Source organism: Strongylocentrotus purpuratus, unplaced genomic scaffold (assembly GCF_000002235.5).
Source record: "Strongylocentrotus purpuratus isolate Spur 01 unplaced genomic scaffold, Spur_5.0 spur5_scaffold_12, whole genome shotgun sequence".
Classification (NCBI taxonomy): Eukaryota; Metazoa; Echinodermata; class Echinoidea; order Camarodonta; family Strongylocentrotidae; genus Strongylocentrotus; species Strongylocentrotus purpuratus.
The window spans coordinates 18,197,224-18,341,402 of NW_022145597.1; the positions used below are offsets into that span (position 1 = coordinate 18,197,224).

Below are 144,179 nucleotides of genomic sequence, written 5' to 3' on the forward strand. Positions count from 1 at the left end.
ATTCATATTTTATCCAATACACATAAATTATTAATGAGTTAATGACGTTGCAATTGACTGTCTTATACAGTGCATATTCTAATCAAAGAAGAATATAATATGCTTTAAAAATTACAATGGAATATTCGTTTCCATTTGGAGAACAAAATAAGATGCAATGCTGCTTAGAAATGAGTTTATGATGTTATAATTAATAGCATACAAGAAAAAAAATCTTGTGTTTTCAAGAACCTGAAATGCTTTAACTTACATAGAGTATTACATTATTATATTGGTTATAAATAATAATGGCAGGCCTCAGGAGCAAAGAGGAAAAAATATTGTTTTTATCATAATTCTGGTATGTGAATTTAGTTACTATCTCACAAAGAGATGCAATTTAAGAAGCCTATTTTCCTGTGAAGCACTGATATAAATATATTTTAGCTTTAGATTATACTCTGAATAACACTGAGATAGGTAATAATAATCATACATACATAATTATTAGAACCTTTAAAAAAAAATCATGAAATATAGACTGATTTGTCATATTTTTCTTTAAATTAACTTACTCAGTTTTTGTGGACATTGTAAATTATGTCTTCTCTCGTAAAATTGGTGTTTGGACAATCATTATGCAAGCTTTAAAATCACCATATTTTCATCACAATATGGAACAATTACAGATAATCTTTATGATTATCCATATCCTTATCCATTCCCAAATTTTGTTGGGTCACTATACCAGGCCTGCATTCTCCATATAATCCATTTCTTTTCTTATACCCATAAACAAATTCTTTCCTCTGTACATAATAAATAATCTCACAAATAATTCATTCCAATAATAGACAGATATCACAATAAATATTAAACTATTGAAAAAGGCAATCTGATTATCTACTTTACAAACTCTGCATGAAATTAGAATAGAAAGAAGTGCACTTGTTAACATTTTTGATACATTTCCATGAGTCAATAAGAGTAGTACTAATACAAAATTGTATGATTCAAAGTGAATTGAAATAGCAATCTAAAGCGAAATATACAGACAAGTATTGTTAGAAATATAGATAAGTTACCAGTCATTTCAATAGCATTTTAGTTGATGTGCATAATCAATGAGGCATTCATGAATAAATTATGCGTAAACTAAATGCATACCAGTTTTTTTTTAAATATACTTTCTGTGTTAAGCCAGAAGGGTGTTAACTCTTTTGCAAATGAATATTGTTTAAAGCCCTTCTGGCTCTCTGCAGATGTCAAAGAACTCATCTTAAATTCTTTGAGAAGAGCAATCCTTTGTTCTCCAAAGTTTTCCTTCTTTCCTACCAGATGAAAATACTCTTTTGTTAAATACCTCTACTTTCTTCCCAATCAAAACACTTGAGTCTCTTGCACATATCATTTCATCTCTTCAGAACCAGGGCATTAACTCTGTGTTACAGTATATGACATAACAACCTTCTGACTTCAAGCAGATGATTTGCCAATGGCAGACTTGCTGTTTATATTGCTAAAGAAAATGACACAAAAAGAAAGAGAAAGAGAGAACAAGGCAGTTATACATAACATGCTCCAAGAGCGAGAGAGAGAGAAAGGAAGAAAAACGCACATATTTAACAAATCTATTGCATTATATGTAAATCTTGAGAAGCATATTCTATTCTAACTCATTTGTTTATATCAGGCTCATATTTTATATTGCTTTTGATGTGCAGCTATAATTAATTACACATTTTGGACAAATCGTCCTTGTTTTCACGAAGTGACGGTAGTGAAAAAAAATTGCATTCACTTTGCATTACGATTTTCCTCGCTACCGTCACTTCGTGAAAACAAGGACGAAATATAACATAAAAATAATGCGGATCTTGAAATTCATTGAAATGCATCTATCAAAGTCATATAGTGATAGGCATATCTGAAAAGTATTTATAAATAGTATGTTCAATTCATGGAACCCGATGATTCTCTAATACTTATTTCAATGAAAAGGAAAAATTTCATGCAAAAAGGAGGGATGCCCAGAAAGAAAAGATGATCGGTCATATGTTATAATGATTAACCGGAAGAATATGATGGCAAGAACACAATAAAGCTGAAATTATGACAAAATGGACAAAACAGAGAAGGGCACAGAATTAAAGAGAGCGCGAGTTTCAAATCCAGAGACATGAAAAAGAGAGAAAAATAATTCTATGTGATGTTGTTGACAATATTGTATATTTCCTTAGATACAGGACACGACATATACACTTGTTAAGTTCAAATCTTCTTTCTGCAAAATGTGCTCCATGAAGCCACTAGGCAATTAAATGACATGTTGTTGTTGCTGTTTTTATGTAAGTTAGACATGTGTACATTTCATGTCATTTATATTTTATCATATGATCCACCATAATTTATGGTCATACAATGTGATGTGTAATTTAAAAATGAAAAGGAGTAATAAAACATGAAATACACAACAGCAAAAAACTTTAAATGTTGTGGTATGGTTACCCATCAAAAAGAAAGAAAAATAAATGTATCATCCAAAATCAAGCTGAAATAGGGTAACAGAGGTATTGAAGAGAGATTTTCTTAGTAGTCCAAGATATAATACATAGCGGTACAACATAATAAGCCAGCATCAAAGAAAAGTAAATTCTTAGCTACTTTTAAAAGAGAGCAAGATTGATGCCATAATGACCAAATGGTATAATTGCAGCATCTAAAATGAAATATCAAAAACAAAGACTATGAAAAGAGTAACAAAGTTTTCCAACAGAAATGGCATGTTATTCTATTACTGTAATCGTTTTCTCTACAATGAAAAATCTTTTGCATGAAGTATGTCCAACACTAAATAGAAATTATGAATGCAAAAATGGTATGTTCTACTGAGATAGTGGTATAAATATGTAATTACTGTTTCAAAACAAAATAGCATTGCTTGCATACGATTGATCCCAATCCATAATTTATTGCAAATGACATTTATGCATACGCGGTTGAAGCTCAAAAGACGGTTAAAAGAGAATCTAACAGGCTGTAAGAACAACAAAGACATAAGATATTCTCTGCAGAGATTTCATGAGATGATCTGAAGAAGATGTATATCACAAGAAGTCCAATGAATGGTCACATCACAGAAATTCTAAAAGTGATTAATATTCACTTTCAATTTTTTAGTATTATGACCTTGCTCACGACAAAAAAATGGATGAACTTATCAGGTCATTTTTTATCTCAACGCTTTAACTTTCTATTACCATAAACAACAGACGGCTCTCTTTTCCCCATACCCAGAACATCCACAGTGACAAATGACAATGCTTATCAATCATATGCACCCTATCTCTAGAATCAACTGCCCTGGAACATCCATACAGCACCCACACTAAACATCTTTAAAGGTAAAGACCAGTATTGGAAACGCCCCAATTTCAAAAAATGAAATGGAAGCTCTCATTACCAATCATGTGAAAGAATATGTTTTGACTAATACATGATGATAAAAAATTTGCCGGGAAACCGCCTACTAATTCATATATTTGGTAAATTTGTTTCTCTCATGGTCTGTGAGAGATATAGGGTAGTCCCATATACATCTTTCTGTGTATAGTGCTTGTAACTTTAAGAATGGGCCAAATTTCTTATCATTTTGATGATTCCAGAACCTTGCAGATGCTAGATGCTAGATGATCAACCTTTTCTGATTGATTCCACAACGTTTCTTTCACAATACAATCGCATGACCATAACTGGTCTTTACCTTTAAAAAGCGCTTGAAGGCGTATTTATTCAACTGATTTTTCCATCTTCATAAAAGCGCTGTGAATCCAATTGTGTGAGAGCGCTCTATATATATATATATATATATATATATATATATATATATATATATGAACATATCATACTATTAAAAACTTCAGACCTGACAATTTGGATACTAAACCTGGGCCCTGTTTCAAAAAATTGTATAAAAAAAAAAGTTACAATAACTGTTATAAGCTTCTGATAGCATGGCATTTGATTGGCTGAGAGAACGTTTGTCATTCAGATTTAGCATTTGTTATTGATAAGGTGTTTTATGAAACAGGGAACAGATCTTCCAATACAGATTTCAATGCGAAACACTTTTCAATGGATACATATAATGTGGTCTTTATTGCAAGGCATTTTTTCTTCTATACAGGTTGTTGCTAAAGCAAGTTTTACAGGACAGTGAAACCTGTACATAAAGACCACTCAAAGGAAACATGAAAAGTGGTCTTTCTCTACAGGTGGTCTCTAAAGCAAGTTTCATAGTACTTGGTATCTATCCCACTTTCCTACTAGAAATAATAAATCTGGTTTTGTATAGCGCCTAAAACAAATTATCATCTCTAAGCTCTTTAAAGATATTGTCATTACCCCCGTCTTTGGATTCATTTATGCACAATATCTCCACTCCCTGGGGAGCATTCATGATTAGCATTCCTAACATATGGTCAACTCACTCGATCAAACAGTTCCATTCACAGTTCAAGACTGATGCATGTATATGTAATGGCACATTTGAAAAAAAATACAACAAATGATAAAATTGAACCTGACCATTAAGACCACCCAATGGAAACTGAATAGAGTGACCACCGGAGGCACATGAAGGTGGCCTTTCTAGACAGGTTCTATGGTACATTACCTTCCTTGATGGGAAGAGCATACAGATAGCCACTACTGACAGGTTGCCTTATAAAACAGATTCTACAACACACATTCCTTCCCAGAAGGAGACTTTATTGTTGACCACTATATGGAGGTGGCCACTAAATGGAGGCGACCTCTAAAGCCTTGTTCACATATGGCCAAGCACTTTACCCAGTGGGGGTTTCCAGCATAATGCAAGTCATATTTTTGTATCTTATGACGCACAGACAAGTGCATATGCATATACGATCTTTGCTGCGTGCAGCTACTTGCTCCACCCCCACTCGCCATTCATTCAGTACACACAAACAAAACACTGTGGTTTACCTAGGCATATGTGAGTGAACCTTAAAGCCCATCTGCACTAGTTTGGCCAGGGGGGATTAGACCACCCAGGAAGGTCACTGACAAGTGGCTATCTCATCAACTCAGCTCTCAATTCACATAATAAAAAGAGGATCATGGGGGACCAATGGTCACCAATTAGGCATTGTTTTCTATATAGAGGGAGCAAGTAGCTACAAGTAGTACAGTGAGCCTTTAAGACAGGTTGGACTCTAATTGCTAAAGCTTTTGACTCTACTATAATGGTTGAAGAAAAAAAAGCACACTGTTTGATGACTATCGTCACGAGTCGTCGCCCCCTTCCCCGATCCACTGGTTTCTCTGCGGCTCTGCCCCGGGTTCGGAGATGGTGGCCTTCTGCCGGAGGTCGATGGTGATGATATCCTCATCGGGCTCGAAGTCGTCCGAGTAGTCGCTGCAAGGAAAACACAACAAACACAAGTTCAGTTGTGAATACTTACATTTTGACAATCAATTCTTAAAGGGATCGTTTGACAATGTTAAATCTGAGATGCACGGCCCTACGTGTTATCAGTGTCTGTGATATGGTGTTATATTGAAGTCCTAAAAAAAGTTGAACTTCAAAACGATCAAGAAGTGCCTCAAAGAGGTAAAAATCTTTGAGTGACCGGTTTTACCATACCGGTACTCATTTTCCCAATAGACTGTAGTGTTATGAAAACTGTTATGCAAATGCAAAATTTGGTTTAGATTTCCAATCATAAATATCTTGATAATCAGAATGGGGATCGGCTTGTAAAAGTCATGGGGTTCCTGACTGACCTAAAGGTTTATAATTATGATTGTAGCATGAGCTAAATGCAGGATTTTGTACCAGAATCTAAGACAAAGTTACCCAATCCCTTTATTGTTTTTATTGGATACAGTTTATCACTGATGGCGTGGCAAAGCCATGTCACTCAATTTGTGGCAATTTTCATCTTTATCGTGATTTTATAGGCTAAGGACCATATTCTTCCAGTAAACCAATCTCATGTATATCTGCAAGAATAATGCCACAGGTGAACTGCTGAGAGCTGTCACTCATCAATGCTCTCTAATATTATTCAACATGATAGTTTTTTTTTTCTTACTGAAAATTTAAACTTTTTTAGTTACAAGGTTTGTCGCCCTGCTGACAATATCATCTTTAAAATACTGAATTTAATTCAAACTTGAATACATTTTGTAAGTTACTTGTTGAAGTTAAACCGATTGAAGACAAAATTCATTTACTAACTAGCAAAATCATTTGTGACATTTCTACCTGAAATAATGAGTCATTATACGATAGTAGTGCAATAAACCATAATGTGGACATAAAGGATAAATAACCCAAATTTGACTCTTGAAAGATGAGTTATGATAACTTTTCATAAACCTAGTGGTTCAAAAGGGGGTGCGGACCAAACCAAAGTGTTTAGGGGTTTGCCTGAAACTCACCAGTCGTCACCCTGTTGGGAGTGTTGCTGTGTGTCCTGCCCTCCCTCCTCCGCTACCAGCATCTCATACTCGTCAGCAGCATACTTCTCCCAGTCTGTCGGCTCGGGACTTTCACTGTCGTAATCCTGGAAAGAGCCGTAACATTGTAAAATAACGGGACTGGTAAAAAAAAAAAAAACAGACCACCATCGAGGATAACTATTTTAACCCTTTCATGATGAGCACAGTCATTCAAAGACTTAAAAAAAACAAAAAAACATACTAGATGCATGAAATGAAAGGGCAAACGTTTCTTAAGAGATTCTGCTATTTTTGCTGCATGGCTACATTCATTTGACCAGGAATTTTAAAAATGAACATAAACTTAACAATCCTAAAATTGGCAAAAAAATCACCAATTTCATATATAAATTTACAACTTTTAAAACCTGTATATTGTTTTCAAAAACATAATATTTGATGTCTTATGATTTAAGTTGATTCAAAGAAAGGTGATCAACTCAGCTCTTCAAAGATCCTGTCTCGAAATATGTCTTTGTAGAAAAAAGTCTAATCCATAGAAATCAGTGCTGATGGCTCAATAGAATTAATCTAAGCACCATACAATTTCTGATTTTATCATCAAATAATTATAATCATTCTTTATCTCTGACCATCGCTGCACTTTACACAAATGAGCAATTTTTGGTGTTGGTTCACTGTTTCCTTTTCAATTTGTATTGAAATAAACAACCAAAAAGCAGATTATTCCTTACTCTAAATGAGAGAACTGTTGGAGTTCCATGGGAATGACCTTTGTGCATTCAAGCATACATGTGTCACAACTATCCCTCTTGGTGAATTGCCGTTTGGTCTACAACCAGTCCGTCTACTACCCCATTAGTCTATTCCCATATGGTCTACACACGACCCATCTACTGTTCACATGGTCTAATAATCATTTGCCTACTTATCATGTGGTCAACTAGTCATTTAGAATAATAGTCATTTGGTCTGATTTCCAGATGGTCAAATCTTGAATCAGTCTACTACCCACAAGGTCTAATAACCATTTGATGATTATTATCATTCTAAGAGCAATTGGGTCATAGACAAACTACCCATTTGGTCTACCTTGTTCATTTAGTCTAATAATCAATTAGCCCAATGTCCCAGTTTGTCTAATGCTCATTTGTCTACCATCCATAAGGTCTAATAACTATTTGATGATTATTATCATCCATGATTAATAGAGCAATTGGGTAGGAGACAAACTGGTTGTAAACCAAACGGCAAGATACCTCCCTCTATACTGGTATACAAATAATACACAGCAGTGAGGGCATTAGTACGAATTACCCACACAAGGTACCTTTTGGAACCATCTAAAACAGCTGACGCAATAGCCAAGGGTGTTTGGACTGTTTCAAAGGTACCGAGTGTGGGTAATTTTACTACTGACCAAACAAAATGATGTGTATTATTTGTTTTATAAGATGATGTTTTATCTGTTTTATAAAGTGATGTTTTATAACATGATTTTACTAATGACGGGTCATAAGTATTTGCTAATGACTGGTCATTAGTAAAATTAGGTGTTAGGCAAAGTAAATGCCTGGACTCGTGTACGCTCCCAACCAATCATTTGATTAGGATCTACTTCATCATCTTACAATAGCTATGGCCTTACCCTGTTGCTGGCGAAGGGATCTCTCTGCTCATGCTCTAAGAACTTCTCGAGGTTGAAGAGGGTGTCGAAGAAGATGTAGGCCAGCTTGCAGTTCTTGAGATCATGCAATGTGATATAGTCTGGGTTCTTTGGCTTCACCAAGTCTAGTAACTGTACGAAAAAGATATATTCAAAAAATCAGTTATCAATGATTAATGATAAAATTGAGTTCTGGTCATGCGGTAGCATAGTGAAGAAAACTGTCAAGAAGTTATAATAATAATTAAAAGTTTTAGTATACCAGTAGTGCATAACACATACACGTAGGCATAATTGCTTGTCTCTATGCACTTTGCAGAACAGATACAGAAGGAGTGAAAATGATGCACTGGGTTCATCATTGTGAGATTTTACAAAGTGCTATATAAATATGTTTTCAAATTACATCTGATCTCTTCGTATGTTTCTATATTTCTAAGGTATTCCAGCAATTTATTCCAAAAAACAGTGGCTTCGTATGAAAATGACCTTTCCCCATAAGATTTTGGAAAGATTGTTGGAAAAGACTGATTATGTAGTACAAGAGAAGGTTGTGTATTACGAATTTCTAGAATCATCTGAAAAAAATTGAATCAATCGTGCTGAAAGTCACATACAATAAAATGCACTACATACGGATATGGGTATATGTGCAGGGAATATATCAAAGACAGCATAGGGTCACAGGTCATCTAAAAACAAAAAGACCCTACTAATTTGTGAATTTTTAAAAATATGACTTTTAATTAATTTTGTGTATTAGGAATAGAAAAGTAGTCCACTAATGCACCACACTGACATTACCCTACTCCCCCGATTTAAAATTCCCATTTACGTAGTGATTACAGCTTTTTGTTTGTCTGATTTTGTCAAAAATTGTCACAGATTCTGGGATTTTCCTGTGATTTTTCATCCTTCAGAGCAACTTGCTATTGTGGTTGGCCTTCCCTTTAAAGCCTATCTGCAGTAGTTTGGTCCGGAGGGATTAGACCTCCCAGCGTGGTCACTGGCAGGTGGTTATCTCATCAAATCAGCTCTCAATTAACATAAGAAAAAGGGGACCATGGGGGTCCAATGGTCACCACTTAGGCATTGCTTGCTATATAGAGGGTGCAAGTAGCTATGAGAAGTGCAGTTGGGCTTTAATATCAACTATGAAGCATGGGCATACCTGACATAAACAGTCTTCAAACGGCAAGGTCTCGATACCAAGGCTCTCCATCTTGTTGAGTTGTTCCTCGTAGAAGAACTCGAGCTCAAACATGGAGAGAAGACCATCCCCGTCGAGATCCATGCACCGGAACCAGTACTCTATACTGTGAATCAAAATAAAATGGAAGAATTAGGGATTGGTTCAGAGTGGAAGAAGAAAGAGGGCACGCTGTGGGGAACAATATCATCTTTGTCACTGTTTGTATTATGAAATATTTCAAATATGGTCTCAAACTCCTAATAGAACTTTTCTGGCTAAACATGGAAAATGGGCCACTCCCATTAAACATAGCCGGGTGTGGTCAAAATTAACATTTTGTCATATGTATTGTATACACAGCAGGATTGTCAATACCTGAATATGTGACTAAAGAAATAAATAAATCCAAATCCATTTGAGATGTGAATCTCAAACTTCACAGGCTCATTCATTATTTGATGCTCCATGTATTTAATGGTTTCAAGTCTTCAAATAACAAGGTGATTTGCCAAGTCCACCCACCCCTCCCCTAAAAACAACAACAACAACAACAAAAGAAACTTTTCACATAGCTAGTCTTTTCTGCCTGAGGGGTTGGAATCCACCGATATCTGGGTAGTAGGGCACCTAAATAACGTAGCCTATTTAGCACTATTAATTGTTTACCTGATTGGCTGTTTCTTGTCTTCCTCCGATAAAAGGAACCAAACAAATTCATTGTAACTCATCCGACCTTCTCTCACTGAGGCAGGACTGCAGGGGAAAAGGGAAGAAAAAAAAGATTATTTTCATAAATATATATTGGGCACAGAGAGGAAGAAATAAGAGATATTGCAGAATAGTAATAGTGAGTGATAGTCGGAGTGAGAGAAATAGGAGTACAGAGAGAGAGAGAGAGAGAAAGAGAGACAGAGACAAACTGACAAAAATACAGAGAAAAAGAAAGGGAGAGAGGGGGCCAGAGGGGGGGGGGAGCAAAATATTTGGTAATGCTAAAAGAAAAGTCAAGTCAAGAAAAAGTCATGAAAAAGACAAGTTGAAAAAAACATTTTAAAAAAAAGATAAGAATTTGTATGTGTTCATGTCTAATTATTTTTGTAATCTTGCCAACAAAACGTTACAAACTTTCACACATGACCTGCCACTTTTTTTCAACAGGGCATGAGAAAGATTTTTCTTCAATCAAATTCTTATCTGTTGGAATTCAAAATGGATTCATTTGTATCTAGAGATCATCACTCATTACCCACATGAAGTTTCGTTTAAACAGGAAAAAAACCTCTTATAAATGTTTGACCAAAAAAAGCCATCTTACCTAAGTACTGTTCCAGGAGAAAATATTCTGTCGATCATCCGAGAAGAAATGGCTGAAAAGAAACAACAAACATATTTTGGTTTAAAACTATACGCACTGTACGAGGTTAAAAGAGGATAAAACAAAGTTTGGCATTCCACAAATCAGTGGACATACTCTAGCCAGTGTATCAGGGTCTACACATGGGACCCGTTTCACAAAACCTTTTTTCAATGGCAAATGACAAAAATCAGTGACAAATCTGATGATAACCAATCAGAAGCAAGGATTCCACTAGCTTATAACAAAAACTGTCATTTGTCACTGATGACAAGTTTTGTGAAAATGGGCCCCTGGACTAATGTTAATATGACTATATGGAAACATTGGTCAATGTCTGTGCTATTGAAGCATACAAAGACTGCCCCATCAAAGGAGACAAGAAAAGCATTTTTTAATGAGCAGATGGTCTTTAAAGACAGGTGGTCTGTCTATACATCTGGTCTTTCCAAACAGGTAGTCTGGTTATACATGCAGTCTTTCCAAACAGGTAGTCTGGTTATACATGCAGTCTTTCTAAACAGGTAGTCTGGTTATACATGCAGTCTTTCTAAACAGGTAGTCTGGTTATACATGCAGTCTTTCTAAACAGGTAGTCTGGTTATACATGCAGTCTTTCCAAACAGGTAGTCTGGTTATACATGCAGTCTTTCCAAACAGGTAGTCTGGTTATACATGCAGTCTTTCCAAACAGGTAGTCTGGTTATACATGCAGTCTTTCCAAACAGGTAGTCTGGTTATACATGCAGTCTTTCCAAACAGGTAGTCTGGTTATACATGCAGTCTTTCTAAACAGGTAGTTTTTCTGAACAGGTGGTCTTTACAGACAGGTGATCTTTCTGAACAGGTGGTCTTTCTGAACAGGTGGTCTTTCTGAACAGGTGGTCTTTCTGAACAGGTGGTCTTTCTTAACAGATGGTCCTTCTACACGGTGCTCATTCTAAACAGGCGGTCTTTCCAAACATGTACAGGTGTCGTAGTCAAGAGGTTTAAGAACTCAACTCGAAATGCAGAGATTGTGGGTTTGATCCCCGACACTGCACTAATGTCCTTTGGCAAGGTATCTATCTACATTTGCCACTCCATACCCAGGAGACAAATGAGGACTGGAAGGATGATGAAAGCTTTTGTGTATGTAATTGCCATATGCCCTCATGGTGACCGTACGGTAGGAATACTTCTCAGGCAGTGGAGAAGGTGCACATTGCGCATGGATGAATCCGATGACCAGGGTAATAATATATGTAAAGTTCTGAGAGACGATATTTTGTATCAAAGCCCAATCGCACAAGTTTGACCTGGAGGGATTAGACCTCCCTGCATGGTCACTGACAGGTAGTTATCTTATCAAGTAAGCTTTCAATAAACATAAGAAAAAGAGGATCATGGGAGATCAATGGTCACTGATTAGGCATTGTTTGCTATATAGAGGGCGCAAGTAGCTATAAGTAGTGCAGTGGGGCTTTAAGCACTATAGGAATCAGGATTATTGTTATTATTTGTCTCTATATATATATGTGGTCTTTCTATACAGGTGGTCGCTAAAGCAGGTTTGACTGTATCTTACCATGGTCCTGGTGTCTCGCTAGATCTTTCTTGTCGATGTAAAGGTCATGGTCCATGTCAAGCTCCCAGAACTTGCAGTAGATGACGTAGAAATGCTCGTAAGAGAAGTAATCCATGATCTGGTTGATGTCGTCTTCTTCCTCTAAAAGTGCGATAACCTAGGGTGAATGAACAGAAAATATATTTGTTTGTGATATGAGTGATATAACAATTGCTACAGGCTACGTTATGTTAAAGTTATAGTGCTGAAATTAGGGTTGCAACTGGCTTTTAAGTTAGATTTAGGGTTGTAACTGCGTTTAGAATAGGTTAATAGGTTTGGTTTAAGTTAGGGTTAGGGTTAGATTTAGGTTTAGATTTACGGTTAGGGTTAGGTTGTAATTGGGTTAAGGCTAGGTTTAGGTTTAGGTTTAGGGTTAGGGTTGAGTACTACAACATTTGGTCCAGGATTCACGGAGGAATTCAATTCAAGGCTAGGTTTAGGTTTACGTTTAGGGTTAGGGTTGAGTACTACAACATTTGGTCCAGGATTCACGGAGGAATTCAATTAGTGTAGGATATCGATTGCGGAGCACTTTTTCTTAGAGCATGTGTCATAAAAACTTTTTCCTGTCTGTTTCCTACATCATCAAAGAGGTGTGGACCATAACCCATATGCGTGCATGTTTTATTGCAAGTTAAAGCCTATCTGTACCAGTTTGGCCAGGAAGGATTAGACCTCCCCACATGGTCACTGGCAGGTTATCTCATCAAATCAGCTCTCAACTAACATAAGAAAAAGGGGACCATGGGGGATCAATGGGTACCGCTTAGGCATTGGTGGCTGTATCGAAGACTCAAGTAGCTACATGTACAAGTAGTGCAGTCCCGCTTTAAAGGTTTAAAAAGCGCCCCCTCTTTTCCACATTCCTGAATCCGAAACTACATTGTTACATTTTATAAGAACATCTACCGGTAAACATGATCAAGCTAAATAACAATTGTCTTTATTGAATCGTAACAACTCAAATGACTCAGAGTCAATAACCGATAATCATCTTGAAAACAAGTTATTGTATGAAGATAACAGCTTGTTGACAATGATTCGCAAAGTTTGTAAACGTGAAGGCATCGAAAAACAAAAAAAAGAGATTTCCCAAAACAGGGTTCAATATCAGTCATGAGATAAAATTGCAAACACTAAGCAGAAAAAAGCAAGACCTCATTCAACTATGAAAGTTCAACATGTACCTGTAAATCTTTGATTACTTTCATTTGAAAAAAAGATGCATTAATTTCACATCATATTCAAAGAATAGAATAATATTCCAGATATTCTACCCAGCCCCATTCTTCATGTACATTGTATGCATATTATTTTGTGCCTGTGTGGTTTATACAATAACTTACATCTATAGAGACAAACTTAATTGATAATTTAACTTCTCCTCCAATATACAATAATCATTCTCAATTATCAATACCTATGTTTGTTTGTATATTTTATTTGACTGGCAGCATACAAAATACAACAGAAGAATTTTGACATCACAAGAAAGATACATCAAATGAAATAACATAAAATACTATATACAAATAGCCTATGCTGGAGAGGTAGCAGCTAAAAAAGAGGAAAAGGCTCTTATGTGAGGCTGAACCAGAAGATGAAAATTAAACTGAAAATATTCAATACAATTTTAAATAATATTCAAAGATACAAAATTGCAATATACAATTTATAATACCTACAATTTATAATACCTACAAATATCAAAATCCTCATCACTACTTATTAATACACAATAAAAATTTTGCTTGTAACTTCAATTTCGTTTCTTCCATCTATGCATCATTTAACCACTTTCACTATCATTTTCACTTGGAGATGTTGAATGGCACCTTTAAATGTTCTGCTCCACTTACAGTGTATAACAAATCTATGTTTGGAAAACTTCAGAAAAAGTTTGGCTTTGGAGAGATAACACAGCAGCTAGCATCACAGGTGCACGTAACAAGCTTCAGGACACTCATTAAACGTAGTACTTTAGATGTTAAACAGTCTGGTAATTTGCTGCTGGGACAGGGAGGGCTCTGTTAAGAGTGACCTGACATCTGACCCCTGACTTCCTGTCGTGATGGAGTTTGACGGCGGGTGATAGTCTGGCGGAATCAGTCTACCCCCCCCCCCCCCCCCATCTCAATGATAATGGATGATATTCTTAAGGTGGTTGAACTTTAGATCAAGTATAAGCCCTGACTAATTAAAGCCCCACTGCACTACTTATAGCTACTTGCCCCCTCTATATTAGCAAACAATGCCTAATTGGTGACCGTTGGTCCCCCATGATCCCCTTTTTCTTATGTTAATTGAGAGCTGATTTGACGAGATAACCACCTGCAGGGAGGTCTAATCCCTCCTGGCCAAGCTAGTGCAGTGGGGATTAAAGTGAGTTAGTCAACTTTCCGAGGTTTACCTGGTTAGATTGCTTCAGAGTAGATTACAAATGTATGCAAAGTATAAATGGGTGGCATTAAGCAATGTCTCCCCTGATCTGAATATACATGTAGGCCACTGGGTTCAACTGAATCTACACTACATCAATGATATAAATTTTCACTTGCATCTTTGAGGGGAGGTGAAGAGAAAAGTGAAAAGGACATGGAAGAAGGAGAGCAAGAGAGAGAGAGAAAGACAGAGGGAAAGAGAGAATGAATGAGAGATGAATAGAAAAAGAGAGAGAGAGAAAGAGAAAGAGAGAGAGAGAAAAAGTTAGAACAGAAGAGAAAAGGTAAAGATAGAGAGTATAAAGATAGAACAGAAGAGAAAAGAGATAGACATAGAAAGGAAGATATATGTATATATATAGAGAGAGAGAGAGACAGACATACAGACAGACAGACAGAGAGATAGGGGAAAAGAGAGACAGGAACAAGAGACAGAGAAACAAAATAGAGAAAGGAACACAAGATTATTCAATTTTAGGGGACTTGCATCATAATTCACTCTTTCATTTACCAAATGACTTACCGATAGAAAATTACTTCTCCTCAGCTCTGGTAACGTAATCCTCCCTTTCCATGATCTGTTGATTGTATAGAATATCCTAGATACGACCTGTAAACAAAGAGAGAAAGTTGCCAATTTAGGTGCAAGTAGTGCATCGAACTTGTAATACATATCAAATCTCCTTGTTACTTGTACATAAAAGAGAACGATGTGTGTTTTGAAAAAAATAGACAGCTTTGCTAGTTTCAATGTGTTTTCCAGAGCTACCTCACAAGAAGATTGAATTAATATTTACTTTTATATCTTTAGTCATAAACTTTTTATATACTTGAAGATATAATATTTGATTTATGCAGAGAATATCCTATTATAAAAAATTGCACCAAGTTGAAAGTGCATTGTAAGATATATACTTAATTTAGAGTTGTATCAACAAATAAAGAAACATACAATGTAATCGAAATTCCATGGAATGACCTACATTGGTAATTGATGTTATGATTAAAAAAAAGTCAATTTCAGGATGATTTTAATGTTAAATGTACAAAAAAAACCTCTTTTCTGGCAATATGACAGAAATACATATATGTGGCATAAATTAAGAAGAGGATGGAGGATGGGGGGGGGGGCAGAGAGGAAGGGGAGGGCTAGTTTAATTCAACTAATCAAATGGCACCTGAAAATGTAATGTCATTAATTTATATTAAAAAAATTCCCCATATTCAGAGATTTCAGAGATTTCAGGTGTTAAAAGCACCTAAAATAACAACTTGCTCCCAATTGAAAAGCCTGGAACTGCTCTTGGTTAACATACAAATGTTTGAAAAATGTTTGGTGTAGATTTTGTCATTTTAGGAATGTGGAAGGAAGAATTAAAATGACAAAATTGATGTATTCCATGCTGTCTCTTGTTCGAGACTTGTACAAGAGGTTAAGCTATACATAATCTTACTTGGGAGAGAGGGATGGGGAGAGGGGGAGAGGGAGGCGAGAGGGACAGAGGATGTGGGGTAGAAAAGGAGAGGGAGTGCGAAATAGACAGAGGTGAGAGGGTAGAGATAAAATAGAAAGCATAGAGAAAGAAAGAGAAAGAGAGAGAGGGGGAGGGAGAGAGGGGGAGGGAGAGAGAGGGGGAGGGAGAGAGAGGGGGAGGGAGAGAGAGGGGGAGGGAGAGATAGGGGGAGGAAGGGGACAGAGGATGGGATGGAAGGAGAAGAAGTGTGACATAAAGAGAGAGGAGAGAAGAATTAGAAAGACAGACAGACAGGTGAGAAAGAGGGGAGAGGGAAGAGATAAAATAGAAAGCATAGAGAAAGAAAGAGAAAGAGAGAGAGGGGGAGGGAGAGAGAGGGGGAGGGAGAGAGAGGGGGAGGGAGAGATAGGGGGAGGAAGGGGACAGAGGATGGGATGGAAGGAGAGGAAGTGTGACATAAAGAGAGAGAGGAGGGAAGACTTAGAAAGACAGACAGACAGGTGAGAAAGAGGGGAGAGGGGAGATAGGAGAGAGAACATAGAAGGCATAAAGAGAGAGAGAGAGAGAGAGGGACAAAACAGGAGGATATATAAAGTCACATACTCTGACAGTACAACACTTGCTCCTGCAATAATTACTTTGTGGTCATTTTCTACACAAACAAAATTCCAAACTTCAACCCTGGGTGAAACACTATACCTTATCCTAACCCTAAACCTAGCCTAAAACCAAATTGTTACCCAACCCTCATACTTTTACAGAAATACAGCTTGGGGCAATTTTGCCAGAGCAAAAATATCGGAACATCCCTTGAGAAAACTCCTTTCTCTTCAATACTTATCATTCAAACATAGAACGTCAGAATTGTCACATCCTCTATTTTCAAAACCTTTCTCCAAAATACTCCATTATCCATCAACAATGTTTAGTCTGACCTCCTCGCACATTCCCACCCATTACAATTGTAGATTTGTGTTTTGGAAGTTATCGGCTTTCACAAACAAACACTTTAATAATCTTGCAGCAGAATGTCATGACGTTCTAGTGAACTCTTAGAAGTAAAAGAAAAAGTGCAAAAGCTCATATTATTTACACACTCTTTCTGACCTCTACTTCAACCCGTTAGTTCCCTCTCCTCACCAAAAATGGCCTCAATTTCTTTCTGACTCAAAATTTTGGACTCTATTGCTCCCTCCTCCTCTTCCTCCTCCTCCTCCTCCATTTTCTTCTTCTTTTTTCTCTCTTTCTTCCCTTAACCCTTACAAAAATTTAGTTATCCATGTGTTTCCTTCTTTTCTTCTTTCTCTGTAAATTGCCCTCTATCGCCAAATCTTTCCCTCGCTTTCTTTTCTACCCCATCTCTCTCTTTCTTTGCCTGTAGCTCTTTATGTCTGTCTGTCTCGATGTCTGTCTGTCCCCCCTCCATCTCTTCTCCCATTACTGACCCTTTTGCCTATGTCTGCTTCATTTTGTCCCTCTTGGTTCTCCTCTCATCCACTTCATCTCCCTTCCCCTTCTCTTTTTTTCTTTTTTCCATCCCTTACACTCTTTCTCCACCCTGCCTCTGGCCTTCTTCTCCGTTTCTCCCTCTCACCCTTTCTGCTCCTCTCACCTTTTCTATTCTTTCTGCTTCCGACTCTCCGCATCACTCCCTCTCTTATCCCTACTCTCGTTTCTCCCTTATGTTATTTTCTCCCAACTCACATCTTCACCCTCTATCTCTCTCCCCTCTTCCTCTCATCTCCCCTCACTTTCTCCTTTGCCCATTTGGCCAGTGTCTCTTTCAATCCGTTTCTGCATCGCCCCCTTTTCCCCCACATCATCTTCCTCTCATTGTTTGTTTATCAAAATTGTTTCCAATAACATTACAAACAGCTTTCTCGTTACCATGGTGAGACATACACAAACTATGTTTGTATCTTCCAGCTATAACATAACATTGCCCTCTCTCCTATCATCTTCCCCTTAACCCCCCCCCCCCCCCCCCCCCCCCCGCCACTGGTGCCGATCCTGCTACAAGTGCTACCCACTCTACGCCATCTATTGGTTCATGAAGTCAAATGGGAGGAGTCCTGTCGACTCTCAACCAATCACACCAAAGGGAACAAGACATTCCTAAAAATACAACATTAAACCTAAACATCGAGGAACAGATTTGGGAGAGACTTGGGAAAGCTATTCATCAATCCGAGATCAAACCTCGATCTGGCGCTGGTGGCAAACCTCAACAAAAATTCACACCGTTTTGTGAAAGATAACTTCAGACTTGTTCCAGGACCTCCAGAAATTTCTCTCACATAAAACCGGTCCAATATCAGCAGAAGAAAAGGAAATATCAAATGGGGTAAGTGACATGCTCATCTTTTGCAATTCTTTGTGCATATCCTCAGGCATAAACTGGGGTACAGGTTTTTCTCCTCATTTTCCACCTTTTCTTGTGTTCCTCCATAGCTTTAATATTCACTTGGTAATTGCATGAATGTTTGCATTTCTATCGAAAACTGTCAAGTACAAACTCACTTTTCTCAAAGTCATACTTTCAAGGTACTATTGAATTTCATGAGAAATGAAAGTTGTTGAAATTATGCATTTAAATTAATGTGGAAAAGAAATCCATGCACTCCTAAAGTTTAAGCAAAATAAGAATTACCAAATTTATCAATAACACCCTGATGTATGTCTATCTTGAAGTATGTTAGGCATATGCATGTACAAAAGGTGACATATATTTAATTATCTGTAGTGTCAACCTCTGGTGAAACAATTCACTCTTTAATTTTCTCGGTTAATTCAATGTGTACAACACATGGTTGATTTAGAGGGGGGCACAACTGGCCTGTGACCCCCAACTAAGTTTGCATACCCTAATTCCATAACCCCCCCCCCCCCCCCAAATATATAAATATAAAATTAGTAACATAAATATTTATTGTTGTCAGGTAGTTTGGTCGAGGTCTTTAGACATGTTACTATGTTTTATACAGAATTAAACCAATTCAGATTTCAACACATCAGTTTTTTTTTTTTTTTTTTTTTTCTTGCAGGACTCTGAGAACCATTGCATTTGTTTTCCTCCTGTGCTGTGCACTGGTGGAAGAGAACAATGCTGTTCCCATTCCTCAAACCACTGCAGACCCTGCCCTGCCGCTGGAGACCGAGCTCTACACTGAAACATACACAGAGGTCGTTCATGAGACTGTGCTGTCTTCTGACACAGAGGGCACCATACAACAAAGGCAGGAGAGACCATTGACTGGCCCAGTTGCTGAAGTGAGTGTCTCAGGAAATAAACTTTCCCCTGACAATAAGTTTCATGATTGTTTCAAGTACGGTATATACCGGTATATAAATAAATCAGTTTGAGGATATGAAGAGGAACTCCATATTATCTCAGTTGTCGACTGAATGATGTATGAATATGACAAGACCACAACAATATTCACTTCAATATACCTGTATATGAATATATGCAAAATATACATGTACATATTTATCCATTTGCTACATTTTACATTGATACTCTAATTGTGCACTGTATACATGTATTATTTTAATATATTATGTCTTTCTTTTTATAAATTATCATCAACGGACTTTTTTATGGGATCTTTCTTGAGAATTATATATCTTTCATGAGTGATGTGGAAATAAATGAATTAGAATACCCTAGGGTGGCCTTCATAGTGGTTGTATCCTTCGCTCTTATCACCAGTAATCCACTTTCAGAACTCAACTATAGACATACCTATTTCAGATTGCTTACATTTAGTCACTGCTTTTTTTTTTTGTCTTTTCCAGTTAGAATCATGAACAGACATTTTTGGTAGTTTTTCAGTCTCATCAGCGCCTTCGATGAGGCAACTAGATATTGGCACTTTATAAATACCTGGATCGGATTGGATTTTACAAATTAATTGTGAGAAAATAGAAATATAAGACTTTAAGAACTTGCAGATAAGTGATAGGTCACTTTGAATCGATCTAAAAATATGATGAAATGTACACAAACTCTACAAATTTTTCTCTTCTTTCCATCACTTAGCCAAGCAACAATACTAGCAGAGATGACCATCAACAGTCCATGAACGCTGAGGCCAGTGACAGCATAGGCCAAAATGATTCCCTTGGAGGCGACGCTGATCACATGGCATCATCTGACACTGACACCATATCCGATGAAACAGTTTTGATATCAAGCGAGGATAATTCGAGAGACGCAGATGCAATTGTCAATGGAGATAATGACACAAATGGTTCACCACATGAGGGTGTTAACACTACAGCCGCAAGCACCAGATCTACACCACTTGTTCTCAGTGCCACGCATCGTAACACCAATTTCATTTCAGTTAGCACTGGTTCTGCACAGAAAACCCTGAGTGATACACCGCAAGGCAGTGCGAGTAGAGAGGACGAGAGATCACATCATGATTCAAACCAAGATGAAGTCTCTGCTACACCAGATGGTGTTGATCTTACACCAAAGCACTCTGGATCTTCCTCAGTACCTCATCATTTGACACCAAGTACAGCTGGACATGATCTTACACCAGAACACTCTGAACTTCAATCAACACTTCATCATTCAACACCAAGTTCAACTGGTCATGATTTGACACCGGAAGACTCTGAACCTTCAGCAACAGTTCATCATTTGACATCAAGTACACCTAGGAATTCACACCATACACCTTCCCCCATATCTCACCATTTGACTCCAAGTACAGCTGGACATGATCTTACACCAGAACGCTCTAAATCGTCATCAACACCTCATCATTTGACACCAAGTGCATCTGGGATTTTACACCACAGGACTGGATCAATACCAAGAGCACCTCAAGACGAATCTGTTGAAAATGAAATCACTCCATCGCTTGAACCGTATGTGACGGAAATGTATACAGAATTTGTTGAAAGGACAGAACTTGTGATGTCTGATCCTGATTCCAAGTCTGAGGAAACCATTTCGGCACAAGACGAGGGGGACGCAGAGCATAGGGTAATCAGCAAAGCTGAAGACGAAATTGATGATGAACCCGCAAGCTCTACACCAAGAATAGCAGGAATTTTACACCATACACTTTCAACAATACCTCATCATTCAACATCAAGTACAGCTGGGAATTCACACCATACGCCTTCACCTATACCTCACCATTTAAAACCACGTACAGCTGGACATGATCTTACACCCGAACACTCTGAAACGTCATCAACACCTCATCACGTGACACCAAGTGCATCTGGGATTTTACACCACAGGACTGAGTCAATACTCAAAAATGAAATCACTCCATCACTTGAGCCGTATGTGACGGAAATGTATACAGAATTTGTGGAAAGGACAGAACTTGTGATGTCTGATACTGATTCCAAGTCTAAAGATGAAATTGATGATGATCCTGCAAGGTCTACACCAATAGTGGTCAGCTCTACACCCCTTGTGGTTAGTTCTATTTCACAAAACACTGATCAAATCAAACACAGCACCAGTTCTACACTCCCTCATCTCAGTGCTGAACCATTTGACTTTGCTGACAGGATGGCCATGACACCATATGACATCCTGTCAAGTCCAAACACAATTGCAATGGTTGACACCAATTTAACACCAGACAGTGGTGATATTACACCAACACTCTCTGATCCTTCATCGTCAGCACCTGATTTAATGCCAAATAAAGGAGTGCTTACTGCAAGTGTCTCTGTATCTAGTGCTACTCATCATGCATCAGCTTCATCTCAAGATAGGTTTGCTGGCAAAAGCATCATCCCGTTTCCTGAACCAGTGGCAACAGAAATTTACACAGAAATAATGGAAATCACAGAACTTGTGATGTCTGGCACTGAATCTGAGTCTATGGACTCCCTCTCAGCACCAGAGCAATATGATATTACACCAGAACAGTCTGATAGTACACCAGAGCAGTATGACATTACACCAGAGCAGTATGATAGTACACCAGAGCAGTATGATATTGCATCAGAACAGTCTGATAGTACACCAGAGCATTATGATATTACACCAGAACAGTCTGATAGTACACCAGAGCAGTATGATATTACACCAGAACAGTCTGATGGTACACCAGAGCAGTATGATATCACACCAGAACAGTATGATATTACACCAGAACAGTATGAATTTACACCAGAACAGTCTGAATCTGATAGTATGCCAGAGCAGTATGATATTGCACCAGAACAGTCTGATTTAACACCAGATCAGTATGATATTACATCAGACCAGTATGATGGTACACCTGAACAGTATGGTATTACACCAGAACAGTCTGACAGTATGTCCGAACAGACTGATACTGCACCAGAACAGTCTGATAGTACACCAGTCCAGGCTGATGGTATACCAGAACAGTATGATATTACACCGGAACAGTCCAATTTTGCACCAGAACAGTATTCAACACCAGAGGAACTTGCGCTTTATATACCTGAAACTGCAGAAGTCACTTCACCTTATGAATCATTTGTTACCGAAACCTACACAGAAATCATGGAAATTACTGAACTTTCATTGTCTGACACTGAATCCAAGACCAAATCAGAAGAAAATATCTTAGCACAAGTCAATGAAGATTCTGAAGCAGTTCAGGAAAGCACTAGACCTGCACCAGTCAGTTCAAGTGCTACTTCACATGACACTACAGTAGTTCAACCTGTTGCATCTTACACCGCTAGTCCAACTTCACAGAAAGTCATTGCCGAACCATCCGACACCACCTCTACAACTGATGGTCCTGCAGTTACACCAGAGCGTTCTGATCCTTCAGTTGCATATGTAACGCCAACTGAACATCAGACTCTACACCCTAGAACTGTGACTTCAACAAACAGCAAACTATATTCGACAAGGGCTCTCCAGGATAATGATATATCTCAGGAGGATGAATTGGAGGATACTGCACAATTATTTGAGCCCATTGTTACTGAAATGTATACAGAAGTGATAGAATTTACTGAACTGATGGCTGACACCGATGAGAAATCTGATGACACCTTCTTAGCACCAGAAAGTGAGGATTCAGTGCAACAAAATGTTGACACCAATGAGGGGGAAGATAATGATTATACACCCAGTTCTGATGAAAATGAGTCCTTATTCACACCAAATGCAATTGTTTCTTCTCTAGCGACCCCCGCTCTGGTTCAAGAAAGCACCAGAGAATCATTAAATAAGTCAAGCACTGGTCCAAGCAGCAACACGGTACATGTGCCACTAAACATCACAATGTCAAACACACATGAAATAAGCACTGCACTTGTTGACACCATTTCTACACTGGAGATTTCTGATTCCACACCAGACAGTCCTGATTACACACTTGACAGTTCTGATTCTACACCAGCCAGTTCTGATAATACACCGGACAGTCCTTATTATACACTAGAGAGTTCGGATTCTACACCAGACAGTCCTTATTATACACTGGACAGTTCTGATTCTATGCTGGACAATTCTGATTCTACACTGGAAAGTTCTGATTCTACACCAGACAGTCCTGATAATAAACCAGACAGCTCTGATTCTACACCAGACAGTCCTTATTATACACTGGACAATTCTGATTCTACACAGGACAGTTCTGATTCTACACTGGAAAGTTCTGATTCTAAACCAGACAGTCCTGATAATACACCAGACAGCTCCGATTCTACACCAGACAGTACTGAATCTACACTGGGCAGTCCATATTATACACTAGACAGCTCTTATCCTACACTGGACGATCCTGATTATACACTAGACTATCCCGATTATACACTAGACAATCCTGATACTACACCAGGCAGTCCTGAAACTACACTGAACAATTCTAATTCTACACCAAAGGAGACTATACAGCCGACAACGACAACCGAATCAACATTAGATGAACCTAGTAATACACATTACCCAGCCAGTCCTACAAAAGGCGCCCCTAATGGAGATAGCGTCACCCCTTCCCAGGAACCCTTTGTGACTGACATTTACACCGAAATCATGGAAATTACAGAACTTCTCATGAGTGATGAAAAAGACTGAAGAACTTTGTATGTTCTTTGCCAAAACAGTGCTTCTATTAGCCCTGTACAGACTAACAGCAAGAGGTAAAGCTCATTTTTTAATTAGACTGATGATTGTCAAAAGTTGCTGGTGACTAGTAATAATTTTAGAGTTAATTCAAGAGATCGTTTCTATGCATGGAGATCATACCCTTCTAATTAAAAGTCACTGCAATAAGCCTGCGTTTGATCTTTTCAATGCTACTGCTAATCAGAGAAAACAATTCAAGATTTATGTCTGTTATAAAAAGGGACATTATACCCTAGTCCCTATGTCAAACCAATGGATAACTAACAATCTTGGCAATTTAGTCTAACATCATTTTATATTTTGGTTATTGTCAGTGTGACTTGTGTATGATGGAAACACTGGCCTGAAAGTAAAGGGCAAGTCAGTACATCTTTTGGGCAGGCATTTTAAGTTGTTTTCAGGGAAGGGGGGGGGGGGGAAATTCGTAGCCTGGAGGGGTAATAGACTGGATGAAGTTGTCAGGGAGGGGGAAGAGCAGTTGACTAGGTGGAGTTGTCAGGGGAAGGGGGAGGGGGTAGTTGTCTGGGGATAGTTGACTTGGTAAAGTTGTCAAGGAGGTGTGTTGGGGGGGGGGGGGGGTAACTGACTACGTGTAGCTGTCAGGGGGAGGGGGTAGTTGTCTGGGGGTAATTATCTTGACGGTAGCCTCTAAGGGGAGAAGGTAGGGGTAGATGTCACTGGGGTAATTGTGTAGAGGGGTAGGCGACCATTCTTTCCTGATACTTACTGTAGTTATATATCTGGAGTGAAATTCAGGGGCATCCTGAAGGAAAACTAGGCCAGGGTGAGAATTGACTATATCCTGAAAAGAAAAGGAACGAAAAGAGCAGAACAATTGAAAAACAATTGATGTAGACATCATAACCAGATCTACGAAGAGTAATGTTCATTTCAGATTGAAAACTTAAAATAATTCAATTTGTATATATCTGTACATATAATTCAAAATCATAGATATCACGATAGCAAGAGGATTAATTTTGATGAAACTACATACCATTGTGCCAATTTATCATCTGTAAAGAGCCAAAAGGGCTTGAAGTCTGTGTAGAAGTTTAATTGCTATAACCCTTCTGGCTCAAGACAGATGATACACTAATATTGGGATTGAAGTCATTTTGAGTTTCTGGTTATGGTCCAGGTTAGAGTTACAAGCTACAATTTTTCAACAATGCATAACCCTAACCCATGTTCCTTATATCAAGCATGGTGATTTCAGAAAAAAAATGCAGATGGAAAATTTTCCCAGACAGAGGTACAAACCAGGGTAATAAACCTTTAAACCTCCTGAATTGCAAACCACCTGCCTGAGTATGCTGTATGGCCATATTTCTCTAAATTTTGACCAATAAGAACATCAAAGCATAATTTCAACCTGCACAAAATGCTTTGGTGCTCTCAAATCACTCCTGTGGGATGCAGTAAAGTAATTTTGTTTTTACTATGGACAGAGACTCTGAGAGTAACCAGTTTTCTGACAAGAACCCTATCAGTTATAGCACCTGAGAAGTTACTTAGTCTGGAATACAAACCTGTACTAAAGGGTTGAAGTCTTCAGGTGTGAGGTCTTTGGCCCCAGGCCTTGACAGTAACCGGAAGAAGCGGGAGGCATCGTCGTGACACTGTTTCGTTATCCTGGTACAAAGACAAAGAAAAAGAAAAGAAAATGGTAAAAAAAGATGATAGCAACAATATTCTGTTCCGGTACAGTGCATACCACATATTTAGCAATGAATCTATGCGTCTTTAACTATCTTTGGATTTTTACCCCAGCGCAGCTTAGCTGTACTGATAAAGTTCTGAAGCATTCACAGAAGTCTTGTCTTCATCAGCTCGAGTTTGCCAAATTACCTGCTATTTTCAGACTCGGGATATTATCCCGGAGCTCGTAATTGCGTCTTCACCAGACCTACATGTATATGCTCATCACAAACTAGCTCGGACGGGCACAAATTAGCCTGCTATTTCCGAAATAGTGGGATATTTTGGAAACATGACCAATATTTCTCGAGATATTTTCTCGACCAAATATCCCGCTAATTGCAACCAGGGCTGATGAGGACGCAAATTAACTGGTTAATTTTCGATCGGGATAGTTAAAATAGCAGGTTATTTGGCAAACTCGAGCTGATGAGGACAGGCCTAGAATTTCTTCCTACCAGGTACCTACTTACTTGACCTGGGTCACCTGGGAGGAATGCAGAAGATGTAGATTAATTGTGGCAGGACGATGGTAGTAAATGCTTGAAGATAGGAATTGAAGTATTTGAAAAGACTGATTTTTATTGGTTTCGTCCATGTAATGTTTTACAAAATAACATAGAATGCTGCAATATATTACAAAAAGTGTAAATAGAGAACGATTATTGTTGCTAATAAAATGAGCATCCCATTTCCTTATAAAAAATTGTCAAATTTTGTTTTACCCTAAAAATGAATTTTATCATTGAATGCCTTTTTTTCTTCTTGAAATTAAAAAGAATTTTTTACATTTTGTTGCATAAAAGCGGAAAGCTGTTATTTGATATAGTATTAAAGCATTCTGTACATGTAAACATATATGACTTTGATTTGTTATCTGAATTCATTTAAAATTTTCACTTAAAAGCAATATATTTAGCAATGAAAGAAAATATGCATAATACAAGAGAAAGAAAAGAGGAGAGGGTTGATAGAAATAGAAGAGAAATATGAGAGAAATATATATAGAGAGAGAGGGGGAGAGAGGAAGAGAGAGAGAGAGAAGAGAAAGAGAGAGAAGAGAGAGAAGAGGGAAAGAGAGGGAGTGAGAGAAAGAGATAGAGAGAAAGAGATAGAGGAGGGAAAGAGAAAGAGAGAGAGAGAGAAGAGGGAAAGGGAGAGAGATAGGGAGAAGAGAAGAGAAAGAGAAGAGGGACGAGATAGAGGAGAGGGACGAGATAGAGGAGAGAGAGAGAGAGAGAGAGAGAGAGAGGGAAAGGGAGAGAGAGAGAGAGGGAGAAGAGAAGAGAAAGAGAAGAGGGAAGAGGTAGAGGAGGGAAAGAGAGAGAGAGAAGAGGGAGAAGAGAAGAGAAAGAGAAGAGGGAAGAGAGAGAGAGAGAGAGAGGGAGAAGAGAAGAGAAAGAGAAGAGGGAAGAGGTAGAGGAGGGAAAGAGAGAGAGAGAAAAGAGGGAAAGGGAGAGAGAGAGAGAGGGAGAAGAGAAGAGAAAGAGAAGAGGAAAGAGAGAGAGAGAGAGGGAGAGAGAGAGAGAGAGAAGAGGGAAAGGGAGAGAGAGAGGGAGAAGAAGAGAAAGAGAAGAGGGAAGAGAGAGGGGGAAGAGAAGATAAAGAGATATATAGTGCAATAAGGAAAGTTGAGCTATATATAAGAAAGTGCAACATTAGAGAAATTAAAAGAGATATTAGAGCAAGATTTAAACAAATATAGAGCAAGAGAGAGAGAGAGAGATTAAGGTGAAAGAAAGAGAGATTGTGTAGCAAATATAACAAGATGAAAAGGAGGAGGTTGTGACAGATTCTTAATGTACAACTCAGTTTTGCAAACGGCTATCAAATAGGACAAAATCATGCCAATATTTACTCGGCAAGAAACTAGCTCCGATGTTTGGTCAAGGAGAGCAAATTTACATCTTTTTGAGATTGACACATTAAATGGACACTGATATTGACACAGTGATTTAAGTTCAGACAAAACACACAGCCAGCATGAGGGCCATTCTAGATATATATGCATACAAAATATTCAAAGGAATTAGAAGAAAAATGCATGATATGCATCCATAAGGTCGTATTTTATACCATATGCACTTATATGTTAAATCATGTTAATATTTCAAATTACAGAATATCAGTCAAATGTACAAAACTTGAAAAATTTATTAGAAAAGAGAGAATTTTCAGATAAATATATTATGTTTCAAACGAATGTTATACATCTCTCTGGAAACATATGCCAACCGTCTTAAAGAATATCATCTTAAAATCAAACAACTGTCGGACATCTAAAAGAAAATCACTACAAGCATTATCTGTTCTGATATTTCTGAATAGGTTTGTGTACGATGTCAACCACCAAAGCTATGAAATTTGTTTCTGAATAATTAGTATATAGTCAAACCTGTCTGTAGTGATTGCCCAAGGGAAGCACAAAAAGTGGTCTTTGAAGACAGGTTCCTTTAGTACATGTTTTAATAAGAAACAATTTTCAAGGGAAAGAAAAATGTGGTCTTTGTAGACAGGTGGTCACTAAAGCAGGTTTGACTGTAGTACATTTAACCTTATAATCTGAAGTGGTATATACATGAACTCAATGAAATCCACTTCATGTTTTAAAGGGCTTTTTTTTGTCAATACAAACCACCTATTTCCTGGTCTACAATTAGTTGCCTAAAGATGTAATTGATTCTTAAGAGTTGGGTGAAGTCCCAGAAGATAATGAAGCTTTTAAAACTCATGATGTCACATTCTGGGATATAACTTTACAAGAAGTCAAACAAATGTGGGAAGTACCCTTTTAAGATTCTGATCGATTTCAGGATATGGATTTGTTATCGAGTGCACTCTCAAACATTTGAAGTGCACTGGGTATTTACCTCCCAATTGCAAATTCATACATATCTCATTTTATCTATCTCTCATTTGCTCTGTATCTTTCTTTCTTTGAACATATCTCTCTCTGGATTCCTCTCCCTCTGATGTCTCTTTCAAACTTAACATTATCTTTCTAACTCACTCTGTCCTTCTATCTCTCTTCATAATTCCCCCATTCCATTTAATCTTTATTGGATTGATTGAATATTAATTATATATTATATTTATTAATAATATTAAATAAATAGTGAACATTTAAAATGTGCCATGTCTGTCCAAAATGACACTCCTGGCGCAGTTGTGTGGATATTGTATAATTGTGGGCATACGATCATTGCACCATATTCAGTTCTTTCATTATTTTCACTCTCTCCCTCCCACTATCTCTCCTTTTACTGTTTTTTTTAAAGATTTGAGTGCTAGATTTTCTAGATTTTCTGCTCTTTTCCTCCTCTCTAATCAAGAAGTTATCAATCTGTACTGAATAATCTGAATTCAGTATAATTCTGTTTCACTCTCAATTTATGAATCTTTATTATATTTATTTTCTCATGCTTTCTCTGTTGTTTTAATTATTCCTTCTCTCTATCCCTCTCATGCCATCTCTCCTCTTATACCTCCCTTTTGCTTTTTTTCTGTTTTTCAATATCTATGTCTCTACCTCCCTCCTTTTTTCTTCCTCCCCCTCCCTCTCTCTCTCTCTCTCTTGCACACACTCTCTCTATCTCACATGTGCCATCCCTAGGCCCTTTCTCTCACGTCTCTCTCACGTCTCTCTCACCTCAAACTTGCTTTCTCTGTTTTCATCTATGTCTCTGTCTTTCTCCACCTCCCCCGCCCCAATATATATTTGTCATATACCTCTCTCTCTTTCTCTTTCTTCTGCTTTCTTTGTGTTTTTCTTGAATATATCTGTCTGTCTGTCTCTTTCTCTATTTCTATTTCATTACACCAATCACTCTGCTTGTCCCTTCTTGTTTCCCTCTCCTTTTGTCAAAAGAAAAAATCTGTCACAATCAATATATTTTCTTTCCATCAACTTGCTTTACAGGTACAGGTTCATATAACTAAACCCAGCAAGTAAAGTACAGCAGGACATCTCGGCTATCCTGTCCATATTTTTCAAGCTGATGTAGTAAGTCTCTGCAGTCATATCTCTCTGATTTTAGTCAATAAAAATAGCAAGGTACTAAAACTTATCGATACCTTCCTCCTAAAGTTGGATATTAACCATTTCTTAGCCATCACATTTACGGGTAATTGTCCTAAATGAATAAAGAGGAGTGAAATTGCTATTCAAATTGTTTTGTTTCACTGATACACTGGGCATAGAGTATCTTCCATTAAATAAACATCACAATAGGGGCAATTATTACCTTTTTATCTTGAAGAACACATTGTTCAACACTCAAATTCTTTGGCAGGATTCGCTGCACATGGTATGGCAGGGGTTAAGCAAGAAAGGGAGGTGAGATATAATTAACATCCCGGTCATTTTGCTTAGGTTTATTCATCACACAGCTACATGAACTAAAAGCAGTTGTCCTTTTCTGAACTCTGGATGGAATGGATGATAGCTTGTCCATGCATCTCTTTTAGCCTTGAACAAGCTCAAGATTGAGATATTAGATCTTTTACTGCTTCTTAAAGGGAGTGTAGCTTGGCAAATACTGGTTAATGCCATCTACGTCTCGCTAGCATTCGCGAAAAAAGACCAAAGTTCTCCTCACGCTTCAGTAATTCTGCGGGTGTCTGTAGTCATTTGGCCCCAAGTCAGGCCACCAGGCCACGGGAAAGACACATATTCTTGTCAGGCTACACTCCCTTTAAGACAAATAGTCTGTGTTTGAAGTTCCTGATCTCCATTTCGCTTGAGCAATGCTCCCTCGCTTGAGGAATCAGGTACGTGAGGCTTCTCAGCATACATGTAATCCAAGTATTTCTTCATTGCTAAATTAGCCAACTAATTGGCCAAAGAGCAGCCAAGTCGAAGTGTGCTTGGAATAATACAGGGCACCATACCAAGTTTTTCCATTAGGGGTTAAGATCATAAGATCTGTGTTCAGATGGGACCTTATGTGAAAATTCTAAAATTTTGAGGGGGGGGGGGGAGGAGGGGATAGGTTAAGGTGCCCATGTGTATCAGATGACTGTTAGTTTCAAGCCCTGGATTTCTTGAGCTAAAAAATACTCCAGACTGAAAGAGCCCACCTTTTATATGTGCATCTTCACTAGAATAATGTAGCTTGCTCTAGGATCAGAGTCAGGCTTTTTAAAAATCTCGGGCTAATGAGGACAGGCCTAAAGGGAAGGGGGATAGTTTGCGTGCCTACAGACTATCTTTGACCGGTGTATGTTTACAATCACAAGAGCAGGGGCTTTAAGATCCGAGGCGCTGTACACCCCGAACTTTCCCCAATCAATCATTACGGGGAAGATAAGATCTGTCGGAGGGGACATCTTGCGTTATTTCATCTCCAAGCCCAATTATCTCTGATAAAATGCTTCATGAGGAATCTCTCTATGCAATAAATCTAGTTAGAGCCTCAAACATACATCCTAATACCACCCACACATATGTATGTGGGACTACATCATTTATGAGGTTTTCCAGCAAAGGCACATAAGTTCTACAGATTAAACTGTCACCTTTTTCCCCCTCAAATGTAATCTGGTGAGAGTGAAAAGGGCATTAACTCCATGTCAAAAGTATATGATTTAATGCCCTTCTGGCTCTCCCCTGTTGGACTCTTCCTTTTTGTTTAAAATAATGGTCATGAGATTTGCCTCACTTGGAAAATCAAATTATTTGTTAATTTAAAAGGCCTCTGATTATTTTTAATACACAAACTTCTCTCTTTATTTTTCTTTATTTTTTTCTTTCTTTTCCTTTTTTCCTTCCCAAAATAGACTGAAAACTCATTTATTCACAAGCAGTTTTCTTAAACTTAGTTGGTATCTGATTAATACTGTAATACTGGTAATAATAATAATAATAATAGTAATAATAATATGTCTTGTTTTGCCCAGGGTAGCCTTATAAGTATTAATACTGTTCTTCCTGAGGGCCCTGTGTAATCATATTATTAATTAACCCGGCTCATTTGAACTGTATTTTCTTATCTTGCCTAATTCTATCTCCTTTCCTTATCCACCAAAGGACATAGGAACTGAAAAGCTATGCGCTATACAAGTGTCTTTAATTATTATTCCGTTCTCTATCATTCAGTTGAGGGGAGGAGGGGGACACCTACCCCCCTCCATCCCTATAGCATCACTGTTATAAAGTAGGCCTACTTAATCTTGAAACGAACACTCTCAATTACAATTTTTAAGCCAACTATATTTGGTGATAGGGGTCGGAGGTGTCAAACGGATCGGATGGCAATTTGTGAGAGCGTGTTGGACGAGCAACTATAGCAGTCATTCTGAGCATTGCAACCAATTAGCACTCAACATATGTGGACTGTTAATGAAACCTAGTCTTCAGCTTCAGACTCAAGTGTTTTGAGAAAATGACCTCCAATGAATTTTGCGAGCATGAATCATCTGGACATGTACTTCGGTTGATTTTATAGAGAAAATATGATATAATAATATGGTTGTTCTCTAAAATAGAATTCAATTGCATACATGTAGATATAGTTTATCTGTCAGTTTGATTTCATGATATATACTGTAATGCATTAATTAGAATTGGCTATTTTTAGTAATGTAACCAATTTATACTCAAGTGCCTTGATACAAATTATTTCATTCACCTGTAACCAACAATAGTATTTCAATAGTCAGTATGCAAATTGCATATATTACGTGTTGTTGGGTAGGGCAAGCCACAATGTTTGTCCTACCTAGCAACAACTAATGCAGCAATTTGAATTTGTGTGTTAGCGTCGAGCCATGTCTTTATCATAAGTCTGATTGAGAAGACTAGTTGTGGTACTTGGCCTGGTTTGCGGAGAGGGATAGTTTGAACAGATTGGGGCTATCATCAAAGTGATGATGATGATCGTGCCGCCAGGAGGATGAAAGACTGCATTCATATGTTCACCATTCTATATTTAGAACCATACATGTTGAGTTAACAACTAAATTATTTGTACCCTTACCAAGTTTTGTTATGTTTTAAGTGTATATGCAAAATTGATGTGTCTTGATTCTGTTTCTTGGGAATGTGACATATTGAAGCTTACATATAAAAGTATTCAACAAAGGTCCTGATTCAACCAGTCCACCTTTTATTCTTGAGTTGAAACCAAAAAAACATCAAATTTACAAGGTATGAATACGTAAATTTTCACTGTATTGATGATCAGAAACGTGTATGAATTCCACACAAGCTTTAATGTATTAAAATGTATAATGTCTACAAAGGCCCCATTTTTTGTTTCCCTTGAAAATGATTTCTCATTGAAACATGTACTAAAAGGAACCTGTCTACAAAGACCACTTTGTGTGCTCCCTTGAGCGGTCACTACGGACAGGTTTGACTGTAGTTTCCTAATATTTGTTCAGAACATCATGCAGTTACCAAATTGCAAAATGACATAGGCAAGATAAAATCTCCGCAACTGATCAATGTGATGGCGTTTGGTCAGACTAGGAGGCTATTGAGATACTGTGCAGCATGACAATTATCTTATCAGATGAGCAAATGCTACACCTTATCACAACTCCAAATTGAACTGGAAAGGTATCAAAAACAAAATGTGATCTATGAGAACATACGTCTTTGCATTTGGAGCGAAAGGTCATTATCTAATGACTCTGTCAGAATGTCTGTTTTTCTGTTTCTGTCTCACTGCCTGTCTATTTCTATCTCAATGTCTGTCTGTTTGTCCCCCCCCCCCCTGCCCCCTTTCCTGCCTCTCTCTTTTTTTCACTCTTTCTCTTTTTCTCTCCAAACTTACCAATTCTTTTCTTTAACACCGGATCAAACACGGCACTAACCCTAACCTGATCCCTATATACTCTGATAAAACAAAGCCCGGATAATACTGAACCACGAGAGCACATAACGAATATAATATTGCAAATAAAGATTTCTGTGTACCTTCTCCACATAGCCATGAAAGCTTGAGCCGACACACACTCTGAAGTCTCTCCTCCTGCTGCATTGTAGAGGGGTACCCTCCAGAACTTGGGACATCTACAGGCCTGTGGAGGGGGAGAGAAAGGGGGAGGGAGAGAAAGGGGGAGGGAGAGAAAGAGGGAGGGAGAGAAAGAGGGAGGGAGAGAAAGAGGGAGGGAGAGAAAGAGGGAGGGAGAGAGAGGGAGGGAGAGAGAGAGGGGAGGGAGAGAGAGGGGGAGGGAGGGAGAGGGGAAAGAGGGAAAGATAGAGGGAGTGGGCGAGAGAGAGATAAAGAAAGAAAGATAGATGGAGATGGAGAGAGAGAGAGAGAGAGAGAGGGGGGAAGGAGAAATGGAGAAAAGATGAAAGAGACAAGAGAGGGGGAAGGGAGAAAAAACAGAGAAAGAGAGAGAAAGAGAGAGAGAGAGAGAGAAAGAAAGAAAGAGAGAGTGAGACAAAGAGAGAGAGAGAGTGAGACAAAGAAAGAGAGTGAGAGATAGAGAGAGGGGAGAAGAGGCAGTTGGGGAGGGAGAGAGAGAGAAAAAAGAGATGTTTGTAAATTCAAACTTGTGGTGGATCTCAAATAAAGACTACATGAAGATATAATTTTATGCAAACAGTTATTCCATAATAATCTTGCCAAGGATGGTCCAATGATTCATCTCTGTTCAGAGCCAGAAGGGCATTAACCCTGTGTTAAAGTATATGACTTAACACTCTTCTGGCTCCAAACATACAAAATAATCATCTACTCACCTACATGTACATACTAAGTAGGAACCTAAAATAAATCAAGCAATTATCTATGTAGACCAGCATGATCTAAGCCAAAGCCCAAAGGTATCAAACATGGGGTAAATATTGAACATCAACAGCTCTTATGTTATGAGAGCCTGGATGTTTGGTGTTTCTTGTCATTGCTGGTTTATCTCCATAAATAGTTCTCACCTGGGACCCCTTTCACACTTGTGTCCTACATAATGAACAGACCTGGGCCCCGTTTCACAAAACTTGTCATCAGTGACAAATTACAGTTTTTGTTATAAGCTACTAAAATCCTTGCCTCTGATTGGTTATCAGCAGATTTGTCACTGATTTTTGTCATTTGTCATTGTAAAAGGGCTTTGTGAAACGGGTCCCAGGGCCCTGTTTCATACAACTTGATATCAATAACAAGTTACAAGCCACTGTTATAAGCTATTGAAATAATGGCATGTGATTGGCTGAGAGCAAATTTGTCACAGAAATTTGGCATTTGTTATAGATTTAAAAAAATTATGAAAAGGGCCCCAAGTCTGGCATAGGTCCTGGAAAAAAAAAAACTTTTGACACCCCTTTCATACTTAAATGCCCTGTACATAATGTCCAGATTGAGCCAAAATCACATTAAAAATGTTGGATCCTTGCCAAATAATTAATAATACCTTTCCATGGTGTTCATAGTAGTTGCACAAATTTGTTTTCCTTGCAGTTGTATTTCCATGGTTATTTTTTAATTATATTGTGTATTCTTATTCATTTTCTTTTTGGGGTGTGCTAAACAACTTATACAGAGTGAGTCTTGATGTTCTCAAACAAGTTAAAGCTCATGACTGGTGAAAAGAAAAAATGCATGAGAACACTCACAAATGTTATTTTGATCTTTAGTTTCTTTACCAGAATTAAACCTTCTCTTAAAAGATTAAAATGCTTAAAACTGGTCATAGAGCAAGTTTTGATTGATGTTCTCAAACACTTTGAAGTTTATGACTGGTAAAAAGAAAGAAGAATGTGAACACTCACAAATGATTTTTCATCTTTACCAGAATTAACCCTTCTCTTAAAAGATTAAATTGAAACTGGTCACGACATGGGCAGCTGAGCTGAGAGATAATTCGAGGATTGAACTTGTCCTCGATCGAGAGGGTGTGATGTTGAAGATGGAGAGAGTATTAGCAAGCAAGGCCAGGCTAATTCAGCACGGATCCACCTGATCAGGGATCAGAGCACATGTACATCACACTCCCTCGCCCCCCTCGATAATCAATCAAATATCTCAACTGGTCAGGGCACAGTAGGCCCGTCTTCATCAGCTCAAGTTTGCCAAATAACCTGCTATTTTAACTATCCCCATTGCAAATTTTCCAACTAATTTGCATTTTCATCAGCCCGCAGTTGCAATTAGTGGGATATTTCGTTGAAAATGTCCCGATGTATCTTGGTCTTGTTTCCAAAATATCCTGCTGTTTGGGAAAGAGTGGGATAATTTTGCACCCATCCAAGCTAGTTTGTGATGAGCGTATCGGTCTGGTTAACACGCAATTTTGAGCTTCAGGATAATATCCCGAGCTGATGAGGACAGACCTAGTCAAGTCTAACCAATTTAGGCAGATTATCAGAACCATGTCGTTTTCATGCTTGAACAGCATTGCTCATAGAGGGATAGAAATATAGCAAGCCCGAGTGAAAATATTGTTTTATAAATCTTCACCTTTCAATTATTTTCATGTACATTTGAAACCTGTCTATAAAGACAACCCAAAGAAGATAAGAAAAGTGGTCTTTATAGGCAGGTGGTCTTTATGTACAGGTTCCTTTAGTACATGTTTCAATGAGAAATTGTGGTTTTTCTATACAGGTACCGGTAGATATTAAAGCAGGTCTGTGTATAACTATTTCTTACTAGGAACCTGTATTTTCTGACATGTGGATCGAACCCTTTTTCCATTCTGTACCTCTCTTGGAGCGATTTCCAGGGTTCAATTGCCAACTGCTCATGCTTTTTTGGCACTGGCACTCTCTTCCATATTATTTGATATGACAAAGTGTAAGATAAGTTTCTTGGCTCAGTATTTCAACAAAAATACAGGTTCATCATGTATGACAGTATGATAAGACTATATTGAGAATATTAATCACTAAAAATAGTTACAAAAACCTCTAAGAAGGTGGGGGATTAGTAATCTTAAATTTATCTATTATCAAACCAAGACTGGGGCAAAATCTTCCCCTGTACCAAACTCTGCTATCCTACTTCTACCCCTTTCCCTAACCCCAACCATATCATCATACATGTAATTGTAATTCTTGTTTACAGATACATGTACCGGGTATATATTTTGTCATTCTCATAATGTATTTTCCTTTGAACATTGAACACTGTCTCAATGTACACTAAAATTCAATTGTAAACATGCACGTTTCTATACTTCTCTGGCATTTATGTAATTAATGTTCATAAATGTTGAACATTTTGCAAAACTCCCTCTCTCTTTATCTCTAAATTGCCAATAAATGTTCCCATGAATAAATAATTTCTCCTTCATCAACCCATGCCAGACATGCAAACAGCTGTGTGCACTTTCAACAGCATCAATGGGTCAAAGTTATGGAGGAATATTTTGAATACATAGCGCATTCACATGAGGGGAAATTCATACACATCTTGTAAAAACTAAAAAGAAACGTCATCAGTGTATACGGTAGTGAAAAGAGCATACAGAATAGAAAACAATATTGCATAAAGAAATGTCATATAAAAACTAATTTCAAGGAGGCCAGTTGACATAAAAGCTGGCCAATCGTCACTCTACAAGTCTTCAAAGCTTTGTTGAACACCTACTTGTTTCCAGAAGCTTTATAATAGTTTATGGTAATGTTGTGTGTCCGTAAAGTAGAACTGAAATTAATTCCCCCCCCCCCCCCCGCCCCCATCAAAGTGTAGTAGAGTATAGTAGCTGTGCTATAAAAATTTATCAAATTATCATTATAATTATTACACTCAAGATACATGTAAACCTTCCCAGTTGTATGGTATTTGTATGATACAATTTTCCCTTTTGATGTGGACCCTAATTCTTTTACAAGGTTTTGTTGGAACCGATGCTAAATCCTTCATTTCGCCATCTGACTTTCAGGTTAACATTCAGACTACAAAACAAAATTAATTAGTTATTGTATAGCAATAAGTTTTGGTAAAGCTATACAATGGGTTTTGCTAGTCTGAACAGAAACGACTTAAATGACCCATACCGTAATGATCTAATAATTATGTTTTTACTGCGACCGCTCAAGTACGGCCCTCAGCTGATGGGAAGTGAAAGAATGCCAATTTTAATCAGCTTTGATAAGCTTCATAATGCAACGCACCACAGTACACAGCTACCAAGCAAGACAGTCCAATGAACTTTGGCTCATTTTTTTCTTCATTTTCTTCATTTTTCTTGCGGGAAATCTCAAGTCCTTCAAGCGGAAAGGGGAAGGATTGTACAACATATGCTTCAGAGACAAATTAAAATTTGATATAAAAAAAAACTCAAATATCTTTAATGTTGTTAAAATTAGTTCAGGGAGAATTTTTTTTTTTTTTAGGGGGGGGGGGGGGGGGGTTGAGGGTGCAGTTTTAAAGACCGTCACCACTACTGGGCCAGAAGGGATTAGACCACACAGAGAGTCATCGAGGTCACTGTGACAGGTGGCTATCTCATTAACTCAGCTCTCATTTAACATAAGAAAAAGAGGATCATGGGGGACCAACAGGCACCGATTGGGGAAGTTTTCTAGATAGAGGGAGCAAGTAGCTACAAGTATGGCAGTGTGCCTTTAAGAGAGGGAAGAATCGATGGGTAGGTAAGGGGAGAACTTATTACCTGAGTAATTTTATCCATGTCTTCTTTGCTAGCCTTCTGATCCGGGAGTGCCTTGAAGACCTCCGTTAATCGCTTGAGTACGGCCTCGTTCTCCTCGCTGGCTACAGGCTTGCCAAAGGGAAAGTAGAACTGCGGCACGTTGACGATCTGCTGAGACTTCTGTCGTTTGTTGGCTTCCCTCTGCTCTTGAAACAACTGAAGAAAAAGAAACATTAAATTTAATACAGATCAGCTTTAAATATCATCTAAATGAACATAAAATTAACAAATTAATAAAGGATAGCAAGAAACCCATTGAAAACCCAAGTAAAGTTGGACACACTTGTTTCAAAATTTCAGCAGGTTGTGTATTGAACCAAAGTTTGACTCCTTCGAGCATACATTTTAACCTTTCTTTTCATTATACTCCTTAATGATTAACCATAAAATATAGAATATAACAAAATAATTCAATGGATTTTAAAATTACTAGCTTTACATACTAGCTTTAGGGATTGGTAGTATTGGTACCCTTTACCATATACACTGTAAGTATATGTTTTGTTTTTAAGGCATAGATTTGCATTGACCTCAATTTCATCAATACATACTATTTACCTATTTAAGACAGGAGCAAATAAGTATTTTTAAAATATGTATTTGATATTTTGAGACACGGTTTATAAGTTGTGCCTTTTCAATGACTGTTCATGCGTTATAAATGCCAATATTAACTGTATATGCACATATCCTTAAAATTGTCATAACTACATGTACATGTACCGGTACATTATTTTGTAAATAAAATAAAATTTGTATGTATTCAAGACAATGTAAACATGCTCAAATCAGCCTTTGGCTATGATGCGTTTCTCTTAAATTATAAAAACCATTATTGAATTGAATTGAAATGTAGTTACGCATCCCAAAACTATTCATCATAAGATGTACATGGTTTTACATGAGAAATAGTGTTTGCACTTATAAAACACACATACTTTTCTACTGCATCTTACGTTTCCAATCATTGACAGCCAGCTTTCTATAATCACTGAAATTGTTTCAGATGTACCGCCCGGGGCCTTGGCGGATGGACGACTTATCTATAATTACACCAATCTCTCGTCAATTCATCTTGGACACAAAGAATTAGAGTAATTTGGTGCACTGCATGACAGACATTAGCTGACCGGTAGCCCCCATCCCTCTACATGTGTTGACAGGGGCAGGGATGCATCCATACCAGGTTTTAATTCCCCTAAATTTCCACTGAACAGAGAGACAAGACTTTTTAAATACTGGTAGAAAGAATACACGCTTCAGTTCAGGGAAATAAGTTGCTATCAATATTTTGTGTCTCATGTTAGATAGAGAAATTGCTTATCACTTGTTTTACCTTATTTTACACTTTTTAATTCTTATTATGAGTAATGTATGCATAATTTGTAAATAATAATAATAATCATTTTGTAATTATTAATATTTTTACGTTTTCAAGGGGGCCGGGGGGGGGGGGGGGGGGTCGTCCAAAGCTTGAATTTTCGGACCCATGTGCGCGGGAAGTGGAACCCAGTTAATGTTGAGCCTTGTGTATGAATCTTTTTCCTCTCACTTGAGAAAAAAACAATGCTCCCACCAAAAATCATGAGAACAAAAACTTGTATGGATGCACCCAACTCTTGGTATAAGATGAGGAATTTTGCAATGACGTCATTACATTGAGCTGGTCTTTAGCTCTCCTCATTTTAATAGGTCATTTCTTAAAGCTGGTGCCTAGCTGATATGGTTGCTACACTGCAAATGTAATTTCTTATCAAAGTTTTCAGATGGATCAATATATATCTCAAACAGGTAGTGTTTCAAAGAAGAGTTGTATGACAATAGCAGATAATAAAGAAGACCGGTAGATATGTGTACATAAAATTTGATACATGTAGGTATACAATGATTATCTTTGAACATGGAGAACCATATATGCTAATATATTTTATTAATGAAGGGCCTCTTCATAAGATACAAAGTGCCTACAACAGAAATACTAACATAAAAAGAAAGAAGCAAACATCATCATACTAAGCTTAATTACAAACAAAGAAGAATATCATCAGTTTTATGACAAATTAAAAAAGATGTGTCTTCAGACACTTTTTGAATGCTTTGAGGGTGCACATGTAGCAATTAGTGCTGTAGTCAAACGTTTAACCGTCCGGTATCCGACCGCCGATGGCGGATTCCGTTTTCAATTGGACGGTTTCGTTTTCCCGTTTTTTTTTTTTTTTTTTTTTTTTTTTTTATAATTTTTTTTTTTTTAATATTTTTTTTTTTTTTTTTTTTTTTTTTTTTTTAAAGTTTCGATTTATGCCCCTCCACCTGGCACTATGCCTGGCAATGTCTCCCAGCTCAGTAATCGGTGTGATGACTTACCACTTGGAAACTAGAACAACACTCCAATTTGTCTGTCATCTTGGTTTGAAAGTAATCTTTGTAATAGATCTCAATATATATTCATCCAAGTTTAACACATGGTGTACTACAAGGTTCTATCCTAGGTCCTCTACTGTTTTTAATTTACTTTAATGATCTTACACATTATTCTAAAACGACATTGTTACTATTATTTGTGACTAGTACACGAGCACAAATCGGCGCCTTCAGTTAAATCACCTTCCTGCTTTTTCACACGGCCCCCCAAAAAAAAAAAAAAAAAAAAAAAACGATTTTTTTTTTTTTTTTTTTTTTTTTTTTTTTTTTTTTTTTTTTTTTTTTTTTTTTTTTTTTTTAATTTTTTTTTTTTTTAAATAAATCGTTTAACCGAAAACCGTCCGGTTTTGACAGGCGGTTAAACGGAATTGGAGATATCCGTGATGTTACAGCACTAGTAGCAATTCATACAAGGGGTAAGGAGGTCCAGGTTTTGGAGGCAATAATATACAAAAAAGGTTAGTCTTCGGGAAATCGATTGCACTTTACTTTCTATTTTACAATATATCTTAACAATGGGAAAATAACATTAACTGAAAGTATTTTAAAAATTGTTACAATTGCCACTAAATCAAAATTGTTTGAGTTTTTGTCCTAGTGTAAAAATCTAACAAATGATATCATCTCCCAAACATGTTTTGTGACATCATCAGATTTATTGGTACCCTTGCTCGTAGCATGCAGTGCCATTAAAAGACTGGTGTATCATCAAGTGCACATATTTCTGCAGTGAATGACCGGATGTACTATCAACTCATATGAACCAGGAAGATATGAGTTTTATCTGTTGATGACATCATCATTCCAAGTCATTCTAAGAAGTGAGTCAAGTGAGGTCTCAAAATCTGTTTAAAATCCTTTACAGGAAGAAAAAAAAGTAATAACTGTAACCCAGCTATTTTATTGGAACAATTTTATCATTTTTATGCAATGGTTAGCCCTCTCACAAGTCATTTTAAAGGCATTGTTTAGCAATGTTTCCAGTTTTAAAAATCTGAGATGCATGGGCCTACATGTTATCAGTGACTGTGATATGGTGTAATATTGAATGGAATAAATTGCTCTCAAAATTATCATGAAGAGCTTCAAAAAAATAAAAAAATCTTTGAGTGACCGGTTTTACCAAACATATTTCCCCAATGCATTTTCCCCAATAGACTGTAGTGTTATAAAAAACCGTTGGGGAAAAACATTTATGAAATTTTGAATTCCAATCATAAATCTCTGATAATCTGACATACGATCTGTTTGTAAAAGTCATGGGATTCCTGACTGACCTACATGTAAAGCTTTATAATTATGATTGCAGCATGAGCTAAATCCAGGATTTTGTTAAGAACCTGAGGCAAAGATACCCAATCCCTTTAACTTTTAATTGAGAGTGACCTTAAATATCTCTTTCTAGAAGTAACTTTGAATACAAGCTTTTAAATATCATCTGTTAAGATCCAGAAGGGCATTACAACTGTGTAAATTGATATCTGTTAATGACCCTCTGGCTCCAAAAAGCCAAGCAAGAACTGCTTACATACTGAGCAAGGATATAGTTCTTGACTGGTCCTCTATAACTTCTGTGTGCCTGCCAATTATCGCAATACATGGCAGACTAGAAACTCTAGAAATGGTTATAAGGGAATAGACACAACTGTTTGGTCCAAACATTTCGTCCATTTTTAATATATTCTTTCCATATTCCAAATAATGGGGCATTTTCAGAGCAATCCATTTCAGCTACATTTCTACTATGATATTCTTCCAAACTAACACACAAAATGTCCAAAGCTACAGTGTAGTATTCAAGGTATCTTTTAACAATGTCAAATCTGAAATGCATGGTCCTACATGTTATCAGTGATATATATTAAAGCTCTAAAAAAATTACACTTCAAAATGATCATGAAGTGCCTCAAAAAAGTTAAAATCTTTGAGTGACAGGTTTTACCATACTAATTTTCCCCGATAGACTGGAGTGTCATAAAACCCATTAGGAAAACACAAAATTTGATTTTGATTCCCAATCATAAATATTTTGATAATCAGACAGGCGATCGGCTTGTAAAAGTCATGGGGGTTCCTGACTGACCTAAAGGTTTATATAGTCATGATTGCAGTATGAGCTAAATCAGGACACATTTCTACTATAATATTCTTCCAAACTTACACACAGCATTGTACATAGCTAGTATTAAGCGCTTTAAAAATGTGACTATTGTTATCACATTATTATTATTACAAAGAATGTGAAAGGTCACCAATTCTTTTTCACTCTTAACAAATCTCAACCTCCTCTTTAACTTCTGTGTGTCTGCGAATCATCGCGGTACGTGCCATCCATTATGCCGTGGCAGATCTGTTTACCAATTTACCTTGAACAAGAATGGAGGGGGAGGCATTAAACTGTCTCTATTTCACGCTTGCATCTCCATGGCATATCCATCCGATTCAATTTCAAACTCGTTTGGAAGCAAGGCGGTATGTGATTTGCCTTAAAGCCGATGCCCTTTTGCTGATGATAATGCTCTTGTGGTGTACGGACTGGTAGAACGTCATCATACGTCTCTTGGTGGAGAATATTATTACAAAATTTACCAATTTGATAAAACTCTAAAAATGAAGGGCCCTCCATATTTATAGTTGTAGGCTTCATGAACACTGTATCATATGAATGTCATTTCTTGTTTGGGGAACTCTGGAATGCCAGATGGCAGGTCATGAACATGGTGCTAATTAAGTTAATTAACCAGTCAGTATGTACATGACAGACTCAGTCATTAAATGATGTTTATTCAGAGGATTGGTATGGGACTGTGCAGTCACTGATTTCTGACATTTCACTTTCATCTTAATACTTGTCTTCATTGCTTCTTTTTTACATTTCAATCACTCTATTTTACTACTATTTCCTTCTACTTTTTCTTTTTCTTTTTTCTTTATACCAACAGGCACCTAAAATCTAAGTCTGGAGTCCAGACTTAGATTTTCTCTGGACCCTACGTAAAGACTCTAAATAAAGTTAAATTTGTACCCCTACAGATAAAGTAAGTGTAGATGCATGATATTCATACATGTACATGTACATGTATACCCCCCCCCCCCCTTTCTCTTTCTCTTTCTCTCTCTCTCTCTCTCTCTTTTCTCCCTTACTCTCTCTCTTCCCTGACCTAATTTTTCACATTTCGTCACTGATTTTATCACTTCACCTTCATAAAATATAGAACATTCTGAATACCGGTACTGAATTTTTTCCGGCTGCATTTTTATTATCTGAGCCACTTAGGTATTTCATAGTAAGTTTGCCCATACAGTGTGTATACTGACTCAAAAACGATGTCATAAAATTCTACCAAGCAGATTATAACATGAAGCAAAAATAGAAGCAAAAAAAGAAGAAGAAAAAAATGACTGAATTCTGGAATACATCATGAACATGGATGTTAGACAGTTGCCACAACTACACATATATTCTACACCTGGAAATATCTGCTGAAAGCCAGAAGGGAAGTAGATAATTACTCTAAAACAGTGTTGATGCCTTTCAGCCCTTCTGCCTCTCAAAAGTCCAGATATCCAGTGAAAAAATACATGGGAGCTCAGGGCGAAATAGCCCCTGAAATGCCCAAAAGAGCCCCCGAAAATCAGAAAAGAGCCCCCGTAAATTTGCATAGAGTTCAATGGAAAACAAATTTTGGAGTGTTAATTTCATGCAGGCAAGTTAGCCCCAGAAATTAGCCCCCGAAAAATAAATATTAAGTTTTTCCCTGAAGATATCTAACATTTACCTTTGGTTTTGCCTTAGCTACATGTAAATCCTGAGAATGATGAATATCAGCTTTCGCCCTCGTCGACTCACTAATATTAACAAGTTTCCGTGGCGCATCAATATGAACAACATTGTTATTGGCAAGATCGTTGGCTGCAGTCTTTTTCAGTAAGTTTTTCCGCTCTATTTCAGACAGGTCATTACACGTTACAAGGTCCGGTAAATTATTGCTCAGGGGGACCTCCTTGACGACCTTCGACTCAGCCTTGGCAGGCTCCGACTTGAGCGCTAGGTCAGGGAAATTCCTATCGTCAGTCTTTGGTTCGTCTCTTCGCCACGTTGGGAGGAGTTCGCTGCTCTTTCGCTTCTCCTCGATGTCTTCGTCATCTCGCGGGATGACCCCTGGCGGAAGCGCGACGACGGTGCAGAAGCCGTAGTGGATGGCCCGGCACACGAAGGGCGACTCGGCGAGGACGCGCTCCTGAATGCGGGCCTTCTGAGGTCGAGGGTCTTTCGTCTGGGTCTCGCAGTCGCGGGCGAACTCCGGGCTGAACGGACAGCCGAGGAAGCAGTTGTGGACGGCGCGTACATGCCGTTGGTCCACGTGCACACTGGAGTAGACCATGACACGGGAAGCGACGAGTTTGTAGCTGGCAGGCTTGATGGCTGGGTGACATTTCGGCATTATATACACAGGAATCTCCCGTTTCATGAGAAAGAGATATCAAAATAATTCCAACCAACTGGATGTTTTAGAGCTCCTGAAAAAGGGTATGGCACTTGACTTTTAATATATATATCCATGTAGTGTAAAGAGAACACATCCCCCTTTAACATGGTATCAAACCACTATTAAGAAATTCCATCACAAGGATTAAGTTCCTCTGACGAATCATGACGGAAACACTCTTAAGTCATGACAAGCACTAATGTTTCCTTTTGTGGTGGTCGGGAAGATTCCGCAATATCATTTTTCCGGGACACAAGGTTGTCCAAACAAACATTGGCTCACACCTTCCGAAGATCAAATTTGGTCTTCAAACACAAATAAGAGAAGATCGACCTTATTCCATTGAAAGGAGAATGTTGATATTTTCAAAACTATTTAATGCTGGAGACTTCAGTTGCCAATTTGCTTTTGAACATACACCAAGATATAGATAGTGACTCTGCACATACTGGATTTAAATCAGGATAGCACCCCCTGATAATCCTTGAAGTAATTGGACACGATGTTTAGCCATTAATATCCCCTCTACCGGCAAAAATAGCGGCCACAAGTAGGCCTGCATTCCAGAGATATGATTTCTGCAGGCTAGCAGATGCACATGGATCAGTCATCAGCCGTGTAAATTCTCGCCTTACGTGCCCCGAAACACCACGCAACATATATCTTCCAGGAATATGATGATCCTTTTGAAATGTCACAGCTATTTAGTTATATCCACATGCATGTGTATCTGTCCCCTCTTGTGAGTCACGTCTTTGCTATCCAACCGGGTCTCTCCCCTGCTAACGCTCACATCCACAAATCAAATAAAAAAAACACTCTGAATGGTTCAATAAGGTCCTCAGACTGCCGGCATTCCGATGCATGAGGTAATTAATTTTTTTTCTCCCTCCTCCTTCTCTGGTGCTGACTCCACTCCGATCCAGCGGCCGGCCGCTCTGCATCAACAAACCCAGACAATGGGAAATCCCTCGATTGTTCTCTCAGACTCCGTTATTTTTTCCTCCTTCCTCTTCCTCGAAGCATCAGGCTCAGGTTTCACAACCGGTGCTCGGAGGATGGGATAATCTTTTGAACACACCGGCAAGTTCAATCCCCAAGCACTCTCCCATGTCCTCTTCTCCAATCATACGCGACTCTTGAACGCACAGGTGCATTTAGAGTTCACACACATTAATGGTGCATCCCCCTACCAAAGAAATATTGAGTGTCACCGGGCACTTTGCTAAAATTGTGTCCTTTTCTACCAGCGAGTTCACGTCACCCCTGGCAACCATCTCCTGAGAGATGCTGCATCCTTGTCCGTCGTTGTCGTTAGCGATACATCAAAGATGAACGAGATGGTGGTGGAGAAAAATCTCTGTTCGATTTGTAAATCTTATTGCTTTGTCCATCAGCAACCTTTTTTGCTTGGTGGGTTTTTGGTGTGAGCTTGGTTTTTGGTATGAGCTGGCTTGGGCTCAGAGCGCTACAAACAGTACATCTGTGAGGCGGTACACATGTGCAAGTGTGTTATGAAACGCTACGGCAGGCAGCAGCTTAGTCTTGTGATCAGACCTGGTTTGTGCATGTTTACATTCATCAGTTTGTTGGCTTCATTAACTTCGTTTCCATGAACTACCATATAACTGTGGCATCAAATAAATTATTGATTTATTTACTGTTGGTAAATTGAGTTACTTTTAGTTAATGTCGATCATATTTACTTAACTTCTGAAAGCTTGTTATTTGTTCTTTGGTTTGTGCTTCATCATATTTCTCTGTCTGCAAACAATGCATCAAGGTTAATTTAGGACACTGTACTCATTACTGTAGCATTTGAAATTGAAGAAAACAAGCATTTTCAATCAAAGTTCAAGGCATTACAACTTAACAATAACACATTCAACTTGTAAAATTGGAAGACCTACCCCCCCCCCCCCCCCCCATCCCAATCCTGTTGATTGAAATCAATGCTTTAACATCTTAAAATCTGCAGCCAAAATGTGTTGTTTTGTAAGCCATCAATACTAGACTGGTAGACATGCACATACAATTGCCCACTAAATATTTTGGGGCTATTTTATATTTTTGAGTAAATTATAATCAGCGTTGTGACTACACTGTATCACACTCATTATGCATTCATTTAGCAATGCTATACATGTAGATTTGGTGAAGGATACAGAGCATGCAGTCATTAAAGAGGAGGCTGAGTACCGGTAAAGAGGACAAAAGAATCTCCCCTTTCATTGATGGTTTTAAGGCACTCATTAAGTCCAATAAAGATTTAGAGAATAGAACAGCCAAGATTCTAGTTGCTGTCAGGCTATCCCACAATAATTGAAGTGTATTATTGTGATATTTGTTTGGTATTGGGAGTCAGGAGGGATGATAGACGAAATATGTGAAGATATAGGACAGACTAAGGGTAGTCTTGCTCTTCACTTTTGAAAGTGGTGAATAGACTCCATCTGATGTGTATGATGTACATGTATACACAATAAGCCAGTTCATAGTTGCAGTCTGAGCATGAGCAGATAAAATTGCAAACCAAATTGTGAAATACACGGAGACAAAATACTGGATACGTGCTCATGAAAGTTATGTCATCATTATTCATTTACAATGTATGCACAAGCAGTGCACTCCATGATACACCGGTGGACGTTGTGTTTGATCATATATTTTGATAAATATAAACTTTTAAAAAATAAAAAAGAAGACAATAGTTTGTCAGCCTTCATTTTTTAATTCCTATGGGGAAGAATATTACATCATGTACAGTAGTAGAAATTTCCAACAAAAAGTAAGGTTAAGGACTGCTCTTTTAAAACTGCCTTCAACCTCGAGCTACATGTCAATCTTCTTTAGAACTTGAAGTTGAACTTGAACTAGAAATTTATCATCCAAAAGAAAACACTAATAATAACAAAAGCCATAGGTACATGTATATCAAAACAGTTTAACCCAACAACATAAAAGGATAAAAGGAACCAGAAAATAGTATGCATGCTAACCAAGGCTTGTACCCTCAAACACATGAACAAACACACTGTCTGGGCAAAAAGAATGTACCCTTAGTTTACAGCTCTTTTTATGTAGGCCTATGTTATTACCACAGAAGAAAAAAGCCAGCCAGTCACTCAATAGTGTCTGACAGTGAAGCCTAGCAAGTAAACTAGTTTCCTTGCATAATTTGAATATTAGGACACTGCTAACGTTTAAATTTCACAGATAAGACATACAATGTACTGTACATGACATATTAATAATTCTTGCAAAGTTCTACAAAATTTGATGTTGGCTGCAAAAGGGACATAGTATCTTTAACACATAAAATATTAAATTTGTATTCTATTGCAATATGATAACTTGTAACTGGTGAAAGAACAAAAACTTATGCAATTCACAATGCATTAAATTTGATCAAACTACAAAAACAATGTACTGTACATGTATGACGCAGATATCCTTCATAACCGCAAACTCATTTCTGAAGGCTGAAAGCCAAGACTAGCGAGTCCCTGCTGTCCCTACATACCATAAAAGGAGACGTGGCTGGAATGTGGGTCTAGCTGGTTAGGGGCGCAGCGGTCGCCTCTGCTGGGTACCCTTTTAGTCTCCTTTTAATCCACGATTGACATTCATGAATCGGTTTCGTTTACATGATATGTCTTTTATTCGCAATAAATCAGATAAAATCTCCATTTCAAAGTAAATTCATAGAGAAAATGGTGCCCTGCATGCATTAGAGCAAAGGCAAGGAGAGTCAAGAGAGCAAAAATCAGTATCTTACTGAAGTCTGCTTTTACACTGCAAAAAAAAAATTGGTGAAACTTTGGTAGGCGTTTAGAAAAACCACACTCCAGAGGTGGATTTTTTTATTTCAATTTTTATCGTCATTTTTGAAACTCGTAATGTGAGAAATATATTGATGATTTTTGGTTGCAGAGTAAATGCAGCTTACATGTATGTAGCACGATTCTATCTTTGTCTTTGTCTCTCCTCCCATCGGTCTTTTCTATCTCTCCTTTCTGCATTCAGATTACCCTCTTCTACCCCCCCCCCCTCCCCCTCCCCTCCCCCCCCCCCCCCCCCCCCCCCCCCCCCCCCCCCCCCCCCCCCCCCCCCCCCCGCATCAAACATAAGATCCAAGATTTCATATAAAAGAGGGGGCACAATTCAAATTTTTTCCTGATTATAATTACAAAAAAAGAAAAGACATCAGAGTTGGAGTTGTACTTTTATTTCAAAATTATGCAAAAAATAAGGAAAAATGGAAAGAAAATATTTAAAAAGACTTTTAAAAACATCTTTAAAAATCAACGATAAAAAGTCTCCAGAATTTAAAAAAGGGGGGTGTATGTGAGCAAAAAATGAACACAGCAGATCATTCATAGCACTTGGCTAGAGGTAAATTCTAAATGTTATCAAATAAACAATCACACATGTCAAGCACATTTGTCATGGGCTTTAAATTATAAATTACTTGTACCTGTACATCAGAACCTCACCATTAAATCTGTTAAGATATTTATCAGCCCACACAGTACTTTTGACATTTGGATAGCGAGGAGAATTCTGGCAACCCCAGTTCATATTTTAAAGGCCAATCAAACCCTTGAAATAAGTTGATTTGAATGAAAGCAGAAAAATAGGAGAAACAGAATGGCAAAGGTTCATATTATAAAGGTAAAGTGGTCTTTCCAGTTTGGCAGTGCCCAAAAATAAATTTCCAAAAATACAGAAGAAAAGGATCTTTATTTGGGTCTCTTGCAAAAAAACTCAAAAACTAGCTGTATTTGAATGTACCGCACTTATAAATAAGCTCTGCTGCAGAGATACATAATACTTAATACTCATACTTAAGAGAGAACTTATAAAATGCCCTCCTGCATCTAAAAAGATGAATATTAATTTTGCTTCTCTCAATATTGCTGGTCATTAGAAAGCTCTCAAACTTTGTTCCCATTTTGCTGGCCCTCACAATTTATACAAGTTTCCTTTAATAGAAATATTAATTCAGGACGACTTTGAAATAAACTATCTCTCAAGCTGTAAATCTCAAAATCAGAAGACTCTTTAATCATAGCCTGACCCAGTTTTGATGATTATTGATGATTCTTTTGAAGGAATTTGGGGCAAAACTAAATGGAATAAGTTTGGATTGCTCATGACCTGCTTAAACACTATCTAAGGCATTGGTCATGTTCACACATGGAAAACTGACTAAAATAGCCATCAAAACAAACATTTCTGTACTTTATAATTAAGTAATGCACGGATAAAAATAAATGTATTAAGTGGTATACAGGTGTATGTATGTTGCGCATATTAGCCTCTTTTTAAACCTCCATTTGTTATTCATTTGCATATTTTTCATATGTTTTAATTTTGTTCGCCCATATTTTCAGGTGGTTCACCACATCACGTGTGAACAAGACTGAAATTGGTGAAAGTAAAAACAGGTCATTCGATAGACTTCAAGCTGTTAAAATCATAGGAGTACAGTAAAAAGTTGGAGTGAGTACTTTATGAACTCATTACAACAGAGGACACTGACTTTCAGTGCAAGACATTTGAGTTTTGAACTCTTTTGTCCTATTAAACTTGAAGCACAGGGTGAATGAACTTTTGAGAAATTATGACAATTGAAATGTACACCCAAGATAGGTATTCATTGTAGAATGTGAGATATGAAGTCAGATGATTTTTAAATGGGAGAATCTGAGTCAGACCCCAACTTTGACAAATTAACCACCCCCCCCCCCCCCCCCCACCCTGAAAAAAAAATTAATAGAAGAATGGAATATACATGCCCACAAGACACCAGGACTACCAAGAATAGCAAAGCTTGGTAGCATAGTGAACATTCAGTATCCTGAAAAGTAGAGCTAAAGCGAGACAAAGCCCCATATTCCAAAATCATCATTGTCAATTGTCAATGTCATGTAAAGATTGCCATCCCAAACACAACAGACATTATATCAGAAATATGTTTTGAAGGGTAAAAATAGATTTCAAGAAGTGAAAATAGATAGCTTTTTTATATTTCTGAGCTGCTTATTGGATATCTTGAATATCTTCTATATAGCAAAAATGTGGTTGACTTTGTCTAATGTCAATGTGGTGTGGTGTGAAATACAACGTCCACTTTGTTTGGGTTCATCTGATTTCTTTCAGCAGATTGGCAGCAGTCTGAGCCTAAGAATGTCCCATATTTTCAAACATCTGGGTGCATTTTTCCTTATGACTCATCCTCAGTTTTTGTTTATTCAAGTTCTCTCTCTCTCCCTCTCTCTCTCTCTTTTCTGGTGAGCGGTTGTTTGTTTGTTTGTTTTTAATAGGCATACTCAGACATGTGTAAATGTAGTATTGACATTGTCTGGCTAGTGTCATTTTTTTTAAATATTTTTTTTACAAGAGCAGAGAATTGGAAAACCTATTTTGCTAATCTACTCTGTATGTTAAGGGTACCATGGCACAGTAGAAGTTAATGGTGAACATTAAAAGCCAGGCCTCCAGAAGTAAATAATCATATCTGATTGAAACATGTGTGTAAAATCCCATTTACAGTATGAGTTTAAACAGGGACAAAAATACACGGGGGCTCGGGCGAATTAGCCCCCAAAATGCCAAAAAGAGCCCCCAGAATTTGCATAGAGTTCAATGCAAAACAAATTAAAGAGTGTTATTTTCATGCAAGCAAGCTTGAAAAGTAGCCCCCGAAATTTTTAAAATAATTTTTTCCCTGATTTTAAAAATAATATTGATACTTCTATCTATTAAATGAGATATTGTTACAAGTTTGGACACTCTCTAGTCTCTACACAGAAGCAAATGGTGGATGAGAGAAACTCTTCATTTGCTTCTTACTGACTTCTGTTCTGTTAGCCCCCAAAATCCCTGGCAACGTTTTTTTTTTTTGTTGATTTTATGCATTTAACCTGTACACATTTTCAGGTGACTGGTACACTTTAGCTATGAGAGATCTCTTTAGAAAAAATAGAAATTAATTAATCAAATACATGAAATTACTGTGAGAAAACTTAATTTGCATTTGTTCTACAGTATTACAAAATTTAAACATGAATAACTTTCTTGTCCTTTAATAGGTTTTCCTTTAACTTTCCATGACTTGCTTCTAATATTTTTCCTGGCAAGTAATGTTTAAGGTGGACTACTGGACTTCCTCTTTTGAGAAATAAACCCCCCTGTTTAAGGTTAATGGTTGTAAACACAGGTTATGTGGAGGACGGGAGGCGTGTTAAAGAGTGTGAAGAGTGAGTGACAGCATGGAAATTTGTAGTAGGTCTATGGTGACAGATGATGACCTTTCATTTGACATTAATATGACCCTGTTACATGGTCTACAGTGTACAATTGTACAATCTAACCAACGTCCTGCACATGAAAAATATGCTATCCAGATTCTGAAATAATGGGCACAAGATGTACCAGTGTACATTTAACTTGTACTGTAGATGTTAAGAAACTGTTATATCAATTTCTTAGATATGTTAAAGGGCAATCCAACCCTTGTAACACCTTCATGGTAATATGGAAGCAGATAAATAATAGAAACAGAAAGTTGGAAGTTTGAAATAAATCAGGCCAATATTATAGATAAAGGTGAGTTCTGGTCATCCGATTGTATTGTGAAAGAAAAGGTGTGGAATGGATCAGAAAAAGTTGATCATGTAGCATGTATTGGTGTGTACTGCAAAGTTCTGGAGTCATCAAAATCTTAATAAATTTGGCCCCTGGAGTCTTGGTAAAGTAACAAGCACTGTACACAGAAAGATGTACATGTATGGACTATACAAATGGTGTCGGGGCTAGTGCTGTAACATCACGGATATCTCCAATTCCATTTAACCGCCAGTCAAAACCGGACGGTTTTTGGTTAAACAATTTTTTTTTTTTTTTAATTTAAAAAAATAAATTTAAAAAATAAATTTAAAAAAAAAAAAAAAAAATTTAAATCATTTTTTTTTTTTTTTTTTGGTCGACTCTGTCGGCAGCCAGCCAGGTCCGTGTGAAAAAGCGGGAAGGACTTTCATTTTACTGCGAGGTGTAGTTGAAGGCGCCGATTTGTGCTTGTGAACTAGTCACAGATAATAGTAACAATAGTAGTAATGTCATTTTTAGAAGAATGTGTTAGATCATTAATGTAAATTAAAAACAGTAGAGGACCTAAGATAGAACCTTGTGGAATGCCATGTGTAAAAATTATTATTATAAACTACATATTGAGGTCTATTACAAAGATTACTTTCAAACCAAGATGACAGACAAATTGGAGTGTTGTTCTAGTTTCCAAGTGGTGAGTCGTCACACTGATCACTGAGCTGGGAGACATTGCCAGGCATAGTGCCAGCTGAAGGGGCATAAATCAAAAATTAAAAAAAAAAAAAAAAAATTAAAAAAATTAAAAAAATTAAAAAAAACAGGAAAACGAAACCGTCCAATTGAAAACGGAATCCGCCATGGGCGGTCGGATACCAGACGGTTAAACGTTTGACTACAGCACTAGTCGGGGCTACTAACCTTGATTTCTAATCTTTCTATGCTCATTCCTCAGCCAGTATACATTTTCTACCAAAATTGTTTGGCAAATGACATTTATTTTGTTATCTTGAACATTCAGTGTACATGTAAGTTTCGTTTGATTCTGTGAGAATTCATTTTCTTTTTTTTATCAGAACTCACCTTGAATGTTTGAAATTATGAAATGTAAGATCATTAAATCCATGCGAATCTCATATTGGCAAATTGGTCAGTGGATTATTTGTGCATGTACATGTATGTATAGCCCTGTTTTGCCAGATTAATGGACTTTAAGTGATGATTTCTCAAATTTTTTAATGCAAGTAAAAAATAAATTAAAAAAAGAATAAGAAATCAATGTCTAATGCATGTGAGAGGACTATTAGTTTACACACTGTATATACTCCATAGTGACAGAAAACTTTAAATGTACTGGGCTAAATTGCATGTCCCGGGGTAAGTATCTTGTAATATCAATATCCGGGTTGAACCTTTGTGGTAAACCACAGTAGTTGAATTAACCATCACATATGTACAAACAAGCCTTTATTCAATATGAACAGAAATCAAATCCCAGGACCATTTTCCTTCTGTACAAATGTCAGTGTCTCTCTTGTACAATTGTACATGTTGTACAACACCCTAGCGTGACTCTATAGGCCTTTGGTAAATGGTGATAATTGATGAGAGGAGTGACCTTTCGTTTGACATTTGTTTGACCTGGTTCATTGACACTGAGATGTATCACGCAGATATATCATTTCATTTCTAAATGATCTACAATGCAGGCCTACATGTGTACAGGGCATCATCATGAAGTCAATGAGAACTCATTAAATTTAATTGACTGCAAGCTCTGTCTATGAACTCATTTAATAATATTTATTAATATGCTAGACTTACATGTACAGGTATCTACAAAATACAACACGTTTCTCATTTTAAAAACAGGCTATAATCAATTGAAGAAGAAAAACCAGAGCAAATTTTGAGTGGAACTTTCAAATACGAATCAAAACTTTTCATGAAACAAAAAATCAGGTACATGTACAGTATATGTATAGAACAGACAGAGCTCAATTTGTTCTCTTAATTGATTTTGAATACTCAGCAACAATTTGAGTGTGTTATTCAGTGAAAACATAATTCCCTTCTGCATCTAAAAAACCAACAAATCTGGTTATTTCCTTTATAGCTTTAATCACTCTCTTCTCAAGTGAATCCATGTACAGTATGTAATATGAAGGAAATTGAAGCAGAGTTAATATACTTTAAGAAAGTACTCATGTCTCATTATACCCCCAAATAGACTAATTAGCCTCCCTTGAGTTACATCTTCTTCCTAAAGATTTCTATATGAACAGCGTGTACATTGTCTACCATGTAGGAAAGTTATGTTGAAATGTCAATTAGACAGTCATTTGGACACTTGATATCGATACACACTGTAACCCACAACCAATCAAAATGCCATCGCCCTTGGTCACCGACTCACAGCATGAGGGGAGGGTCAATGGACAGGCATTGAACAATGATGGCGCTATAACTAAACTATGGGCAGAACCATTGACATGTTGTACACACAAGGTTGGCCTGATTGGTTTCAGTGAGGTGGGCAGGTCCAAGCTATTTGGATTGTGACGTACAGGACATTTAGAGACTTTAAACAAGAAATAACAACAGATGAAATTATTTATATGGCTATCTTTTGGTATGAGTCTGTGGCTTTTATGGGCTAGTTCATTTGTGGAAAGTTTTAGTTCTGACCAATTTTTTAATTAATTTTTAATGTAATTAATGTGCTGCGTGACGTACGGGACGCTGTATAAATAATTTCATCTGTTGTTATTTCTCGTTTAAAGTCTCTAAATGTCCCGTACGTCACAATCCAAATAGCTTGGACCTGCCCAGATACGTTGTGCTAAAAATTGTATTCAAACTTGTAAAAACATTCTGCAAACGTCCTTGTCATGCATAAAATCTCTGAGCACAAAAGTTTGATGCATATCAAGCATATCACACATAAACAACTTTGTCCCTGCAAAAATATTTTGCAACGAAATATCAAGTTGGTACAATTTTTTTTACAAAACTCTCATTCTCTCACTATCAATGACATCCAACTTATGATCGCTCAATTAAAAAATAGGTTTGACTGGACTCACCTGAGAGGCAGATGACGATGAAAGTGACCTTGAGAGTCTGGAGCTGCTGCTCCTCTTCCTGGGGCTCCTGGGACTGACGGAGAGGGTCGGGGGCGGAGAACAGGGCGGGGTCGATGACGGGGAGGAGCTCCTCAGGAGGGGCGAGGCGGGGCTGCCCCCGTGGTTCTTGAAGGGGAACCCGGTGGAGGTGGGCGGGGAGAAGATAACATCGCCCCTCACTACCATCTTCAGGTCCTCCCGCAGGGCCTTCTGGGTGTCCGACTCGCTCAACCATCGCAGGAAGAGTTCGTCGACCTTCAGCTTCAGCACAGGGCGCAATGACGACATGGTGGCGACGGATGTTTGGAACCGGAGCACCATTGAGTCAAGGGACAAAGATGCGGACGTATAGCTTTCACTTCAAACGGCTGTCTAAGATCACTTCCAGAGTGGCACCTCACTTCCTACATGTACATTGTATGTGCAAGTTCCTTGTAAGATGACTTTCAGTGTATTCCTTTGGCACCATCCCTTGATTATCTGAAGATATGTAAGAAATAACATTTTACAACTCAATTCAAAGAGTGTTTGAAGTGATTAAAATCATTTTAAAAAGTACAGAAGTGTTTTTATATCATGCACTGGGTACATGTGATTGAAATGAAAACTTATTTTACAGTCGACTTGCAATTTATTGTACATGTAGATATCATTTATTTATTAGAGATTCAACCAAATTTTATATTTGGGTGTCATCAATCGTCAAAAAAGTGCAGATTAGAGTGAGTTCTGGTGACTGAGGTTTGTACAGTGGTGTGTTGAGAATTTTGAGAATCAATAAGGTTTCTTTAAGGAGAAATCCAACCTGATATTAAAGGGCAAGTTTACTACAAAAATAACTTACGTTCAACAGAAGCAAAAATATCAGACAAACCAATCTAAAAAAGGTTGAGCAAAATTGGATGACTAATGAGCAATTTATGAATTTGTAATGACATGAAAAACTTCGAAAATCACAAGACAAATTGGCAACTCACTCATAAGTAGACCTGTGACGTCATTGCCTCACTATCCACTATGGTTTCCTTAAGATATTTATAATATAAATTTCCATTTTACTCCCTAAAACCAGCATCCAACTTATATTGATAGTAATATTTTTTTGTGTGGATGCACCAATATTCAATAAGGAGTTTTTTTTTTCAGTTAAATCATGAAAATGTTAATTTTGATAAAAACTATTTATATAACAATGATAATGAATATACAATATTGAGAAAATAGTATAAATTCTTCAAAGTTCATAGAATATTTGTGAGATGTCATGCACGCAATACGATACAAATCATATACATGTAACCTGGGCTCCGCCGCTACCCCACATGCATACTTTCTCTTCGCCATGTTCAATTGACGATTCAACATGGATGAATCGTCGGGTAAGGAGGAAGAATCACCCTTTTTCCCATCAAAGACTTCTTCAAATTATAATTTCAAGTGGTTGGAACGATGCCCAGAGGAGTCAAAAAAACATTGTAAGTCTAAATTGTAATTACTTCCTCTTCATATTTCGAAAAAAATGTGACCCAACCTGCTGTTTGAATCGTTTTTCACCTCTGTGTTCACCTCTAGCGCTGTATACGGGCTGAGAGGCAGCAATTGCACACAGTACACACATTGCACACAATTGCACACTAATGTACACAATGAATAATAAGTGGCTGATCAGCAAGTTTGGAAGTAGACTCACGATTTGAACTTTCAAATATTTTTTGTTAATTTTGGTAAGTTGAAAAGATTGTATTTTACTGCTATTTTTAGGTGTCATCAATTGTCACCAAGTACCGTAACGATTTTTAGTGAACTCAGTTGAGTTTTGTACAATGGTGTTTGAAATGTTGAGAATCAACAGAGGTTATCGGAACAGTTTTTATACACAAAAAGGATACTAATGCAGCTATGTGCAGTAGGGGAACTGGTCCAAGAATGAGGATTGTCTGCATAAACGATGATATTCTTGTATACGCGGACAAAATGCGTCCTTAAAAATCCGGATCGTCCACATTTTCGAAGGACGTTTTTTCCCTTCAGCGTTCTGCGGGTTACGCGTTCCCGATCTGCGCGCTGGCTATGAAAAAAACGGATTCCGCGTAATAAAACATCCCCAGTTCACCGTCTACTTCTATAGGTTGTCCGTCTTCCAGAGGATTTATCGCTCATAACATGAAAGTCTCTGTACAAAGTCAATGTAAAATGATTCAGGAAAACCATCGCGTCGCGCTGATCAGAAATCAGAATCGTGACCGAAAATGCGGACAATACTAGACCTAGACCCTCTAAGCCTATTTTTGCAGACTTATTTTTACGAAGATGATCCTCATTTGTGCAGATGATCCTTATTCTCAGACCAGCGCCCCTATGGCCTACTGATGTGTGGCATAGGCCTATAGATCTAGAATCTAACTTTAACAGTTGAGTTAGGCCTCGTGCTGACTGAATTGGGCTTATTTTTTTAATTTCTGAATTTTGATTAATTCACATGTGAAACTGCACTGCTGCACAATGCAATCGCAAAGTCCTTTTATGCAGGGGTCACATATACAGTTTTGCAAACAGAATTTTTTTCAAAGCAATCAAAATAACAGCTATTAGACGTCAGAATATTTGGACAAAATCAAACAAAATTAACCAACAGGTAACAGCCACAGATACCAACGTATGGGACTAATCATGAAATATTGTCATGAAAGTGCCACTACTTTTAACACGGATTACAGGGTAATATTTCTTGCCGACCTGCAAATGACAATAATTTACTCAAGATCATTCTCAAATTCAGAATTCAATGTGCATAGGTATCTTAAAATGTCAAAAGAAAACAATGTATTTGTATATTTAATTACCTCTGGCCTCAAAAAGTCGTTGCTGTTTGTATTTGGCAACCGGAAATAGGAAAGGTATTTTGGTTTGACAATGCACTGTGGGTAAAATGTCGTCTGCTACAAAAGACCTACTAAAATTAATTTCTTTGCTTCATGAAGAAAAAAAAGTATTCTAAATTTCTCCACATTTGTATGTTTCTGTCAATCGTTGTGTAAAAACCCCTAAACGAATATATTATGTGCTATTTAAGAACATGATAAAGCAAAAGAGTAATTAGATCCGTGGAAATACCACAGGCAATACCTTTTTATCGGCGGCGGGCGGGTGGGACTTGTGAAGGCCGAATAGCCCTCAACCATCCTTTTGTAGTACACTACAAAGACATAGCACATGATGATCCAGAAGGTAAGCTAGGAAGTCAATTTTTAAAAACGAGAAGAATTTATGAACACTCACATGCAGGTATCGTAGGAGTGTGATACAGATCAGGCCGGGGGGGGGGGGGGGGGGAGAGAACAATGCAGAACGAGGGGTACATTCTTTTTTAAATGGTCATTGATTATACAAACTAATAGATCTGCATCGGGACTTAAACTAGTTCAAATCTTAAACTAATTCAAATCTTAAAACTATGACAATTTTCGTTTCTCTTTCAAACTTTCCATGCGGTTCCTTCGGCATTTTCTTTATGGGGGATCAAATTCAAGAGATGGGTGGCGTTGGTTATGGTCGTAGGAGAAAACAATCGAAAAATAAAGACAGGAAAGGATTAGAAGAGGAAATGATAGGAGAGACAAACGCAAATTGAGCAGTGTTTAAAGAGAGAAAGAGAGAGAGAGAGGGGGAGATGATATTGACATAAATTATGCCTTTTGCGCGTGTGCAACATTGTCTCATTATGACGTCACGCGCCCAACATCCAGTCCGTATCCATAGCGACTGCGCGGATGCGGTATATAAAAGCATACGCGTTTTGTGCACATTATAAAAGTTGGATAGCATCTATCCGGTAGAAATATTAAAAAAGAGGTGCCTGAATGCTCTCTCTTTGTGATTTTTACGACTTTTCAGTCTTCAAACGGATAGTTTCTAGAGGCTGTAGACTGGTAACAGAGTGATATAGATAAAGACTTTCAGATTTGTCAAAAATGTTGCTGCTAGCAGCGGACCAGATTCAACAGTTCTATCTCTACAAGAAGAGGACAGATAGCAGGTATGGATGATGTCGAATATCCCCCCTTCTTCCTTCTCCTCCTCCATCTCCTCCTTTAAAACAGAAATTTGAAGAAGTTTATATAGATCCTCTAGATCTTATTCATAAATCTTCTAAGATTTAGACTCTATCATGTTGGACAATGTTATGCAGGACGCATATTCATGATGGTGCAATTTGATTATAATACTTTCTTTAAATTAAGTCCTTTATCATTTATGTCGGTGAATGGCTTTTAGATGCGCAACTTCGGTTAGCTTGCTTTGCTATCATTTCACCCTTCCATGTCTCCCCTGCATGCCCTTACCTTCCTTCTGCATGTAAGCTATCATCTTTCCTCTTCTATATCCTACCTTTCATTCTACCTCTCTGCTGCCGTTTGTACTCTGGCAACTAACATCTAAGCCCATGAGTCCATAATCGCCTCTCTACTAGCAACTCAAACTCCCACCTCCACGCTGGTGCCGGCTGGATAACTCGGGTCCGCTTTGTGGCCTGGGGAAACCGACGGGGGATGAGTCTGGGAAGGAAAACCCTAGCGTGAAACCTGAGTTCTCCTCTTGCTTTATCAGTGAATTCATTCACAATGTCAATAGAGAAGGAAAACTCATGACAGCTTTTAGAACTAAACCATACTGTAGGAGTTGCAACCACAGATATTATAAGCAAATGAAAAACTATGATGGCACAACCTAACAACACTAGGGTTAAAGTCCCTAACACAACATGTCCTGGATCAGGCATCGATTCCTTAGAATCTCATGACGGCTTGCCCTCAAAGCCTTATGGAAGGGGTAAATCTGATGATGGTGTCTGTAAAGGACGACCATTTTTAAGATGTAGAAAGACAGTAATTGTATCAACTATGAATGTGAGAACTATTAGGGAGCAAAGAAATAGAGAAGAGCTATCAACCAATTTAACAGCGCAGAACATTGATATTTTGGGAGTACAAGAACATCGAATAGTACATAATGAGCCTATCAGATATGAGAAAGTTCTAAACAACATGCTTATAACATCATCTGCAAACAGAAGTTCAGCCGGAGCTGCAATAGGAGGTGTGGGATTACTACTAAGTCCCAGTGCATATGACTCCCTAGCTAGCATGAGATCACATTCTGACCGAATACTCGTCGCAAACTTTCAAGGAAACCCTGCAACTACAGTCATTACAACTTATTGCCCAACCAACGTAGTGAACGAGGATATCATTGAAGGACACTACAACAATTTAAGAAGAGCAATTGACTCCATACCAGCACACAATGTTCTTCTTGTGGTTGGAGACTTCAATGCCAGAATTGGACCTGAGGACAGATGCTAAATATACTTACCATGAAACAACCAACAGAAATGGAAAGTACTTAGTGGACATGGCAGTTGAAAAGAACCTAGTTATAGCAAGTGGTCAGTACTGTAAGAAGAAAGGGAAATTGTGGACCTATATTAGCCCAGGTGGAAGTAAATGCCAACTGGATTATATACTAATAAGGAAAAAGTGGAGGAACAGCTTGAATAATGTTGAGGCGTATAGTACTTTTGCCAGTGTAGGATCCGACCATAGAATAGTATCTGCAAGAGTCCGTCTGAGCCTTCGAAAGAGCAAAACCTTGGCAAAAGGAAAACAGCACGATTGGAAACTTCTCAGCACTGACAACCACCTTCAGAAGCTATACAGCATTGAAGTCCGCAACAGGTTCCAGCCCCTAGAGAAGGAGGAAGAATCAGCTACCGAGAGGTATGAGCGATTCATAACAGCACATAAGGAGGCTACTGAGAAAGTTATCCCAGTGAAAAAGAAGACAAGAAAGTTGCATTTTCCCAACGATACACGTGTAATCAGTGCTAGAAATAAGATCAATAAAGCCTACATGGAGTACCAGAAAGATACAAGTGATGAAAATCGGCAGATCTACAAGCAAGCCAAGCACAACCTTGAGGAAGCATACAGTGTAGTTATAGAAGAAGATCTTGATAGTAAACTAAAAGATGTGGAGAGAGCGCATGCCAACAGTAAACATGGGCAGAGCTGGAGACTCATAAATGACATAACCGGAAGGAAAGCATCCCCGAAAGGGCAGTTAAAAGGAGACACACAGAAAGACAGGGTCATAAACTGGTTCAACCACTTCAAGAATCTTCTTGGAAGCCCTCCAGATATAGATGATGAGGATGAAGAAATTCTGCCTATACTAGAGAGTCTGAACATCAAGACAGGGCCATTTGATCTTAAAGAATATTCAAAGGCAATAAAGTCACTAGTAGAAGGGAAGAGCTTTGGGGAAGATGGCATACCACCAGAGGTTCTAAAAAGATGTGACCTGGATGAAATCATTCTGAGTTTCTGCAACAACGCTCTGATCAATGAAGAAAAGCCCCACCAATGGTCCATACTGAATATTGTACCAATACCAAAGTCTGGAGACCTGAGCCAAGGAGGAAACTATCGAGGAATCAGTCTAAGCTCCATCGTGGCCAAACTTTCAATAGATTGATTTTGAACAGGATCAGACCTGTACTTGATAGTCACCTGAGAACCAACCAAAATGGATTCAGAGTTGGAAGGACCACAGTGGGACATATTTTGGCACTTCGCAGGCTTATAGAAGGAGTAAAAGAAAATCAGCTCCCGGCTATTATCACATTTATTGACTTTCGCAAAGCCTTCGATACCATCCACAGAGGCAAGATGTTGAAGATCCTTACTGCATATGGCATACCGGAACAACTGGTGAATGCTATTGGCAAGATGTACGAAGACACCAAAGCAAAAGTAATATCACCTGATGGAGAGACTGACCTCTTTGAAATCATGGCTGGTGTGCTTCAAGGTGACACGCTTGCACCTTACCTATTTGTAATAGTCCTCGATTATGCCTTGCGAGCAGCTATAGACGGCCATGAAGAAGAACTTGGATTCCAACTAGAAAGAAGGAGAAGTAGGAGAGTTGGTCCGGAAATCATAACAGACCTAGATTTCGCCGATGACATAGCCCTGCTATCTGAGGAATTAGAGCAAGCCCAAAAACTCCTGAGCAGGGTGGAGACATCGGTAGGCAAGGTCGGGCTCCGGATGAATTCAGGCAAAACCAAGTTCATGTCATTCAATCACAGGGGGATCATCACTATAAAAACAAACGATGAAACTCAGTTGGAGAATGTACCTGATTTCAAGTACCTGGGAGCACTGATGGTGAGCACAGAAAAAGATGTGAAAGCTCGTAAGTCAGCAGCATGGAGAGCGTGTAGCAAGCTTGGAAGAATCTGGAAATCTTCTCTTCCTAGGCAGTTCAAACAACGTTTGTTTGTTGCTACAGTTGAATCTGTGCTTCTATACGGCTGCGAAGCATGGGCAGTTACAACAAAGCTGGCAAAAGAATTAGATGGTTGCTACACCAGACTTCTTAGGACAGCATTTAACGTGCACTGGAGCCAGCATATAACCAATAAGGAGCTGTACGGGAATCTACCAAAAGTATCAGAAAAGATCAGGGAAAGAAGACTACGTTTTGCAGGCCACAGCTGTAGGAACATCAATGAACCAATATCTCAGCTTTTACTCTGGAAGCCTAAACACGGGAAGAAGAAACCTGGAAGACCTCATCTTACTTATACAGACCTACTCAAGAAGGATACGGGACTTGAACTGTCAGAGATAAAAGCTTCCATGCTGGACAGGAATTATGTGTGGATGGCCATCACAGCTCGGGCAGTTGACCCGACTTAAGCAAGTAAGCAAGGTAGTCTAGATCTAGTATGAGAGACATGAAATAAAGACGCTGACATTATTGCTCTTCTTGTTCTGACTTCAGCGCATGCGTTGGTTTATTTCCCTATTTTATTTGACAGATTTTCCGTACCGACAGTTGTCGATCTTTTCATCGACAACGATGACGACATCGACGATGATGATGCCTGCCAACCTCGTCATATTACTAAAAACCACGATCTCCAGCAACGTCATTGCAGTCGGACGGATTTGATTCGGATGATGGATCAGCGACGGACGAAGATCGGGAAGGCACTGAACAAGCACAGGTAAGAACAATTCTCGTAATTCTTGAAAGAAAGGTGGTTTAGGGCCTAGATCTATGTTTTTTTACGTGACTGCTTAGAAAGCCTGAGTAGAGTCTATGCTAAATAACCAACCATGCAGAAGCCGACGGCTTTCCCAGCATATTAAATGGTCACTCCAGCACTGAGGATTAAGAGACTGCTTTAAGTCCTTGATAATGAAATTACGAAAATGGGCACTGGCACATCAACTTGGTTTTGAACCCACGACCTTCCGGTTATAACCCCCGCGTTGCTCAAGCACTGAGCCATTGCACCCCTGCCCTGCATGATCTTTTAACTTCTTGCTCCGCTATTGTTTAGACTTCACAGTACAATTTTATGAAAACAAGCACTATTTAAGGAGTTAAAATCACAATAAATTATAGCATTAGACCTATATCGCGCTTGAATAATAACTAGTCGTCACTACCATCGCCGCCATCACCGTCGTTGTAGTCTTCGTAATCATTTATAATTATCGTTAACATCATCATGACAGTCGTCGTCACCATCAGCGTCTTTAATAGGCTATCATAATTATTATCATCATCATTTTCATCACTGTTCTTCAACATCGAATCCATCAATATCATTATGAGCCTGAGGAGAAGCATTTGTGGCGGATTCATAATTTTGCAAAAGAGCGGGCACTAGACATTCCTAAACTATGATGACAAGCAACAGCAAAGACACAACAACAACAAAATAAAAACTCACACAAAATTGACCATCAAGTGAAAAGGGAGGGGCACATTTTTTTTTTGGTACAAACTTGGGTTTCCAAAGAGGGCACGGACCGGTTGTGACACGGTACTGACAAACCCCCTCCCCCCCCCCCCCCCCCCCCCGCCCGTTTGGGGATATCTTCGTTAAAAATGAAACCCATGGTTAGGGTTTTTTTCTTGAAAAGTGACCCATAATAGAACGGCACACCCCCGTATGTTTTAATATGTGAGTACCGCCCCGCCCCCCCCCCCCCCCCCCCCCCCCCCCCCGGGTGTATGTTAGTGGATAATATAGGGAACTGGGATTTGGGAGTATGGAGAGACACAGGTCGTACCTTTCATCGAATTATTTCCATTTAAAAACAAAATTTTGTAATAAAAAGGGGGTCGTGATTTTATAGAAAGACCTCTTCACACTCTACGACCGTGCTTTTGATTTCATTCGAAAGCTTGCGAGAACTTAGATACATCCTAAGACAGCATGATTATGCATGGGGCTCTCGAGAAATCAACTGTAAAGGCAATTTCTTTTTTCTATAACTCTTTACCATTATTGTGGCATTTAGAAATCATGGTCGGATTATGTCCAATTTCCATTTCAACGTCAATGACGAAGCCTTATTTAAAATTAATTTTTAAAAAATTTGATGCCAAATTGGATTCAAAACGCAAACAGCTTTGCTACTGGTCTTACTTAATATCTCCGTAATTGGTAAGAAAATGCATCCATCTTTTGATTTTATTTATTACTATAGGTTTGCAAAGTTTCGTTCTCTCTCATATTTATAAGGCACAGAATGTTGGAGCGTTCATGGTCTTTACTTACATGTAGCAGAACTGTTGAACATATTGCCTCTATGTTTAAATGTCTCATTTTATGATAATATCTTCGAATGAAATATATTGCAACTCGACTTTTAATACAGATATTTGGCAGAAGAGAAAAATTTAGCCATTGAACAGCTAGCGACGGACCGCGCCAATTTAATGCTAGAACGTCATCTTTTAGCGATCACCAGGGAGAGAATGAGGATGAAGAGGGAGATAGGGTCATTATCCTCTGGTTGTCTGCGAGGACTCATCAGGTCAAAGTTCAAAGGTGAATGTCAGAGAAAATGTAATAGCACTCATCATTTGAAAAGGAAATAGCTTACTTAACTCGTCTCCTCCTATTCCTCGCATCATCAGAACCATCATCATCACCATCATCATCATCATTATCACCATCAAAATCATCATGACATCATCATCAAAATCATCATCATCATCATCAACGTCAACAATATCAACATCATCATCTTCATCATCATCTTCATTATCATAATTGCTGTTGTCATCGTCGTCCTTAATGTAAAGTGAAGATCACGATGTTGGTGTGGAGGAGGAGGATGAGAAGAAGGGATGTAGAAAAGGAAGAAGGGGAGAGGAAGGATGAGGAGGATGAGTGGCGAGTTGTTGATGATGTTGTTGGGCCCTAATGTTAGTCTTTAGCTACCTGTGCTGTTTTCTCATTTTTTTATTTTCAGTAAATGCTTCAAGTTTTCTGCTTATATTTACTTACTTATATACCAAACAACTAGGTTTTCCTCCCGAGTCCTTAAGTGTGGAATCTCTACTCGACGTCGACAAAAATAACAATTCAAAATCATCGGCGGCATCGACATCAGACATCGACCCTACTAGGAACTTTCAGGCGAATGTCATGCTCGAAGATCGGCTTCGGAAACTTTTTCCGAAACTGCGCGAACGAAGTCGGAACCTAACGAACAAGGACGAAGCTACTAAGCTACAGGAAGATATCAAAGTGAGCTGAGTGTCATTTGTTTGGGATATCATAGATACTTAAAAAGTTAACGGTGACAGTGTTAGGGCTGATATTACGTGCATAAGTAGATTAAACAAAATATTATCTAGCACTCACACTGAAATGACGCGAAAATTAGATAGGAGTCTTTGGGGGCACACAAAATGCGTATCAATAAGTGTATTAAGAAATTAGATGAAAAGGTAGGTCGGGTGAGATTTATCTGGGTGCCGTCTTATAATGAGTTACGATTGATCCAAATCAATCAGTCCTCAATCAAACGCAAGTTTGCAGTCTCCTATCTCTTATGTACATAGCTGCGATTGATATCAACTCTTTATAAGACGGGCCCCTGGAAAAGGAAGGGATTGGGGTCTGATGGCATACAAAATAATGAAAGCATCTTTCCTTGAGTACTGGCGTTTCCAAATATTAATAAGGGGCGTGATGGCCGGGAGCGAAAGTTATCTTTACCACGTGAAGGACTTAAGCCTTTTGGGGGATCCGGAATAGGGAAAGGAAACAACGAATCATTGAAGTGTTTTATGCACTTGACACATAATAGTCCAGTAGACGGTACCATAGACCATGTACATGACCTGGAAAAGTTGATAAGTACAAGGTTTTTTTGTTGATTCGTGTTCTAGATGGGTATTGAAGTAAATTCAGCTTGGTTGCCAGCTTGGCAACCTTGAGCAACTTTTTTATAGCCTAATAATTATAATTAGCATAATCATCTATGTGCAATATGTAATAATGTTGCTATAATCTCAATCCAGGAAGCCTGAAAACATGGATAATACGACTTTTTAAGGGTTTTCTATGACGAGGAATTCATTTATGACACCAATTTTTTTTATTCCAAGTAATGCAATATATTGTCTTAAATAGTACAATGAGCATTAATGAGCTAATAAGCATGTGTACAATATATGGACTTCATTGTCATTGTTTATCTATAAAGCCTAAAAATGGTGCAATGCAACATTGTAAATCACTTTTGAAAGGCTGATTATTAATTCAAGAGAAGATATTCCATGTAGATGTATATAATTAGCCTAATTATCATATACAGTGTACACTGTATGTGCCAAATGTAATAATGTTGCTAATCTCAATCCAGGAAGACTGAAAACATAGATGACTTTTTCAGGGTTTTCCATGACGAGGGATTCAGTTTTTATTTTTAAGTAATGCAATTGGCTTAATATGTAATTATTGTACTAATAAGCCTAATTAGCATTATGTAGAATATCAATTATTTGGGACTCTATTTAGCTGCACAAATTGTATGTCCAATGTGGTGGTTATCTTGGTCTTAAGGCAATGTTGTCGAACCTCATGAAATGTCTAGGAAATGACGGGGTCATCATACGCATTGATGGTTGGGCTTCAGTCCTTGGATTTAGAGAGACTGTCGGAAACACACTGAATTATGGTTAAAGCAGATGATAATGATGGAATTGATGATGTGGTGAGACAGGTACGTCCATAGGCCAGGGATGTTGAATACAACAGTGCGAACTATGATCTGTCTATGTTTACCAAAGCTAGAATCATTGAGAGTACAAGCCCGACGTTGCTCAAGCTTGTGGCAGAATTCCTGGAAAAGTATTACCATAATTATTATCCATGTTTTCAGGCTTCCTGGATTAAGCTTAGCAACATTATTACATATTGCACATATATGCTAATTAGGCTTATTATATACATCTACATGGAATATCTTCTCTTGAATTAATAATCAGTCTTTCAAAAGTGATTTACAATGTTGCATTGCACCATTTTTAGGCTAACAATGACAATGAAGTCCATAATGTACACATGCTTATTAGCTCATTAATGCTCATTGTACTATTTAAGACAATTGCATTACTTGGAATAAAAAACTGGTGTCATAAATGTATTCCTCGTCATAGAAAACCCTTGAAAAGTCGTATTATCGATGTTTTCATGCTGCCTGGATTGAGATTAGCAATATTATTACATATTGCACATATATGCTTATTAGATTATTATGCTAATTAGATTAATTATACTACATATACATGGAATATCTTCTCATGAATTAATGATTAATCTTTCTAAAGCGAGTTTCAATGTTGCATTGCACCATTTTTAGGCTTTATAGATAAACATTGACAATGAAGTCCATATATTGTACATATTATGCTAATTATGCTATTTAAGACAATTGTATTACTTAAAAATAAAAATTGGTGTCATAAATGAATTCCTTGTCATAGAAAACCCTTGAAAAGTCGTATTACCCTTGTTTTCAGGCTTCCTGGATTGAGATTAGCAACACTATCACATATTGCACATAATTATGATGATTAGATGATTATGCTAATTAGGCTATAAAAAAAGTTGCTCAAGGTTGCCGAGCTGGCAACCAAGCTGAATTTTCTTCAATACCCATCTAGAACACAAATCAACAAAAAAACCTTGTACTTATCAACTTTTCCAGGTCTGAAAAATTTCTACAGGACTATAATCTTGGTTGCATACTTGGGTTATTTAATGGTTTCACGGGCTAGTTTAATTTGCCCCCCCCCCCAACAAAAAAAAACACCTCATAGCTAGTACGACTATAATACCGACACGCAAAGATGAATATATTTTTGCAACGAGATGATATCAAAAATTAGACAGATGCTAACGAGAGAATTAATATAACTTGGTAATATGTACATTTTTTTTTTCTTTTGCGATAACACACTTGTACATCCAAAAATGCCATTCGTGTTTCAATGTTTCCTTGTCAGTACCAAATTCCTGTACAAAATTCTAAAATACCGAATCGAAATTCTCCATCGTACAGTTGCAGGAAGAAATTCTAAACTATCTCTACCTGAGAGTCGAGTCGACTATCTTCAAGAAATCCTTCAAGAAACCAACGAAAAACAAGCCGACCTCCATGGCGTTGGTGCCGCTGTCCTCATCGTCGACGCTTTCGACGCCAAAATCGGATGATAAACGGCGCAAGAGAAAACAGCAGCAGACGTCGACGTCAACGACCTCGTCGAGACTGAGGACGAACAGCTCGGCTGATACCCGGAGCTCCGGGGTAGGGTCCATGGACAACCTGTTCAGGGACGTGATCGGGCAGATTGGGACGGAGAGCAGCTCGACGTCGCGCAGCACTTCGGCCACGGGATCGACATTTCGGCAAGTCACGATCGAGATCGTTGATTCATGAAGAAAAAAGACGAAGAAATTTAATGAAATTCTTTTCCCCATCCCCGTTTTTGTTACGTAGTTGAAGTATAACACGATCGGAAAGACTTTCAAGTAATCGACTCAATTAACGGTGTTGCCAATACCCTATTTAAAGAAATAGAAATATGTTTGGATTATGTAACATGACGTAATGTTTGCTCAAGAAGTGAGGAACAGGGCTGTTAAGACTGTGTAATAATCTTTTCTTTTCTTTTCCTTCATTATGAAAGTCTCTGCGATTAGGTGATTTTTATTGAGACCTTTAAGCGTCAATCGCGTCTATTTTTCCCCTGATGGGAAGGGGGGGGGCGCAAATCCCGGATGGAATGATCCATCGTTTCCAGATCCGTACACTCTTATTTCCACAGCGTCAAATTTCACTCTAAATGGCGTCAGCTGGGAGTCAGCTCTATTCCTAGTTAGAGTGACACGGAAAAGAAGTCATCTTGACTATGAATTGAGTCAATTCTCAGCTGATGCCACACAATCCGAGTCAAATTGATTCGGAATCCGTGTCACTTTAACTAGGAATAGAGTTGACTCCCAGCTGACGCCATTTAGAGTGAAATTTGACGCCGTGGAAATAAGAGTGTATCTCTCTTCCAATTTATGACGCAGTTTTCCTCATGCTGGAATCATTTTATATTTATCCAAGATAGCAATGCGTGGAAAAAGTACGTGTATATCCCGGGGTGGGGTACTCATGGTTTGGACGGCGGTGTGCCACTCAAGCCTCGAAACCCCTATCCATTTTTAAGGGCCATTTGGGGGGACGTTTCTTAGAAGTAAAGACAATTTTTAACAATTTTCTAAATTTTTGAAATTTTGAAAAACCGGCCCCATGTTTGTGGAAATGTGACCCATTAGAACGGCACACCCCCGTATGTCTTAATATATGATTACCCACCCCCCCCCCCTCTCCGGTGTATGTCAGTCTATATATATTTTTTAAACCGACAAAATAAATGAACATTGACTAGTGGTGAATTTAGAATTCTCTTGCCGGGGAGGGGGGGGGGCAGTAAACATAGCCTTGGGAGTACACATTATGACAGGTTGGGTTTAGCCGGGGAGCATGCCCTTATACCCCCCCCCCCCCCATCCACCACTTTTGTCGTCTCATTTAGCTTGGAATCCAGGCAACATACTTGTTAAAAGCTTTTTGAGGAATCACGAGCTTTTTCCTATCGAGTGACAGGTCTTTCACTTTCCGCCAAAAGGGTATATAAATACGATGGCAAAAAAGGGCACTTTTAACACCATTCTGCAATGCCTATAGAAATTAATTTCAGCTTATAAAGTCAACGTCACGTTCTCACATTTCAATAGGCAGGATTGGTGATGCAACGGGATATTGAAATTTTTTTAACGTTAATTTTTAAACTCAGCAATCTTGGTTATCGTATGGACCACGAAATTTTTATATCAAAATGATAGGGATTAACAAGTCTTGTATTAGACATGATGTGATCATTTACTATGGGTTAAAGAATACTTGTTTTGTCTTCAGCATAATATATACATTTTGTTCTTAATGTGGAATTTGAAAATGACAATCGTGTGCTTTGTATTTGGAATATATTTGTTAAAATAAAATTTCAACAAAAGTTTTAAAATACTATCAATCAAAGTAATGGATGTTCTTCATGTATACTACTCATGTTGTTGCTGTTTATCACTTACATGTATATGATTTGTAACATAACATAGGGGCACAGACAGGGAGGGCGAGACCTTATCATTTGGCAGTGACAAGACACACAAAGACAAAACAATTTGACAGTCATCCATTAATTTAAACATTTTTTTCCAAACTTTATTATATATCCTTCCTAACTTGCACATTATGTAATTAAATTCTTGATTAATAAACACATTTAGAAGTAGTGCAGTTTACAACATTACTTTAATTTTTTTTAAAACAATCAAAATGGTGACATGAATATGAAACATTTACTAGACAATATATGAAATTTAGTATAGGAATGGTAATTTTTTGGGACTCCGGTTACGTACTTGCAACAACAGAAAAACCTAACACAAGTCACAAATTTTCCTATGCAGTTTTATGAATGAAGAGTGTGCAAAGAAAGCCATTATAGAATCGAAAAATGTTGTTCCCCCCTCCCCCCTTCCCCCCACCCCTCCCATTACAATGCAATAAATCGAAAGGCACTCAATGGTCTTTAAACAAAAGGGCAGCACAGTTTGCCAAATTTCCTATCTTCGAATGTGACTGGCCGGCTAAGTGTTAATTAACGCTTGTTTGTTATTGAATCAGTTAGAAAACGATTAAGAGTTTATTTAAAAGTTCAGTACAAGTTTTTAGTAGTACCCATAAGACACAATTTGGGGGGAGAAATGTTCCGAGATGACTTACATGTAGCCGATTAAAATACAATGGAAAACACAATTACCGGTAGATCATGACTTGCAATTGACAGAACTTTTGTAATGTCACTTCTCTGCTAACTTCAGTAAAAGAAGTTTCACAATGATGGTATCAATTTAGGTTTCAGACCATACAAAATGTGTCATCCCCCCCCCCCCCCCAAAAAAAAGAAGGTCGCTGTATAAATAATTGTGCACACGGAAGGGATTTAAGTCAGCTCTGAAAAGGACCTTTACCAAGTAGTAGACATCGCATTAAATACACTACAATTACACTCAAATTTCAATGGGAACATCCCGCATCGTCCCGCAGTTTCATCACTGAAAGACGACGCAGAGTATTTCAATCATTTGCATATAACATTTAGTAAAAGAAGAAATATCTTACAACATCAATGCATCAAATATCAACATTTCTTTTCTTTTTCTTTCTCTATTTGCTGCTACATTGTTTCTACATTGTGAATAGCCTACTGCAGTTCTGTTAAACGTTGGATAGTCCAGAAATTGAAGCATATAATCATATATATATATATATTCCAATGATACTTGGGAATCAAGTGTAAGCATATATATACATTAGCTGCGTACAATCTACATGTAGCCCGTATCCCCATTCAAATTAAAGGTATATTGTGTGTTTGGAGCCGGAAGGGCGTTAACTCTATGCTCAAGTACATGTGTATGACTTAGTGCCTTTCTGATTCCGAACACACAATATGCACATTACATCTCAAAATGAAATCATAAAGAGCAAGAAGTTATATTTTAACTCGTATCAGAGTCTTGTTGACTTATGAAACTGATCAGATGTTTGATTTTTAGCTATTTACATTAACATTACCGGTATCTGTGGCAACTAAGGACTCATAATTCAATGCAATTCAGAGACTATTGTGCACTATGAATTGATTTGTGACATATATTTCTTTTTTAAAGATAATTGTTTTACTTTCACATTCTTAGTCTTCCAATCAGCTCTTAAGTGTCCATTCAGTATAGAAAGTACATTGATTGTGATAAAAATACTCATATTGTAACAAAATGTTATAAGTAATCGGTTTGTAGATCGATGTACATGTATGTTGTATGCTAAACTGTAAATATCACAGCACTTCGACATGAATGACAAATGTAACAGATGCGTGCATGTAGGATTTACGTGCTAATTATTGTAATGACTATTCCTTCACTGGCAAATAACTAAAAGTTAATAACTACATCAACATAAACATCATCATCACTGTAATCATCATAAACATCATCATCAAGATACTTCAGTTAGACCTACAATGAATGTAGGCTTGTAGTCCCGGGGGAAGTTTCACAAAACTTGTCATCAGTGACAAATGACAGTTTTTGTTTTAAGCAAGTGAAATCCTTGCTTCCTATTGGTTATCGGCAGATTCTTAACAGATTTTTGTCATTTGTCATTGAAAAAAGGGCTTTGCGAAACACCCCCCTGGTTTCAGTGGTTATATTTTGACTTTGATTCTAGATGGAATGCTAACTGTTGAACCCGTCACCCGACTAAAAGCACTGTAGACTTAAAAAAATACAGCATAGGTTAATTAAATCAATGCAGTGAGTTGTTGTTATCCTCACCACCTACCATATATTTCCAAAGTAAAAAATAATAAACCATTTTATCTATGTCTGCAGTGCACCATTCATCTCTTAATTTATGACAAATAAACCAATCTCTTCCCTTCATTTCTATACCTATAACTATTCTCTGGCATGACACATAATGGAACAACAAATGTAACAAATTTGTACAACTTTAACATTACTTCATACAAAATTTCATATTAATATTATTTCAACAATTTTTTTCCCTTTCCATTTTCTCACCGCAACAAGTCATCGCTAGCAAGAACACTCCAAAAGACATTTTCTCAATGAAAACGAGCACTCGGAGCAGTCACGACAAAGCCCTTGAAAGTAAGGTCTTCTTATGTGTACCAAACAAGGATGATGTTATGTCCATAACTACACAGGTTTATTTTGATACAAAGACAAATGGTGGGTGCCTATTCCATGCATTCTGTACATTTGATCCCATAATCGTCATGCGGCTGGCAGAAGGGCGTTAGCATATTGTGCCTGTCTGCTAAACGCAAACATTAGGCAGGTCATTAGGGTTATAGTGCCCTCCATCTTTAAAATAATGTGCTCATCCCTTTTCACTCGTTATTAGTCCATAAAGAGAGAAATTCACATCAGGTTCTAAGATGGTTAAACATTTATAGAGTGGTAACAGCTTTTGAAGCACATTATCCAAAAATTGGCAAAATTGGCAAGTGCCTAACATATGCCTAACGCCCTTCTGCCTGCCACACAACATATTCACAAAAAGTCTGATCATCGTATTTCTTGCAGCTGCTTTTATTGCTAATTCACCACTTGCTTATGAACAAAAAAAGACACCCCAAATTTCAAATTCCCCTTTTATCAAATATCAAGGCAATAATTGAATTTGCAATCCTGCACTGAATTTGATTCAATACATTCATTGCAATATCTCGATGCAGAAAAAACATAACTATATTAACTACACAATTAGTAATACCATTTCTTTGAAATAATAAACATTACATCATTGACGATACACTATAACATAGAATGTCTCTCACATAAAATTGCAAATTGGTACATTTTAGTTAACATTATGGTGATGGTCTCCTAGCACTTTAGCCAATAACGTGAGGTTTTTCCTAGTTCTTGGAACAGTTAATCCCAGGTACAGGAAAGAGCTGCTCAGGTAGGGACCAGGGCCTGTATTCGATTCAATACTTACAGCAGAAACAATCATATTTGACTCGGCTTGTGGCTTTAATAAAACAGTATTCAGTTGAAGTGTGTGGCCGACTATTTTATCCGAAGTCAAAGACAGCTCCCAAGCAATCTTGAGCCAATTATGTTGGTGGCCTCGATTGGCAGGTACATGGTTTTCATACCCAGGTCTGAATAAGCTGCATGCAGGCAAGCATTTAATGCAAAATGTGTACTACGCATAATTTGGGATTGGCTTTGTGATGTCACAATGGCCCTACATTTTATTCATCCCCGTTCTCCATTCACACACACTTAAAAATGACCCAGCATGATAAACTGGAGCAGTTTTTGCAATGAGTGTGTGAACAGGTCCTAACTGAGCAGGCTCTTCACCACTGACATTGGTATTAATGGCTGAATGCTGAGGAGAATCCTCAAGTACCTTGTTTCTACTATAAACAAAAAACTAAAGAGAATGAGAAACAGTGACAGAGTATGCTACATGTACCGTTAATGAAGTATGGCAAAAATATAGGAGTATATTATATCTATATCGACACACCAAAGTAATAAACATTCATAAGCCAATATTCATACACCGGGGCCGCGTATTATAAAGAGTTATGATTGATCTTAAGTTTGATCAATACACGATGAGCCATAGACTTATGCTCAATATGAACCTTACAATCAATCAAAAGGCTTTATAATACATCGCCCTGAACTGATACGAAAATAGATTGATTCTGCCACATACACACTTATAACTCATCCCCAATATTACATTACACACAACAGTGCGATCTAAATTGTATACAACCCAATTTTCTATAATTGAAAAAAAAAAGATTTAAATCTTTCTGGAGTTGCCAGGCAAGGGTATATCAAAGGCATTAACAAAACGTAAACACAAAATGTGAACACAAACAATGTTATAATATCAATTAATCATGTATGTAATTGGTTACGACTGGTTTTATGAATTTTGAGCATTGAATCTGAACTCCATTTCAGGCACCACTTGAGCGCATATTCCATCTTTTCAGTAAACCGTCATTTGTAATTCAAATCAACATGAAGAAAAGACAGAGACCCGTGAACACCATGAAATAGAAGGAAAAAAAGATGAATAATATAATCTAAGTCTGTGAGAAGATAGTACTAGAGATGTCTATCAGAGATCTACTCTTTTCAAAAGGAGGGGCTGGGCACAATTATACATAAAGCAAGAAAAATATATCTGAGATTCATATCAAAACTTTCACACTATGAGAAAACTACTGGCAACTCCAGAAAGAGAGACACGCGAGGGAGGGGACGTTGTTTCCCTTAACTACTTCCCCCACCCCATCAAGATTTCTTCATATCGGAACAAACCGATGTGTTCACATTCTTATTATCTGTCATTCTACTCCCCAATCATATGAACAAAGCAAGGATACACAGAAGACCAGAGATGCAGTGAGATTATCATTCTTCAACTGCTTGAGTGGGATAAAGGGAATGAACAATAAGCATGAAATATGTTCCCATGTCTCAAACTACTGACCCTTTCACACTTGATTATTTCAACCCGGCAAGCAAAGAGGTGCTGACATAGATAATGTTTAAGTCACTTTCCGATACATTGTAATCCTCACGACGAGATTAAATGATTGGTGTGAACGCCCCGATGTCTTACACCACTGACCATTTCACATTAGATTTTTAAAACGGGTCAGAACCTGGCTAACGCCTAATAGAGTAAGCTATTGCCAACACCTAACACGCTACGAGGTACAAGATAATCTGGTTTAAAGGTATGAACAATCCCTGCTACACGCACGGCTGATGGCCGAGATGAAGAAATCTTGACTGTGAATTAATTTGGTCCCCGTCTCGATCCATATTAGACCGATTCGTAACCAGATTTCGAACTCCTCTGACGTCCGATCAGGTAGGCGATGAGGACGATGATGACCAGCCCAGCGAGGGCGCAACCCACCGCGATTGGAACGATGTTGTTAATCTTGTTATCAGCATCGCAAGGCGCCTCTGCAAGATACAATAAAAAATAATGATGGCTATTATTGTAGCTCTGAACAGAATTTTTTTCATTACAAACACATGGAAGTTTATAAGAGTGATGTTTAAAGGGGATGTTCACCCTAAAATCAAGGTGGAGTTGTTGTTTTTTAATCCTAGGAAAAAAAGATGCCCTGAAAATTTCATAAATTCCTATTTTCTTGGATGTTACTGAAGTACAATTTCAATGGTAATGGGGCTTTGTAAAATCATAAATGGAATAATTCTATCTAGGGTGCATGTATGATTTCATATTTTCTTCTGAGAGAATGGACATTCTTAGTACAGAGAAAGGAGAAGAGGTGCGTGAAAAACCCCTCACAAGTTGCCACTTTGTGCACGATCGCTTGCAACTTTAAAACTTGAATATCTTCTTATCCTCTCAATTTCCTCAAAAATGAGGCATGAAAGTGTGTAGGGTATGCAATCTTTGGCTTTTACTTTTTATATTTCGAAAAATGAGGGCATTTGAAGAGCCATCCTTTCGAGGGACATTATTTTTCACCTCGCCCAGAACTCGTTATTCTTTTGAACTTCTTATGAGGTGAAATCAAGCACATGTTGGCAAGTACCAACAATGGACAACTTACCTGCACCGTAAGTGTTATTCGACTTCGATGCAAACGGCTGAATCTTGACATCTTTGAGAATAAAGGTGACATTGTTTGCCTTTAGTTCGGCTCCGGCCTCGCAGCTGTAGCACTTTCCTTGCGGCGCGTGGATCCCGGTGTTTCCTATTGAGGCGTTAGCCGAACCTGAAAGGCAAAGAGAATAATAATGATAACGATAGTGGTTTCAATGTGCTCATGTCTAGCATATTGTCGCTTGTGCCGCTCCATTATGATTGCCCCGGCTTTAGCAAGGCTGCCATTACAGAACTGGCATTTTAGAAATTAACCCTTGCCTACATGTATTTAGTTGTTCTTAGATTTTGTTCGCTTTTTGTTTCTCTTAATATTATTGTTTGTTAATTGTGTATTTTTATACGTCTGAACATGTATGTATACTTGTTGTTTTTTATGAACCACATGTGGAAATAAAACTTGAACTTGAACTTGAACAGGTAACCCTTAACCTCACCCCAGTCAAGTTTTGGCTAATGCAGATTAAGGCCTTGCCAAGTAGCCACTATTGTTATTTATTATTATATCACTGCAGCTACAGTCCGGAGGCTTTTCAACTGGACCACAGAAAAGAAAATGACAGAGTGACCCTGAAAACTAACCCAAAAGTCCGAAACACAAAGGCAACCCTAACCCTAACTCTCCATCTTCAATGATATTGAAGCACTCACCATTCTATGCAGGATCTACAGAGTGACTATCGTCGTAGTTGGTGATCTTCACTAAACACTATACCTAACCCTAACCCTGACCCTAAAAACTAACCCGAAACACAATGGCAACCCTAACCCTAACTCTCCATCTTCAATGATATTGAAGCACTCACCATTCTATGCAGGATCTACAGAGTGACTGTCGTCGTAGTTGGTGATCTTTGCTAAACACTATACCTAACCCTAACCCTGACCCTAAAAACTAACCCGAAACACAATGGCAACCCTAACCCCAACTCTCCATCTTCAATGAAATGGCAGCACTCACAATTCTTTCCAGGATCTACAGAGTCACTGACTGTAGAAGTAGGTGAGCACACTCAACACTATACCTTACTCTAACCCTGACCCTGAAAAATAACCCGAAACACAATGACAACCCTAACCCTAACCCCAACTCTCTATCTTCAATAAAATGGCAGCACTCACCATTCTTTGCAGGGTCGTATAAGTCACTGTACGAGTAGGTGAGCATCATATTGGTATTGTTATATTCTTTGGCGGTGGCGTTGAGGGTGAAGTCCAGCTCCAGCTTCCAGCCTTTCATGAACGTCAGGACGAACTTGGAGGTGGTGTTGCTGTTGCACTCTGACTGGGAGGTATCGGCATCTGAGGGGATCTTCACGGTAGTCACATTGACCTGTTAATAAGGAATAAAAGATGCAAGTTAAAGATGCAAGATAAACTTGAGTTCTGGTAAAAAAAGAAAATGAATTCTCACAGAATCAAATGATACTTACGCTGAATGTTTAAGATTACAAATAAATGTCTATTGGCCAAACAATTTTTGTGGAAAATGTGTACTGGCTGAGTAATGAGCATAGAAAGATAAGGAAATCAAGGTTGGTGGCCCTGACACCATTTGTGTAGTCCCATATTTCGTGTACAGTGCTTGTTACTTTACCAAGACTGGGCCAAATTTATTATGATTTTGATGACTCCAGAGCCTTGCAGTACACACCAATACTATATGATCGACTTTTTCTGATCCATCCCACACCTTTTGTTTCACAATGCAATCGCATGACCAGAACTCAACTTTATCTTTAAACTACTAGTGCCATCATCGTTGACATCGACAGACTCTCTGCCGATATCTATATTGACATGGTGTCCTTTTATGTTAACACAAGAACGGTGAAACTACATGTCTGTCTCTTTGTCAATGTTTTCTATCCTTCCAATGAGCCTTTTTTTAAACAAACAAACAAACAAACAAACTGGAGACCCAGTGACGAGTTATTCCATTAACATATTATTATTAATGAAAGAACTACAATACTTGGAACCCAATCTGCATACATTAGCTGCTATGTCAGGCAAACCTCTGACAAGCTTTCAGGCTGTCAAGAACCTTTGTTTAAAAAGTATGCACAAATTTGAAAATGTTAGTAAACTGGCCTATTCTTGTGAAATCGCAAAAAAATGGTGAGATACAACAACCAATGAATTGCAAGTTGAAGCCCATCTGCACTATTGTGGCCAGGACGGATTAAACCTCCCTGTGTGATCACTGACAGGTGGTTATCTCATCAAATCAGGGCCCGTTGCACAAAACTTACCATTGATGGTAACTTTGCCATCAATGATAACTACGATCTTGATTTTGATTGGCTGTTGAGCCGTTACCATGGTAGTTGCCATTGATGGCAAAGTTACCATCAATGGTAAGTTTTATGCAACGGGCCCAGCTCTCAATTAACATGAGAAAAAGGGAACCATGGAGGTCTAACGGGTACCGTTTAGGCATTGTTGGCTATATAGAGGGCGCAAGTAGCTACAAGTAGTGCAGTCCCGCTTAAAGCCCCACTGCACTACTTTATAGCTACTTGCGCCCTCTATATAGCAAACAATGCCTAATCGGTGACCATTGGTCCCACATGATCCTCTTTTTCTTATGTTTAGTGAAAGCTGATTAGATGAGATAACCACCCGTCAGTGACCTTGCAGGGTGGTCTAATCCCTTTGGTAAACTAGTACAGATGGGCTTTAAAGGGTTTGAAAACAGTTTGAAAATCTGACCTTGTCTTTGGAAGTCTTGTAGCTGATGTTGAACTCCAGGGACATTACAATGAGCATACAGGTCTTGTTGTTGGCGTCGGTGATGTTCCAGCTCTGTGGTGGCGTGGGCGTGGGCGTGGGCGTGGGCGTGGGCGTTGGCTTGATGCTGCTAGTGGGTGCCGGAGATGTGGAGGGCGTGTCCTGGGGGCACTGGGAAACTGCGATGACATTGAACAAGGAAGAAACATGAAGAAGAAAAAAATTAATAGTTTGTTTTTTAATCCATTATAAAGAAGAGGAAAGAGGGACCATTACGGTTACAGTGATTTAGTTTGCTTTCCTCTCTCCCGGCAGCCAACCGATGCACCTCCACGAAGAATGTGCATTATTGACATTTTCCTAATGTTTGTTTACTCAAAGTTACATTTTTGAATTATTATATTTTTTGTGAATTTCCGAACAAATAATAATTAATAATAATAATAAAAAATTGAAATCTGTATATAAACAAAGCTCAAGGGAGACAAGGAAGAGATTTTAAAAGACGTGTAGACTTATTGGATTGGTGTTTGTGCAGACATCATCTGTACAGGTTTCTTTATATTACTACACATATCACTGAGAAACACCATGCAAGGGAAACAGGGAACGTGGTCTATATAGACAGGTAATCTTTCTAAGCCGGTATGGTTGCTACAACAGATTTCACAGTACATTAATTGTCACATGTGCTTGGAACCGGAAAAGGTTCATTTTTATCACCGTAACTCTCTTGCCTGTCCGGTATGAGAAGGTGTACCACTGCACACGGTTCAACTTCTAACCACTCACAAAGAATACAGCGAATTCCTAACAGGGGCCTGGCTATAGGGGAATGACAAAGTGTTGCTGCTGCTGCAATTGGAAAAGGGCCTTTGTCTCGCTCTAACTAGGCAGGCGAGACAAAAGTAATGCATGCATTAATGGCCCCTCAATAATTTGTGAGTTAAAAAGAGACAGAAATCTCAATTACTTTTACCCAGCAAATTTCTTTTTTACTGTTTACTGCTTTAAGTCTGAATAGGCCTTTACAGTTTATATCCTGAAGTATAAGCTACCACATTTCTAAACAATGCCCCACCCTTTCTCAGAATAACCCCTCTTACCATTTCCGAATTTGTCGTTGTCGATGTCAGCGGTTTGAATCTTGACCTTTGAGAAGGTCACATTGGCGTTGGTGCCAACCTTGAAATCCTGGAGTGAGTTGCAGAGGTAAGACTGACCGTCCTTGACCTTGAAGGTATTGATGGGAAGGGTGGCGGAGTACATCACCAATTTGCCTGGTCAGAGGAGTAGTATAGTAATATTCAAAGGTTATGAGAGTGATGGTATACAAATATACAATGACACTCAAGGATCTAGCTGAAACTATTCGCATCGAAGGAACATCAACTAGTACTATTCTCCCGAGGAGAAAAGTACTAATGATGTTCCTGAGTGCGAATAGTTTTAGCTTGTTCCGAGAATGAGTCATTTTATATTTGTTTTATATCCCTTCCATCTGTATTATTCCTTGTACACTTCTGTAATAACATGAACCTTATACTCGCATTCACATCTACATTCAGATCGAAAAGAAATAAAGAAAATTGCACGGCTCAAATGAAACATTGAAGGATGTAAAAATGTTTAGCTGGCGCTAGTGTAGTGCAGTTATCGCACAGCGTAAATTGCATATGGCTTGAGCTAGCGCCGTGACACCGCGTGGGTTAACCGCGCAAAGGCATTTGAAATCATGTACGCGCTCGCTGGGAAAACGCATAGTTCAAGAATATGCGTTTTTGTATTGTGACGTCATGCAGAGTACCTTTTTTCCCTAGGGAAAAAGGGTACTATGCGTGACATCATCAATAAAAATGAACTATTTCGATCTGGTCGGCAGGAAACGTCTTTCTACAGTCAAACCATTCTTTTTCTTGTTGTGTACACACCTAATGCAACAATCTTACGATAAGGGATATAATAAAAACTATTGCATGATGTGAAAGATGCAGTTTTACTATGCAAGAGGGCATAGGTCAGGTGTTGCATAATTGGCCGAACCAAATGCTTAGATTCTGTGTGTTGTATTTAAAGAGCAAAAACATAAGGGAGAATGCAATAGAGTGTGTCAGAGTGAGTCAGTGAGAGAGAGGGAGGGTGGACGGGAGAGAGAGGGAAGAAGGGAGAGGGAGAGAGAGAGGGAAGGGGAGGGGGAGGGGGAGGGGGAAGGGGAGGGGGAGGGGGAGGGGGAGGGGGAAGGGGGAAGGGGAGGGGGAGAGATCAAAATGGCTAAGAGGGAGGATGGGAAAGAGGGGATGAGGAAAAGGAGGAAGCATACATGCCAACATTTGAAAATCAGAAATCTGTACAAATTATGCTATTTAAAAAAAAAAGAGGAACAATCCTAACTCTCCTATTCAATACTACAGACAAATTTGTACAGGAAGAGGAACACCTGCATTAAAATGATAATTATCTTCTCCCAAAAAGAGGAATGTTCCTCTTTAATCTGAACAGTTGGCATGTATGAGGAAGGACACAGATATAAAGAGAAAGAGTTAGTTGGAGAGTGATAGAGAATAGAATTCAAGAGAAAAAGAGAAATAGAAAATCATATATTAACTTTTCATTTTCATAGAACTATAGAATTTGATGTTTTGACAGGATGAAAGAGAAATTGTACAGCGTGATATCGATCAACTGATAATTGGTTACCGCTAATACAATCAATAGCGTACACTCATATAATTCATAATTCACTGCTGCAATTGTTCCGAGGATTGGAACATCACGCAGCCCCATCTCTATAGTTTCTTCAGCAAATTGGCCACTGCATATTCTTACCTGCTTGGGTACTGTTGGGGAACAAAACTTCAGTGTGATTAAGAGCCAGAGTGATGTTGGCCAGGGCAGAGTTGTTGGCGGACATGGTGAAAAACTGCTCAAACATGTTGCCGTATAGAGCTTCGTCAAAGATCAGAGTAAGCTTTGGCATGGTCTCGTTGTCGCCACAAGCGCTGTTCATGGTATCGACCATTGCTCCCTGGGGTAGCATGAAGGGGATCGTGGACTGGATGTAGAGAGAAAAAGTTGGGGATGCACAGATTAGCAAAGGCACTCATATGTAGCATGGTAAATATAACTCTTCCGACTCAAAATAATAATCACTGTATAGCTTGTTTAATCAGAGCTAAAAGACAGGTATGAGCATGTGGACGGGCAGATTAAAGGATGGATAACTTTAAACAGGATAACGATACCTGTAAGGTGATTTTTCTGGAGGGGGATGGGGCCTCAAACATTTAATAAAATTATCAACAAATGAGAAACTTTTAGAGCCTTGTATTTGAACCGCACTATTAAACCGCTGGCCATTTTTTTTTTAACTTGAAAAGTTTAGGAACACTTCTGACAAGAAATTTGAGAATCTGAATACCCATTTGCACTAAACTGTCAGCAAATCTAATCAACAACCCCATTGCCAATGGTCCAGCAGTGCTAGGACTCTCACTTATGCTTTGGCACAAATCCGTCCTGGCTTTTTCCATCAAAGGGTAAGGATTAACGATGCAATTGGCTTTTATGCTAGGCTCAAGGCTAGGGTTGGGGTTAGGGTAGTGTTCAGGCCAGGGTTAGCGTTAAAATTTACGACAGGATATTGACCACAGAGCAATCGACGCTGGAGCTTGTGTCGTAGGACCACTCCAGGGACACCCCCAAGGGTTTGTGATGACAGAGGGGCGTTTCACAAAGATCCTAAGTTGGACTTAACAATTATGGAAAGCCGTTAGCATCTATGAAAATATTTTGTAAAAGTTATTTTAAAAGGCATAAAATGTTGACTCAAATCATTCATATTTATTTCTATTATCAAGGACATTTCATGTTCTTGATGTGGAATTTATAAAAAGTCTGTAATACTTGAATTTTCACTTTTGAATATATTTTATTTTTAGACTACAAATGGTTCTCCATAATTTTTAAGTCCAACTTGGAGTTAAGTTTGACTTCAGATCTTTGTGAAACATCCCCCAGGTATGACAGAAACTTACTTGGACAGTTTTGTTCTCTGCGTTGACCATCTCGTACATGATGGAGAAGTCGGCCTGCATCTGTTCCAAGATACACGTGGCATTCTTGGGGTCCTTCAGGCTCCAGGTTGTTACCACCGGCATCGGCGTTGTTGTCGGTGCCATGGTGGTGGTCGGTGCAGCGGTGGTGGTCGGTGCAGCGGCTGTAGTGGTTGGTGCAGCAGTTGTGGTCGGTGCTGCGGTGGTTGTCTGTGCTGCGGTGGTTGTCGGTGCTGCGGTGGTTGTCGGTGCTGCAGTGGTTGTCGGTGCTGCGGTTGTGGTCGGTACAGCGGTTGTGGTCGGTACAGCGGTTGTGGTCGGTACAGCGGTTGTGGCCATTGCCAAAGATACTCCTACAGAAAGAAAGAACAAAACAACTAATTAATACCATAATAATAATAATAATATATATAACTTAGTCTCATTCATATACACCAACTCCCATGCGCTATAATTATAATCAACCTTTCTAAAGTGTTTCTACATGTAGATAGTTTCCTTTTAATCTTATTTTTATTGCATGGCCAGGGGTGGTATTCTCACTGAAAAACAATGTTATATTTTTGGTTACTTAGTAAAAATAAAATGAACAGTTATAACAGATCAAAATTAGGGCAAGTGATTGGTCAATAGTCTGCTCAAAGCTGAATGTGTTCGGATAAAGTTATAACAGATGATGTCTGCACAAGCACCAATCCAATAAGTTACTATTCTGTGCAATGTGAGTCTGTTATGACAATTGCCATGATCATCCCAAATAAAAGATAATACAGTTCGTTAGTAAAAGGCTCCTGGGACCTGATTCACAAAGGCTTTTTTCAATGAGAAATGACCAAAATCAGTGACAAGTCTGCTAATAACCAATCAGAAGCAAGGATTTCACTAGCTTATAACAAAAAACTGTCATTTGTCACTGATGACAATTTTTGTGAAATGGGGTCCAGGGGGGTGTTTCATAAAGCTGTTTGTAAAGTTACGTATGACTTTACGAACGACTTGTATATGAAGTGCCAGATAGGATGCCCAAAGTTTGTCCTGATGTTTTAACAAATTGTGACTATATTTCCAATAACCTCACTTAAATTATGGCAAAAAATATACTTTGCATTAAAGCTTATCAACACTAGTGTGGCTAGGAGGGATAAGACCACACAGCGAGGTGACTGACAGGTGGCTATCTCATCAACTCAGCTCTCAAATAACATAAGAAATAGAGGATCATGGGGGACCAACGGGCACCAATTGGGGAAGTTTTCTATATAGAGGGAGCAAGTAGCTTCAAGTAGGACAGTTGGGCTTTAATATGTTTGTTATAAATTTATAATAAGAATGTTAATCTACATCTGCACATTTCAACTTTAGGTGATGCAGTCAATAATGATTGAGCATCCCATTTGGCTTTTCATATTTAAGAATAAGTCATTCGTAAAGTCATGCGTAACTTACAAACAGCTTTATGAAACACCCCCCAGGTAATCTCCTTTAAATTGCCCAGCAGCACTGCCACTCTGGACTTTGGTATCAATAGATATGTCCTGATTGTATTGGCCTTGTACCAAGTGATCCCTTCATCAAATAGATAATAAATGCAGGTACAGTAGTGTACATGACAGTGGTCAATATTCTTTTAAGATTTTATCCTCCAACAGTGAGTACATCAGCAGGAATGCAATTCTTTAAAACCAGATAATATTTTGCTAGCAAGACACTTTTGTGAATTTCGTGAGGAGTCCAGATTCTTGAAAGTTAAATACCGCAGACGTTTTGGGTTATAATCGAATGCCAGTACAATACTGTACACTGTACAAGCAAATCGCTTTGTACCGGTGCACGCACATGTACGTATGGATCTTCAGCGCGATCATGGATAAACGCAAATGCATGCCCAAATTAAACGAACTGTGTTTCAGAGGCATCAGAGCTTATGATTTCTGATATTGTCACAACATTTGATTTAATTTAACAGAACCCCCAAATATATTGAACCCTGAAGTGAAGGTAACCTCAATACAAGGTACCTTTCAAGAGATGCCTATCGATGATTCACTGGCTCGCGGGCTGCATTGCGCTTCAATTGCGATCACTATTTGTATAGCTCACAGTACAGTACCAGCCCAAAGTAATATCAAACAAAGCTCATCAGGCTTTGATTAGGCCTTCAGAAAAAATTGCTTACCGATAAGTACAAATTTTGTCATGTATATGTATTCAACCCTCAATTATTTGAACAGTACATAGCCAACTGAAAGATATCTAGTTTTATGGCTATCATCTGGACTATATACATGTACATAGCCTGGCCTCTCAATATAAACACCACCTAGCGATTCCAACCCCCCCCCCCCCCCCTCCACCTAGTCTAATTCCACAATTGCATTTATAACAAAAGGGGGGGGAGGGGCTGCATTCTATTAAAAAATCCTTTCTCTTAAATGTTGTTAATGTAGCTAACTCTTACTAAAGGCTACAAAATTGTACGTTAGTTAATTTCCTCATGAAGACCTGAGAACTAGCCTTCAGTGTGATTGACAATGCTCACTGATTTCAAAGGCATAACGTGTGTGGTTTGAAATCTCTTTTAATCTCTAATGCCCTCCACTAAATTAGATCGATACAAACATAGACAACCAACTATGTATGTTCATACAGGACCACCATGGTTTTAAACTTAGAGTTTGCGAAATCTTGAAGCTTTTCATCATGATACTTTAACGGTGAGGGCTCATACGAGACCGACTCAACGTATTCAAAGTATTTCTAAAGCCGGGCAAGCAGTCATTACGACTAAAGGCTGTCTTAACCTTGAAGTTTAATAGCGTCTATATGGTTCATATCTTTGAGGACCCCTGCTTGGGGTTAGCACCCTAAACATAATATCACTCAAAGTTTACAACTTTGAGTAAACTATAAAAGTTTGGAAACCACAGGCGCATCCACACGGTCCGCAACTTCAAGATAACTTTAAAGTTAGCAACCAGGGAAGTGTTTCACAGAGACTAAAATCAATTTAAGTTGATTTAAGTCAACTAAAGTCGACTTAACTATGGCAGGCCGTTCATGCCACTAGTTCCTCTTATCATTCGTGGCATTGGTTTCTCAAGGGACGTACAAATCATGGTCACAAATCTACAGATTTACACAAATATTATGTAAAGATCATTTAATTGAGAGACTAATGGTTAGAAAAACCAGTATGGCTTGCCATAGTTCAAGTCCAACTTAAAGATAAACTGGTATTGCGATTGCATTGTGAAACAAAAAGTGTGGAATGGATCAGAAAAGTTTATCATATAGCATGTAAGTAATGGTGTGTAATGCAAGGTTCTGGAGTCATCAACATCATCATAAATTTGGCAGAGTCTTGGTAAAGTAACAATCACTTACACAGAAAGCTGTATATGGGACAACACACATGGTGTCGGGGCTGGTACTACCCTGATTTCCTTATCTTTTTATGCTCATTACTCAGCCAGTATACATTTTCTTCCAAAATTGTTTGGCACATGACATTTATTTGTAATCTTGAACATTCAGTGTAAGTTTCGTTAGATTCTGTGAGAAATCATTTTCTTTTTTTACCAGAACTCAAGTTTATCTTTAAGTTGATGTTAGTTTCTGTGAAACACCCTCCACGACATAAAGTTAAAGTTACAGTATGTCGTGTGAACATAACTAATAAACAGAAACTGAAAGATACCATTATTTACATGCGAAACCAAAGGTTATTGCAAGCTTCATTTACAAATTACAGCAGCCTTGTCATATGGCTTCACAAGGCACACATCCCAGATATTCTGTTTATTTGCATTTGGATTTGAATGCAGAATACTCCCCCTGCAGATTTAAAGCGTACCATTCACCTGAAAACATAATTTGTGTATAGGTAGAATGTATACAAATCAACCTGAAAAGCTTAATCTGGCTTTATATCGGTAAACGGTTGAATATGGAGTATGAATTGAAGAAAATAAAGGATAGCATAAAACCCTGCTTGTAGGGCTCGCACAGAACCCTCGTCTATCGCAATCGTAAGAAACGTAGTATAATTGCAGGCATACATGTACATCAATTAAAGGGGGTGGCCTGTCTCGGGGCCAATCGTGTATAATACGACTATAGACGACGCGACCGCAGTATTCATGTGCGTGCAACATACACAAAACCGAAGCGTGAGGAGAACTTTGATCTGTTTCGTGAACACTAGCGCGCGATGGCCGTTAATCAAATCCATTCGTTTACATGCAGTTGTCCAAAAGAAGTCGTAGGTGGCATTAACAAGTATTTGCCATGCTACACCCCCTTTAAGTAATTCAAGAGAAGAGAAAGCAAAGTACTAACAATTTTCAATAACAAATTAAATCAACTTTAATTTGAATCTTTCTGACTTTTGGAAATTTGTTGCTTCTTTGAGGATGAAAACTAATTGAAAATCTTATGAAAGCTAAAGACCAGTTATGGTCATGCGATTGCATTGTGAAAGAAACGTTGTGAAAATCGATCAGAAAAGGTTGATCATCTAGCATAGATGTACTGCAAGGTTCTGGAATCATCAAACTGATAAGAAATTTGGCCAAGTCTTCATAAAGTTAGAAGCACTGTACACAGAAAGATGTATATATGGGACTACACACACGTGCGCGACACATGCATTTCATATCTCTCAACAGGCAAGAGATAGGCGGTTTCCCGTCAAAATTTGTATCATCATGTAATATTCAAAACATATTCTTTCACATGATTGGTAATAAGAGCTTCCATTTCATTTTTTGAAATTGGGGCATTTCCAATACTGGCCTTTACCTTTAATCATTGGCAAATGGGCGGTCATGTATATGTAGGAAACTAGAAACACTGGCAGATTTTATGGGGGGGGGGGGTACAATCGGCTCCTGCCCGTGCCCCCTCCCCACAATTTGAAACCCAAGTGGACTACCTGCAGTACACAAATCCAAATATGTTTTGCCCCCTTTTGAGGCGATGAACTTTTTACTTAATTTTCTAACTTACATATACTTTATAATCCTTTTCTGTCTTTTTGCTGGTAAGCAAATTGCAAGAATATTTTGCCCCTTTGCAAAATCCTGGATCTGCCCCTGACTACGAATAAATGTAGTTTATTACTTATTAACGGTAATTTGTAGTGCTGTAGTCAAACGTTTAACCGTCCGGTATCCGACCGCCCATGGCGGATTCCGTTTTCAATTGGACGGTTTCGTTATCCCGTTTTTTTTTGTTTTGTTTTTTTGTTTTTTATAATTTTTTTTTTTTTTTTTAATATTTTTTTTTTTTTTTTTTTTTTTTTTTTTTTTTTAAGTTTCGATTTATGCCCCTTCACCTGGCAATGTCTCCCAGCTCAGTAATCGGTGTGATGACTTACCACTTGGAAACTAGAACAACACTCCAATTTGTCTGTCATCTTGGTTTGAAAGTAATCTTTGTAATAGATCTCAATATATATTCATCCAAGTTTAACACATGGTGTACCACAAGGTTTTATCCTAGGTCCTCTACTGTTTTTAATTTACTTTAATGATCTTACACATTATTCTAAAACGACATTGTTACTATTATTTGTGACTAGTTCACAAGCCCAAATCGGCGCCTTCAGTTAAATCACCTTCCTGCTTTTTCACACGGCGAAAAAAAAAAAAAAAAAAAACGATTTTTTTTTTTTTTTTTTTTTTTTTTTTTTTTTTTTTTTTTTTTTTTTTTTTTTTTTTTTTTTTTTTTAATAAATCGTTTAACCGAAAACCGTCCGGTTTTGACAGGCGGTTAAACGGAATTGGAGATATCCGTGATGTTACAGCACTAGTAATTTGAGTCACTACTTTAGGTCAGAGGGCTTAATGAGTGTCATAATAGCTTAATCCACTTGTACATGCAAGTATGAATTCAAAAGAAAATCATTGTACAATGAAAATGAAACTCTGTGCAAAACGAAACAGAGAGTGAGACGGATGTATTTACAGGTACTTGCATCGTTCATGAAAGGACCACGGAGCAATAAAGTACGTTAAAATAAACAATTTAATGATTTACACGGTTACACCATACATGTAGGGATCAGAATTTCTCTATCTAGGGTAAATAGGACTACAAAGTCAAGTTTTCATGCCCTAGTCAACCAGGGCCACAGTAGCAGCTTCTGCGTGGTGAAGGGAAGAGAGTTTTAAAATGAAACTTAATTCCTTGCATATCTCAAGTTTCTCAAAAAGGAAAGATAGAAATTCAAGTTAATTGAATGATCTGTTGTAATACATACTGTACATGTACATGTAAAAGAATGAGAGAGAGAAAGAGAGAGAAAAGAAGAAAATTTCTACTTAGAGTTACTATTCAAGTTCCTAATATACACATTACCAAATGTTAAAAGGGCTTATTAAAATTCATGAGCCTTTCCTCGAAGTGTTACACAGGTACATGTATAATAACTCTTATTAAAAATGCTTTTTTTTCTCAACAAAATAGTTTTTGTATCTGCTTCAAAAAACACATGGACAACCCTGAATAGTTATTATAATGAAAGTACATTTGAAATTAATGACAGTTTATAGTGTGTGACAGTGGCCTGCATGTAAACACATTAGCTAAAAGTAACTGTATGTGGCTCATATACTGTATTTGCATACCAGGAAATAATAATTTGTAATGGACTAGAACTAAGAGGACGAAAAGGAAGAGATAAAAAGTTAAAGAGCAGTCCTACCCTTGCGATAAGTTTGTTTGTATAGACGCAGAAAAATAAGACGAAAGCGAATGGCGAAAGTCAGTGGATTGTGACAGAGCGAAGGATAACGATCCCGATTGTAGTGTACAAAAATATCACCAATTTCTGTTTTTCTCCCAAGTGCCTTCACCCTTGGGGCACTACACAAAATATATTATGGTGAGTGTATCATTACAGGCCCTCTAAAAAGAAAGGACCATCCCGAGTCATTCATTTTTGACAAATTAAAATCTAATTACTGTACATGTATTTTAGTCATTTTGTGTGTTGGAACAAATGGCAAAGTTTTCAGCCACTACATCACACAGACAATCTCTATTCAGCCAATTTGAAGAGCACATATCTTTAGTGATTGCAACTTTTAAAAATGCATAACGTTCTCATTTTTTGTGCCAATACATTCAAACTTCTGCCAGTATGCTTTTCTGCTTTTTCTTGAGTAGTTTGCAATTAAAGCTGGCTGAATTTCGCTTGATTAAGGAAATAGAGGCTAGAGCCCATACACGTATGCCATGGTAAACCGAAGTGTTTTTATTCTGTGTACTAAATGAATGAGGATGAAAGAAGTATGTGCACACACACAAAAAAAGTCCTACATTCATGCATGTTCACTTATCTGTGAGTTGCAAGAAACAGAAACATGAGGTGCAAATCTAAGTACGCTTGAAGAAGAAAAAAACACGCAAAAAACACCCCAGTTTACCGTATCCTACATGTATGTGATCAAGCCTTGCACTGTACATCCTGTTAATATGCAGACATGCACCTATGGAAACCAATCCTTAGAGGTTTTATTATTATTAAAGAACATCACTAGCTTTACCAGGAGGGATTAGAGTTTAGACCTTCCTGCATGGTCATCGACAGGTAGTTATCTCATCAACTCAGCTCTCAATCAACATAAGAAAAAGGGGACCATGGGGGGCCAACGGTCACCGCTAAGGCATTGTTTGCTATATTATAGAGGGCACACGTAGCTACGAGTAGTGCAGTGGGGCTTTAAGAGACGGGATCTTCGTAAAGCGAAAGACAATTCATGAGAGCAAAAGACATGATGAAGTATGGTAGTGGTTGGAAAAAAGAAACAAAGGAAAGCAGGGTGAGAAGGAAGTCATCAACAGGACGTAAATAAAACAGCGTAATTGCATTTAATAGAGTGTTTGCATCATTGAAGCGTGCAGCGTGGAAATCACATGACAATGATTATGACGTACATGTAGATCTATCTAGACCAAAACCACCAGACAAACAATACAGTTGTGTACTTAAGTGGGGGTAGTTTAGTACGGTAAGCAGCATGTGACATTAAAGAGAAGGTTGAGTTCTGGGAATAGGTAAAAAATAATTTGTGAGCGTTATCATTGTTATTATGCAAGGGTGGAAGAACATCAGATTAAACATGTTCCCTGAAAAGCATGGCTCTTCAAATGCCTTCATATTCTAAATACGACATGAAACATCGTAAAAATTGGGGGGTAGGTTTTTTTCGCCATGTGCTCGTGTAGTCCCATATACATCATTCGGTGTACAGTGCTTGTAACTTTACCAAGACTTGGCCAAATTTCATATCATTTTGATGATTCCAGAACCTTGCAATACACACAAATTCTTATATGCTAGATGATCAACCTTTTCTGGTCGATTCCACACCGTTTCTTTCACAATGCAATTGCATGACCAGATCTCAACTTCATCTTTAAGTGGGGCTGGTTTAGTAAGCAGCATGTGATATTAAAGGGGAATGGTACTGTACTACACTGCATGTACACATGTACATTGTAAAATACTAAGATCTACATCTACAATGTAGATGTACAATACCGAGGTGGTCCATCAACAGAAATTTGATCATATAAATTTGTAACTTGGAAGGGGTATGAAACTATGAAGTATGAATTAACGTGAGCAAAGCATAAATCTCTTGCTATTGGGGTTCCGGAAAACTCTCGGGTTCTCAGATCAGGGATTAATTTTCCTGGTATCGCATAGCAATTTGCTATGCAGTTTTTATATGACTGCTATTCAAAATAGCACGTGTGTAGCAATTTTCTTCCATAGGAGAGTACATAATTTCATTTGAAATATTGATCTATCGGCTTAAATTACATATCAAGTTTGAGGATGTAAAATTCCCTGCAGATTATGGTCTCTATATCTTGAAGCATTTTTCAAACCGTAAAACCTCTTGTGCAGACACGTACATGTATATGTAACAAAATGTATCTGTATTGCAGCACAACAGGCAGGGCACTTGTGCCGCTACATACCAAAATTGTTCATAGTGGGTCCGTATTCATCATTCATGTACAGCTGTATGAGCCCTTGTTAAATGAAACAAAACTTGGGGTCCCAAGTAAGAATATGTAGGCCCATATATATTAAATGGGTCGCATTAAGAACCATAATCTTCAGTTCACAAATAATAAAGCTCAGTCGCTTCAGTGCAATGAAACAACACATTTCAAGGCAGGGAGGCTGCAATGAGCAAGTGACCATGATATGCCAATTTGTCTTTCAAACACAATTACTCTGAAAATGCCTCCCCGGACAAGCACTGTCACAACATTGCACAATGGCATAAATGTTTCAAAAATAGCATGACAAAAAATAATTGCTATTTACCTACAAATTATTGTCATTTCCTAATTACATGTACATAGTCATTATGATATTGCAATCACATGTCATCCTGTGACCTGTCATTATCATGCACGTGCAGCATTTCGGAAAAAAATGGCCAATTTTGTTTAAATGAGCATTTCATGCAGCGTGAAAGGTACTTTGGACTCATCAAAAACGCAAACAATGTATGGCATAACGGTCTACATATAGCCCTGCATTCATGGTCCACTGCTTGCATACATGGAGAACCTTACATTAACCCCACACTTATGGACTATCGAAAGGGGTGGATCCAGAATCTCATAAAAGAGGGGGGCTACAATGTTCTGAATATTTTCTGATAAAGTAAAAAGAAAAGAAAAACCATCATGTCAATAAAAATGGGGGAGGAGGGGGGGGGGGGGCTTGTTTCTTGTGTTGTATACTTCAGGTATGCCAATTGGGTTTTTTTTAAAGAGGAAAGGACTGAATTTGCACCCCCCCCCCACCCCCAATCTGCCATTGACATACACTGTACAACATAACAATGTAGCCTTACATACACGTCAAGTCCTACGTTCATTGGACTACAGATGGTCTTTTTTTAATGTTTGGAAAGGAGGTTTAATATCAGACCGGCTACTTACTAAAGGAGCAAATACACTAAAATTCAAATTAGCAAACTAATTAATCTACAAGTGTCTTTACAGAGCACTGTACAATGCTGTTACCCAACTCTTCCTTGACCCATTGGCTTTATATTACCATTTGGTTAATTAATTATGGAACTCGTTAATTATCATCTGCACCCATGTGCTGCTCGGCGTTCACATAATAACTTGCCACCTGTAAAGGTACCCACACTCAAAACTCCTTAGGGCCCATTCACATATATATATGCTGTAGTTAACTGGTGCATTTTTTGTGTAGTGAACCAATGGTAGGGGTGGGGATAAAAAGATTCTTTAAAAAAAAGGCTTGTGCGCAGCAATGATTCTACACATACTCATCTGTGTCCTAAAAGCATGAAGCATGGTATGCTTACCCCCCCCCCCTACCTCCCCCCCCCCCCCCCCCCAACAGTCAACCATGGTCTATCACGGCTTTATGAACAAGCCCTCACCTTAGCAACATGGCAATACATCAATGGGGGAAACCATGGTCCTCTCCTGACTCACAAAGTAAAGATATATTGGTACATCTATATCCCCCGATTCCCCATGCCAGTCACAGGCCAATCGGCGAGGCTTAAATTAATACCATCCTTGTCGGTCGAGGGAAAGCTTGTACCTCCGAAACTGACAGCTCAGTAGCACAACAAATTAAAATGAGCACATTGTACAGGCACTGTACAGAACAGGCTTGTGATCTGACAGCAGCATTTGCCACGAGCTTTATTTTGTCAAAGAGAGGTTAGGGTTGTGATGGGGGTTTATTTACAAGGATTGGGGTTTGGGCGTTAGGCAGGGCTTAACACTATCTGGTGTCTAGAGTACAGTGTACATGTACATGGGCAACCTACATGTACATTTACATCTAAATCTGGGCCCCGTTTCATTAAAACTTATTTTCATAGACAAGTGGAAATAACTGTTGTGAGCTACTGACATTGTGACATGACAGAGCAGATTTGTCATAGAAATTCAGAATTTGTTTTATGAAACAGTCCCCGAACCCCTCAATTTACAAAATTGAACTGGATAGGGAGGGGGGGGGGGGGATGTGTACATACTCTAAAAATTACAATCAATGACTCCCTGTACACAAAAAATAGAAGTTGAGTGTAGAGTGTGGAGCCCTGGAATCCTGGATATTGGGTTAGGATTAGGATTAGGATTAGATACACTGGAGCATCCAGGGTTGAAAGTAAGAATTGATTGTATAGAAAATTGACTACAGGGCAATTGCTGCCCAAGCCTGTGCTATCCAAACCTACATATATAGAGGCACTCTCTTTCTCTGCCTCAGCTCAGATAAATCAGTTGATTTTGTTTAAAAAATAGAAATAAACAAACAAATCCCCCCCCCCCACTAAACAAAATCAGTGTTAGCAGGATGCAAGAGATTGAGATTAAATCAGGAAAAAGTCTAAAAAGCATAATGTTATCTTTAATGAAAAGAGCAGTGTCCAGATTTAAATAAAGATAACGATTTTCCTTTGCTAAATTTATATTGGGTGTAATATGCAATTTCCTCTTAATCATACTGCATAACAAATGCATAAAATTATGTTTCATTAAATTCATTTTGAGTGAAAAAATAGTTTTCTGATCTTCACAATTGGGATGATACTGATTTTGTTCCACAAGCTTCTTATTACTCTTTCTCATCCTACCCCTCCTTAATCCTTTTGGTTCCGGATCAAGAGCGGAGCTTCCCGTAGTTTGGGTGCTTCCCAAAATCTGTGCATGCGTTCTTGTTTAATAACTGCCTGATAGCTGCCCAATGGTGACCAGAAATTTCGCAATGGACGCTGAAACAAAGACACGAACCGCTCCCGATCGAGCAATTGGCTCCTTCCCGCACCCGAACCAAAGTGTTAAAACCTTTAGGGAGTAGTTTATGCTGTCTTACTTCTCTTTATCCCCAAATCTTTCTCTTTTGTCTTCAATATATCTTAATCCTTACTTCCCCGGTCTTCCCAAATCAGTTAATCCATCACCCACATTACCCCTTTTAAAATGTCTCATTCCCCAGTACACCTCTGACAACCCCATATACTGTATGAACAACCCCATATACTGTATGAACAACAAACTTATTTATGTACATGAACATCTGTCACCTAGCCCTCCCCCCCCCCCCCTTCCCCACCTCCCTCGATAAGTTACTGCTTCATAACAAATTCATAAAAAGCTACAAATTAATATTAGCACTTGGCTTAAAGCCCCACTGCACTACTTACATGTATAGCTAGTTGCGCCCTCTATAAAGTAAACAATGCCCAATCGGTGACCATTGGTCCCCCATGATCTCCCTTGTGTCTTATATTAATTGAGAGCCGATTTGATGAGAAAACAACATGTCAGTGACCATGCAGGGAGGTCCAATCCCTCCTGGCCAAACTAGTGCAGTGGGGCTTTAAAGGCACTTTGACAAGTTCATCAATTTGAACTTCATTAGGCCTACAAGTAAAAGTACATGATATTTCAAAGATGAGGGGCGCAGGAATATCGCCCCAAACAAGAAACCACCAAGACATGCATGCAACAGGAGGCAAGGTCACCTGTCAATCATAGATAATAATAAACAAATTGAATACTGTGCTTCTACCTTCTAAATCAGTTTATTCTATAACGTACATGTACATGTACACTGTAGCAGGAAGACATGTTTTAATTAAGACATGCATGTAAAAATGTAGGCCAACATTTTGCTTGAGGCCTACATGTACATGAAATTATACATCAATCTGTTGAACTTCCCCCTCTTCCCCCTCCTCAGCTGACATTCAATTCAAATATCTAATATTTATTTTCTTGTTACTTCCCGTTTCCATTACAAAATATAAGCATGCACAATTGCACCTACAATAGACTGGTATCTCACTGTCTATGTACATAAGTATAGAGTCATATTCATATAGCGACCACCCAAGGGAAACACAAAAAGTGGTCTTAGCAGAAAGGTGGTCACTGGAGAAGGTTTGACTGTACCATACATGTATAGAGTGATGGGGATTTCTTACATCATTCATGAACTAAACTAATTTTGCCAGACCCGTATTCCTACATGACATACATGTATAACAAATATAGTATGCATGAAGGCTTGTCTAGTACAAACATATCTCTATGTATGCATACGATGATGGACTGTATACATACTAATACTAAACACATAGTATTTGATGACTGAAATACGCTATCAAACACTTGTCTAATATACTCATGGCATACTTCATTGTATTACGTTACAGTTCAATGAGTTCCGCTCTTAACGAAATTGATCTCCGAGTGTCAGCACAAGCACTATCAGCCTTTTCACACACAGCTAAAATTCTATAAACATGACTAGTATAAACGTCTTTCGAACGTGTTTAAACTAATCACGAGCCTTTCACACACAGAAATTTCGTTGCGATCGTTAATAGTTTCGTGATTAACTACTGCTCGTAAAATGCGCAGTAGTGCCATTGCGCATTGAAGGTCATGTCATGTCAATCAAAGCGCACGCTCCATCCAGTTTAAACACGTTTAAACACGAATTTCCTTTCACACACAAAATGTCAAGCTCTCTAGATACGAACTTCGTATCTGCAGCCTGCTTTTAGGGGCGTATGGATCGCAACTTCGTATCTATCCCAACATCGTATAAACGATGTTCACACTGGGAAATTTTGTCTATAAACATGTTTAAAACTGTTGAGTGATTCTAATCATCTCTAGATACGATGAATTTTAGCTGTGTGTGAAAAGGCTGTAGGTTTCACAAGTAGAGATATTTTCAATGCACATTATATGCCTACATGTATAGTACATTGCTCACTGTATCAACCAAGCAAGGTCACCATGTTTTATATTATAAGCAAATGTGGGTTAGACTAAGTACATGGATGCAGGTTCTATTGCTATCTTCACATAGAAAAACATATACAAAGGTTCTATCAGGCTGGGTTTTATTCACTAGTTTAGTTTGGGAACTATTCTTTGTGTGTAGAGAAATTAATAGAGAAGTCTTAACACTAAAACAGAAAGCTGTATTTTTTAAATATATTTTCAGATTCAAATCTTAAGGCTACTTAGAACTGAGATTAATTCTGAGTTATGAAAAACCCTAAAATATCAAATTTTCAAGGAGTATAAATTCACTCAACTGTACAAGCTAAAAAATACAAGTCCAGCCTACATCTTTTTTATACATGTACACACACTTTGTAAGTTCAGTACTTGGAGAGAAAATGAATGAGGAAGTTACACATTTATTCTTATCTCTTAGCATTGCAATAAGAATCATTATCTGATCTACATCTAATTATCAACATGCAAGTGTCTTTCGTTGTTTGGGTTAAGTGGATGGTACTGGAATCTATTGCAAGCTTCTCGATTTCAACAAAGAAAAAATAAGTGTGATAGTCTATGAAGTAGTATATTAATCAGTATAATCACACTTTACTGCGTTTGACCATTCACATGAAAAAGGATGAACATGTTGTACATAAGATGATAGGAGTATAATACAGGAAATCCTGTTCTTCAGGAAGAATATCAAGAACTTGCCTGGACAGGTACACACAATGTAGAGTGACTTTGGTACACACAATGTAGAGTGACTTAATTTGGTTTGCGGACAATTACGACAAAACCCAATTTCATAACTCTTATTCCAGAATTATTTTCACTTTCTACTCAATTAATTGGAGTCCATATAGTTACTGTTTGAACAAAAAGAAAAATCCTTTAAAAAAAGAAAGAGTTGCCACGGTAATATCAATTTTCATTTTCCCTGTTTTTGAACCGGTTTGCAGCATTCCAGTTTTGTACATGTAGCTGAATCGGTCTGTGGCCCCATGTACAAATTCAATTAACTCTATCAAAAAATCACAAACCAGGAGCTTGAGCCCAAGTCGGCCCCACAAGCTCCCTGCATGCGATGCATCTACAAACGGCAGCAGCGATAGAGCTATCGCTGGAGTGTCGCTGTCCGACATATTGAATATCAAATATTGTAAATGTGTAATGATCTAATGTGATACTCTTTGTGACATTTGAAAGAAAGACAACTAAATATCTTATCTTATCTTATCTTTTCTTAAATCTTAATATTAATGACAGCAACATGCAATCTCACATTTTTGAACTTGCAACACATAAAAAAATCATGATCTGAATCTAAAAATTTCTTGAAATACAGCTTTTACAAAATGTTAAACCACGTTGCCTAACGCTTCGCTTAAGAAATGCGCATTTTCAACATTTTGTTTTAGGACTGCCAATTGCATTGCTAAAATGTGATATTAATGAATGCGTTTTCATTGCTAAGATCCGCTGTTTGTCTGTGATATTGGTATGTACCCTGTGTGTACACATGTATGATATAATGCGCATGAAGTGATTTTGCAGTGCAAACGATGGACCTGCCTCAAACCGGTGACTGCAAACCGCAGCATCTACTCTACATTGTCAATTTGATGCTGACTTAACAATAGCGATGAGTTTAAATACATGGTAAGTGCTCGCTGAGTTTGCTGAATTTAGTGACTCTTTAAATGCATCCTTTTTTTTACACTAACTGCTATTGTCGTTAAGTCAGCATCAAATTGGCAACACGATTCGACCTTTCTTGCACACTGCCCCTGGATTGTATCTTGTGTTTCTGGCCATGGTGAACATTGATCAAGATCTATTTTGGCAGAGGTCCTCGGACGGAGACTTTCACGTTATGGGCGATAAGATCGGGAAGACAGACAACCCATAAAAGTAGACGGTGAACAGGGGGTATTTTATTATTTTCGCATCGCTAGCGCGCGGTTCGGAAACCAAAAAGACCTGTAGAGCGCCAATAAAAAAAAATCTCTGTGAAAATACTGACGATCCTCATTTTTCAGGAAGCAATTTGTCCGCGTTTACGAGGATATCTTCGCTTATGCAGACGATCCTCATTCTCTGACCAGCGCCCCAGTAAATCATGTGCAAAAAACACGTTGTTGCAATAAAGATGAGATTGAGAAGATGAAGATAAATTGTAGATCCTATTGCTTCTCATTTATTCTTGTAAGTTGTAGATAACCATGTTTTTACATAACTAGAGGTCTAGATCTAAGTGTAACTCAATAGTTTGAAGCATGGCATTCTCTACCACAAGAAAGTTCGAACCATGTCTATGGCCTGGTTTTCCCCAAGTGTCCATTCATGATGTTCAATTTGAATGAGTCACTGCATGCTACACCGTGCAGTGCACGGCTGCAAATTGTAAACTTAGTTGCCTGAGCCGATTTCGATTTTCGTTTCCCTTTCCACGATTATTTCATTGTCAAGAACAATTCCCAATCTTAATAATAAATCTTACCAATGAGCACTAAGAAGATACAAGTAAGCTTCATATTGACGATTTTCTTTTATCCTTTTCTGATCACAAGAGTAAGGAAAGAGACAACTTTGTCGTGAGATGACTTTTTCAGAAGTAGACTCCTCCTTTCAATTCACGTAAAGTAACAGCAGCTGATCAATAGTGTACCGGGGATCTTCAGCGGAGGAAAGCGATAGCTCGCAGTGTCACTCGGTGGCGTAATTTTTTTCCTCGTCTAGCAAGTTGCGATAGGCACGTGATGAGCTCTTGGATCGGATACTTCAACTGCACATCCCCCCTCTAGAAATTCGTTCTAGTAATTCATAGTATTTTTAAACACATTTAATAATGGATTGAGAAGAAAAAAAGTTGCAATGTCGATGTTAAAATTAATATGAATTTGTTGTTGTTGTTGGTGTTTTAAGATTTTATAATCTTATCATGTAAATCTTTTGTAAATATTGTGATTTTTGATGATTTACATAAATAAAAAAATTAAAAAAAAAAAAATGTTATGCCACTTACGGCTTTGAACTTTGAAAAAAAATAAATAATAAAAATAATAATATGAATCGATGTGTTTAATTATTAGTCATTACTTGGTCACCTAATGCGACCAGTGATCGAAGAATTTATCTGTAAGGATTGAAGAGAAGTTCATTCTGCACTTATTTCGAAGACGATTAGGCCAAATAACAACAATTGAAGAGTTTCTAGTCCAGACTTTTTTTTCAAAAAAGGAGGAGGCAGGGCATTACTATTCACTATTTCCCCCCACTTTTTTTCATTGGCGTTATGCTTATAGCTGGCAAGGTACATTTATTCACATATATTGTGCTCTTTGACTATACTGATGCAATGTATGACAAAACAAATGATTTGTATCATTTAGTAAATTAGTCCACTCGCCAATAGCAAGTTTCAATATTCAGAAACAGTAAAAAAAAAAAATTAAAAAAAGCGGCAGCCAAAAAGGAGACGGGCGGGGACGAAACTCGTTATTTTTGTTAGTTGGTCTTATGTAGTTCGTTTGTAAAGTACCACAATGAACCCCCTCCCATCCCTACTTGATTAATTGGGCTCAACAGTTGTTGTTTTCTTCCGGCTGCCCTCATTAATTTTGTATGCACTCTGCACTGTCCTCCCCTTCTAAAATATGGTGCTACATTGCTGTTTATTGTCTCAACACCCTGTTGGCCTTACGGCTTCCAAGAGAGGATAGATCATGTGTAAGAGAGGATAGATCATGTGTAAGAGAGGATAGATCATAGAGCACGTGCCCCCCCCCCCCAAAAAAAAAATCCAAGATCGGTTGAACTTGTCAAGTTACACCCCTTTCCAGGACGTCGATCAATTACATGTATGTGCCCCCCCCCCCCCAAAAAAAAAAAAAAACATCAACAACAACAACAACATCAAACTCTTGCTACGGCCCTGATGCTTGCAGACCCCGCCCCCTAAAAAAAATCTTCTACATGATTTATAGTATAGCCTTGGAGTATTTGTGTTATGTTATTCTACCTACTTCCCTATCCCCAAAGATTTTTTTTTTTACGTGACTGCTAAGAAAGCATTAGAATGCTTGTAATTAAGCAACCAGGGGGCCGACGGCTTTAAGTCTTCTCCGAGGGACTTAGTAATGAGGATTAATGCCATATTTTAAAGGTCATGAGTGCAGCGACTTGGTTACGAACCTGGGACCTCCTGCCTCTGATTTGATTTACTGCACAGGAATATGGGCTATTTTTTTGTGACGTGGGCTCACAGATTCGTTTTAACCCTTTATGTAGGAAAAATACAAAATCATATATTCGAGCCCCTCCTGGCAAAATATGAGACTGTTGCTAGTCTTACGCCTATATGTGCAGGCCTATATGTCAACAGGCTGACATTTAAACTCAATTCTACCTAACAGAAATGGGCAGCGCCAAATAGTATATTCTTTCTTATTTGATTTCTTATTGTTTTTCAGTATAATGTCCTAAAAGTCCCCCTCCCCATTCATACTACTAGTAATACACATTCGTTTCGGAGGGAGTGAATATTCTTATGCTAACAGCCAAAAGTGCGTTAACACCATGAGCCACCTGAAATGAAGTCATATGACATGGTTATTGTGCAACCACTAGATGGCGTTGTGAAAATTTAGACTTCTTGCAATTTTTTGCCATACTGCGAAACTGGGGAGACGGGCGGAGGGAGGGGGGCGGTTGGATGTTACGGATTCATTCAGGAGTCAAAAACTCTGTTGTATCATTTTATGAAATTAAACTTGTAGATATTTTCAATGACCCTTGCTTCATCAATTTCAAACAGGGCCGACTCTACATTGACCCCCTCTCTCGTCTAGTCTCTCTAACATTCCCTCGGCTCTATCCCTCTCTCTCCAACTCTCTACCCACTAGTACCCTTAAGCTTGACACCTCTCTCTCTCTATCTCTCTCTGGATTTTTTTTTTAAACACCATTTTCTCTCGAAATTGCATTTTTTGTATCAATACAGTAACTGCCCTTTTTCCAGGTTGTGTTGGCATGACGAATTGAAATGAGGATTTATAAGGAACCGTTGATCAAGTATTTTTTTATTAATTACCAACTACACAACAGAGACAAAAGTATATAGTTGATGACCGTGATGACTTAATAGGTCCACTCAGTATGGACAAAAGCAACTCGGAAATTATACTTCCATGGTCACTTACGCTCCACAATAGCTGATTATTCATGGGGTACAAAACGAGTTAACTTATTGGACTTGCCTATTTTACCCGCCCCCCCCCCCAACTCCGGGTCGGAGGGACCGCATGCGTGTTCCCAAAATGTCAGGTAAAGGGGTACTGTTCACGCACCAAAGTCCGGCTCGTAGTACACAAAAATCCGGCCCGTATTGACTTTACACACCGTACTTAGGGGGTGTTTTCAAAAGGAGGGAACATGCATACGCATACCCTAAATAATACTGAGTGATGGGGGGGGGGGGACGGGCAATTTTATTGCTTAATTCGTAAATATAAATTATCTGCACATATTAATACAATCGCAGCTATTTTTGTATAAATCAACTCAAGGACAATTTCAATACTGAAATGACAAATATCAGTGATAAATCTGTTGATAACCAATCAGAAGCAAGGATTTCACTAGCTTATAACAACAACTGTCATTTGTCACTGATGACAAGTTTTGTAAAACACCCCCCCCCCAGGTGTACAACATAATCATATATTCACCAGCTAAATTACAACAAAAAGAAGATAGATACTTGATCTCAGTCGGTAGTCTTATCCACTATACCATTATGACAACACCTCTACTTTAATCATTTAATTTCGGAGACCATAAACCATTATGAATTGGATAAAGCCTTTAGTAAAGAAAATTCAAAGTAAATAATATGACATCAAAAGTTGTTGATATAACCATACATCAGTCTTATTTCCACATCGTTATCATCATCATCGTCATCATCATCATCATCATCAACATCATCATCGTTACCCTATTATGTTACACATGCCTTCAATAGTAATTTTATTTGTCCATTTTGCTTAATAAATTTGTTCATCTATTTCATAAGATTTGTTTTAGGCTGTCACATTTTCAAGCAATTTGCATACAATAGTAGTTTTTCCACAAATTAGTCTTTATAAAGTTTGATGAAATCAGATAATTTGACATTCTATCTTTCCCTTTTCTATACTAATTGTGACGTACATTTGCTTATTTTTATGACTCATTGTTTGTTTGTTTGTTTGTTTGCTTTTATTTCTGCGTTCAAAATAATACAATACATAATATAAAATGTGTTTACAAAGATAATAAACAAAACAATTCATAAGATAAACAATATAGTCATGATACATAATGAATACAAAATAAGGAAGTGAGCTTAAACTTTTTTTTATAGATATATATCCATATATACGCACATATACATACATATACATATATATATATATATATATATATATATATATATATATATATATATATATATACATATTGTCAGAAAGTACTTTTTATATTTTTACGTTAACTTTGTTATGCTACTATAAATTGTATATATATATATATATATATATATATGTATGGAATGCTGAAGAAAATAAATCAAAATAAAATCAAATACTGAGCGATAATCTGGGGCAGAGGTAGCATTGCTCACTAGAAAATTACAAAACGTTATATACCAGTGATCTATGTGATTCTATTACCTGTGAGACTATACATTTTTTTACCTCTTTTCATATACACCTGTATCTGAATTTCATGTAAGCGTTATGGTGCTTATTATATATAATTGGCACTCCTAAGTATTCTTTATTGTTATTATCACCTCGTGGATTATTTGAAGCAGAATTGAATAAATGACATCAATTAACCTAATTAACGCAATTAAAAAATTTCCCTTGAAATATTCAATAGAAAATAATTCCCGAGCAGTTTCGGTAAACAATTAATCGAACTGATAATTGCAGGGTTACTTCTTGCCCTTCATAATATTGTGAATGGTCATTGTCTTTTAGAAACTGGAAACGAAAGTTAAAACAAAAGTTTGAACTTGAATGATTTCTGTAAATAATAATGGCACGCTTTATGCGACTCTGTATTAAAATAGATAATTTAGAAAAACTAAATTACAAGCTGTGCTTTCCAAGGTTTCCTCCGCAATATGTACAGCAAGCAAGTATCTGCTTAGTCTCAATGTTATCATGGACCTGATGTTATACTTTAACTGCATTGTTTGTTTGTTTTATTTATTCACCATGTAAAATAGCTGTTTACAGATAATAAAATACAGTGGGTTACATTGAGATATAGTACATAGTAGGAACAATGCATAAACAACAAATGTTTGAAGCGCAACGTCCCTAAAATAAAATAGTTGATCCTTGTTCGGTAATTAGAACATAGCTTAAAAATAAGACATTCTTCGTTGCAAAATAAAACAAAATACAAAAAACATGCCCCTTAACGTATTTGAATAACAAGCAAAAACAAGGAAATGCACAATGCCTCTTCTTGACATTAACTAGCACTATACACAATGTACCTCAAAAGTTAACGAGCATATTTTGAGAGAAATAATTCCTTCATTTTCTTTTTAAAAAACAAAAGGTTGTTACAAACTCGTATTTCAGGTGACAAACGTACCATATTAGGCCTATGTATATTTCATCGTTTGTTAGTATTTTAATTGGAATTTTAAAATTGTATTTGCTGTTATTGCGGAAATAAATGATATAAAAAATGAAAATAAATGAATTGATACAATGTCATCAGCAGTGGGGTTTCAAGAGACTTCAATGAAGAGATTGAAATAGCAAAAGCAACGAAAATTACTTCTTCCCCAAATTTTGAACCCTATGAAAACGTTTCATATTGATTATAAGGCGCGCGAAGTTATGAGATCTTGAAGCAAAATATTTAAACGCGAATCTTTTTCTTCTCATTTCAAACTCTCAAAAAAGTCTTTAACACTGTGTATTAGGGGCGCATAAATAATAAAGGTACTTTATTTGGTCTCTTCTTATCTCTTTGACATTTTGTTAATGTATCCTCCAAGCCCCGTCCTTGGCATGTGCCCATACCACCCCCCCCCCCCCTTCGCCATCAGGAAAGATTACATCTATCCATGATCCATCTATATGTATGCACAAGTTGATTTGAATACCCTGTATATTAAAAAACTACCGTCGAGGGCGCAAAACTGCATAATTTACAGGGTTTTGCAACTAAAAGCTTGCTTAGAATTCAAAAGATCTTTTCAGCAATCAGAAACGAATGGATACAAAGTGATTTTATGGAAGTGGACATTGAAAATTTTGAAATAGAATTGATGATATATGGACGTTTACAGAAACTATGTGATATAAAATCTAGGCGGTTATATGATTACTTCATTGAAGACCTTCAAAAAGAGTATACATTACATGTTACAGATGGCAACTGTCAATTTGATCTTGGAATGACGGAGTTGAAATAAACATTCACAAGGATGAAAGGTGCAATGCTTTGTAATATACATAGAGAGTTTCAATACAAACAATTACAAGGGGCTGTATATACGAAAAGAGAGCTCTTTAAATTTGGTTTTGAGTCAGACCATTTTTGTTCCTTTTGTGGACTAGAAGTAGAGACATACCAACATTTATTTTTAGATTGTCTTAAAGTTAAAAGATTATGGCAGGAGGTAATTCAAAAGTTACATTTAATCGAAATTGACATTGATGATTGGAAACCCATATTTATGGGAATATCCGGAAATACTACTAGAATATTTGTAATAAATTGTATCATATTTTTAGTAAAGTATATCATTTTTATTTCTAGAAAAGAAGAAACTTTGCCATCTGTACAGAAAACAGTACATAATGCTTAAAAATTACAGAGACGAGGAATACAAAATAGCCTTCAAAAAGGGGAAACTGGGGATGCACTTACAGAAATGGGAACAAATCGATGCATTTTTTACCTTAATGGACGTGGGTATTATGTGGGTATTATTATTATTAGTAGTATTATTAATTCTCTCTCGTGTACAGGTGGACAAACCGGAACAGGTTGCATGCAGCGTGTGTGTCGGCGTGAAAGGTGTGTGAGATGGGTGGGCTGGGGGGGGGGGGGGGGTGAAGAGTCTGTGTGATGTGAGTTGAGGGAACAGGTTGCATGCAGTGTGTGTTTGTGTTTGTATGGTTGTTTATGTGTGTGAAAGGGGGTGTGGTGTGGGTGGGCTAGAGGGGGGGGGGGGTGTGAGAGTGTTGTGATAGGATGGTAATATGTAACTTTAAACCTTCCTCTACTGTTATTTTGATTATACACTGATACATGCAAGACTTTTTTTTTTCTTCCTTTTTTTCCCCTTTATGTTCATTGATTAATGTAACTTATGATATGTCTTGTATCAAAGAACTTGTTTTATATTGCTTATCTTGATAATTTCTTGTTATGTGAATTTCTTGCTATGTGAAATTATGAGGAAGGAAATAAAATATCATTTAAAACAAAAAATCTACACTTTAAACCTTCCTCTACGGTTATTTTGATTATACACTGTTACATGCAAGAATTTTTTCCCCCCTTTTTTTTTCTATGTTTATTGATTGATGTAACTCATGAAATGTCTTGTATCAAAGATCTTGTTTTATATTGCTTAATTTTGATAATTTCTTGTTATGTGAAATTATGAGGAAGGAAATAAAATATCATTTAAAAAAAAGAAAAAAATTATTGTTTTAAAGTTGGAGCTTAATTGAACACATGCTGCATTCATTTAACTAAATTATTCGCATTATTTACCTTAAAAAAATATGAACAGATAATCTCCCCATTTGTTTTGATAAACAGTAAGTGTTTGCCTTTCAAAAATGAAGCGCATCTTCATTCTCTTCCAGAAGCTGATGGAAACGAAGGTTAAAAAAATAAAATAATAATAATAATAATAATTGAGATTTGAATGAATTTAGTAGAAAATAGTGGTAGTTATTCTTTATGACCGTGATGTATTAATTCATATCAGTGACATTTCAAGACATAGTAATCAGCATTAAACATTGTGCAAGTAAATTTTCCCGCTATGTATGGTGAACGACCGTCGAGGGCGCATACTGTACCTTATTTGGAGGGCCGTGATTGGTTTAAAGTTCTTGGAGCATGCAGAGGCGTCGTGAGACCATTCTGAAGGAGGGGGGGGGGGGGGGGGGGGGGGGGGGGGGGGGGGGGGGGGGGGGGGGGGGGGGGGGGGGGGAGAAATTTTGTTCAACTCATCAGATTTTGTTTGTTCATCTTTTTACTTGAATATGAAAGAATGAATGATGGTGGTTATTTTATCTGACTGCTAAGAAAGCATAATTGCTTGTAAGTAAGCAACCAGACGGCCGACGGATTTAGTCCTCTCCGAGAGACCTGGTAATAAGGATTAATGAGTTACCAAAGGGCACCAGCGCATCGATTTGGTTTCGAACCCGGGTGACCGGATTACGAGACCACTGCTCTACCGACTGAGCGATCGCGCCTCCTCGTTTATTGTTTGTTTCAAAAAGGTTCCCATAAAACTCAAAGACCAAACAAGTTTTAAAATAGACATCAATAATATTTCAGTGATTTGAAGAATTGTTTTATTATTTCCATGGTTGCCCGTTTCTTTAACGTAGCCTTCTGTTTAAGTCCTGGGGGGTGTTTCACAAAGATCCTAAGTTGAACTTATCTCTAAGTTGGACTTAAAAATTATGGAAAGCCGTTAGCATCTTTGAAAATTTTTGTAAAAGTTTTTTTAAGAGGCATAAAATGTTGATTCAAATCATTCATAATTTTCTGTTATCAAGGAGAATTCATGTTCTTGATGTGGAATTTATAAAAAGTCTAAAATACTTGAATTTTCGCTTTTAACATATTTTATTTTAAGGCTACAAATGGCTCTCCATAATATTTAAGTCCAACTTAGAGATAAGTTCAACTTAGGATCTTTGTGAAACACCTCCCAGGTGCAATTCATACGGCGAATTCCTAGAACAATGATATCAGTCTTCTCCTCCCTCACCTAAACCTATTCTCTATCCTTGTGATTAATAATCTTCATCCCGACATTTTGAATCTCGTTCTATAAGGAAACATTACTGTCCTCATTTGTGTCATTTAAAATCGCGCTCAGTTTCAGGTTTGTTCATTTCAATTTGATTGGCCACTTCACGCCCTTCTTGCACGAGTTCGTCCACCACTCATTCCAATCCGGGAACTTTGGTTTGTGGTATGTCCCTTCCCTCATGGCTTTCTCATCGCTCAGGAGCCTCGACACGATGTTCTCACACACTTGCTCGGGCTCCAGGAGATACTCTTCGGTGGTGAGCTGCACCCAGCCGAACTTCTTCCACTCGAAGTACGTGTTGTACAGACCCTCGTCCTTGCTGAGTTTCCGCAAGTACAGGGCTAGTTCCATGATGGAATCGAAGTCCTCGACGTGTATGAACGAATCGGGCGGTAGAACGCGTTTGTAGTCCTCCTTCGAAGCCCCATAGACGACGGGCACGAGGTTGTTGAGAAGAGCATTCCGCCAGAGCTCCTCAGAGATGTAATCGCGACAGGGGCTGTTCTCTAGGGCTAAGTAGAACTTGTGCTTGCGGATACTCCGGTTGCATCGTTCGTCCATCGGACAATCTTTTGTGCCGGATTTCCTGTACATGCTCACCGGAACGTACCTGGACAGCGCATCCACGAATCCTTTACGGTCCCATGAGACAGTACCGTTGCAGTTGGAGGAAACCCAGGCGACAGGCCTGGTCTTGTGCGACGCCCAGTTTCTCCTCTTCGTGAACTTCATCTCGGGGTGATCCGTGTTGAAGCGGCCGTAAGATCCGTAAAGATGAGATTCCCTAAACCGATACGACATGATGTAATCGTAGCTGTTGTTGTAGAACTCTCCTTCTGCGGTATGACGTGCTTGTCTGTGTTGATAGGGTTCTCTTGGGTGTAAAATATCCACTTTTGACCCCGCGGTTTATGGCGATGCAGCTCCGCCCAGTCCAACTTCGTCCGATGAAACAAAACCACGGCGTCGCTGCTCTTCAGGGTCTCGAACTCATTGTCGACCACGAGACGAACTCCGCACGGAAGTCCCGCACATGAAAAATCGCCAACACGGCGAGAAAAGCTTCGACCCTCGTCAGCCCATAGATGGACTTGTCTATAACAAGGCCCAGTCTTAAATGGAGCGGTGTTGTTTGCTTCGAGCAAGCTAGGGTAGACAATATCCTTCACTAATATTGCCTCCTTCTCTCGGTTTCCATTCTGTAGGCCCGAATCACGGTTGGGGCTCCAATGTGCTTTATATAACTTAGGTGAGACGACGTTCCTTGATTGGAACTTCAAGAGTGTCTCCGTATTCGGGAAATGGAGTTTGCTGACATCGATATCGAGATCCAGCGTCTTCCACTTCGAATGCTTATGTGATTTATGATGCTTGGAAGAACTGTGATGTCTTTTGTGTTTGATGTGGTTGGATCCACGTGACATGACTGCTTTAGGCTGTTTGGTATCATGACCTTGTAAATCACCTGACTTTGCGTCACCTGACTTCAACTCATCACCTGACCGTCTGTCGTTGACCGGGCGCTGCAGGTTCGGAGATGGAAGCTCGGCGACGCCACCTTTCCGCGAGGCTTGCGCGAGGATGTTCATTTCGATGACGTCAGTTTGGAGGAACGATGACGTAATAAAGATCTCTTGGAACTGGAACCGGAGCATGCTGGTCGTCACACAACAGACCAGAAAGACAAAAGGGGCGTATGTGGAACGACTACCGTCAAGCGACCGTCGGCCACTCACCCCAAGGGTCCGCAGTACTGAAACCATTTTCTGTAACGAATTATACAAATGTTAGGCATAAGACATCAACATAATCAAAGCAGTCATGGGGAAACGGATGCAATTAGGCGTCTTCAAACAAGCGTGTGCTTTCCAAGACCATCGCCTCACCGCCATGGTATTATCTGAAAAAGGAAACCTTCTTTTAAAATGAAATGAAATTAAATGAAAAAAAATGAACATGTTATGCAATTCTAGGACGACTATTGGACTTTCGGTCCAGACAACACCCCTCGGACAGCTACCACTAGGACAACGTTACCCTTAGAACAATTTCCCCTGTGACAACAGGGATAGTAATACTACAATTGCCTAATTGAGAGGTATATAGACTTGATATAGGGGTGGTTGCCCAGTGACCGCTGTTCGATCGGCATACATAGCAGGACATACAGGGGTGCAAGATTGTACCTGATACTGTGTTTTTTCTAACATTTACGAGCCTCTAAAGTTTCCTAGGGAATCTTAGAAGTATTACGATACATGATTATCCTTCATACAGAGTTGGTACCCTTCTGGCTCAAACAGACGTCTAAATGTTGGTAAAAGTTGAAGGGATTGAAAAGTATATTTCCCCTTTCTGTTAGGCCACTCGCAAGAGGGCGAATCGCAACCCCTATAGTTACATTAGGAAGGCCTGCATAATTTTGTAACATTCCACAATATTCAGTTTAATTTTTAATATTACACTTTAAAAATATAAATGCATCCGTCACCGATAAATTATTTTGCGAAATATCAGCGGCATTTCTGGCTAGTCATTTTTGGTTTCTTGTGAAGTGTATTGGATTTGACGCTTAGGTATTAATCTGCAAGGATTAAGAGTCGAGAACGGTACAACGAATCGTCTTCTTTCTGTAATAATTTAATGATACGTCAAAGCTTCCGCGCTTCGCGCGAGAGGGGGGGGGGGGGGGGGAGGTGAATTCAGACAAGGATTAAGAGTCGAGAATGGTACGACGAATTTGACTTCTTTCTATAATAATTTAAAGACACGTCAAAGCTTCCGCGCTTTGGGCGGGAGGGGGAAATTTGATTCAGACAAGGATTAAGAGTCGAGATAATAATAATAATTAAATGTAAAATGAAAGCTTCCGCGCTTCGCGGAGGAGGGGGGGGGGGGGGCTTAATTAAGTTCAGACAAGTATTACGAGTCGAGAACGGTATAACGAATCGTCTTCTTTCTCAAATAATTTAATGCAAAATGAAAGCTACCGCGAATCGCGGGGGGGGGGGGGGACTTTAAGTTGTTCAGGCAAGGATAAAGAGTCGAGAACGGTACAGCAAATCATCATGTTTCTCTAATAATTTAATGAAACGTCAAAGCGGGTTGTTGTACCGTTCTCAAAATTGAATTCAGACAAGGATTAAGAGTCGAGAACTGTATAAACCGATCGGCTTCTTTCTCTAATAATATAAATGTAAAAATGAAAGCTTCCGCGCTTCGCGGGGTGGGGGGGGGGGCTTAATTAAGTTCAGACAAGAATTAAGTTCAGACAAGGATTAAGAGTCGAAACGGTATAACGAATCGTCTTCTTTCGCAAATAATTTTATGAAACGTCAAAGCTTCCGCGCCTTGCGGAAGTCGGGTTGTTGTACCGTTCTCAAAATTGAATTTAGACAAGGATTAAGAGTCGAGAACGGTACAACGAATCGTCTTCTTTTTCTAATAATCTAATGAAACGTCAAAAGCTTCCGCGCTTTTGCGCGGGAGGGGGAACCCCCCCCCCCCCCCCCCCCTCTTTGCACCCACACCTAGGGAGCGCGCTTTGCGCGCTCTCTGCAAGTTATTGTCAGTGTCTGTCAGAGGAGTATCAGCTAGAAAACCCACAATCTTTAGATTTGAAAAGAGTTGCGATTGATCCGAATCAATCGTAAGTCTCCAAAACAATCGCGATTTCAAAAGTGATATTGATTCCATTTTATAAAAAGATGATATCAATCTCAGACTTCAGGAGTTGCGATAGAAACTTGATAATATGGGACCCAGGTATACCAAAATACAAGATTTGTGGGATAGAATAGCCTGGAGTTACTCGATTAATTTTTTTTTCCCCGTTTGACTTTACCATTCCGTTTCATTAGCATATACACAGTATACATAACATGAATTAGGAGATATGAATAAAGATATTCATAATACATTTATTTATTATAGTTTATTTAAGTAGGGTTGCCTCTTCAGTAAACAAACTGCTTTCACCAAGGGCTCTACACAATAAAAATAACGTTTATAAAATATCTACAGAATTAATAAGTACAAATTGAACACATATTAATATATAACATAAGAATCAAAGGATTTGAAAACAAAGATAAATAACGCAAGAAGAAAGATTACGAATACAATATTATAATGTGTAACTAATCTTAAACATAATTTTATGGTATGATCAAAACATCCAATTGATAAATATTATTAATGTAATGTTCATAAAGCTAAACGTAAAATGCAAATACTTACCCTTTTCGAAGGCCGGAAATATTCCATCAAACGCTGTTCCTGCGCGACACAAAATTAAGAAACTAAAGGCTTTGCAAAGATGTTTCCAGCTTATATTATGGATAAATAATATTTTGTTGGACAGCGCGTTACACAATAACCCGAAAAGGCCTTGTGGTGCGACGATTTTGGGCGGGAGTCAAGATGTAAGTCTAAAGGTAAAACAAATCTGTACCTGTTCTTCTATTGTTTGTCGGGCAGAAATGTCAATTATGATTTGAACGAGTCGTAAGGAGTCGTGGAGAATTCTTGGCGCGTTTTACAATTTTTGTCTAGATAACCTGTCCTTTTGAATCAATAATGAAAAATGATTGCTGCTGTTTGCTAATTTCAAATCGCTCCCCTTTCTAGCCATTGTCTCCTGTCTTTCTGCCAATCTGACTGTAGTAGGTCCTGGTCTTTACTCCCCTCTTTCCCACCCCTCTCGCTCTTTCTCTCTCTCTCTCTCCTCTCTCTCTCTCTCTCTCTCTTTCAATCTCTTTCACCCTTCCCGGCCATAATTATTTCACCCTTCCCCTCTCACACTCACTTTCACAAACCCACGCAGAATGCACGTTAATTTTTTTCTTATTTTCGCTCTCTCGTTTTTTCTATCTCTTTCTCTCTGTCACCTTTTCCGAACTTTAGCCTCTCCCCCCTCCCCTTCCCGTTCTTTCGCACACTTTCTGCGTCACTTCTCATTTTCTCCCCCCCCCCCCTCTCTCTCTTCTCTCTCTCTCTCTCTCCATGTTTTACTTGCACATGTAACTATATTCTTTTAATTTTTTTACAAGTTGTTTGTAACGAAGTTTTTATTCTCAGTATTTGTTATATTAAAACAATTAAAAAAATAAAAACAAACACCGCATAGTCACTTTTGTCTAGTTGGTTGACCTGCTGTTAATTTGGGCAGTTTTCCATATTTTTACGAAATCTACTGAAATGAACAAAAAAAGAAGTAAATAAGAGATGTCAAATCATGCTGTACACGATATGTATGCCTCCGTTTCCCATAACTTTCCCACGTGCCATTTAATTTTCAAGGTAGACAATGCAATCCCCCCCCCCCCCCTTGCTTTTTTTAATTTGTATGTAAATATATTATACAGTCAAACGTGTCTACATCGACCGCCCAAGGGACACACAAAAAATGTGCTTGTTGTAGACATGTTTATTTAGTACATGTTTCAATGAGAAACCATTTTCAAGGGAAACAAAATGTGCTTGTTGTAGACAGGAGGTCTTGGTAGACAGGTGGTCACTAAAGCAGGTTTGACTGTGAGTCCTTCAAGATAAAGCTGAGTGCTATAAACACCTATTACACCTTGAAAGAAAGTGTCTAGAGGCAGTTGAAGAAGTTGAATATGCCACAAAAGAATAGGTAAAGTATGTGATGTTGTGGAATAAAAAATGGGTGTATTGCCGTTTGGTCTATACCACCAGTTTGTCTACTGCCCAATTAGTCTATTCCCATAATACACCCAGCCATTCTACCATCCACATGTAGTTAATAATCAATTGATGATTATTATTATGAGTATTAGACCATAAAGATATTAGACAAAATGGGCATGAAGACAAACTGGGAAATAGAACGAGTGGAAATTAGACTAAATAGAATCTTCATGTATATAATCTGTTTTTAATTGGTTTTCGGACAAAATTTTGAAGAAACGCGGTGGAGACGACTAGACATATTGGTAGACGTCGGAGGGCCTAGGCTCAGCATTAGGCTGAGTTGAGAAGCTTGTCACAACGTACCGTGTCCGAGCTGGTCCTTGGGCGTCCTATATAGCCAATAAGCCTTTTGCTCGCAAGCCACTGAATTCTTCAACATTAAACAAAAGTTTAGCTTTTAAAAATCCAATTTATCCAAATCTATATATCAAAAAAAGGAAATCTAATTTTAAAGGAATAAAAATCCTAAGAGAAGAGGCGTAAATATTCACTTCTGAATGACAAACGCCTATAAACTAAAACAACAACAACAACAACAAAATGGGAAGTAAATTAACTTATTGGAGATTAGACCGAAAATGGAAATGGACCACAAAATGGCTTCATCGGGCAGGTAGTATAACATGCGAATGGGTAAATTAACTATGACGCATTGAGGGAAGAGGCACTTTACATGTAAAATAGGGACACGCATTGTTTTTGTTATGCAGAACATAGTATTTCTTTGATTAACTTGTTGAATGAAACTCTTAAAACAAAATGAAATGTGCGTTCTGGCAATTGGAGTACAACGACTATAATAGCAGGTGAATGAAACGCTTCAACACCGCAAAACACCTGGGAAGGATCCCGGGGAAGGAAGCATCCATAACTCATTAAGCAAAATGACGGTACGTAAGTTAAACTTGGAACGGTTGGAAAATGCATATTTCCACCCTGCCACTTCAATGGTACAATCCAGTAAATCAAAACAGAAAAAAGTCTCTTATTTCAAAATAACTCATTAAATAAAACCCAAAACTTCATTAGTATCAGAAAAAATAATGTTGTATTTTATTAATAATTACACATTGTGAAAGTGTAGCATTTTACGATACAAGACGCCGATTTAGCGATGATGACGTCATTAGAAACTATTTATTTACGCTAATTGCATCCGGGACTTTAGACGCTGAAGATTATTAGTCTGTTTCCTGTATTCCCGGTCCGACAAAAATATACAACCAATCAAAACAAGTTTAATACCAGTAAAAAGCTAACGATTAGTATATTCATTAGCCGCTCACCCAAAACTGTTTGACGACAATTAAGACCGAGTGAGAGCTTCCGAGAGCAGCCGAAGTGTGATTGAAACTAGCTATGTTGCTCTTCTCCAATGCAAACAGAGACGACATTGTGCTGGATTTGTTTGTTTTTTCCGACAAAAGTACAGATTAATTTTTATATCTGTTTTGGGCCCCCATTGTGGATCCGCGCCCGGTGGCGTTATTTTTTCTGCGGCACAGATTGGGGTTAGGTGTGTGTTGAGCCTATGGGAAAGTTTAGGGTAAGGGTTAGGGTTAGGGTTAGGGTTAGGGTTAAATCAAGACCTCTTTTAAAAAAAAAACCCCAATCTGTGCCGCAGAAAAAAAAATAACTCCGCCCGGTGACATATCAAGACGGAGTACATCTACATTAAACAAATGTGCAGGTAAATTTTCCCGCTATGGTGAACAACCGTCGAGGGCGCAAAACTGTACCTAATTTAGAGGGCCGTGATTGGTTGAAAGTTCTTAGCGCATGCAGAGGCGTCGTGAGACCATTCTGAAGAAGGGGGCGGGGTCGAATCCTATATGGAGATATACCCAAACGTTTTCCAACAAGCCCTGGCCCCCTCCCCCAAAAGAAAAGTCCTTAGATTTTCAGATTTCATTCAACTCATTAGAATTTGTTTGTTCAGCATTCTGTTTTGTTTTTTATTGTTCGTGTTATAAAGGTTCCAAAAAGATTTTAAAAAACAACCAAGTTTTTTTTAAAAAGGCATCAATAATATTTCAGTGATTTAGCGATTGAAGGATTGTTTAAGTGTTTTCACCCTTGCTCTGTTTCTTTCACGTAGCCTTCTATTCATAATATTATCCAGGTGCAATTCATACGTCGAATTTCTAAAACAATGATTAGTTTATCCTCTCTCACCTATCCCTAAGAGCCACTCCCGCCACCCATCCTCTCCAAGAGCTATAGTTCTCATTAGAACTATAAGCTTAGAAAGATAATCAACAGTCTTTTTCAAGACTACACCAACAGTCCTTTTCAGGACTACAAACCCTCAAGAAAGATTAACGAGAGTCCTTTTCGGGACTCCTCAATCCTCCTCTCTCTCACAATCATGGTGCACCCGCAAGCCTACTGTATATCCCTATTATCTAGCCTTGCCATTTATTCTTCATCTCCACATTTTGAATCTCCTTTCATAAAGAAACTTTCCTCTTTCTTTTCATTTAAAATCGCGCTCAGTTTCAGGTCTATTCATTTTAATTTGATTGGCCACTTCACGTTCTTCTTGCACGAGTTCGTCCACCACTCATTCCAATCCGGGAACTTTGGTTTGTGGTATGTCCCTTCCCTCATGGCTTTCTCATCACTCAGGAGCCTCGACACGATGTTCTCACACACTTGCTCGGGCTCCAGGAGATACTCTTCGATGGTGAGCTGCACCCAGCCGAACTTCTTCCACTCGAAGTACGTGTTGTACAGACCCTCGTCCTTGCTGAGTTTCCGCAAGTACAGGGCTAGTTCCTTGATTGAATCGAAGTCCTCGACGTGTATGAACGAATCGGGCGGTAGAACGCGTTCGTAGTCCTCCTTCGAAGCCCCGTAGACGACGGGCACGAGGTTGTTGAGAAGAGCATTCCGCCAGAGCTTCTCAGATATGTAATCCCGACAGGGGCTGTTCTCTAGGGCTAAGTAGAACTTGTGCTTGCGGATACTCCGGTTGCATCTTTCGTCCCTCGGACAATCCTTTGTGCCGCATTTCCCGTACATGCTCACCGGAACGTACCTGGACAGCGCATTTACGAACCCTTTACGGTCCCATGAGACAATGTTGCAGTTGGAGGCAACCCAGGCGACAGCCTGGTCTTGTGCGACGCCCAGTTTCTCATCTCCGTGAACTTCATCTCGGGGTGATCCGTGTTGTAGCGGCCGTAAGATCCGTAAAGATGAGATTCCCTAAACCGATACGACATGATGTAATCGTAGCTGTTGTTGTAGAACTCCTTCTGCGGTATGACGTGCTTGTCTGTGTTGATAGGGTTCTCTTGGGTGTAAAATATCCACTTTTGTCCCCGCGGTTTATGGCGATGCAGCTCCGCCCAGTCCAACTTCGTCCGATGAAACAAAACCACGGCGTCGCTGCTCTTCAGGGTCTCGAACTCATTGTCGACCACGAGACGAACTCCGCACGGTAGTCCCGGACATGGAAAATCGCCAACACGGCGAGAAAAGCTTCGACCCTCGTCAGCCCATAGATGGACTTGTCTATAACAAGGCCAGCCTTGAATGGAGCAGTGTTGTTTGCTTCGAGCAAGCTAGGGTAGACAATATCCTTCACAAATATTGCCTCCTTCTCTCGGTTTCCATTCTGTAGGCCCGAATCACGGTTGGGGCTCCAATGTGATTTATATAACTTAGGCGAGACGACGTTCCTCGATTGGAACTTCAAAAGCGTCTCCGTGTTGGGGAAATGGAGTTTGCTGACATCGATATCGAGATCCAGCTCCTTCCTCTTCGAATGCTTATGTGATTTATGATGCTTGGAAGAACTGTGATGTCTTTTGTGTTTTACGTGGTTGGATCCACCATGTTGGATAGGCGGTGCGTGAAGTGATATGACTGCTTCAGGCTGGTTGGGATCATGACTTTGAAAATCACCTGACTTCACGTCACCTGACTGCAACTCCTCACCTGACCGTCTGTCGTTGACCGGGCGCTGCAGGTTCGAAGATGGAAGCTCGACGACGCCGCCTTTCCGCGAGGCCTGCGCGAGGATGTTCATCTCGATGACGTCAGTTTGGAGGAACGATGACGTAATAAAGATCTCTTGGAACTGGAACCGGAGCATGCTGGCCGTCACACAACAGATCAGAAAGACGAAAAGGGCATATGTGGAACGAGTACCGGCAAACCGCCGACGTCCTCTCACCCAAGAGTCCGCAGTACTGAAGCCATTTTCTGTAAAGAAATTTAAAAATGTTAGGCATAACCATAAGACATCAACATAATCAAAGCATTCATGGGATCTGAACAGATGTAATTAGGCGCAGTGGCGGATCCAGGGGGGGGGGGGGCCGGGGGGCCCGACCCCCCCCCCCCACCTCCCTGGGAGAAAAAAAAGAAGAAGGAAAAAAAAAGGGGGAAGGGGGAAAAAACGAAGGAAAAAGAGAAGGAAACAAAAAAGGAAAACAAAAAGAAGGAAAAAAAAAAAACGAAGGGAAAAAAAGAGAAAAGAGAGAGAGAGAGAGAGAGAGAGAGAGGAAAAAGAAGGGAAAGAGGAGAGAAAGGGAAAGAAAGAAGAGGAAGAAGAAAACAAAAGGGGGAAGAAGGAGATGGGGGGGCCTCGCCTCCTAGGCTGTTGCCTCCCCCCCCCCCCCCCAAATAAAAAAAAAACTAAGAGAGAAGAAAGGAAATGGAAAGAAAAAAGGAAAAGAGGAGATAAAGGGAAGGAAATTGGGGAAAAAGAAAAGAAAAGAAGGGGGTATTAGTTGCAATTTTCCCGCCAACAAGTTTTGGATCGGGGTGGGGGTAGGGCAAAAGGCCCTTGCCTTCCCCCGCCCCCACTTAAAAAAAAGAGAGAAGGAAGGAAAAGGAAAAAGGAAAGCTAAAAGGGACCGAAAAAGAGGAAGAGAAAAAAAAGGGTGAAAAGAAGGGGAAATAGATCATTTGCGGTTAATCCCGCCAACAACATGTGTAAAAGAGTGGGGGCCGAAAGGACTTTGCCTCACCCCCCCCCCCCCCCCCCCCCCAGCAAACCTAAAAGAGAGAGAGGGAAGGGAAGGGAAGGGAAGGGAAGGGAAAGGGAAAGAGGAGAGAAATGGAAAGAAAAAAAGAGAAAGAAGAAAGGTAGAGGAGATCAGTTGCGATTTTTCCGCCAACAAAGTGTAGATCGGGGGAGGGGGAAGGGGGGGGGGGGGGCTCGAGGGAAATAAAATTTAATCGTGGTTTATTTCTAATTCCATAACGGTGGTTTACACATAATGCCGAAATGACATAATTTTCCGAGATTTTTGTCATTGTTTAGTAAATACTTTTTTTATGCGTTTGTTGTAAAATGACAAATTCCTAAATTTACAGCCAGGCAAGAAATATGCCCCTTGAGATGCTTACATATCAGGGCGAGCGGAACGGCGGGGATCGGGAGCTTCCAGCTCCCCCCCCCCCCCCCCCCGAATTTTTTTTAAAGAATATTAAAAAGAAATAGAAAGAAAGAGAGCAAGTAAGAAAGAATAGTTAACTGCCAGTGTCACAACAAAATAAGGTATCAAAAATGCTCATCTGACCGTAATTAAACGTCTCAAACCCCTAAGCTTACGGGGGCTCTGCCCCCGGGACCCAACTAAGGGCCCTAAGGCGGGCCCCTTGATACTCATCTGACCGTAATTTAGTGCCTAAAACCCTTGAGCTTCTGTAGGCTCCGCCCGCTGGACCTCACGCCAATCAGTGTCCTGCCAGTGTCACAAATAAGGTATAAAAATATGTTCATCTGACCGTAATCAAATGCCTAAAACCCCTGAGAGTTTCCGCACCCTCGACCCCACCAGGGGCACTACGGCGGGACCCTGAATGCTTATCTGACCGTAATTTATTATTGCCTTAAACCCCTGAGTTTCCGGGGGCGGCCAAGGTATCAAAATATGTATCAAAATCTGACCGCAGGCGCGTAGCCAGGGGGCGCCCCCCCCCCCCAAAAAAAAAGCCGGCCAAAAAAAGAGAGGATAGAAAAGGAAGAGGACGTAGGAAGAAAAAGGAGCAGACAAAAAATATTTTTGAAATTCAGACAAGGATAAAGAGTCGAAAACAGTACAACGATCGTCTTCTTTCTCTAATAATTTAATGAAATGTCAAAACTTTCGCGCAGGAGGGGGGGGGGCTGAACTGAGACAAGGATTAAGAGTCGAGAATGGTAATACGAATCGTCTTCTTGCTCTAATAATTTAATGAAACGTAAAAGCTTCCGCGCTTCGCGCGGGAGGGGGGGGGTAAACTGAATTCAGACGAGGATTATTTTCGAGAACGGTACAACGAATCGTCTTGTTTCTCTAATAATTAAATGAAATGTCAAAGCTTCCGCGCTACGCGCAGGAGGTGGGGGGAACTGAATTTAGACAAGAATTAAGAGTCGAGAACGGTACAACGAATCGTCTTTTTTCTTTAATGATTTAATCAAACATAAAAGCTTCCGCATTTCGCGCGGGGGGGTGCGGGAACTGAATTCAGACGAGGATTAAGAGTCGAGAACGATACAACGAATCGTCTTCTTTCTCTAATGATTTAATGAAACGTAAAAGCTTCCGCGCTTCGCGCGGGAGGGGGGGGGGAGGGGAGGGAAAACTGAATTCAGACAAGGATCAAGAGTCGAAAACGGTACATCGAATCGTCTTCTTTCTCTAATGATTTTAATGCAACGTAAAAGCTTCCGCGCTCCGCGCGGGACGGAGGAGGGGAAAACTGAATTCAGACGAAGAATAAGAGTCGAGAACGGTACAACGAATCGTCTTCTTTCTCTAATGATTTTAATGAAACGTAAAACTTGGGGGGGGGAGGGGAAAACTGAATTCAGACAAGGATTAAGAGTCGAGAACGGTACAACGAATCGTCTGCTTTCTCTAATAATTTAATGAAACGTAAAAGCTTCGGCACTTTGCGGAGGATGGAGGGGAAAAATCGCCCTCTCCTGCACCCCCCCCCCCCCATTACGTCAATGCTGTTCATCACTGCTGGTCATTACGTACCAATATTTGGCTCGCACAGGCGCGTATGCAGGGGGGGGGGGGGGTTGGGAGTTAACCCCCCCCCCCCCTTGAGTTTTTTTATTTGTATGTTTTGTGTATGTTTTGGGGGAAACCCCCCCCCCCCCCCCTTTTGATTTTTTTTTTTTGTTTTTAATTAATTCAATTTAAAAAAAAATCCTTATAGATGACCTAAAAAAGATGACCTTACCCTCCCTTTCGGGACCCCCCCCCCCCCCCAAAAAAAAAAATCCTCTTACCCCCCCCCCCCCCCCCCCCCCAACCCGCTTATTCAGCGGCTGGCTGAGTCTTTGCGATTTTTGGGGGGACAAATAATTTGAAATTTGGGCCCTCCCCCCTAAGAAATCCTGGATCCGCGCCTGTTGATAAGAAATGTGAATTGAAATCTATCACAAAATTTAAGAAAATGGGTTTAAACAACATTGAAATAAATATAATAAATCAGTTATATGAAGGCATTCTATTCTCATGGAAAACTCTTTTGAATATATATGAACATCCTTGTGAGGATACCGAATTAAGTTTAGAATTCATTATTAACGGAAACCCTCACTCTTTGCATGACGTAACATCAAAATATATCTATAGTACATTGTTAAAAATGAGAACGGAAAAATCTTATGCTACATGCAACTTAGAACGTACATACGATATGGTCGAAAATGACACGAGAACAATTTTCTTAAGACCCCAAAAATCCACTCTAGACAGAAAGCTGAGGGAATTTCAATATAAAATGTTATATAATTTAATTTATACAAATAAGCATCTATACACTTTCAAACATGCAGTGAGCAATCTTTGCTCCTTTTGCAATAAACACGAAGAAACCTATGAGCATCTGTTTTTATTTACCTGTGAAAAGGTAGCAAATATTTGGAAGGACTGCGGTGACCTTTTTGCTTTATCAGCGTTAAAAAATCTACACTGGCAAGAAATTCATATCAGGATAAAAAGATCCAATGCGGGAGAAGAACGACTGTTAAATCACATTATTCTTTTAACAAAACATATGATTTTTAAATATAGTTCAACTAAAAATAGACCCCCAATTCCTCAAGAAATTAAAAAAAGAATTATATTATAGGCAAGAAGAAAAGGAATTAGCGGGGGAGAGAGGCACTTTAACACTTCACTTCAGAAAATGGGACAACTTCCACAGATAAGGACGGCGAGGCAAATACTTCTTTCTCAGACTCAGACATTTTTATGCCTCCGCCACCGAAGGTGGTGCCGGAGGCATCATGTTTTCGGGTTGTCCGTCCGTACGTCCGTCCGTACGTCCGTCCAGTTTGACCGTTATCACAATATCTCAAGAACCATTTAAGATTTAAACTTAAGACTCGGGAATAGTATTTATCACCATAGGAAGACGATCTGATTAGATTTTGGAGTACGTAGGTCAAAGGTCACAGGTCACAGAGGTCAACTTATGAAATTCCTTGTATTGAGTTTGTTAGCGCGATATCTCAAGAACCATTTGAGATTTAAACTTCAAACTTAGTGATAGTGTGTATCACTATAGGAAAACAATCTGATTACATTTTGGAGCACGTAGGTCAAAGGTCAAGGGTCATAGAGGTCAACTTATGAAATTCCATACATTGAGATTGTTATCATGATATCTCAAGAACCACTGGAGATGTAAAAACTTCAAACTTAAGGATAGTATGTATCCCCATAGGAAGACGATCTGATTAGATTTTGGAGCACGTAGGTCAAAGGTCAAGGGTCACAGAGGTCAACTTATGAAATTCCATACATTGAGATTGTTATCATAATATCTCAAGAACCACTGGAGATTTAAACTTCAAACTTAATGATAGTGTGTATCACCATAGGAAGACAATCTGATTAGATTTCGGAGCACGTATGTCAAAGGTCAAGGGTCAAAGAGGTCAACTTATGAAATTCCATACATTGAGATCATTATCGCGATATCTCAAGAACCACTGGAGAATTTTCACTTCAAACTTAATGATAGTATGTATCACCATATCATAATATCTCAAGAACCACTGGAGATTTAAACTTCAAACTTAATGATAGTGTGTATCACCATAGGAAGACAATCTGATTAGATTTTGGAGCACGTAGGTCAAAGGTCAAGGGTCACAGAGGTCAACTTATGAAATTCCATACATTGAGATTGTTATCATGATATCTCAAGAACCACTGGAGATTTAAACTCCAAACTTGTTTAAATTGCTCTATGGCGGAGGCATCATTTTCGACTGCGCGCAGTCAAAATTCCATCTAGTTCTTTTAATATATAATTTGGTCTTAAGGAAAAGGAAGAGACAGGATTTCCAACAAATATGTAGATGTGAATGCTCGGGAAGGGAGGGGAGGGGATATGTAATTTTGTATGTGTGTCTGAGTATGTGAGCGTGTGTGGTGTGTGTGTCTGTCTGTAGGTAACTCTTTGATTTATAATATTCGTTCAGTATAATTAATTTGAAAACATTATGTACTGTGTATTAAACTGAGAGATTTGAGAGATGTACAATTTTCTTTATATTTTGATATGTTATGTAAATCAATGAAACTGTATGTTTGTTTGTTATATATTTTGTACTGAATGAATACAATAAAACAATGCTACAAAACAAACAAAAAAAATTCAAATTTGGGCCCCCCTAAGAAATCCTGGATCCGAGACTGGTGTAGAGCCTCTTAAGCGTTGGGAGCCCCAAAAGTTTGATGGTAAAATTTGACTTAAATTGTATCATAATGTGAAAGAGGATCTAATTTAAGACATATTTCTGCGAGGGTTTTCAAGACAAATGCGTTTAAAGTCAAATATTGATGAAAGAATACAAAATTTAGATTTTTCTGCGTACAACAGAAAACCCAAATCATTGTTCTGCTTCTAATGATGCTAACTTAATATCAGGGTGGACTTCCACTCCCTGTATTCAATGAGCAGAAAATTGTAATCTATTCCTTTTTCCATTAGACCATTTTTCTTCAACATGTCTCAGCAACAATTTGTTTATATTCTCTCAGCAAAATAAACCAACATTTCAAATATATATAGGTTTTTTTGTTTGTTAACAAAACTTTAAAAAGTTACGCAAAACGTTGTTTGAATATAAAGCTAAAATCTGACCGAACGTTGCCTGCCCCATGTATCGATTTGCACAATCATGGATTGTATGTACTAATTCCAACCATGTTTTCACTTCGATGGATTGATTATACTCCTTAGCATATAAAACAAGCTACAATAAACACACCGTTTGGAATAGTAGAATTGTAAACAGGTTACGTTGGGTTCTTGATTATGTGCATAACAATCAAGCCTTTATGATTATCATAATAATTAAAACACCATATGGAATAGAGTTGTAAACAGGTAACCTTAGGTTCTTGATTATAACATTGTGCATGACAATCAAACCTTTTTGATTATCATAATAATTAAAACAGTATATGGAATTGAATCGTACACAGGTAACCTTAGGTTCTTGATTATAACATTGTGCATGACAATCAAACCTTTCTGATTATCATAATAATTAAAACACCATATGGAATTGAATCGTAAGCAGGTAACCTTAGGTTCTTGATTAGTGCACGGCAATCAAACTTTTCTGATTATCATAATAATGAAAACACCATATGGAATAGAATCGTAAACAGGTAACCTTAGTTTCTTGATTATGTGCATAACGATAAAAACTTCATGATTATAATAATACTAAAAACACCTTTGTTATACAATCTTTTTAGGTGCTCTTCAAAAAAAAAGATTAGAGATAAATGAGGTAAAAGTAATTATAGTTGTACAGGTTAATGCACAAAGAAATTCAAGTCCATTGAATTGAAAGAGTGTATAAGCAGGCTAAGGTAATGAGAGTATTATGGAAAGCATATTATCTAGGTACTCATCAGAAATTTTAGTTATTTTGTGAAAAATTGTTGGACACCAGTGGTGGATCCAGGGGGGGGGGGGCCTGAGCGAATTATCGGCCGGCACGATTTTCAAATTTTCGGGAGCAAAAAAATAAATAAATAAGTGCTCACTACCCACTATGTGAATTATCGGCCGGCTGTTTCGACGCTAAATATTTTCTCACGAATTGGGCCTGCTCCCCTGCCGCCGGCTGGATCCGTCCCTGATTAGGCGTCTTCAAAAAAGGCGTGTGCTTTATAAGGTCTTCGCCTCATTGTCATGGTATTATCTGAAAAGGGAAACCTTCTTTTAACCCTAAAAGGGCCGGGCTATTTGAGGTCTTAATACGGCTGGGGGGGGGGGCATTATGCCCCCCTAAGATCTCGGCCTAGGAAGGTCCAATTAATATGAAAATTAGCATAGTGATAAGTATATTAATTAAGATGATAATGTTTTTTTTTTTTATGTTTATTTATTTATTTTTTATTAATATTTTTATGACAAATGCAATTTTTTTTTTTTTTTAATTTTTTTTTTTTTTTTTTTTTTTTTTTTTTTGGGGGGGGGGGGAATGTACTTACACACGCACATTAATTACATATTTTGATAGACATGACTTTGTGATGATATTTTGTCACCCGAACCATTGGTCCGCCCATAACAAATTTGGTATGAAAATGTGCGGGAGACATAAGGAAAAAAAAATAATGAAATTTCAGCACCAAAGGTTCAGGGATTCTGATGCAGCGGCAAAAATTCGACAGGGGGGGGGGGGGGCATTATTACTTTTATTAGGGTTAAAATGAAAGGAAATTCAATGAACAGGTTATGCTATTCTAGGACAACTATCGGACTTTCGTCTCCGGACAACACCCCTAGGACAGCTACCACTAGGACAACGCTACCCTTAGACAATTTCCCCTAAGACAACAGGGATAGTATAATTGCCTTGAGAGGTATATAGATTTGATACAGGGGGTGGTTGCCCAGTGACCGTTGTTCGATCAGCGTTCTACAGGGGTGCACTATTGTACCCGACACTGTGTTGTTCCTAACATTTACGAGTCTCTAAAGTTTTCAAGCGAATGTTGGAGGTAATAATACTTGTTTAAGAACCAGAAGGATGGTTACCGAGTATCCTTTATACAGAGTTAATACCCTTAATTCTGGCTGTAAACAGACGCCCAAATGTTGGTAAAAGTTGAAGGGATTGAAAAGTAGTTTTCTCCTTTTCTGTTAGGCCACTTACAAGAGGGAAAATCGCGACCCCTATAGTGTTTAATCGGGAAGACCTGCATAATTCTGTAACATACAATAATATTCATTTCAATGTTTAATTTTACTTTTTTTAAACATAAATTCATCCGTCACCGATAAAATATTATGCGAAAGGTCAGCGGCATATATAGCCAATCATTTTTTGTTTCTTGTGAAGTATATTGGATTACACGCTTATTTTGTATTCTGCGGGGGTGGGGGCGGGGGGGGGGGGGGCAAAGCAATCGAGAGACAAATTGCGTTTCGAAGTGTTCAAGCTTGACAAATTCATGTTCATGTATAAAAGAGCTTGCAGTGTAACTAATCATTAAATCATCATAATATTCTTTTCTATTTTTGGTGTTGCAACTTTGCATTTTAGGCACACTAGTCGAGGCACGTGCCCCATCTCCCTGGTCTGCTGGAAAGTCTTAATGGGGTTGTCTTACAATTCATCTTGCTCCTGTTTTTTACCTATTTATTTCTCCCGCCCCCCCCCCCCCTCTCTCTCTCTCTCTCTCTCTCTCTCGCTCTCTCTCTCTCTCTCTCTTTCTCTCTCGCTTCCCCTTCCTCCCTTCGCCTTCCCTCCAACTCACCCCCTCCCACTCCCACTCCCCTCCCCTCTACCCCCATTTTCCATTTTATGGTCCCGCTCATTCGGTATGGAGTAAGCACCGAGCCCTGTAGGTATATTATACGCCTTCTACACTGCTGTTTAAAAAAAAATTATCATTTCGTAACTAACTGATTATACTCAACGTAACTTATGAGGTTTTCAAAAAAGAGGTTCATAAATTAGTACGTGCTTCTCCAAGCTACGGAGCATACTTACCATTATATAATAGAAAAAATAATAATGTCTTTAAGTGGGAAAATAACGACTATTAGATGTCAAATCGACTTAGGAGCTATAAAGCCAATAAGTAACAGTCTTGATTTTCAGACCATTGTACCGCATGGTCGTACGTTTTATGCTGCGCAAAGATTTAATCAGTTTAATTTTGGCCATTGCAAGAAGTGGGTTATTGTAGACATAGTAGACAAATCCTTTACAGCTCATTTTATGTATGTTATTACCAAAGAAGAAAAAAAGCCAGTCACTCACTCAATACTGACAATAGTGTCTGACAGTGAAGTCTAGCAAGTAAACGGGTTTTCTTGCATAATTTGAATATAAGGACACTCCTAACGTTTAAATTTCACAGATAGGACATACATGACATATTCGTAATTCCTGCAAAGTTCTACCGAATTTGAGGTTGGCTGCAAAAGGGACATAGTATCTTTAAGAAAAACGATTAAAACAGATTAATTTTAAACTACTCTATAAGTTATTAGCATGTGAAGAATATCTATATTGTTTCAAAAGATCTGATCATGATTATTGTTTTAAGTGCAAATGCACAGAAAATTATTATCATTTATTTATTAGGAACAAGGTCTTAATTTTTCTCTGAAAAACAGAAGTATTGTTTGATAATGAAAAAAATGAATACAGTGATATAATTGTAGGCAAGCTATGCGATTATATAAATTCAAAATATGTAGTTAAAAAAAAAAAAATCTATTAATTCATTTAGCTTCTTATATTTTATATACGCAAAAAAGAAAAAAGTAATTTTACAAACACATTCGACATTTATTTAAAGGAAATATTATGGAGGGCAAATGTTGATTTATTTTAAATTATTATCATTTATTTTATGACTGTGAGTGCTCAAAAATATTTTGGAACAAGGTCTTAATTTTTCTCAGAAAAACAGAAGTATTGTTTGATAATGAAAAAATTGAATACAGTGATATAATTGTAGGCAAGCTATGCAGTTATATAAATTCAAAATATGTAGTTTTTTTAAATCTATCAATTAATTTAGCTTCTTATATTTTATATACGCAAAAAAGAAAATGTAATTTTACAAACATATTCGAAATTTATTTAAAGGAAATATTATGGAGGGCAAATGTTGAAAAGTATCACCTCTGGAAAAAAACGTTGACTATGACAAACAAAAAAAGTATAATCAATTTTGTGATATAAGTATAATGCATGCGTTTTTCTTTGTAATCGATATAAGTTTGTGTTTCTTATGTACGTATTGTTCAATTAATAAATGATGGAAAAAAAGAAAAAAACAAACAAATGACAATAGCAGATGAGGGGCTCTGATCTGCTGCAATCCCGAACTTCGATGCGACGAAAATATCCCCTCCTTTTTAAAAGTTTTGTTTTTGTTGTTATATTACTCGGAAAATTCACTTGTTCGATTTACAAATCCTGCATTATATTAGAGTACATCATACCAAGTCCGTTAGCATCTTTGAAAGTATTTTTTTAAAGTTATTTTGAAATGCATACAATTTTGATTCAAATCAGTCATATTTTCTATTATCAAGGAAATTTTCTGTTCTTGATGTGGAATATATAAAAAGTCTCAAATACTTGAATTTTCGCTTTTGCATATATTCTATTTTAAGGCTACAAATGGCTCTCCATAATGTTTAAGTTTAACTTAGAGTTAAGTTCGACTAAAGATTATCGTAAAAAACCTCCTCCATATTATGTGCGATTGTACTTGATGTTTGTTTTAATCCAGGCTCTACGAGTAAGACTATCATAGTTAAGCTCTACTACAAATAGGACTATATGACACCTCAATCAGGAAAAATGAGCAAGGAATAACAAAGTTTTGTTTGTCTAAAGTGATGCTTGCATTTCCATAACTTGATTTTAAAAGTTCGTTTTCACTGGCTGCCTGTCGTAGCAACAGAAATAAGAAGAACAAAATTAACTCCGTTTCGTTGACAATCAGCCATGCATGACGTCTTTCGTCTGTGGCTGATCTTCAACGAAACGATTTTTTTTCAATTCCGTTTGTTGCTACGGCAGGCAGCCAGTGAAAACGAATTCGTTGAATATAATTATGATTGTGATTAAGTTATGATAAAACATCGATAATTCTCGGTTTCTTTTTTTCTGGGACGCACTGTATAACATAAGAATAGAAGGTTTTGAAAACAAAGATAAATAACATAAGAAGAAATATTACGAATAAAATTTTGTAATTTTAAACTAATTTTAAACATATGGTATAATCAAAACATCCAATTGATAAATCATTATTGATATAATGTTCATAAAGCTAAACGTAAAATGTACAATTCTTACCCTTTTCGAAGGCCGGAAATATTCCATCAAACACTGTTCCTGTGCGACACAAAATTAAGAAACTAAAGACTTTGCACAGATGTTTCCAGCTTATATCATGGATAAACAATATACAAGGAGAGAGGAGAGACTGTAGTCTGCTCCCTTTTATCTCAATTTTAACGAGTTCTTTAGACCCTTGGAAGAAAAACTTTTACATTTATACTTCAGGGAAAAATTGTAGTATCTTCATTGCATCTTTTAAGGAGCAATTATTTTCAGGGTTCTTTTAAATCTGGAATTGGCGAGACATCAAAACATGACGCAAAAATCCCCTTAGAAAGAAAGGACATCACATTTACAAGGTTGTAAGGGATTACCTGCTAATCCCCACAAACCGCATCCCTCTTTTTCGCCAGCCGCAAAACAAAGACAAAATGTGTTAAAATTGTTGATGTTACAGGTTTTTATGGCAAAAAGTAAGCCGGCGGAATGACAGAAATGAATGAGGAAAATGAATGCCTATATCCCCTGCGCTAGAGAGAGAGAAGAGAGAAAAAAGAAAAAAGAGATCGCAGAAGAGAGATAAGCGAAAACATTGAAATATCGCTGATGTTACAGGCTTTCATGATAAAAAGTAAGACGACGGACAAAAGAAATGGTTGAAGAAAACGAATGCCAATATCATTAGCGATTTTGAAGAAAAAGAGGAGATAGATCGCGAGTGAGAGATAATGGTAAACAATAGAATATCGGTGATGTAACAGGCTTTCATAATAAAAAGTAATCCGACGGAACGAAAGAAATGATTGAAGAAAATGAATTCCAATATCACCAGGCGCTTAAGAAAAAACAAGAGAAATAGATCGCAGGGGACAGAGTAGCGAAAAAAATAAATATCACTAATGTTATAGGCTTTTAAGACAAAGAGTTAGCCTACGCAATGACAGAAAAATGATTGAAGAAAATGAATGCCAATTTCATCGGCGCTTGAGAAAAATAAAATAGAAATAGATCGCTGGAAAAAGAGAAGCGAAAACAGATATATATCTCTGATCTTACAGGCTTTTATGACAAAAAAGTAAGCTGACGGAACGAAAGATGATTGAAGAAAATGAATTCCGATATCACCAGGCGCTTGAGAAAATGAAAGAGAGATAGATCGCAGGGGACTGAGTAGCGAAAAATAATTAAATATCAGTGATGTTATAGGATTTTATGACAAAGAGTTAGCCTACGCAATGACAGAAATGATTGGAAAAAATTAATGCCAATTTCATCGGCGCTTGAGAAAATGTAAGAGAAATAGATCGTAGGGGAGAGAGTCGCGAAAAACAATTAAATATCCTGATGTAACAGGCCGCGACAAAAAAGTAAGTTGACGGAACGAAAGAAATGACTGAAGAAAAGGAATGCCAATATCATCGGCGCTTGAGAAAATAACATAGAGATATATCGCGGGAGAGATAAGCAAAAACAAATAAATATCTCTTATGTTACAGGCTTTTATGACAAAAAAGTAAGTTGACGGAACGAAAGAAATGATTGAAGAAAAGGAATGCCAATATCACCAGGCGCTTGAGAAAATAACATAGAGATAGATCGCGGGAGAGATAAGCAAAAAAGCAAATAAATATCTCTGATGTTACAGGCTTTTATGACAAAAAGGTAGTCGACGGAACGAAAGAAATGATTGAAGAAAATGAATGCCAATATCATCGGCGCTTGAGAAAATAAAAGAGAGATAGATCGCGGGAAAGAGAGAAACGAAAACAAATATAGCTGGTCTTACAGGCTTTTAGGTCAAAAAGGAAGCCGACGAAATAACAGACAAGATTAAAGAAAATGAATGCCAAAATCATCGGCGCTTGAGAAAATAAAATAGTAATAGATTGCGGGAGAGAGAGAGAAGGGAAGTCAATTAAATATCGTTGCAATCTTACAGGATTTTATGACAAAAAGGAAGCCTACGCAATGAAAGAAATGATTGAAGAAAATGAATGCCAATATCATCGGCGCTTGAGAAAATAAAATAGAAATAGAGTGCGGGAGAGAGAGAGAAGGGAAGTCAATTAAATATCGCTGCAATCTTACAGGATTTTATGACAAAAAGGAAGCCTACGCAATGAAAGAAATAATGGAAAAAAATGAATGCCAATATCATCGGCGCTTGAGAAAATAAAATAGAAATAGATTGCGGGAGAGAGAGAGAAGGGAAGTCAATTAAATATCGCTGCAATCTTACAGGATTTTATGACAAAAAGGAAGCCTACGCAATGAAAGAAATGATTGAAGAAAATGAATGCCAATATCATCGGCGCTTGAGAAAATAAAATAGAAATAGATTGCGGGAGAGAGAGAGAAGGGAAGTCAATTAAATATCGTTGCAATCTTACAGGATTTTATGACAAAAAGGAAGCCTACGCAATGAAAGAAATGATTGAAGAAAATGAATGCCAATATCATCGGCGCTTGAGAAAATAAAATAGAAAAAGATCGCGGGAAAGAGAGAAGCGAAAAAAAAAAACATCGCTGGTCTTACAGGCTTTTATGACAAAAAGTTAGTCGACGGAACGAAAGAGTGGTATTGCTATGGTATTTATTTCCTTAATTGATTTCTTTTGTCCGTCGGCTTACTTTTTGTTATGAAAGCCTGTAACATCAACTTTTTTTGCTTCTCTGTTTCCCGCGATCTATCTATATTTTATTTTTTAAAGCGCCAGTGATATTAGCGTTCATTTTCTTCAATCATTTCTTTCGTTCTGTCGGCTTACTTTTTGTCATAAAAGCTTGTAAGATCAGCGATATTTATTTTTTTCTCTTCCCTCTTTCCCGCGATCTATCTCTATTTGATTTTCTCAAGTGCCGATGATATTGGCATTCATTTTCTTTAATCTTGTCTGTCATCGCGTAGGCTTCCTTTTTGTCACAAAAGCATGTAACATCAGCGATATATGATTTCGTGACTCTCTCCCCTACAATCTATCTTTCTTTTATTTTCTCGAGCGCCGATGATATTGGCGTTCATTTTCTTCAATCATTTTCTTTCGTTCCGTCGGCTTACTTTTGTCATAAGAGCCCGTAAGATCAGCGAGGTTTATTTGTTTTTGCTTCTTTCTTTCCATGTTCTATTTCTATTTTTTTCAGGCGCCGATGATATTGGCATTCATATTTTTCATTAATTTCTGTCATTGCGTAGGCTTACTCTTTGTCATAAACGCCTGTAACATCAGCGATATTTAATGTACTTCCCTTCTCTCTCTCCCGCAATCTATTTTCATCTTATTTTCCCAAGCGCCGATGATACTAGCATTCATTTTCCTTAATCATTTCTGACAGTCATAAAAGCCTGTAAGATCAGCGATATTTATTTGTTTTTGCCCTTAAAAAAAAAATTTAAAAATGGCCACTCGTTACATTTTACCTGACGTCCAGCAAGTAGGGCTTATTTTCAAGATGGCAGCTAGCATTTATGTTTTTTGTTTTCTTTTTATTAAAAAAAGATAATTATAGCAGTTCGTTTTTTTTTTTAATGAAAAAGAAAAAGAAAATAGTTACTGAAGTACTAAGCAGTTTCACAGTAACCACACGTAATACCCACTTCTCCGCGGTCCACCGCCGACCTCCGAACACTGGAGGTAGGGGAAGTACAACACTTTAAAGTACAAGTTCTAGTACACACACACACACACACGCACCACATCTGGCACACTCGACCCTATTGTGATTAAAGGCATTGCAGTCAAGGTGATTACGTAATAGGTAAATGTCCCTTGCTAGTTAAGAGGATTAGGGTGCGTTTAATCGACACTTTTTCACCCTAGAATCACGGTTTCTAAAGACGTTTAGTTTAAAACGCAATGCGTTCAAGCGATTTTTTCGTCGGTCGTAAAAATAAACGTGTTTGAAAACACAAACATTAAACGCTGAAAAAGATGCGTTTTGTATCGTGATTCTGCAGAATCACGGTCGCTAAAATTCGATTGTACGACGGGGCCTGTTCCGGTTTGGGCAAAAACCGCGCGCCTGCTTTTCATGCAATTTGCGTTTACTATACCATGCTCTTTATCGTGGCCTGTTCCGTTATGTTATACCTTGTTTTCCTTTTATTTTTTTCTCTTTCTGTCTTTCCTTATGTTATTCTTTGTTTCTTCCTTCTATTCTTATGTTATTCTTTGTTTTTTTCCTTCTATCACCTTCTCTTTTGTTATTCTTTATTTTTATAATTCTATCACTTTCTCTTTTGATATTCTTTGTTTCTTCCTTCTATTCTTATGTTAATCTTTGTTCTTTTCCTTCTATCAACTTCTCTTTATGTTGTTCTTTGTTTTTTAATTCTATCACTTTCTCTTATGTTATGCTTTGTTTCAATCATTCTATCACTTTCTCTTTCTGTCTTTCCTTATATTATTCTTTGTTTCTTCGTTGTATCATATTCTCTTTTTGTCTTTCATTATGTTATTCTTTGTTTCTTCCTTTATTCTTATGTTATTCTTTGTTTTTTCCTTCTATCACCTTCTCTTATGTTATTCTTTGTTTTTTTCCTTCTATCAGCATTTTTAATGTAATTCTTTGTTTTAAGCATTCTATCACTTTCTCTTTCTGTCTTTCCTTATGTTATTCTTTGTTTTTTTCCTTCTATCACCTTCTCTTTTGTTATTCTTTATTTTTATAATTCTATCACTTTCTCTTTTGATATTCTTTGTTTCTTCCTTCTATTCTTATGTTAATCTTTGTTCTTTTCCTTCTATCAACTTCTCTTTATGTTGTTCTTTGTTTTTTAATTCTATCACTTTCTCTTATGTTATGCTTTGTTTCAATCATTCTATCACTTTCTCTTTCTGTCTTTCCTTATATTATTCTTTGTTTCTTCCTTGTATCATATTCTCTTTTTGTCTTTCATTATGTTATTCTTTGTTTCTTCCTTTTATTCTTATGTTATTCTTTGTTTTTTCCTTCTATCACCTTCTCTTATGTTATTCTTTGTTTTTTTCCTTCTATCAGCATTTTTAATGTAATTCTTTGTTTTAAGCATTCTATCACTTTCTATTTCTGTCTTTCCTTATGTTATTCTTTGTTCCTTCCTTCTATCACCTTCTCTTATGTTGTTCTTTGTTTTTATAATTCTATCACTTTCTCTTATGTTATTCTTTGTTTCAATCATTCTATCACTTTCTCTTTCTGTCTTTCCTTATGTTATTTTTGTTTCTTCCTTCCATCACCTTCTCATTCTTTGTTTTATTATTGCGATCTATGCTCAAAACTACGGAGCCCGGGAAGGGACATGGTAAAAATATTTTTATCTCGTTAAAACGAGATAGTTATCTCGTTTTAATGAGATAGTATCTCGTTAAAACGACATAGTATCTCGTTTTAATGAGATAGTATCTCGTTAAAACGACATAGTATCTCGTTAAAACGAGATAGTTATCTCGTTTTAATGAGATAGTATCTCGTTAAAACGACATAGTATCTCGTTTTAATGAGATAGTATCTCGTTAAAACGACATAGTATCTCGTTAAAACGAGATAGTTATCTCGTTTTAATGAGATAGTATCTCGTTAAAACGACATAGTATCTCGTTTTAATGAGATAGTTATCTCGTTTTAATGAGATAGTATCTCGTATAAGTCCATTGCATACTGGAACCGGGTGGTCCCTGTATTAACCCAGATAACAATACGACGTTACGCCAACGTGGGGCCAACGTAAGCTGTTACGTTGGTCCAACGTCGCCAACATGATGTTGGGCCCACGGCTTTCTTGCCGGCGGGCCAACGTTGGCCCGACAGTGACAAAATGACATTAAGCCAACATCGGGCCAACGTTGTACCGACCCCTATCCGACCATATGTGCCGATGTCCTCCCGACATTGAACCAACGTTATGCCAACCTCTTTTCCACCGTATGCCGACGTCTTTCCGACATTGGACCAACGTCGTCCCAACCCTTTTTTAACCATGTGCCGACGTACGACCAACGTTATGCCAATCCCTATCCCACCATGTGCCGACGTTGTTCCGACATTGGATAAACGTTATGCCAACCCTTATCCCACCATGTGCCGACGTCTCCTCGACATTGGCCCAACGTTATACTAACCCCTTTTCAACCATGTGCCGACGTCTCCACGACGTAGGACCAACGTTATTCCAACCCCTATCCCACCATGTGCCGACGTAGTTCCGACATTGGACCAACGTTATGCCAACCCCTATCCCACCACGTGCCGACGTCGTGGGCTGTTACGTTGCGCCATCGTCGCCAATGTGATGTTGGGCCAACGGCTTTCTTGCCGGCGGGCCAACGTTGGCTCGACAACGACGAAATGACATTAAGCCAACATCGGGCCAACGTCCCCCGACGTATGACCAACGTCATGTCAACCCCTATCCCACCATATGCCGACATAGGACAAACGTAATGCCAACCCCTTTTCCACCATGTGCCGACGTCTCCCTGACGTAGGACCAACGTAATGCCAACCCCTTTTACACTATGTGCCGACGTCTCCCCGACGTTGTCCTAACATAATGCCAACCCTTTTCCCACCAAGTGCCGACCCCTCCTCCACCATGTGCCAATGCTAGACCAACGTTATGCCAACCTCTTCTCCACCATTTGCCGACGTAGAAGCAACGTTATGCCAACCCGTATCCCACCATGTGCCGACGTTGTACCTCCCCTTTCCAGTTCATGCCAACATCCTTCTGACATTACCAACACCAACTCAAAAACATATTCACACCAACATCAGTCGTCCGTTCATAAGAACATCGTCAAGATCATACTACATCGGACATGTACAATCATTCAAACACATGCATCACAACGTGACAAGAAAAAGCCAAGTAGTTAAAGATTGGATTAAATAAATAAACAGAGCAAAATCCACAAAATGAAGATAGTAACAATTTCATCAAAATTAGACTGAATTTGAGAAAAGTTCATTATAGAACTCGACTTAGATCCCTCTGGAAGATATGTATAATAACAATATTGAAGCAAGAGGGACATGTTATTTTAATTTCGTCATGTCTATTATCTTGTACATTTTAATCACTATCAAAACTTGATAACAACTTATTTGTCCCATTTTAATGAAAAGTTCACCATCTTGCTTCTTAGAATTTGCTCTGAATACATCCCCCTCCCTCCAAAACAAAAGAACAAGGAAAATAAACTGATTTTGTGATAAAACATACTTTATTTTATGTGTAATAAACAAACTGTTGTAAATGTGAATACAATTATTGTACATCTTTCTTTTGTATTTTCGTGAATTCGAAAAAGATGTAAACGTAGTTTCAAGTTCAAGGTATCTCAATGTGTCACAATATAGGCCTACTATCAATGAATGCTAGGACGATAGGAGCTGTTATAAAAATGAATTGTCGCTTACACGTAACACAACATAACATACTGAAATTCATTGTACGAATATAATAAACAATCCTCACAATTTCCCGAGTAAAACAAAAAAAAACTTTCTGGCAGACGAACACGATTGCTTATGACAAGATTCCTCTACATATGTACAGCACAAAAATATAAAGAAATTAATAAAGTGTCCACCATTTGCATGCCAAGAACTAGGCAATTAATGTAAACAATGTTCCATAAAAAATTAAAAAAATAAAATTCAGAGAAATTGCCAACATTTTTTATGCTTAGGCATTTCAGAGATGCTGATACATTTCGTCGCCATATCTATTGTTAACACATCTACAAACTTTTTTTTTAGGAGGGATAGTATACATTGCTTGAATGTGTGAAGTAAAGCAATCGCTAAATGTTTATATAACAAGAGAGGAAATTTGAAAGTGAAGTAAGAAAGAGCAGAGCTTGTAAAGGGAAAAACACAAGTTTCTTCACTCTGATATACCACTTTCAATATTTCTTTAAATTGAGAAGAAGGTAGTACGAAAAACATTCAGTCACTTAGATATATGAAACATTTTTTTCTTACCTTTGAAATTCTTTATAGCATGCATTTAGTTGACACGTTATACAGGCATTCAAATCAATTACGATCTTCTTCGACTCATGGTATAGCTCTCTTTTTAAAATTGGGCCATTAGTGAAATTTCACCACAATAAATAACAAGTAAAGATGCATAGCACACTATTTAATAACAAAAGTAATTGTTTATGTTTGTGTACAAAACATAATGCCTGCAGAGCTGGCTAGCAAGCACCGTAGCTTGCCTAAGCGGAGATCGTTCTTGATATAACATCACTAATCCTTTGGTCAATCATTCCGAGGAACTCTGAGAATTTTAAGGGCGGGGTCCACCATTAGACGAGCAACTTGGAGAGGTTTTCAAAAAATTGTAAAAAATATAAGGAGGCATTTATTTATGAAACAATTGTTATTATGTTGCTTTAAAAGGGTCTTGATACAAGACATAAAAGTTTTAATTTCCTAAGGCAATGGACCTTTAAAGAATGGGTTAGTCGGAATCAAAATCTTGTCTAGCTTGTGGTGGTACAACTTCGACATCTGTGGCAAAAAAAAAAGAAGAAAGAAACCAAACAAGATTTAAAAGCAGATCATGGAAACATCACCTTGAAATAGTACGGATATTAATCAAATAGTACGGCATTCAAGGGAAGTAGTCTTGGGTGGCACATCCTCCCTAGTTTTGATGAAATTTCATGGATAGAAGTACTTTGTCATGAAAATAACTTCGTTCAAACTTTAGAGCGAATGACCCAGACGTATGGAAATTAGAAAGGAATGGATTTCTTTTATTTTTGTCTTGTTTAATTAGAATAGCATCAAACACTCTTCTTAACAAAGGAAATATTCATTTGAGGTAAAATGGCAGTAATATTCTTCAATAGAAAGAACCAATTTATAGTATCTGTTTGCTCAGTGTTGAGATGCTTGATTGATAACAGTTTAACGCCCCTCTTAAGTGTTGGATCCCAAAATTAGCCAAAGAATAGAAATATATATGACTGGAAAGCCAATACAAAACTAGACAACTTTGCTGGACACAATTTTTCTTCATAACGATTGCAGAAAAAGTTACAGCCCTTTGAATTAGGAGTGTCTGGCAGAATGCGGCAAAATTGTCACTCCCTAAAATAATGGGGCACACAGGGGTTTCATGGTTGGTCGCACAAAGAGTTACAAATGTGGAAGATGTAAACATGGCCATGAGGACGGAAAAAGCTGCAGAGGATCCAAGAAAAATCATTCAGGAGTGCATGGAGGCATGGCAGAGAAAGATGGGACATTGTGTAAGACTCCAGTGGGATTGCTTCGAAAGGGAAAACTCAAAGTCTGTAATTTGGGTATATATTTCTTTTGTGATATCAGTCCTGGAACTTTTCTGACACACCTCGTATATCTGTTCCACTTACTTGGCATCTGTGGATAGCATCCTTGAAGAAAATGCCTAAGAGCAGGTTGGTGAGTTGAAGGTTAATTCTTCTCAAATGCTGCCTCAATGTTGCCAAGGAAAATGCTGAAAATGAAAAAAGGAGGGTACAGTGGTGACTTATGATGCATTTTTTTTTTGGGGGGGGGCTTAGGTAGTGACTAACAATTACCTACATTTCCAGAAATATAATAAAATGTTTAGTCTTTCTGTTTTTTGAAGAGGTACATGTATGAACTTACTATAATATGCAACTTGTGAATAATTTACCTGTTGCTGATTCTCACTTGCAGAGAGTTTGAATTAAGTTACATTGAGCTCCTATCCTCATGGATGATTCCTATAGTCATACATATATCGGTTACAATCTGAAAATGCATTTTTTTTTTTAAATACATGAAACATTTCATTATTTACTTCAATCGCATTATGGTTAATGTCACCACTCCAAGCACTGCCATTTATTTCATCATTGGCATTGAATTGCCAGTGACAGCTTACCATTTCCATAGTCTAGTGCCATAGACTTTGTACATGGTGAAGGTATACACATGGAATGAGAGGTGAATCGAACCACACTTTAGCCCCTTTCTTTTATCTTTAGAACAATCTTAAGACATTTATTGAGTTACATGCATGATTAAAAATTGTACATCCATGGGTAGAATTTTGAATGATTCCTGCCAAGTTTGGTTACATGTGATCATGCATTTTGACCAAAAAAATTGATAAATCTGTTCCCTTTTCCATTTAGCCCCCACCCCTGATCCTAATGAACCCACCCCTGATGAAGGTGACAATAGCTAATCTTGAGCCTTCTGTTCATTGAGCTTCAAATCAATCCCAGAAAGTCATACCTGAATGAGATTAGCTGGGTGGTCACTGCTGTGCTGGAGGCTAGGGTGTGTATGCATGGGTTACAGCTGCAGAAAACACCCTACAAAAATTGTGCCTAAAAAGAGAATTTAAGAAAAAGTCAGTAAGTGACCTGTGCAATTAATACCCATATCAGGGCTGCACAAGAATTAGGTCATAAGTTTCAAGAATAAGGTTATGTGCCAACTAATGCCCAGAAAATTGGATTGTTTAGGTCTATCCTAAAGGTACGCTACAGCTCTAAGAGTCTATCAGTTCAGTACGTACCATCTACAGGTCCTTTGGATTCAAAATTACTGAGTCTGTACTCTAATAAGTAATCAATAGTCTGTCCATCATCAAAGGTGTTCAAGTCTAAGATTGAGAAGAGCCACCTACGATTCAACTATCTATTCTTTGCGCCCTCTCTCATCTGCTGCAATCATATACCAACTGGTCCAGCATCGTATACATCCAGATCCAGAAATCGTTACAAGTGTTTTCAAAACTTTTTCCTAGAACTTACATTCCATTACCCCTCATCTTGCTGCCTATTCTTCTATCTAATTTAATTTCTTATTTCAATTCAGTTTCTTTTTTTAACACTTACACTGAATAGGATTATAAGAGGAATTATCTTACTTGGAAACTCTGGATAGAACCCTTGTCCTTGTCCTTCAATTGGTGAGCTGAGCCTGAGGGATATTTCTTCTCAAATGCTGCCTCAGTGTTGCCGAAGAACACGCTGAAGACAGAAAACAAAGAAGCAGTGATGATTAGTGAGGCAATTTTTTTGTTACCAAAATCATTAGCTATTCTTTTTTGGAAGATGGGAGATGAGTATGTGGTCCATGCATGGAAGGACCATATACATACATGTATGATATAGGGTCTAGAGACTACTCCCAACTAACTTATATAGATGTAGATCCTACACATGTATTAACACTTATGTATGACATTAGTTTAAGTTTGTCGATGTTTTAGCCAGGCATTAAGTTACTGAAGAAATACAATGAATACAAAATTAAAATATTGAAAACACAATCAATAATAATAATAATCCGCTTTTTTATAGTGCTTAAGAGTAAGACATTAATAATGTATCTAAGCAGTTTACAGATTATTATTACCCCGTCCCCGGTCATCGGATTCAATCAGGATTGCCCGCACACAATGTATGCACATTCTCCACTCCCTGGGGGAGTATTCCAGCCATGCATGCAGTCTAGGTCTAGTCCTTATTTATAATATTTCAAAACTTATTGATTTTCTACACTCGTAGTTACTAGTACAATAAACCACCCCTGCAGGCATGGGGCTCACTACGTTAGCCCCATGGTGTATACCTATCTAAAACGCACAGGCAACAGTGTTTTTCCCCCCAAAGAACTGGTTAAATAAACTTTTCATGCACACTGGTTTTTGTTTATTTATCTTACTTTGCATTTGTCAAGTAACTATTTCAGCAACATTTAAACATTAAAATATTGTAAATTTACTGAGAAAAAAAAAATAAAAAAATAATTTTATCAAATAGCTCAACATGTTAGCAATGAAAGTTAATATGAAGACAGTAAATTTATTAAATAAATAAATCCTCTATTTTTAGTGCTTCAACATACTCAACAGTGTTGCACTGATGTTTTTTTATTAGCCTCTAGATACGTAAATGTAAACATTTTGACAAAATCCCAGTTACTGTTAATGTTATTACATGGCTAGATCTAGAAGTGTAAGGACTAAGGGTGACAATAAACCTACTAGTAAACTGGTACCTAGCAAATAATTTGAACAACATAGTCATAGAATCTATACTGTGGCGGAATCAAGGGGGGGGGGAATCGGCCATGGCCCTCCCCTTCTCCTTTTTGTTTGCTTGTCAAGGAATATTTTGGGTAGATCTAGACTAGATCTAAACAGACACTTGAAAAAGCTAAGGATCATTTTTTCCACTTTTTTCGCTGGTCAGCGAATTTTTCTGGTGCCTGATGAGGCCCTGAGGCTGAGCAGACTTCGGCCTAGACAGGAATAACCATCTTTCTGGGGGCATTCTTTTGACAAAATGACAGAGCTCAGAGGCATTTAGAGAAGCCAGATATGCAATCTCAGCGGATCCAACCGTCAACGCCAAATAGAGGCTGATATTTCGGTCCAACTTCGGCCCTCCCTTTTGAAAAATCCTGGATCCGCCGCGTCGCTGAAATAGATCTAGATCTATACTAAGACTAAGTTGCGGTGTATTGCATATTGCATAGTTGAATCTAGATCTAGACTCTACACACTAACTTTGTTAGACATCAATAGCCGTGGAATATGAGGTTTTTTTTTTTTTACAATTCTGACATTTGCTTGCTTTTTCCTCGTATATCTAGACTAGTCTAGATCTATACATACGAAAATTCCACACTTCTACTGCAATGCGAGCACGTAAAAAAGTAACGTCTAGATCTAGTTTACTTTGTCTCTAGCTTGCAAAATGACCACAGCCTTCCCAGCAGGCCAAGCCCAAGGCCAGGGTCCCAGACCCAGACCGCGGAGAGCCTGAAGCGTCGGGCCCCAGAACAGGGCGCTTCCGATGGGGACTGCAGTCTGCGAATTGAGCAGTCTTAAAATTAACGTTACACAGATCTAGAACTGATCGCGAAAAAGAGCAAATCTGTTAAATTAGCTGTTTGTTCACTTGTACATTGAATGACCCGGCCATAAATAAGTAAAAGAAGTGAACTAACCTTCAATCCTCGCGATTGCAACCGGCAACTTCTGGTTGAATTCAGTCGATCTACCGTAGACGTAACTTAAGTAGTACATACGTACAAGTACAAGGCCTGGCATGGCATGGCCGCCTGGCTATATACGCTATTACTGCATAAAGCAGCGAGCGCGCAGTCTAGTCTAGCCTCGCGGGTATTATGTTGTTAACCCGTGGACTACTGAATTCTCTCACTCCCATAGGCTTAATACAGGGACCACCCGGTTCCAGTATGCAATGGACTTATACGAGATACTATCTCATTAAAACGAGATAACTATCTCATTAAAACGAGATACTATGTCGTTTTAACGAGATACTATCTCATTAAAACGAGATAACTATCTCGTTTTAACGAGATACTATGTCGTTTTAACGAGATACTATCTCATTAAAACGAGATACTATGTCGTTTTAACGAGATACTATCTCATTAAAACGAGATAACTATCTCGTTTTAACGAGATAAAAATATT

General features: G+C 38.1%; 6 protein-coding genes and 2 long non-coding RNA genes across 8 annotated transcripts; 2 read left to right on the forward strand and 6 right to left on the reverse strand.

Annotated features, from left to right (window-relative positions):
- Positions 1-5,096: 5,096 nt before the first annotated feature.
- Positions 5,097-59,158, reverse strand: LOC579095 (serine/threonine-protein phosphatase 2A regulatory subunit B'' subunit beta). The gene is made up of 14 exons (XM_030981986.1): positions 59,101-59,158; positions 56,219-56,737; positions 38,572-38,766; positions 33,926-34,029; positions 25,836-25,938; positions 25,031-25,105; positions 15,254-15,340; positions 12,248-12,404; positions 10,642-10,693; positions 9,993-10,079; positions 9,306-9,450; positions 8,117-8,266; positions 6,448-6,572; positions 5,097-5,419 (listed from the first exon to the last, which is right to left on the reverse strand). Exons 2-14 carry the CDS (start codon positions 56,576-56,578, stop codon positions 5,287-5,289), a joined length of 1,773 nt encoding a protein of 590 aa, XP_030837846.1. The 5' UTR covers positions 56,579-56,737; positions 59,101-59,158; the 3' UTR covers positions 5,097-5,286.
- Positions 59,159-61,302: 2,144 nt separating this feature from the next.
- On the forward strand, positions 61,303-61,620 carry LOC115922480 (craniofacial development protein 2-like). Its single transcript, XM_030981403.1, has one exon. The coding sequence runs from the start codon at positions 61,303-61,305 to the stop codon at positions 61,618-61,620; it is 318 nt and encodes a 105-aa protein (XP_030837263.1).
- A 49-nt stretch (positions 61,621-61,669) lies between these two features.
- Positions 61,670-62,791, forward strand: LOC115922481. The gene has a single exon (XM_030981404.1). It carries the CDS (start codon positions 61,670-61,672, stop codon positions 62,789-62,791), a length of 1,122 nt encoding a protein of 373 aa, XP_030837264.1.
- Positions 62,792-74,143: 11,352 nt separating this feature from the next.
- LOC584467 (lysosome-associated membrane glycoprotein 1) lies at positions 74,144-101,377 on the reverse strand. The gene is made up of 8 exons (XM_784325.5): positions 101,101-101,377; positions 84,747-85,117; positions 83,539-83,764; positions 81,819-81,992; positions 80,695-80,891; positions 79,102-79,312; positions 77,927-78,091; positions 74,144-77,306 (listed from the first exon to the last, which is right to left on the reverse strand). Exons 1-8 carry the CDS (start codon positions 101,132-101,134, stop codon positions 77,161-77,163), a joined length of 1,524 nt encoding a protein of 507 aa, XP_789418.3. The 5' UTR covers positions 101,135-101,377; the 3' UTR covers positions 74,144-77,160.
- Positions 101,378-109,761: 8,384 nt separating this feature from the next.
- Positions 109,762-110,484, reverse strand: LOC115922482 (glycoprotein 3-alpha-L-fucosyltransferase A-like). The gene has a single exon (XM_030981405.1). The coding sequence runs from the start codon at positions 110,482-110,484 to the stop codon at positions 109,762-109,764; it is 723 nt and encodes a 240-aa protein (XP_030837265.1).
- A 7,298-nt stretch (positions 110,485-117,782) lies between these two features.
- LOC115922868 (glycoprotein 3-alpha-L-fucosyltransferase A-like) lies at positions 117,783-118,468 on the reverse strand. The gene has a single exon (XM_030982621.1). It carries the CDS (start codon positions 118,420-118,422, stop codon positions 117,907-117,909), a length of 516 nt encoding a protein of 171 aa, XP_030838481.1. The 5' UTR covers positions 118,423-118,468; the 3' UTR covers positions 117,783-117,906.
- A 19,469-nt stretch (positions 118,469-137,937) lies between these two features.
- LOC115922671 lies at positions 137,938-140,978 on the reverse strand. The gene is made up of 3 exons (XR_004063548.1): positions 140,954-140,978; positions 140,080-140,183; positions 137,938-139,210 (listed from the first exon to the last, which is right to left on the reverse strand). It is a non-coding gene; the product is annotated as an uncharacterized LOC115922671 (long non-coding RNA).
- On the reverse strand, positions 140,979-143,790 carry LOC115922672. The gene is made up of 3 exons (XR_004063549.1): positions 143,684-143,790; positions 141,594-141,696; positions 140,979-141,048 (listed from the first exon to the last, which is right to left on the reverse strand). It is a non-coding gene; the product is annotated as an uncharacterized LOC115922672 (long non-coding RNA).
- Positions 143,791-144,179: the final 389 nt, after the last annotated feature.

Coding starts and splice junctions, on each gene's coding strand:
- LOC579095 (XM_030981986.1), bottom strand. CDS start 56,578: ATGGTGCTCCGGTTCCAAACATCCGTCGCCACCATGTCGTCATTGCGC. Junction 25,939..33,925: donor TTCATGGCTATGTGGAGAAG/GTACACAGAAAT, acceptor TCTTTGTACCAG/GATAACGAAACAGTGTCACG. Junction 10,080..10,641: donor TCTCCTGGAACAGTACTTAG/GTAAGATGGCTT, acceptor TTTCCCCTGCAG/TCCTGCCTCAGTGAGAGAAG.
- LOC115922482 (XM_030981405.1), bottom strand. CDS start 110,484: ATGTCGTATCGGTTTAGGGAATCTCATCTTTACGGATCTTACGGCCGC.
- LOC115922868 (XM_030982621.1), bottom strand. CDS start 118,422: ATGTACGGGAAATGCGGCACAAAGGATTGTCCGAGGGACGAAAGATGC.
- LOC115922481 (XM_030981404.1), top strand. CDS start 61,670: ATGGCAGTTGAAAAGAACCTAGTTATAGCAAGTGGTCAGTACTGTAAG.
- LOC584467 (XM_784325.5), bottom strand. CDS start 101,134: ATGAAGCTTACTTGTATCTTCTTAGTGCTCATTG. Junction 78,092..79,101: donor ATACGACCCTGCAAAGAATG/GTGAGTGCTGCC, acceptor TTTGCCTTTCAG/GTTCGGCTAACGCCTCAATA. Junction 77,307..77,926: donor GAATAACACTTACGGTGCAG/GTAAGTTGTCCA, acceptor TGTATCTTGCAG/AGGCGCCTTGCGATGCTGAT.
- LOC115922480 (XM_030981403.1), top strand. CDS start 61,303: ATGCTTATAACATCATCTGCAAACAGAAGTTCAGCCGGAGCTGCAATA.